We start from the raw sequence: 143,418 nt of genomic DNA, 5'->3' as shown, positions 1-143,418 counted from the left end.
CGTATCTTTTTCAGAGCTGATCTGATTGGTCAAAAGTGAAAAAAAGATTAGAACTGGGCTGCCTGTCTAAACGCAGCCCATGTGTCTTTACAATCCCGTCTCCGTAAGAGTCGGAACTCACCGGAACAACACCTGATAGATGCCATATTATCCATAAACATGATCAATTAATTAATTTGGTAATATCTTAAAAATATAAGCTTGCAAGTCGTGGGTATGAACTATGAAGTATTAGTGACCCATTTATTACTAACAGTTAACAATTTAATATGAATAATTATATGAATAATACCAATGGGATACTTAGTCCACATTAACATGTGATCAATCATTTTAATTCAGACACATTTTAATCAGTTATCATCAGTGGCGCAGCGGTCTAAGGCACTGCATCTCAGTGCAAGAGGCATCACTACAGCCCCTGGTTTGAATCCAGGCTGTATCACATCTGGCCGTGATTGGGAGTCCCATAGGGTGGCGCACAATTGGTCCAGCATCGTCCGGGTTTGGCCGGGGTAGGCCGTCATTGTAAAAAATAATTTGTTCTTAACTCACTTGCCTATTTAAATAAAGGTTTTAAAAAATCATCCACAGAATGCAACCCACCATAGTGAAGAACAGTATACATTTTCTAAGTATTGTACCTTTAAAGGGCTCATAGCAAATCATTTCCTGAAATACAAAGGCAGCCTTCACACTACAGTAGTCTCTTTCTGCTATCAAGAAGAACCAGGGCCAGAGGAGCCATGTTAGGCTGGCTGAGATGCTGAACACAGGGGATCCTGTGTTGGGAGACCTGCTGCATTGCTCACCGGTTTGTTTGAGTGGCTTGAGCCACACACAGGAAACAGAATTCAACCGTTTCCTGATTCCAGGGCTTCCTGTCAACTTTGGGTTACAGGATAAATCGCAGCGATTCTTCTAGGCTTCTAACACATTCCAGTTTTATGGACAGACCCTGAGTATGTATAGCAGAAAGGTGCACAAGTCAAAAGGTACAAAGAGGAGGTGTATAAGGGGTTCTGAACTCTTGTGTTTCATTGGAGACTGTAAGCCAACACGTTTCGAGCACGCACACACACACACACACGCACACACACACACACACACACACACACACGCACACGCACACACACACACACACACACACACACACACACACACACACACACACACACACACACACACACAGCTGATCATTTCACAGATTGTTCTGTGGTCTTGGTTCCTGTAACACCCACCTCAGTTCTACCACACAACAACAACTCACTACCCATAAAGGTTGACTCTATGTGGACGAACAGATCAAATATGATCCAACCACAGCATACACTCCCAGATAATAGCTAAACACATCATTAATGACAAACTTAGTAAATATAAATAACTGCGCTATAATAATATAAAATACTGCACTGCATTGCATTTTATGCTATATATATATATATTGTTTTACCATATTTTATGTTATTTTAAGGAATACAAATAAATCTCGAAAAAGATAGGGGTCAAAATGTTTGGATCCCCGTTTTTCAATACTTCAGCACCCTCCCCTTACGATGATAACAACACTGAGCTGTTTTATGAGTTGGAGAACACATTGGGAGAGATCTTAGACCATTCCTCCATACAGAATCCTTCCAGATCCTTGATGTCCTTCGTCTGCTCTTATCGACTGCCCTCGTCAATTCAAACCACGTTTTCAATGGGTTTCAAGTCTGGAGACTGAGATGGCCATTGCAAAATGTTGATTTTGTAGGCAACTAGTCATTTCTTAGTGGATTTTGATGTGTGCTTGGAGTTATTGTCTTGTTGGAAGGCCAAGTTTCAGCCTCATGGCAGAGGAAAACAGGTATTTTGGCAAAAATATCCTGGTACTTGGTAATGTTCATGACACAATGGAACAATATGGTAAGCTGGACAATCATTTATAAAACATTACAGTAATGTTTTCCTTTCACTTCCTGAACACAGTGCACACAGATACAATTATTCTAAACATAGACAACAGCCGCTAGTGGACAGGGTGGCAATGTGCATGGAATGAAGATTCTGCATCTCTGTAGCCAATAAATCTGACCTGGAAGAGTTATAGTTGCTCATAGGCTGAGTGGCGGCTGGGGTCTTCGAGGAAGCCGATTCTTTTTTAGGGGCAAGATGGAAGTCGAGGTTGGGGTGTGCGCACACCACATCTCCTCTCTAGGTTCTTGGCCTGCACTGTTTTAGCTGAACACAATCAGAACTGTGGAGACCTGCTTGGAAGAGCCACCAAGAACGTCCAACAATAGCGAAAGATATGGGCCTTGTGTCTGTGCTATTAGAGTGCAGTGCTCGACACGTGGGCTTGGGCTGAGGGTACATTGCTACAACGTGTTTACTTTCGGGACCAAAACACAGATTCTCATGCGGCCCCACAGGCCATGTGTCGATACACACCGCACAGTGCTATCGCCGTCAACGTTTCCGTAGGGCTCACAAAGGTCACGAAAACACTGCCAGCTCACCAATGTGTGGTCCCCTGGCACTTAACTATCAACAGGAAACATCTTTCACAGAACAGGAAGTGCTACTCTCTAATTGGGCCCCGTGTGATTCAGTGAGAACCTTCTTTCAGCCAATGGGAGAGCAGCTATTTTAAGGGGTATAAAAGGAGAGAGCATACTCATTGTATACAGTCATTCCAAGTTGTCCCTCTGCAAATCTCTGTACTGTTTCTCCATTGCCTGTGTTTAAGGAAACGAAAGAGTCTGCTGGTAGCTTAGTCACTCTAATACAATGTTTCTCAAAAATAGTTCCAAAAGCCAAGATATGTTAGGCATCACTATAGTATGGTTTAATTTCACAGAAATCCACAAAATAGCTTTCTGCACTCCAATCGGACTCTATAACTTCATACAATGCAAGCAGATGTGCATACCACTGGTATTTGACTGGTGAGTGGCTTTATCTGGTCATAATTCCAATAGATTACAAGGCTCTTCCTTAAAGCCCAAAGAGATGGACCTTGTGACCCTCTCTGAACATGGTGGTAGCATGATCTGCTTAACAGCTGGCAATTATCAAGGTCCATTGAAGTCTTCACATGATAACATTCAAAAGTCAGTAACGATTATGGTATTTAACAACTATAGTCAAATCTATGCTAGGCCTTATATTACCCAGAGCAACAATAGGACTGTAACTACACTATCACTGACTATAACAACCTCTTGCTGTATACTGTCATTTCAGAGAGGGTATGTATGGTGGTAATCCACATTTAATTTGGAGACCACAATGAAAACCGAAGAAGGATCGGATAAATCAAACGCACGCTGTCTCGGAGCCTGTTAAAAGCTGCAGGCGTCAGAGTAAGATTTGTATACACAAATCTTTCAACACAAGCAGAACTATGATCAGTAAGCTGCCAAACTACTTAGAAATCACTTCATCCCACTGTAACTACACCCCATGGCAACAGCAAAAACTCTTTATCAAAGGGGGAAATCCAAGCGCTGTTTTATTATTCTGTTTTGCCAGCCTCACCATCCAAACCTTGAGTGGAAAAGCACCCCGACGCTGCCAAAAAAATGCGAGTGACAGATTACAAAAGTGCCAGAGGGTATAAAGGGGGGCTCTGACGAAGTTCCCCCAATTAGCAAGAGACGCTGCCAAGAGACTAAGGGACTCGGAAGACGACGGACACAAAACAATCACAACGTGCGCGAACATTCCAAGAAAAGCACTGTTCATAATAACAATCACTGAGCGTTCCGTAATCAAGACGTGGCTGCCTTCCCTGCTGTGTCCTGCTCAGCTCGCAGCCTCCCGGTCTGTAAAACACACTGAAGTAGGCATCCAGGCCCAAAGCATACCCGGTACTTACAGTAATGACCAGATAAACACAATCTAAACACATACACGCTCAGATTGTGGTTAGGCCCTGGCTTCATTTGTTTAATCAGAATTGCCTTGATTTATTGGGTGCATTAGAGGCTCAGTGTTTTGTTTTGTCTTGTTTTGATATGTTTTGTTTTTTTTCGTCTTCATGGAATGAGTGATAGTGGGTGGGGACCATTGCAGGCTTTTTCAGATTTGCTACAAGATTGGGCTCTGTTTTTTAAAAGACTAACGTGGAAATGATTTACTTTTCTCTCATATGTGATATTGGACAGGAAATACTTCCAAAAGAGATATCAAGTCTCTATGTAGTCTCAATGATGCTATTGAATAGGTGTACTAATACGAATAGGATGTGAACCTTCTCAATAATGACTCCAGGGTCGAATTCCCAAAGGTTTTTAGATGAGTCTCTCAAGAACCAAAAATATGTGTGCCCTAAAATATATATTAGTTGTCTGTGGGTGGACCTGAAATACACTTGGTTCCTTTAATATTTATACAGTATTTTTACAAGCGGACTTCCAAAATTAAGAAAGTAAACAAAGATGAAAGCATAAGAGACCGTAGCTCCATTTTTTATTCAGAGGAAAGCTAAAGATACCCATTTTTATAGATGTACCCAAGAGCACAAACACACATGACATTAGCCCACACAATAACACACACACACACACACACACACACACACACAGTAGCATCCTCTGAAATACAATTTTTACTCAAAGCATACCTCATATGGAGAAGAGACCATCTGGGTACAAAATTATGTTCCAGGTTTAAAAATCCTGATATGCCAGTACAGAGGATAAAACACAGATACAGTGCCTTGCGAAAGTATTCGGCCCCCTTGAACTTTGCGACCTTTTGCCACATTTCAGGCTTCAAACATAAAGATATAAAACTGTATTTTTTTGTGAAGAATCAACAACAAGTGGGACACAATCATGAAGTGGAACGACATTTATTGGATATTTCAAACTTTTTTAACAAATCATAAACTGAAAAATTGGGCGTGCAAAATTATTCAGCCCCTTTACTTTCAGTGCAGCAAACTCTCTCCAGAAGTTCAGTGAGGATCTCTGAATGATCCAATGTTGACCTAAATGACTAATGATGATAAATACAATCCACCTGTGTGTAATCAAGTCTCCGTATAAATGCACCTGCACTGTGATAGTCTCAGAGGTCCGTTAAAAGCGCAGAGAGCATCATGAAGAACAAGGAACACACCAGGCAGGTCCGAGATACTGTTGTGAAGAAGTTTAAAGCCGGATTTGGATACAAAAAGATTTCCCAAGCTTTAAACATCCCAAGGAGCACTGTGCAAGCGATAATATTGAAATGGAAGAAGTATCAGACCACTGCAAATCTACCAAGACCTGGCCGTCCCTCTAAACTTTCAGCTCATACCAGGAGAAGACTGATCAGAGATGCAGCCAAGAGGCCCATGATCACTCTGGATGAACTGCAGAGATCTACAGCTGAGGTGGGAGACTCTGTCCATAGGACAACAATCAGTCGTATATTGCACAAATCTGGCCTTTATGGAAGAGTGGCAAGAAGAAAGCCATTTCTTAAAGATATCCATAAAAAGTGTTGTTTAAAGTTTGCCACAAGCCACCTGGGAGACACACCAAACATGTGGAAGAAGGTGCTCTGGTCAGATGAAACCAAAATTGAACTTTTTGGCAACAATGCAAAACGTTATGTTTGGCGTAAAAGCAACACAGCTCATCACCCTGAACACAACATCCCCACTGTCAAACATGGTGGTGGCAGCATCATGGTTTGGGCCTGCTTTTCTTCAGCAGGGACAGGGAAGATGGTTAAAATTGATGGGAAGATGGATGGAGCCAAATACAGGACCATTCTGGAAGAAAACCTGATGGAGTCTGCAAAAGACCTGAGACTGGGACGGAGATTTGTCTTCCAACAAGACAATGATCCAAAACATAAAGCAAAATCTACAATGGAATGGTTCAAAAATAAACATATCCAGGTGTTAGAATGGCCAAGTCAAAGTCCAGACCTGAATCCAATCGAGAATCTGTGGAAAGAACTGAAAACTGCTGTTCACAAATGCTCTCCATCCAACCTCACTGAGCTCGAGCTGTTTTGCAAGGAGGAATGGGAAAAAATGTCAGTCTCTCGATGTGCAAAACTGATAGAGACATATCCCAAGCGACTTACAGCTGTAATCGCAGCAAAAGGTGGCGCTACAAAGTATTAACTTAAGGGGGCTGAATAATTTTGCACGCCCAATTTTTCAGTTTTTGATTTGTTAAAAAAGTTTGAAATATCCAATAAATGTCGTTCCACTTCATGATTGTGTCCCACTTGTTGTTGATTCTTCACAAAAAAATACAGTTTTATATCTTTATGTTTGAAGCCTGAAATGTGGCAAAAGGTCGCAAAGTTCAAGAGGGCCGAATACTTTCGCAAGGCACTGTATATGCTTTAAGTACAGTCATGATGATATTGAGGTACAAGAGAATACAGTATGAAGTCCAGGTTTGACGCCTGTCAGTCTGGGGTTGTCAGAATAGTTGGAACAACCCTCCTAAGGGATGTGGCGGTTGCCTTGGTTGAGTGGAAAGCAGCGCGGGCTACTGGGACTTTGCATCCCACTATATTGACCTACAACTGGACCCAGGAATTTTTACTGCACTGGCAAATCTTTGCCGACCCCTGTCCCTGAACAAAGTGTGTAAAACATGTAAAATGTAAAACATTGACCCAGGTTGTGCTTCACTGCGTATGTGTGTATGAGTGCACACTTTCCTGTGCGTGTGTGTGTGTGTGTGTGTGTGTGTGTGTGTGTGTGTGTGTGTGTGTGTGTGTGTGTGTGTGTGTGTGTGTGTGTGTGTGTGTGTGTGTCCACAGCGTTTCCCTTGTCTCAGTGTTTGGCAGTAGTCCATGCGCGATGTCTGGAGCGCTGCCAACTCTTCTGGCACGCGATTCTCTCCACACTCTCTGGTGGTGTGGCCATTGCCCCAGCAGATCTCTGACTAGGCCTCAAGGTTAAGGTGATGAATGTGCTTTAGTGAAACTGACAGCATCTAACAAGAGAGCAAGGCCCTATTCAGGCTCCGTTATTGAGCATCTAACAAGAGAACGAGGCCCCATTCAGGCTACGTCATTGAGGCAGACAATGTGGTCCCAGCAGCTTTATGTGGCATGTTTGGATGTTTTCTGGCAGAGGCAACAGGTGAGAGAGATGAGCCGGAGGGGCCGTTCCTGTATGTCATCTCGTACCGTTTTAACAACTGAGGTTATAATTATAATTTATATAATGAGGATATGCTAAATTAAATGGGCACATGAGCCCATTTACATGCCTGTATAACATGTGCACACACTCGTTGTGGTCAACACTTACATACAAATTGGTCCTTACAGAGGTTGTGAAAAGTCACAGACTAGGACCAAAGCAATCCTTGATATTACAAGGTCAGGTTTTTCTCTCTGATACTTACACACAAGAAAGTTTAAGAATGTACTGAGTGTCCAAAACATTAGGAACACCTTCCTAACATTGAGAAGGCCTCCTTTTGCATTCAGAACAGCATAAATTCGTTGGGGCATGGACTCTGCAAGGTGTCGAAAGTATTCCACAGGGATGCTGGCCCATGTTGACTCCGATGCTTCCCACAGTTGTGTCAAGTTGGCTGGATGTCCTTTGGTTGGTGGACCATTCTTGATACACACAGGAAACTGTTGAGCTTGAAAAACACAGCAGCGTTGCAGTTCTTGACACAAACCGGTGCGCCTGGCACCTACTACCATACCCCGTTCCAAAGGCACTTAAATATTTTGCCTTGCTCATTCACCCTCTGAATGGCACAGATACACAATCCATCCATAATCCAAACTGTCTCAAGGCTTGGAAATCCTTCTTTACCCTGCCTTCTGCCCTTCATCTACACTGATTGAAGTGGATTTAACAGGTGACATCAATAAGGGATCATAGCTTCCCCCTGGATTCACCTGGTCAGTATACAGTTAATTCGGGAATGTATTCAGACCCCTTGACTTTTTCAAGTTTTGTTACGTTACAGCCTTATTATAAAATTGATTACATTGGGGTTTTTTGCTCATCAATCTACACACAATACCCCATAATAACAAAGCAAAAACAGGTTTTAGAAATGTTTATATATAACATTTACATAAGTATTCTGATCTTTCCTCAGTACTTTGTTGAAGCACCTTTGGCAGCGATTACAGCCTTGAGTCTTCTTGGGTATGATGCTACAAGCTTGGTACACCTGTATTTGGGGAATTTCTCCCATTCTTCTCTGCAGATCCTCTCAAGCTCTGTCAGGTTGGATGGGGAGCGTCGCTGCACAGCTATTTTCAGGTCTCTCCAGAGATGTTAGATCGGGTTCAAGTCTGGCCTGTGGCTGGGCCATTCAAGGACAAGCCACTTCTGCATTGTCTTGGCTGTGTGCTTAGGGTTGTTGTCATGTTGGAAGATGAACCTTCACCCCTGTCAGAGGTCCTGAGCACTCCGGAGGAGGTTTTCATCAAGGATCTTTCTGTACTTGGTGCTGCTCTGTTTGGCCGGGCAACCAGCTCTAGGAAGAGCCTTGGTGGTTCTAAACTTCTTCAATTTAAGAATGATGGAGGCCTGTGTTCTTGGGGACCTTCAATGCTGCAGTAGTTACTTGGTACCCTTCCCCAGATCTGTGACTCGACACAATCCTGTCTCGGAGCTCTACAGACAATTCCTTCAACCTCATGGCTTGGTTTTTGCTCTGACATGCACTGTCAACTGTGGGACTTTATATAAACAGGTGTGTGCCTTTCCAAATCATTTCCAATCAATTGAATTTACCACAGGTGGAAACGTTGTAGAAACATCTCAAGGATGATCAATGGAAACAGGATGCACCTGAGCTCAATTTCGAGTCTCATAGCAAAGGATCTGATTACGTTTGTAAATAAGGTATTTCTGTTTTTTTTAATGGGGTATTGTGTGTAGATTGGTGAGGGGGAAAAATAACGATTTAATACGTTTTTAGAATAAGGCTGTAATGTAACAAAATGGGGGAAAAGTCAAGGGGTCTGAATTCTTTCCGAGTGCACTGTATGTCATGGAAAGAGCAATGTTTTTCCACTCAGTGTATGTTCCAGGAAAGGAACACTTTGTCTATCACTCCAATATTAGATCTCACTCTGAAGCACTGACAGCAGACAAGCCACAGGCTGTGCAATAACTGTGATTGGGCAGGCCTTAAACTGGATGACCCTTACATTTGGCCATCAAAATCACTCTCTGTCCATCACCAAGTGTCATCTTCACTGTCAGCCAACCTGTTACCAGAGACATCCGTCTGCATTAGGCATCGTAGAGACACACAACATGGCATACATTTTAATGGGGAAGTCCAGTTACTCATCCTAAAGTTTAACTGGAGGGCAAAACTGTGTTGCAGCCAAGCCCCAATGTTCCTCAGAAAGGGAACTGATAGTATTGATAAATCATTACTCATGAAGACCAACAAAAAATATAGTTCAGCATGTCACAACAGGGGTTCCTTATAATATTTGCTGTTTTTCTCATCTTTGGTAATGAACACACTACACAAACAAAAGTGCTTTGGCACAGGTTTGTATAACCGCAAGTGCACAGATTCACGTCCCCATTTCTTCAACTTTACAAACCACAGTGGAGCTTCACTTTGAAGGCAGGCAGGCTAGGTCACCCTGTTGTTCTGGGTTGTGGCAGGTGTGGCCTACCAGTGTGGTGTACAGAATACTGTGCAGATGGGCCCATCAACACACCCTGCACACACCCAACTCTCAGCTTCTCTGTACTCCGGCTGCATGGTGAGGATCAACAGATTTCTAAGAAACAGCACCCCTGCAGCAAAAACCTCACACATCTACCTTCAGTTCCAAACACTGATTTGTACTGTAGTATCTCATCTCAAAACAAATGACTGTGATTTGTGAGGTACTAATGGGTAAAGGCATTTTGTATGAATGGATCTTCCAACCAACATCAGTTCAGTTGACTTTGGTAAATAACCAAATGAAAGAAGTCTACATTCCTACCAGAGACATGTTGTGCTTGATATGTCTGGGCAGCTCATGGTTCACAAACTCTATCAAATGAGCTAATACACATGTTACTACGTATATGATGTGGTAGAAGTGAGCAGTGTTACATGGAGGTGGTCATGTGGAGCTCACCGCCATCTGTCTGTTAACTATGTGGAGTGACTTCACTGGGACGTCAAGAGATGCTCACACAGATAAAGTATGATGTAACATTCTGGGAGGAAAGAGCAAGAAAAAGAATGGTGAGAGTGAGGAGGGCCAGATGAGTAAGGGAGGCGCAAGTGGGGGTTTGTTTTGTGAGGATATGGGTCGTCATGGTTACAGAGGGGGAAACCCACACAGCTGTTAGCAAGTGAGTAAAGTGTGTGTGTGTGTGTGTGTGTGTGTGTGTGGGGTGGGGGGGGGGGGTCCTCCAGGCTCCTGGCTGACGATTGGCTCTGAGGAAGGGGGGGCAATGGCAGGCCCTCACTAGTTTCATCATGCGAGGGGCCCTAATGAGCTGCAGATGTGGAACCAACAGCTGACAGCCAGGATGGAGCAATCCCCATTCTACTCCTGCTGCTCTTCTCTCCCCAACCCTCTACTCCCTTCTCCCCTCTTAGCTCTCTGTGGGATGCCAATCCCAGGCTTTGCTTGCTAGGCCAATGAGCCCCGGATTCAGTTGTGTTTAAATGCTATACAGCCAGATGCTTTCACTCTCGTACTGTAAACACGTGTACAATACAGTCACAAACATACGCATGTGTTTACCCATCCAAAACACACTCACATATACATACTTCCATGTACATTTGTAAATGACTAAAAACACCTGTATACATGCAGTGTTTCTCCAACCATGACTTGGGCAGGATGCCATGCCCCACTACCAACCCCCAGTCCCACCTAGTTCAGTTGCCCCTGACCAGATTACTAGTGGTTTCAGTTGAAAATCTTATTGTGCAACCCAGGAAGTTGTTTTCGGGCCTATAGTATATGCCCCACCTAGGGGGAAAGTATAGGGGAACACTGAAGTCCCTACCAGGAGGTCTCTGTAAGGTTAGCCACAGGTACTGGGAAATACTGAAGGCAGAGCACCCAACCAAGGCGTACAACCCAAAGAAGCGCACCTGTTGCTCCCTTTTGGCACATCAAGGCCTTGTTTGACTTGAACCAAGCAAAACAACTCTTACCTGACCCTTTAAACTTTCACAATATGGTTGAGTGCCAGTTGAAAACACAGTCAGTCCTCTAACCAACCATATGTGAAGCCTCGGGGAGGGAGAAGGCTCTGCGCACTGCGCCCATACAGCCACGGTGCAGATCCTCTCTCTGTACCAGCCTGTGGAAGCCTCCACTTCTCAGTGCTTGCATAACCACCAGCTGTTCCACACAACAGTAAACACTGCCTCAGTGACTACAGGTCGTCTTTTTACTTGTCATCCTTTCCCATGCTGTTACCAAGCTACTCTTCGATTTGAATTCTTCAGCTGTTTTGGCCTGTTGGCCAGGCCGTTACTGTGAATGTGTACATGTTTTTAAATGACTTTCCTTGTTACAGAACAGTTGATAACTAGAGAAACAAGCTGAGAGGAGCAGAGATGACTACGGCTAGCCTGTGTTATTCCAGCCTCTGGAAGGATCTTTATAGAAAAGTCTTTTGGTGCACCTATCGCCCCCAACAAAAATACTTGTTCAGGAGATAACTGGTGTTGTCCAACAGTTCTACCAAGCTGAGATGAAAGTGTGAAAAATGTGTTGTCGCAGGTTCGGGTAAGTACGACATTTTCAAAAACAAACAAAATAGTTCCTGGCCGGGACGCCGAGCATAACTGCGCAACAGGGTTGCAGAAAACAGTTGAGCTGTATCGAAATTCCAATTCAAGAAAGAACTAATCCTGATCAAATTAAATGGCACTCTTCAATAATTTAACTAATTTGAATGATTTCAATTCACCTGATAAATGGACTTGACTGCAAAGCCCACTGCAGGTCTCCAACACAACAGCCCCACTCCTATCCCAGCAGGTTCCATTCCAGATAGCTGGCATCCACAGGGTGACTACAGTTGGCCCTGTCCCTGGGCCCTGTCTGTGGTGGAGTACACTGGGTAATGGCTGCCTGTAAAGACTGGGGCTTTAGCAGAAGGGGGGTTTGGATCCCTCACACTTCCTCTTGGGAGACCAGCTCCAAACAAAACAACAGGTGCTACTGGCTAGTCCCAAACCACTAATCAGCACTTTGCAATAAAATATGTTCCACTTCTTCTAAACCAGAGAGATATTTGACTCATTTGAACAGGCTTTACAACTCAGCTCAACTGTTTTCTGTGTGGCTGCTCTCTCTTTCTCTCAGTGTCGCCCACAAAGCAGCGTTCCTGCTGTCTGTTTACTCACACCATGAGTAAGACTGGGTCTATGCACAACCTCAAAGTCACGTTGCTTTTCCCCTCTTCTCTCTCTTTTTGATTCTCATCTTCAACGGCACCTAGAGATTCCATTGTGCTGACTGTGTGGAGTTGATAAGTTAAAGCAGTGCAGTGAATGGATGGGTGGTATGGCTAAACAGGAGCCAGTGAGAGGAGGAATAACAATGAATTAGTGGCGAAGAAGGCTGGTAGAACAGTCCTAAAAAGGAACCTCTGTCAAACATGCTTGTTTTTCTGCATGACTGTGGACAGCAGCCTGGCCACAGCTCTGGCTCTAGGGCATTACAACACTTCACTAAGTCACAGAGTCCATTCATTGGTCTACACATCCTAGCATCATAGGAAAACAAAAGGCCAGAAGACAAAAACAGAGAACTAGGAATGTGATGGATAATGTTTTATTTATTCCATTTTAACAAACAGATGGACTTGAATCCCTCGTTCTGCTGGACCACAAGCATGTTATATATGCTGGGACCTCCTGGTTTTGTCTGCAAAAGAGACATCATTACATTTTAGTAATTTAGCAGACGTTCTTATCCATTCATAGGGGCAGCAGGTGGTTAAAGCGTTGGGCCAGTAACCGAAAGATTGCTCGATCAAATCCCTGAGCTGACAAGGCAAAAATCTGTCGTTCTGCCCATGAACACGGCAGTTAACCCACTGTTCTTAGGCCGTCATCGTAAATAAGAATTTGTTTTGAACTAACTTGCCTGGTTAAATAAAACAATAAACTAAATCATCTTAAGTTAGCTAAATGAGACAACACATCACAATTGTATCATGCAAGGGGACTTCGATTACTCATTCTGGGTTAAAGGGTGAGGTTCTTTTGGGTGTTTTTGAGGGGCTGGGTGTAACAATATTGAGAAGAGAACAGTAAAACCAGTTGTGCTCCTGCAGTCAAACACGATTCATGTACAGAAGAATCGTTGAGAAGGAAGTGGTTGTATAGTACAAGAGGAAGACACCATAGACTCATTTTTTTAACTTTTCACCTTTGAAAGAAAACAAATGTTGAGTTGTTCAACCAGTTGGATTACAAGTCTTAGTAGTGTCTTATCAGACCTGACTTTGACTCTAAACTCAAGCTACTTTACTGTTGTACAAAAACAGCACCAATACTCTGACTTGCATGGAATAAGGTACAAATCAAATCCTAGGCACTCAAAATAAATCTCAGACAGCCAAACACTGGGTGTGACAATTTGCTTGGTTGCACTTTTGAAACCGTTTCACTGACAAATCTGGAGCTTGTTAACTCATTTTGAAAGAGGTTAAAAGGCGTTTCAACAATAACTACAGTTGGGACTTAAGGTGTGATTATGACTACTGATTGTACAGGGATTTTTGGTAACTGTCTATCACGTATTATACAGAAGTAGGATCTTCATTTATACCAGTTTGCTACAGAATAAAATAATCCTGCAGCAACAGGAAATATGAATTATTACGTGGATTATAATTCATGGACATTTTTGTAGGGGTTGACACATTTTCTGCAGGGGAAAATCAAGTCCGAAATGTCAAAGTGGAAACTAGCTTCAAACTTCAGAAGCCTTCATAAACCTCAAATACACTACAAGTTTTAAAATGTCCATTGTTTTCAGTAGGCATATTAGCAATAGCCGTTACAGTCAGTCCCAGTCAGACTTGGTGGAAATGGGCAGGCCAGTTGTGACTCCACTACATTGTGACAAGCATCTAAAGACTGACACGACTAGTGGAACAGAATCTATGAAGGCTTGAGGGAGTTGGACAGCAGAAGCCATTAAGGTCTTGTAGCTGTGATAGTGTCACTTTCCAGATCCTCACAGCAAAGGTTAACCAACCAAGACCATGTGATCGATGGCTACAAAAGACCGATGAGACCTGTGAACTATGTCCTATAGCGGTGCATGCTGTTGCCAAGCTCCCAGCTTTCGAAATGAGAAAAACGTTCCCCTGCACACACACAAGGAGAGCGTCCCGTGATTATATCATGGTTAACATACCATGGTTATATCACAGAGGAACTTGAACGCTAACATCACATTATAATGAATACAAGACTGTGGATTGATGATGTCAGAGGTTAAGATCCTACAGTGAAGGACATTTGATACCATATAAACAGCGAGAGATGGGGCCAAGTACCTTTAACCATTTTAGATCAATGCTGGAACAAGACGGGACAGGCTGCACAACACTGATCCAAGATAACACACAGCCAGACACTAGCTTAGCGACTAAGCCAAAAAATGCACAAACATACAGCAATGGCCCTCTGTGCCTGAGAGAGAACTGTGGCGATTCAACACTCCTTCAAGAGGAGTTAAGTCATTGCTTGTTTGCCAAGGTGAGGCAGATTAAGCATGCAGGGAAGAAAAAAGGCCTCTCTGCTTTCTATCAAAGAAGGAAAATAATCTCCTATCTGTGAATATTTCAGAAAGGAAACATTGATGGTTTCATAACCTCCTATGGTGTTCAAAGCCACACTCCTTGAAGCTAGTTTATGGAAGAGGTGCACCGTGCACAAGAAAATGTGTAGGTTTGCTGAATTTCCCACGCCAACAAGAGGAACTTTAGTGGCTATTTCATAACTCCAAAAAATATCACATTAGATAAGAATCAACTTTGATTTGACCCCCTAATAAGTGATCAAAATGTAATAAGAATCAAGAAAGTATTGGGACTGGATTCTTGTTCTCTCGCATACAGGATAAAACTGAGTGTGTCATGAGTCAGCGAGCAAGGCCAACTGTTTAACATGTCTCCTGCCTCGTTTTGATTTCATCTCATTCACCTTATAAGGCCCTGACATTACAGGCCAATTTGGGGGCTTTATAGTCATAACAAACGTCAGTTACACCAGTAAGCATGACAGGACGGGTGTAGGCTACTCACTTTCATCTCTGGTGTGTTTTGACTTTTTAACTTCACGTCCAAAACACACACATCACGGTGGCCGCCAGACCTGCAACTACCACTTCACCAGACAGGTTGATTGAGTAGAACTTAGTGAAGTTACATTAACACCATTAAGACAACGTCTCTCCTCTCCTCCTCTGTGTACAGTACTGTCCCCTGTCCCGTCATCCAGACAGTAAATTATCCCCTAATCACTGATCTGGGACGGGCTCTGCAACAGGAAAATACTGATGCGTTCTAGATGAAAGAGGAGACCAGAGCTATGAAAGCCCCCAGAAGCAGGGAAAAGAGCATGTTTGGCTGTTTGAAGTCAAATGATGACGTTGATGTGAGCAGTAATGTGAGGCTGAGGTTCGACTGCAGAAGCTGAGCGGCTGCCCCCCCCATCTAGAGACTGCGTAATTACCCCCACTAATAAAACTGGCTGTCTACTGGCGGCATGAAGGCAACACGGACGCCTAATGAATTGCTCCGAGGAACACCCACCACTTTAAACAGCGCTGCTACTGTAGTGACACCAGTTTGTGTGTGTGTGTGTGTGTGTGTGTGTGTGTGTGTGTGTGTGTGTGTGTGTGTGTGTGTGTGTGTGTGTGTGTGTGTGTGTGTGTGTGTGTGTGTGTGTGTGTGTGTGTGTGTGTGTGTGTGTGTGTGTGTGTGTGTGTGTGCGTGCGTGCGCAAACGTGTGGCATGTCCTGAGCATTCATTTTGCATTCCTAATTTCTACGTCCACCATTGGCAGGCATGTTATTTGGACCTTCCACCCTCTATACTTTGACTTGTCTGCAACCTCCATATCCTCTTTGCTGAGCCACGGTTTCAGTTGAAACAGACTAGACGAGATCTGAATTCAGGGGAAATTTGGAGGGCTCTTCACATCAAGTGTGTGAAATCTCGATTTCCAAATATGACTAGGCAGTGTTTTTAAGCATGATCTATAGATTGACACATCAAACACTAATAGCTCCAGATCTGCAAGTACCAGCATACATCTGTTCTATCAACACCAAAGCATGTCTAAATCTGGTTCTCACCCACAAATGTATTTAAAATCAATACGAAATATAACGTCCATACTCAATATTTCAACTTTCCAGCTCATTCTCGGTTCTTTACCACACTGATTTATTTTTTTGGGCATGTTGGATAAACCTATTGACCAGAGAAAGAAGAGAATGAAGAAGAGAATCTTTTAGGAGAAAGACAACCAAGCATCCTGCCCCACAAAAAGAGATGCTTTCCTTTTTCTTACCAAAAGAGACAAACACAGACAGACTAACTGGTGCTTTACAGTTCCCAGGTTGTCATATAGCACTGCTCCTACCCACTATTATACCAGGTCCAAATGTTCCATGGCTCAAAAACAATAACATGCCATTATGTGTGTGTTTGAAGCCCTAAAGCCACCCACCTGCAGCTCAGTCTGTTTTTATCCCATATGCTCCCTGTGTTTGGACTGTGAGACCACCCTGGAAAAATCTCCATTTACATTGTTACATTACCACGACATTGGACGTTTCCTGACCTGTGGCTATGGACTAGGATACCCACCAAGCAGTAAATTGCATGCAGTACCAAGATGGTCTTTGCATTCTCACCTAGGTCCTATACACTCTTATAAAAAAGGGTTCCAAAACAGGTTTTTGGATGTCTCCACAGGAGAACCCTTTTTGGTTCCAGTTGGAACTCTTTTGGGTTCCATGTAGAACCCTCTGTGGAAAGGGTTCTACCTGGAACTAAAAAGTATTATTCAAAGGGTTATCCTATGGGGACAGCCAAAGAACCCTTTTAGGTGCTAGATAGCATAATTTCTTCTACGTTTTGTCTCAAAACCACTAGCATAGCATACAATGCTCTCTCAATGGTGGTGAGTGTGGGTTTGTGGGAATAGAATACACCATGTGCACCAACTCAACAATTGGTGTACTGAAAATTCTGCTTTAAAGAACATTCAAATGATGCAAAAATGTAAAGGTGTTCATGGTGGTTTCCTTCTCAACAGTGCACATTTGTGAATTATCTGGTAAACATCTATGTGCACGGAGTGTGAAGCGTTGGGCGTGTGTCAGAAAGCCAGAAAGCCTGCCCACCAAGAAAAGGGGCCTAGTTGTGAAACCCTTTCGTGGTTTGACAGACCACACATCCTGTATCTGCAGCTACACTGCAAACCAGGTCGCTCAAATCGCTGTTCGAAACACTGTTGTGTGCTGTGAAGAAGTGTGAAACGATGATACCAGAGGTTGCTTGGTCTGACCGAGCAGAGCTCAACCGCAGAGGCATCTGGAATCACCACTCACAGTGAAAGGCACAGGTTTAACAAGCGAGCCTCTGTCACAGTTTCATCTTCTTAGTTGGTTCCAACGGAACGCCAAACAAGATTAGTCCCTTTTTTGTTGCACCGTTCAACTGTTTTGGATGACACAGCATGTCTCCACAGACTCTGTTTGCCTTTTGAGGTGCTATCTAGATCCGAAAAGGGTTCTTCGACTGTCCCCATAGGATAACCCTTTTGGTTCCAGGTAGAACCCTTTTGGTTTCCATATAGAACCCTTTCCACAGAGAGTTCTACATGAAACTCAAAGGGGTTCTTTCTGGAACCGAAAAGGGATCTCCTATGGGGACAGCCGAAGAACCCTTTTGGAACCCTTTTTTCTAAGCGCGTAGTATGCTCATGAAAAAGACATTTACATGGATAGTTGGCTACAACCTGGCTTCAAATATTAGATGTAACATCATCCATTTTAATCTGTTACATTCCTATTAGTATGACATGTTACGTTTGGTATGGTTACATAAGACAGAAGGTTACTTAGGCCAAAAATGGGAGGTTGGTCAGGGAGGATAGGTGGGACTAGAAACCATTTTCATTTTTGAATCCCATCAAGGACTACTTACTACTTTTTAACTACTTTGCAACTTTATTTTTATTGATTTATTTCACCTTTATTTAACCAGGTAGGCTAGTTGAGAACAGTTTTCATTTGCAACTGCGACCTGGCCAAGATAAAGCAAAGCAGTTCGACACATACAACAACACCGAGTTACACATGGAATAAACAAACATACAATCAATAATACAGTAGAAAAATCTATATACAACATGTGCAAATGAGGTAGGATAAGAGAGATAAGGCAATAAATAGGCCATGGTGGCGAAGTAATTACAATATAGCAATTAAACACTGGAATGGTAGGATGTGCAGAAGATGAATGTGCAAGTAGAGATACTGGGGAGCAAAGGAGAAAGATAAATAAATAAACTAATAAATACAGTATGGGGATGAGGTAGATTGGATGGGATATTTACAGATGAGCTATGTACAGGTGCAGTGATCTGTGAGCTGCTCTGACAGCTGGTGCCTAAAGGTATTGAGGTAGGTAAGAGTCTCCAGCTTCAGAGATTTTTGCAGTTCATTCCAGTCTTTGTCGGCAAAGAACTGGAAGGAGAGGCGGCCAAAGGAAGAAATGCACCTGCTACGGGTGGGTGCTGCTATGGTGACCAGTGAGCTGAGATATGGCGGGGCTTTACCTAGCAGAGACTTGCAGATGACCTGGAGCCAGTTTGGCGATGAGTAGGAAGCGAGGGCCAGCCAACGAGAGCGTACAGGTCACAGTGGTGGGTAGTATATGGGGCTTTGGTGACAAATCAGGTGGCACTGTGATAGACTGCATCCAATTTGTTGAGTGTTGGAGGCTATTTTGTAAATGACATCGCCGAAGTTGAGGATCGGTAGGATGGTCAGTTTTACGAGGGTATGTCTGGCAGCATGAGTGAAGGATGCTTTGTTGCGAAATAGGAAGCCGATTCTAGATTTAATTTTGGATTGGAGATGTTTGATGTGAGTCTGGAAGGAGAGTTTACAGTCTAACCAGACACCTAGGTATTTGTAGTTGTCCACATATTCTAAGTCAGAACCGTCCAGAGTAGTGATGCTGGACGGGCGGGCAGGAGCGGGCAGCGACCGTTGAAGAGCATGCATTTAGTTTTACTTGCATTTAAGAGCAGTTGGAGGCCACGGAAGGAGAGTTGTATGGCATTGAAGCTCATCTGGAGGTTAGTTAACACAGTGTCCAAAGAAGGGCCAGAGGTATACAGAATGGTGTCGTCTGCATAGAGGTGGAACAAAGAATCACCAGCAGCGAGAGCGACATCTTGGATGTATACAGAGAAGAGAGTCGGCTTGAGAATTGAACCCTGTGGTACCCCCATAGAGACTGACAGAGGTCCGGACAACAGGCCCTCCGATTTGACATACTGAACTCTATCGGAGAAGTAGTTGGTGAACCAAGCGAGGCAATCATTTGAGAATCCAAGGCTGTTGAGTCTGCCAATAAGAATGTTGTGATTGATAGAGTCGAAAGCCTTAGCCAGGTTGATGAATACGGCTGCACAGTAATGTCTCTTATCGATGGTGATATCGTTTAGGACCTACACTGATCTAAAATAAAACACAACATTAAACAATTTCAAAGATTTTACTGAGTTACAGTTTATATAAGGAAATCAGTCAATTATTTTTCCACTCCTCAATTGTCCAGTGTTGGTGATCGAGTGCCCAGTGGAGCCTCTTCTTCTTGTTTTTAGCTGATAGGCGTGCAACCCGGTGTGGTCGTCAGCTGCAATAGCTCATCTGTGACAAGGATCGACGAGTTGTACGTTCTGAGATGCCGTTCTGCGCAGTTATTTGTCTGTTTGTGGCCCAGCTGTTAGCTGGCATGATTCTTGCCGTTCTCCTTTGACCTCTCATCAAAGAGCTGTTTTCGCCCATAGGGATGACTGGATGTTTTTTGTTTGTCACAACATTCTAGGTAAACCCTAGACGCTGTCGTGTGTGAAAAGCCCGGGAGGATGGACGTCTCTGAGATACTGGATCCGGCGCACCTGGCAACAATGACCACACCACGCTCAACGTCACTTAGGTCACTCGTTTAGCCCATGTTAACGTTCAACAGTAACTGGATGCCTGTCTACCTGCTTTATATAGCAATCCATGGCCACATGACTCACTGTCTAGGAGTGCTCCATTCTCTCGAACAGGGGGAAATGTACCTAATAAACTGTCCAGTGTCAAGTGTATATTAGAAGTGACCTAACTTGTTGTAGCTAAGTATAGATAGAAGTTGGCGAAAGCCGCAAAGCATGATAAGTCTAGTAACACACAGCGTCATGCAGCACAAGAGGAGGAGGAGTTGGTAAGATTTTAGTAGGATGGCAGTGGTGATTAAGGAGAGTGGGAACAGGTGTGGAGGCTCATTAGCGATGAGTTACAGCTGACGCTTGTTGAGGAGCTGTGTTCAAGGCAACTAGTTAAAAGTGTTGCAACAGGAGTAGAAGCTGATTGGCAATTAGTAGCAGCTGGTGCTTGTTGAGTTGCTAGGGAGCTGCGTTCAAGGGAACTAGTTAAAGTGTTGCGTTCAAGTCTGGTCCTCTCTCCTGAAATCCTTGTTCATTCTTAACACCACGTGTCAAACATATTCCACAGAGGGCCGAGTGTCTGCAGGTTTTCACTCCTCCTTTGGTGTTGAGCAATTAAGGTCACTAATTAGTAAAGAACTCCCCTCACCTGGTTGTCTAGGTCTTAATTGAAAGGGAAAAACAAAAATCCACAGACACTAGACCCTCCATGGAATGAGTTTGACAGCCCTGCTTAACACCATTAAAAGTGGAGTTAAAACAAGAGTCAAAGTGTGATAGGCCTACCTCTGGTACGTCAAACTGAAAAGTGTCTCATTCATAACTTAAACAACAATCACCATGCTGCACACATTGGAGAACAAACTGAATGTACTTTAGAAGAGTTATTCAACCATTCTTGGAGGAAAATAGAAGTCACATTTCTTTGAGTACTAAATTGCTATTAAAAGTCTATATGTTTTGGTTTATAAACCTTCATCTGGAGGCGATGCATACCAATACCAGAGGCATCACCAGAGATCTCCAGGCTTTAACAACAGTTTCCTCTTCACAAGGTACAGTAGCTGTGTTTGTGAAGGAAAGAATAACATGGGGGTGCCACACAAAGAGATGGGAGGCTCTATGGCTCATCCACATGTGTCCAACAGAAGTGTGTCTGGCCTTTAAAAATACTTAACTCTGGAAAAAGCACACCTATCTGATCCCAGTAAGGATGAGGAACACCATGAGCGTAGATTTTTCCCATGATGCCCTCCAAGCAGAGTATACTCCCAGAGACCCACCTGAAAGACATGGAATAACTCATTTGATGGGGTCAGGTTGTAAGGGTTGTTCCATTGGCTTTTACTTATGGTTTCTCATCCGATTCCCTGATTCTATTTCTATGTCACCAAGGTTCCAATTCAATTCAGCCATTATAAATCCTCAGATTCAAATTTGGGCATTTGAATCCGTTATGATACCTCACTTCGGCCTTAAATGACATAAACTGAGGGGGAAAAAAATGTAGTGGCTGGAGTTTAAATGGAGTGGACACAAGCTATGATATAAGGTATTAAAGCATACCATTTTGAAGTGACACGGTTCACAGATATTGCTCAATTGAGCTTTATGACATGGATGGTGCAAAGAAATGTAAATGTGTGAGTGCTTTCCATGGCAACAGGAAACAATACCCTTCTAGTGAAACCTGCTTAGTGCTGACTACAGTGATACATCTTTGACAGAGGTTAATGTTGGCCAACATGTGGAGATAACTATAAAAAAAAGAGACTTAATATACTCGAGGTAAAATAATACATTGTGAAATAAAGATCTATTTGAAAAAAAAATATATATATATATAAATATATATATTAAGTACAGTAAACCACAATGAACATCCTTGTTATGACTTGCTCTTGACTTGTGGCGTTTTGACACGTATGAATACCTTGACGATGATAGGGATGACAAAGTAGGAAAATATTGTAATATCAAAGGATCTCTCAAGTAGCATTTGGAGGAGTATCCCACTAAAAGAATCAAGGAGTGTCGAAAAATTCCTCCTCCTCTGTGCCAAGGAATGTCTCCTTAAATTTGTGGATTGGTAACATCAGTTTTTTAGGTACAGAAATGCCATAGTGCATTACAAAGCAGTAATCGTACAATGGTGAGTTCAAAGTGGGAATAAAAAAATAACCTGTGTTTGAGACCAGGCTATAATATTTATACAGCTGGCACAGTTTAAGGCGACATGTTCGAGTGTGTGCGAGTTTGCGGTCTGAGTTGTGTATAAAAACCCTGTGGCCTGCCTCTGCTTTAGAAACTCAACTCTGCATTGTAACAAGTCGCTCTGTAATTCCCGCTCCTAAATAAAAAGGAAAGACTGTTTTTTGGCAGATCCTCCAGCAATCCTGTGGTTTCGAGACTTAGAACGGAGGGGAATCTAGAACGTTGAAATTACACCAACACTGCCAGGTTCAACTCCAAAACATCTCAACCTAGGCTTATGATTTCCTATTCTAATGGTTGAAACCCTTTTGCTTTCAGATTCCTTGCTTCTCTTTGTACAATAAATACCCAGGTCCACAACACGGTATTGCTGCAATGGCTGTCCAAAACAAAGTGATGAAGTTATTGCCTTTTGACTGGATCTCAGTTCTCTCTCCGGCCTTGAACTCAGCATCATGGAAAGGATCATAAGAGGATCCCCAATTTCATGTGTTTGCAGTAACACCATAGCATGGCGTGATCATCACTATGGGAGGAGGTCACACAGAGAAACTGACTGACTCAGCCAAACACATCAGCAACACGGCCCCCAGGCATGATGGCAAGATGTCTTGAACTGGGCCTGAAAAAGTTCATACAGAACTTGTACATTGTTGACACGCAACTCTGAGAGTAAACATAAGGAAAACTGAAAAAGAGTAAGTCTGTCTGTTATCATCACTTCAATAGAAGGCCCGTTTTCACCACACGAGAAAAAAAACATTTCCAACAGCCAGGATTACGGTATGTATCTGTGGCGCAACAAGACCTGTATGATTTGTAGTGTTAACAGCTAATGAATTGCCTTATTCTCCCCAGTGAATAACCAAATCAATTAGACCCATATGGACTCTGTAAAACATGCCAATCATGGAATAAGGCCTTTCGTGTTGTTCTGGCACGTCCTGTTTATTAAGAGGAGGAGATCTCTTTAGTGTGCAGCAAAAACAGACCTACACTGTACCCACTGGGCAAACACTGGTTGAATCAACGTTGTTTCCACATCATTTCAATGAAATGACGTTGAATCAATGTGGAATAGGCGTCTGTGCCCAGCGGGTAATGTTTATAAAAATGCCCCAGTGTTTCACTCAAGTTCCAACCAGATACACGTTTCTGCTCATTCAGATGTGTTGTTAAATGGCCTCCTGTTGACTATGTAAACCCTCCTCCAGTACACTGTCAAATTATCTGAGCCTTTTATAAATGTCCTCACACCTACTCACTACGTTGAGTGGCTTAATCCAGTAAAAAAAAAATATATATATATATATATATATATATATCCCCTTTAAAAACGTAATACCGTCAAATTGCTAACAGACATGAACATCCTTAAAAACATCCCAGATTTAAACACTATAAAAGATTACATGAGGGACTTTTCGAACAGACCATATGTTGTTTTTGACCAATTTCACATATGAAACCACTCACTCAACTCAGGCTAACAGAGAATAGTTGCCTATGGTGGCAATAATAGAGTAGAAAAGACATTGGCTGATTCATTTCCAACCTGTTCTCAGAATGGACCATACATATTCTATAAAACCATGAATACAGCACTGTATAACGGTAATGAACCCACCCATCCAGTGTAAAGCACTAGTATGCATGGAATTCTCTCTCCCCTCTCCTTCTCTCCCTCCCATTATGCTATTCTGTGTTTTGACACAGGCACACGGTCTCCAGCCTGCCTCAGTCACAGAAGAGGAATGTTTCTTTCTCTGTCTCTCTGCTGGCAGGTCGGAACCCCAGAGCATGACGGATTCCCCCAGGGACATAAAAATGTAAACAGGAGCAGCCAGTCTCGCACTTATCAGTGCCACTGTTTCAGACTGAGATACTCCGAGAGAGGTGATCTTTAACAAGGCCTGGAAGAGGCCCCAGCCGGCCGCTGAGACCCACTCTCTCAGACTCTGAACATGTGCCAGAATTTTGGAGAAGAAAATTAATCCCCCCCCCTCTTTTTTTCTTTTTTCCCCCTCGGAGCCTGGCCGTCTCAGCGCTATCGTTCCATGATTCCCTTTGAATCGGCCCGCGTGTGAGCAGGATATGGAGCCAAGCGGGCTTCCTGCGTGGCCCGGAGAGGAAACGCTGTAATAAGCAAGGGGTGTGTGTTTAAAAATAACCCGCCTATATAAGAGGCGAGCAGGAGCCCACACACTCTCAGAACTCTCACTCGCTCTCTTCGGCACCGGCAGGGGCTCTCTGGCGCTCTTTCTCTGTCCAGCGCTCTCCGTCTCCCTCTCCCGAAAGCACACACGGAAAACGGGACAGCCTTCCTGCCGTGCGGAGGGAAGAGGAGAAGGGGAGCAGGTGTTTCCAAGAAGTTTAACAAAGACATAAAATATGCAATGTGGAGGCCCACTTTATCCAAACCAGGCATTCATAACTCTCAGACAGGGAGAAATTCAGAGCTGTTTCAAATAAGAAATAAGGACACAGATAACATGATTCAGATAAGCCTCTTAGAAAAAATGCTTTCACATGGATCTCTTTTACTTTGTAGCCTACAAATAAAAGCTGAAGATGTACAGCAGCTAAGATATAGTAGACCTGAGGGCTACAACTCCAGAGTTGTAAATCCTTGTCAAAACTATGGCATGGACACTGATTATCACATGTGTAAACTATCTAGCCTTAGAAGGCAACCCTTTATTAAAACATGGATATCAACACTGACACAAAGTGACATCACGCAAAAACACACTCAGTCAAAATTGTTGGCCATGAAGGGATGAGTGGTGCTGCTGCCTTGGGACACTAAAGTGCCCGAAAGTATGTACACGATCATCAGTGAGGGCTATGTGGACAGATGCAGGTGGTTATACACTATTTCACTTTAATGAACCACATCGTTTGGAAACAAAACACGGAGGACAGAGGAGATGGGACCCACTATTTAGGAAGATATATGTCTTCCACATTGATCGTACTATGACGTGCCAGGAAACTGCCTCCATGCCAGAGTTGTAAAGCACATGCTATAACCTCACATTCATATGGCGACCAACTGGGAAATAGTGTTCAACATGCTATCCATTAATAACTAATACAAAAGGCAGCGTCTGGGAAGTGAATTACTGTACATAGGAATGTACTTTTTATTGCCTGGGTAGTGGCGGTACATAAAAGTACTCAGCAGAGTATGTTAAGTTCTGTTCAGTTGTGCCAAAGCGAAGCAAATAATTAGCTAGCTAAATGTATCCTCCATGACTACAGATACATTAACTTAGGATGGCACTTGAATGAAATATTTAGAACCACTCAAGGAGCCTTCCCTCTGAAAGTTATGAGCCTGCGATAATATAGCACTACTCACACATAACCACTGAGTATTGAATTCCACCTAACCACCTAATCAGCAACAGCTGTGGCCTCTGTTTAGGTCATCTATCAGGGGTTGACCCACAGGGGCAGTGAATAGTTCATACCTGCTGTCTGATACTACTATGTAAGTGCTGCTGAATCACACCGTTCCCCTGTAGTCATACGAGTGGACTGCAGCCTATCGGGATTGGCTCTGTGATCTGCAACACTGAAATTCCTTATAACCTAAACAGGTGTTCAGAGATAAAATGGTCTGACTGGACATCATTCTAAGGAAGCTAAAGGAAACTACAGTGGAAACCGTTGGGAAAAGCTGGTACCTGTACCTGTTAGCTATCAACAAAATGGATGATATCCATCTCTGAGCTCCTATAGTAACTTTCATGGATAGACATAAAAAAAAGGGCAACATTCCGAGTAGCCTATTTACTGCAATATTCTATTGTCATAGAGATGCCTGGACTTTGCGAGTCACTAATATGACTTCACATCACTGATGTTTCACATCAATCTAACCACTAAACCAATCACAAGGTTGAGGTGACCCGGGAGACGTGCAGTTTTCACCAACCCTCTCATACACTGGAAACAATGTCTGGCCGTCGAACAAACCGCTTCCCTTGCATAACCGCTCTGAATCATCAAACAAGGGGAAATAGGATAAGGATATTCTTCAATGCACTCTTACTAATGCAGGGGGCTGAAAGTGTAGAGAGGGGAGGTAGATGTGTAAATAGCTGCAGGTCCACTGGGGACGATGTTCATCCATTAGGTCTAGAGTTCCTGTAAGACACGGGCTCCGATACCTTTCTGTGCTGTGACCCACCGAGAGCCTTTAAAAAAAATGTCCTACAAACGTTAAGATGAGCAGAACAATGTTTCTAGAATCTCGCCGAAGCTCAATAATCAGCCACGACTATGAATTGGGTCCAGACAGGGGCCTTGAGTTTTTCCTGATCATACAATGCTAGGCAGGTACAAATAAAGGAAACACACACAAATTCTAGTTTAATCCAGTCTATTTTAGAACATTGTTGCGACTCCTGACTTGAAAGAAAGTCACAGTAGGCGCAAAATATTTTCTAATTATGTTGGCATGTCACACATGTACGAGCAGCGTATATGTAAACCACATCATCCCAGATTCCCAACCTATAATTAATACACAGAAGGTACGATGGTCTGAGGAAAGAACAGGTTGTAAAGTGCAGATTAAAGCCACACCCATGTTTCTTTATGTCCATGGTGGTTGTTCGCAATATAATTACTTGTGTAACTGCTGCTCCTTTCATGCTGTGGGATACAGTTGTATCCGACAATCAGATCATATCCATATGGCTTTTAATCACTTCTCTCATTTGTTGACAGACTCTATGAGGATTTTCATCCATGGTCGGCTGTATTTAGGGTTATTTCAACTGAGGAACAGCAGCAGTAACGTGCATGTTTGGGTAACTGGTTAGTTGTGAACTCTCTCAAATAAATACGAATATAGTCAGACATTTGCCAGAGCCCAACTGTGAAATGCCAACCGGTTAGCCAAGTTGTACTGGCACAAAGGAACCAAAATTAGTACCAGTGCTTTGGCAATTTAATTGAGGTTCAACAGATAAACAGGCAAATAAAACATTAATGGCGGTGGTTACTGCTTGTAGACTTCATGGCATCGGGATGACCATATTTGGTTGGCTGACTAGGGAAGCTCAGATGAATCATTACATGGCCTTTATGGTTAAGACCCAGAGGGATATGAATTATGTAAGGCGGATGATAAGGTAAGCCTATTCATGTACTGCCCTTCCCCGACTACTATGTAAACACACAAACAGATAGAAAGTGAGAATGGTTTTGACACATGCACACAGTTGACACTTCACAGAAATAAGAAACAAAACACTTCAGTTCCATTGTGAGAAAAGAAAGGTATCCTTCCCGGTGCACCTGCAACTAGCAGTGCACTATTATGAATGTAACAACATTGGCAGTATCAATTGACAAGCAGTGAGGACTAGGACATTTGGATAACAAAATGAATGTCCACATCCTACTCAGTGCATGCCATTTGAGGATGATATTTGCAGTTTGCCTTATCCTTAACTGAAGGCTGTTTGTGAAACTGGCGCAAGTGACCCGATACCAGCGTGAATACCTCGCTGGACAAAGCAGGCTCAGCAGCCGCTCATTCAGCCTCATTATTTGCACCTGAATGGGGCTTCCTAGAGGCTAAACGCTTTTTTTGGCGCGTGTTTACGGGAGAGTTTGAAAGAGTGAAAATATTCAGATGTAGGCATACTTGGCGCCTGGTGGCTGCAGCGTTGTTTAAAGCCTGCTGCGCTGGGTGACTGCGTTTCTCACAAGCTGATGATACGCAAATGAGCTGAGGAGGAGAGAGATGAGTTGGTCAGGTGATGGGAGAGCCAACTGATCTGCCAAATGAAAGGTGTATGAAGGTCTATGATAAAAGGAACATGTGGTTATCTTTATATATATTTATATATATATGTATTTTGAGATGTTTTACACGAAGTGTAATCATATAACAACTTTTCCAAAAAACAACTCTCCATATAGCCTATCCTGTAATCACACTCCATTGGTCTACAATTGAGAGGACAACGCACTGTTTCCAACGTCTCCATAACCTATCCTGCAGTATATCTCTTTCATCACGGAGTGCGTTATGCTCTATGCTGCTCGGAGAACTACCCTGCATGCGCCTTGGACACGTCTTTCATATGTGTTTGGAGATAAAAACGTATGTTTTGGTTTTTGTGTATGAGGATTTTATCGGGTTGAAGGAGAAGGTATGTAATGCATTCGGGATGTACTAATATTAGCCTATATTGAAATACAATGCGTAATATTTCATCCAAAATGCGTAACTTTGACTCTCGTACCGTGCATGCGTCTTTCGGTATCGTTACCCTATTCGTAAGGTGTTAATTGCCTACTCTTCTTTTTTCAAGGGGGCGGACTTTGCCAGGCGCAGCATTACGGTTATACTTGTTAAACTCGTTTCTGTGCAGGAGGGGCTTGTATAGAGGTGTCTTTAAAGCTCGCACGAGCGCAAGAGGAAAAGCAAAGAGACTACAAGCGCTCACTGGGCTCACTGGCTTTATATAGGGCTAAATTTAGGGACGTGTAGTGCGTGTTTCCGCCGCTTCGTACAATTGGTCCAGCTTTTCAGCTACAATATTTATAAGGTATAGGAACTCCTACCAATCAAACTTTCACATGACTCTGAAACAGTACTTGAAGTGAGAAGTAGTGGTTTATACTACTACAAATAGTTTCTCGTGTGGACTCCAGTCTACATCGCGTTTGCTAATATTCTTAGACAGAAATAACGTTTGTTATTCAAGAAAATTACAACGTATGGAAATGGCCTTAACCGGGACCATTTTACCATCCATCGCTACATTTGCGAACCAAAAGGAAAAATGCTGGGAAAATGTAAGTATATTGGATGATCAATTTAGAGATGTTTGTTGGTTGTTTTACATGTTGTTGGTCAATTTATGTAACAATAAAGAAATAGCATTTCAGTCCAGATGTAGAATCAACACATATTTGTTGGTGAAGTTTAGCAATTAAACAGTTGGCCGAAATCTATAGAGAGTTTTATTTTGTTATATTATAATTTCACTAATGGTATCCTTTATTATTTCAGAGGTGGAAGGGAGAGATGGACAGGCCTGTGCATTCCAGCTGTGCTGTGGTGGAGAGCATGGACAACTGCATGGGCAGAAAAGACGAAGAAGAGCTCGATAAATTCCTGGATCTGGAGTTTATTCTCTCTAACTCCACGGGCACAGACAGCAACACTCCATCCTCCGGGACGGAGTACAGGCTAGGAGAGCAGAACAACATGTATCACTCCGGGATGCAGTCTACCTACCCGCTGCCCGAGATGAGCAGCCCACCTCCACCTTACAACAGCCTGATGGCTGAGCTCCTGCGCACTGAGCTTGACAGCAGCTTCTGCCACCAGCTTTCCGGCAACAGCATCCATGGGAGATTTCTAGTCAGTTCCTCTGCCTTCCCAAATCAGGACTTTGTAGACAACATCAAGGTCGAGCCGTCCATGGACAGTTACGGACCGCTTATGGGCATGGTGCCACAGAGCTGCCCAAAGATCAAGCAGGAGGGGAACGTTTCGTGCATGATGTCCTTCGAGCAGCCGAGACTAGCCAACTCTCCACAGGCTGCGGGGAACATGACACCACCTCTCAGCCCAGACGACCTGATGAGCTCCGAGTGTCAGCCCCAGATGTGCCACTCCATGACTTTCCCCCAGAGCTACCGCTCCGCAGCGGGATACCCTCACTCTCACCCGTCCCAACAGATGCAGCTCCCGTACCAGAGCGCACACCAGTTCGGGATGTATGAAGACGGAATGGGTATGCAGCCCACCAACCAGAGAGTGCTACTCACTCCACCGTCCTCCCCGCTGGAGATGATGGACTCAAAGCCAAAGAGGGGTCGGCGCTCCTGGCCAAGGAAGCGCACAGCGTCTCACACATGCACTTTCGCTGGATGCGGGAAAACCTACACCAAGAGCTCGCACTTGAAAGCGCACCACAGAACGCACACCGGTAAGGAATATTCCTCATTTTCTCTTTATGCTTATTGCAAACTTGAACTACTTGGCTCTATGTGTTGCAAAGAACTGCGTTGTATGTCAGTATACTTATGGTCTTTTCCATTGTGTAATTCAACAGGTGAAAAACCATACCATTGCAGTTGGGAGGGTTGTGGCTGGAAGTTCGCCCGCTCCGACGAGCTGACACGCCATTTCCGCAAGCACACTGGCCACAGGCCGTTCCAGTGCCACCTGTGTGAGCGCGCCTTCTCCAGGTCCGACCACCTCGCGCTGCACATGAAGCGACACATGTGAGAAACCACATACGATTGAGGACTATGCCAAATTAACCAAGAACAACATCAAGAAAGATGTCTCCAAAATATGTATTTCGTATTTTAGTTTATTTAAATTTGGGGGGGTAATAGGAAAACAGCATGAGAACATAAAACGTGGTCCGACTTGGCCAATTAACGAATTCTATATACAAATACTATTTTTGAAATATGTAGCTGGTACTACTTTGTTATTTTTTATCGAATAATATTTCTATAAAAGGCTTTAAACATGCATTACACGATGTTTGCATTTGTGAATTCAAGTCAACATATGAGGCTGGCCCTATACACCTCTGACGCAACTGGAATCTGACAATTACATTGTTTAACATGATGTGTTTTGATAGTCACGATAGTGCCTTCGATTATCTATATGCATCCTACGAGTGCCATATTTTCTCATGGCAAAAAAAAAACAACGTTTATGTGAGTGTTATAACTGTAAACAGAACATGAAATAAGCTTTAAGACAATGTTTTGATCTAAAACAGCCTTCCAGTCTTCAGAGGCTAGAATTGAATGTTCTGTGTGTGCATTTATCTGTTGAATAACATTTGATGTCAGGGTCTTTAAAACTATGGAAATAGTTGTCCATCTCAACATGACAAAGGGCTAAACGTCTTGTGACTTAAAACTGTTCTGTTTGGTTTTCTGAGTAAATGTATTAATGCCATGTAAATACATTTTTATATAATGTAAATAGTTTATTCTAATGTACATATTAAACTAATTGACCAACATTATTCTTGACTTTGAGTGAAATACTTGTGGCTTGCTGTCTATTATCCTGACAAAGGAAAACGGAACAGCCCTGACATCTGTGTATCATCATCACACCATACTGTAACATCACACCAGTCAACCATACTTCCTGTATCTTTACATCAACCATAAGCTATAGTTGTCCCTGTGTGAATGGCTTGCCAGCCATCCTATAGGCCAGTTCAGGCCTGAGCAGTTTACAATATAAATGTGAGTGCAATGTTTTCCATCTGTCACAGTGCCACTGCCAGAGTCTTGTGGCTCATACAGCCTATAAATACAAACATTACATTTACATAATTACAGAGACTTAATATAGATGTCCCCTCTCTGGGTCTGGGCACAGGGGCACGCCGCACTGAAAGAGAAAGGAACCCTAGTCCCTGCCTCAATGAGAAGAACCAATGGGAGGGGTGGAAAGTTCAGTGGGGCTTAGAAGAGAGTGACACGAAGGTTATGCATCTGTTAGCCTGGATTTGAGTCTCACAATGAATGTACTTGTTCCTTAAATATTCCATAGAATCAAACCTTTCACTTCAAGTAGCCTCTGAGTTAGGCTCCGTTGTCTTATATCAATGTTGATAAAGCATGAAACAGTAATGAGCAGCTATCACTTAAACATGGTTGCACATTCTTCAAAGTGCATTTTTAAGTTGGTATGCTGTCCAAAAAACAAAGCACCTCCACTCTGGAAGGAGCAAGGAGTTAAAATCATATGAAGTGGCCCAGAGTACAACAACATTTTACCCATGATCCATCTCTTAATCAGGGGCCTTCAGCCTGTGTATTTGGGTCACATGACAACATTCCTGCACAATAAGTCAGGTGTAGTTAGGTGCCTTCAGAATAAACGCTTCTTTACTGTGTTATGGGCCTAATTATGTACTTTGGCTATGTATAAAAACAGGCAGAGTGAGAGAGAGAGAGAGAGAGAGAGAGAGAGAGAGAGAGAGAGAGAGAGAGAGAGAGAGAGAGAGAGAAAGAAATGGGCAACCTTTGTGAACTGACAAGCTCACAACAATGTCTCTACATTGGCTCGATGGGGAAGCATAAGAGACAACTTTTTCTTCAAGTGTTACAACTTCTGGGTGCCCGTGCCAGTTTCGAGAAAAGAGGAAGTAGGAGTGCCACTATGATTAGCCAATTTACTCAAGTGAAAAATCAAACATTCTCATTTCACTTTTTGCTCAGTGTAATAATAACATCTAGAAGCGAGTGTGGGAAGATTGAAGTGTGAGTTAGGGGACAGAGGTCATGTATCCATATGGTTAATGCATTTGGTCATCCATGCAAGCTGTCTATCTATAAACAAACAAGAAAAGAGTGTGTATTCCACAGGCTTTCATTGCTATCTGGTTTCCCCTTTAGATGGCTCAAATTACAGGCTTACAAAAAGGAATTTCCTTCATTACAATATGTTTACATCTATTCCACATCACATATGCAGCACATCATTGTCATTCAGAATTATCTCTGAATCTGATCTAACGCATGATGTTTTTCAAAGTGCATGCCTTGCTTTTGAAACTCCTTTCGCCACAATAACACTCAAGTTACTCTGCTCCAGATTCAGCCGAAAATGTATCTGTATCTCTTAGTACGAAACCATTCATAACACACAGTGTTCACTGGCTCTTTGCCATGGCACACCTGAAACTGCATGCTAGAGATCAAAATCAAAGAACATTTAGAGAGCCAAGAGGCACGAATGCTGTTATTCCTACTTTGTTGTTGAATTTAGGGTTGGTGTATCAGAACTGTTCCTCTAGTGATAAGTACTGTTCTAAAAGGTCAAAGTAGGTGATTGTCATAGTTTTAGGACTATCTCCTAATGTTACCATCCTTATGTGCAGATGTACAGGTAACTGCCAAAATAAAGGAAACACCAACATAAAGTATCTTGGGACACCACGAGCCAGAACAGCTTCAATGCACCTTGGCATAGATTCTACAAATATCTGGAACTCTATTGGAGGGATGCGATGCCATTCTTCCACAAGAAATTCCATCATTGGTGGTGGAAAAACTCTGTCTCAGGCACCGCTTCAGAATGTCCCCTAAGTGTTCAATTGGGTTTAGAACTGGTGACTGAGACAGCCATGGCATATGGTTTACATCGTTTTCATTCTCATCAAACCATTCAGTGACCACTTGTGCCCTGTGGATGGGGGGCATAGCCATGGTGGCCAAAATAATGGCCTGCCCAGCATTGTTATACACAACCCTAAGCATGATGGGATGTTAATTGCTTAATTATATCAGGAACCACACCTGTGTGGAAGCACCTGATTTCAATATACTTAGTATCACACGTGTTTCCATTATTTTGGCAGTTACCTGTATGTAGGCCTAATTCAAGTTGTTTTATATTAGGTATACTTTAGTCTGAAGTGAGCACTTTCAGAATTTCTGCCAGGTCAGAGAAACTATGCATAAACATGGTTGGCTGCATTTCGCTGCAGTTTATCATGCATATATGCTGCTTTACACAGAGTATCTTCACAAGCAACAGCATAATTGTATACAATTCTACAGGGGATGGTTCCATAAAAAAAGGTCAACAAAGTAGTAAGTCCATAGAGAGGACATGGAGAAGGCAGCTTTCTAAAGCTCTACAGCACAAGCTATAGACATATGTTTGAGTTTTATATTAAAGCTCGGAAAGGGGGAAAGAGCATTGAGTGCTGAAAATGAAGGGTGAGTGAGTGAGTCAAATTAGATGTTATTTGTCATATGCTTCTTAAAACAACAACTGGTAGACTAACAGTGAAATACTTACGGGCCCTTGAGTGAGTGAGTGAGTGAGTGAGAGAGTGAGTGAGTGAGTGAGTGAGTGAGTGAGTGAGTGAGTGAGTGAGTGAGTGAGTGAGTGAGTGAGTGAGTGAGTGAGTGAGTGAGTGAGTGAGTGAGTGAGTGAGTGAGTGAGTGAGTGAGTGAGTGTGTAGAGATCACTATCACAGCTGGCCTCCAATGGGCAACCAAGCACACACACATTTCAGTTTCCAGTAATGACGATCGACAGTATATTCACCAAGACTCCGAGGAACACGATAGTCCTGGCCTCCATAGTCAATGTGAAGACCCGACATCTCATATTGACATCCTGTCTGAGTCAAATGTACAACATCAATCATACCAGGAAAGAGTTTATCTCAGTGGATTCCTAGACTTCACGGCAGCCAAGGGCCATTTACCACGTGGGGAAAAGTGGGAATGTCATGGGATGAGTACACCACCTACTGGAGCTGTTTGGAAGCTCCTCGGTGGAAGACACTCATCCGGTCTATGGAGGAACAACATAGTATTGCTTCAGTGCATAGAACAAAAGATAGATTTCTCAAAGATAAGCGTCAGACTATGAATTACATGGAGTGAGAGAGTACTCAGAGGGTCAATCTGGACTGTTTTAGCCAGCATTCCTCCCCTGACAGTCAGTCCTATTGAGTTTGTTTTTTTCCACAACATCCCTGGGGCAGCCCTGCTCTGGAGCAGCAAGCCCCACTCTCTCCCTCACAACAGCTGATTAAATAGACTGGGCTAAGGGAACTGGAACTGCTGCTCCTGCTCCTGAGGACCAGGGCTAATTATGTATTAACTATAGCAGATTGGTTACAGGAGGGGTGGTTCTCTTAATTGTTTTCTTAGCCATTCCGAGTTCTTGGAGCTGAGGCCGAGAAACACTATGGCCACCAGCTAGCTAGCTGTCAGAGAGTTGGGGTCTCCGTGTATCAGCCCCAGCAGGGTGAAGGTCCCCTTACAGATACCTCTGACAGCTAAGGACCCCCAACTCCCCTAAGGGTGTGTGTGTGTGTGTGTGTGTGTGTGTGTGTGTGTGTGTGTGTGTGTGTGTGTGTGTGTGTGTGTGTGTGGATGTGGAGTGTAAACATTCTCCAACATCATGAGGCATTAAACTAGCACCCCAAGCTCCTCCACAGCTGGGAAGGAATATCCTATTATTTCCCCGAAATCTCTTTAAAAAGGGGGGTGTGGTGCCACTATTTGCCTGGTGAAAACACTTGTGTTGAAATATGCTGCTAGTGACAACATGACTACATGTGCAACCTTTCTGCTCATAAAATGTCAAGTGCTTGCTAAGAAAACATGTCAGTTCAGTCACTCTCTTGGTAAAAGTAAATGTCAACACTAGTAAATACCCGAAAAAGAACGCACAAATATGGATACAAACACTGAAGGGACAATTTGTGAGGCGATCATATCTTCAATAAGTCTCCATGACCCATTTTCCTCCTTAAAAGCAATGGCAATTTCATTTCCACACTACCATTAACATAAGGTAAATAAAAACGTACCTAGGAATTTCCTGTTATTTCATACGGACACAGTTAACATTCCGAACACAGGACTTGCTTAGGTTTCAAGTAATATGTCCAAAAATGTAGTCTGTCGACTGAGAATTATTTTCACACTTGCAGCTGTATCCTTGAAATATAGACGACTGTAATTCACTGCCCATTTTACTGCCTGGTGTTGCTTTTTGGCAGGTCTGGCGTTTGGGGTACCATCAATGAGCATCTTGTCTGGAGCTTCAGATGTAGTATTTAGTAGTTTGAGGGAGTCTTAATTCAAAAGGTCAGGAAGTATGAACCAACACACCTGGGGGGGTAAATAAAGTCTATGAACCTTTCGTTTGTTTATGTAGATTTACTGTACATACTGGTACTAGATCATAGCAGACTGCGGTTGACATGAAACAGCAACCATTGGAGTCATATTTAAGGCTATTATTATTTATTATGGATCCCAGCAACCATTGGAGTCATACTTAAGGCTATTATTATTTATTATGGATCCCCATTAGCTGTTGCCAAGGCAGCAGCTACTCTTCCTGGGGTCCAGCAAAATTAAGGCAATTTATACCATTTTAAAAACATTACAATACATCCACAGATTTCACAACACACTGTGTGCCTCTACTCTACTACTACCACAGATCTACAGTACAAAATCCATGTGTACGTCTATATATAGTGCGTATGTATCATCAAATCAAATCAACGTTTATTTGTCACGTGCGCCAAATACAACAGGTGTAGGTAGACCTTACAGTGAAATGCTTACTTACAGGCTCTAACCAATAGTGCGGAGGGAAAAAAGTATGTGTGTGTGTGTGTGTGTGTAGGTAAGTAAAGAAATAAAACAACATCATGTATGTGTATTTATGTGTCTGTGACTATGTTTGTGTCCCCACTGTTCCATAAGGTGTATTTTTATCTGTTATTTAAATTAAACTTTACTCCTTGCATCAGTTACTTGATGTGAAATGAGTCCCATGTAGTTATGGCTCTATGTAGTACTGTGCACCTCCCATAGTCTGTTCTGGACTTGGGGACTGTGACGAGACCTCTGGTGGCATGTCTTGTGGGGTATTCATCAGTGTCCGAGCTGTGTGCCAGTAGTTCAAACAAACACCACGGTTGATTCAACATGTCAATACCTCTCATAAATACAAGTAGTGATGAAGTCTATCTCTCCACTTTGAGCCAGGAGAGATTGACATGCAAATTATTAATGTTAGCTCTCTGTGTACATCCAAGGGCCAGCCGTGCTGCCCTGTTCTGAGCCAATTGCAATTTTCCTAAGTCCATTTTTGTGGCACCTGACTAACTTATTCCTTGCCATCTACTCTGAAACTAACTGCAGATTTTTGTTAAGTGTTAAGGGTCATTTCAGTTACTGTAGTAGCTGGCATGTATAGTGCTGAGTCATCCACATACATTTACTCAAAGCCAGTGGTATGTCCTTAGTAAAGATTGAAAAAAGCAAGGGGCCTAGACAGCTGCCATGGGGAATTCCTGATTGTACCTGAATTATGTTGGAGAGGCCAAGATTAAAGAACACCCTCTGTGTTTTGTTAGACAGGTAACTCTTTATCCACAATTTAGCAGGGGGTGTAAAGCCATAACACACACATTTTTCCAGCAGTAGACTATGATCGATAATGTCAAAAACTGCACTGAAGTCTAACAAAACAGCCCGTAGAATATTTTTATGATCAATTTCTCTCAGCCAATCATCAGTCATTTGTGTATGTGCTGTGCTTGTTGAATGTCTTTCCCTATAAGCGTGCTGAAAGTTTGTTGTCAAGTTTTTTACAGTAAAATAGTATTGTATCTGGTCAAACACCTTTTTTTCCAAAAGTTTACTAAGGCTTGGTAACAGGCTGATTGGTCGGCTATTTGAGACAGTAAAGTTTTTAAAATTATTCTTAGGTAGCGGAATGACTTTTGCTTTCCTCCAAGCCTGGGGGCACACACTTTCTAGTACACTTAAATTGAATATTTTTAAATGTTTAATTTCACCTTTATTTAACCAGGTAGGCAAGTTGAGAACAAGTTCTCATTTACAATTGTGACCTGGCCAAGATAAAGCAAAGCAGTTTGCCACATACAACAACACAGAGTTACACATGGAGTAAAACAAACATACAGTCAATAATACAGTAGAAAAATAAGTCTATATACAATGTGAGCAAATGAGGTGAGATAAGGGAGGTAAAGGCAAAAAAGGCCATGGTGGCGAAGTAAATACAATATAGCAAGTAAAACATTGGAATGGTAGATTTGCAGTGGAAGAATGTGCAAAGTAGAGATATAAATAATGGGGTGCAAAGGAGCAAAGTAAATAAATAAATACAGTAGGGGGAGAGGTAGTTGTTTGGGCTAAATTATAGATGGGCTATGTACAGGTGCTGTAACCTGTGAGCTGCTCTGACAGCTGGTGCTTAAAGCTAGTGAGGGAGATAAGTGTTTCCAGTTTCAGAGATTTTTGTAGTTCATTCCAGTCATTGGCAGCAGAGAACTGGACGGAGAGGCTGCCAAAGGAAGAATTGGTTTTGGGGGTTACCAGATATGAAGATATGGCAAATATGAGTGGCAATATCGTCCGATTGTCACGCCCTGGCCTTAGTTATCTTTGTTTTCTTTATTATTTTGGTTAGGCCAGGGTGTGATATGGGTGATTTATGTGTTTTGACTTGTCTAGGGGTTTTTGTAGATTTATGAGGTTGTGTTCAGTTTAGGTGTCTAGGTAAGTCTATGGTTGCCTAAATTGGTTCTCAATCAGAGGCAGGTGTTTATTGTTGTCTCTGATTGGGAACCATATTTAGGCAGCCATATTCTTTGGATATTTTGTGGGTGATTGTTTCCTGTCTTTGTGTTTTATGCACCAGTTAGGACTGTTACGGTTTTCACGTTTATTGTTTTGTAGTTTGTTCATGTGTGAGTTTTCTTATTAAAGAACCATGAACTATAACCACGCTGCGTTTTGGTCCGCCTCTCCTTCCCAGGAAGAAAGCAGTGACAAAATCACCCACCACAACAGGACCAAGCGGCGTGGTGACAGGCAGCGGCAGGAGGAGCAGCGATGTCAGGATTATTGGACTTGGGAGCAGAATCTGGACTATACGACTTGGGAAGAGATAGACAGGTGGGCGGTCAACCCAGGGAGAGTGCCGGAGCCCGCCTGGGATTCGCTGGAGCAGTGCGAGGAGGGTTATAGGAGAATGGAGTTGGAGAAACGGGGGGGAGAAAGTATGGCGAAGCCAGGTAGGAGACCTGCGCCAACTTCCTGTGCTTACCGGAGAGCGAGAGAGACCGGGCAGGCACCGTGTTATGCTGTGGAACGCACGGTGTCCCCAGTGCGGGTGCATAGCCCGGTGCGGTACATACCAGCTCCTCGTATCGGCCGGGCTAGAGTGGGCATCGAACCAAGTGCCATGAAGCCGGCTCTACGCATCTGGTCTCCAGTGTGTCTCCTTGGGCCGGCGTACATGGCACCAGACTTACGCATGGTGTCCCCGGTTCGCCTGCACAGCCCAGTGCGGGCTATTCCACCTTGCCGTACCTGCCGTACCCAGTATTCCCTGTTCCTCCTCCCCGCACTCGACCTGAGGTGCGTGTCCTCGGCCCAGTACCACCAGCGCCGGCACCACGCACCAGGCCTTACAGTGCGCCTCGTCTGTCCAGATCTGCTAGAGTCTCCCGTCTGTCCAGAGCTGCTACAGTCTCCCGTCTGTCATGAGCCGCTAGAGTCTCCCGTCTGTCCAGAGCCGCTAGAGTCTCCCGTCTGTCCAGAGCCGCTAGAGTCTCCCGTCTGTCCAGAGCCGCTAGAGTCACCCGTCTGTCCAGAGCCGCTAGAGTCTCCCGTCTGTCCAGAGCCGCTAGAGTCTCCCGTCTGTCCAGAGCCGCCAGAGTCTCCCGTCTGTCCAGAGCCGCTAGAGTCTCCCGTCTGTCCAGTGCCGCTAGAGTCTCCTGTCTGTCCAGAGCCGCTAGAGTCTCCCGTCTGTCCAGAGCCGCCAGAGTCTCCCGTCTGTCATGAGCCGCTAGAGTCTCCCTGTCTGTCCAGAGCCACCAGAGTCTCCCGTCTGTCCAGAGCCGCTAGAGTCTCCCGTCTGTCCAGAGCCGCTAGAGTCTCCCGTCTGTCTGTCCAGAGCCGCTGTCCAGAGTCACCCGTCTGTCCAGAGCCGCTAGAGTCTCCCGTCTGTCCAGAGCCGCTGTCCAGAGTCTCCCGTCTGTCCAGAGCCGCCAGAGTCTCCCGTCTGTCCAGAGCCGCTAGAGTCTCCCGTCTGTCCAGTGCCGCTAGAGTCTCCTGTCTGTCCAGAGCCGCTAGAGTCTCCCGTCTGTCCAGAGCCGCCAGAGTCTCCCGTCTGTCATGAGCCGCTAGAGTCTCCCGTCTGTCCAGAGCCACCAGAGTCTCCCGTCTGTCATGAGCCGCCAGAGTCTCCCGTCTGTCATGAGCCGCCAGAGTCTCCCGTCTGTCATGAGCCGCCAGAGCCGCCGGTCAGCATGGCGCCGCCAGAGCCGCCGGGATCCTCCAGAGCCGCCAGTCAGAGGGGTCTTCCAGAGCCGCCGGTCAGCCGGGATCTTCCAGAGCCAGCCGCCGGTCAGCCGGGATCTTCCAGAGCCGCCGGTCAGCCAGGATCCGCCAGAGCCGCCGGTCAGCCAGGATCCGTCAGAGCCGCCGGTCAGCCAGGATCCGCCAGAGCCGCCGGTCAGCCAGGATCCGCCAGAGCCGCCATTCAGCCAGGATCTGCCAGAGCCGTCAACCTGCCTGAGCTACCTCTTAGTCCTGAGCTACCCCTCAGTCCTGAGCTACCCCTCGGTCCTAAGCTTCCTCAGTAATGAGGCACCCCTCAGTCCAGTTGGGCCCTTTGTTAGGGTTACTAGGCCAAGGTCGGCGGCGAGGGTCGCCACTCAAAGGACGCTAAAAAAGCGGACAAAGACTATGGTGGAGTGGGGTCCACGTCCCGTGCCAAAGCCGCCACCGTGGACAGACGCCCACCCAAACCCTCCCCTATGGGTTTAGGTGTGCGGCAAGGAGTCCGCACCTTTGGGGGGGTACTGTCACGCCCTGGCATTAGTTATCTTTGTTTTCTTTATTATTTTGGTTAGGCCAGGGTGTGATATGGGTGATTTATGTGTTTTGACTTGTCTAGGGGTTTTTGTAGATTAATGGGGTTGTGTTCAGTTTAGGTGCCTAGGTAAGTCTATGGTTGCCTAGATTGGTTCTCAATCAGAGGCAGGTGTTTATTGTTGTTTCTGATTGGGAACCATATTTAGGCAGCCATATTCTTTGGTATTTTGTGGGTGATTGTTTCCTGTCTTTGTGTTTTATGCACCAGTTAGGACTGTTACGGTTTTCACGTTTATTGTTTTGTAGATTGTTCATGTTTGAGTTTTCTTATTAAAGAACCATGAACTATAACCACGCTGTGTTTTGGTCCGCCTCTCCTTCCCAGGAAGAAAGCCGTGACACCGATATTATCCTCATTAATTTTCCATCCAAGTTGTCAGACCCCGGTGGCTTGTCATTGTTAATAGACAACAATAATTTGTTCACCTCTTCCACACTCACTTTACGGAATTCGAAATGACAATGCTTGTCTTTCATAATTTGGTCAGATAGACTTGGATGTGTAGTGTCGGCGTTTGTTGCTGGCATGTCATGCTTAAGTTTGCTAGTCTTACCAATGAAAAAATCATAGTAGTAGTTGGCAATATCAGTTGGTCTTGTGATGAATGAGCCATCTGATTCAATGAGTGATGGACCTGAGTTTGCCTTTTTTACCAAAATGTAATTTAAGATGCTACAAAGCTTTTTACTATTATTCTTTGTCATTTATCTTTGTTTCATAGTGTAGTTTCTTCTTCTTTTTATTCAGTTCAGTCACATGAATTCTCAATTTACAATACGTTTGCCAATCGGTTGAGCAGCCAGACTTATTTGCCATTCCTATTGCCTCATCCCTCTCAACCATACAATTTTTAAATTCCTCATCAATCCACGGGGATTTAACCGTTTTTACAGTCATTTTCTTAATGGTTGTATGTTTTATAAGTAACTGTAATAAGCAATTTCACAAATGTGTCAAGTGCAGCATCTCTTTGCTCCTCATTACACATCATGGACCAACAAAGATTCAACAACATAGGAATCACTACACTTGCAGCACTGATGGAATCCTTAAGATTCATACTAAAGAAAAAACACAATTTCCACTGCCTGTATGCTATGTATACCGGTTCAAATGAACACAAAGGAGATTTTAAACACAGCCTAGACAGACAGGGGTTTGTGCATTTGTATTAAGACTATGAATCATATGATATAATCTATAAAACATGTGAAATTAAATGCGATGTCCTAATATAAGTACAAAAGTCAAATCAATGGAATTAAGAGAAGAAAAAAAAAAAAAACAGAGACCTATCAATTTAACTGAAATGTTTATTCTAGTAAACAATGACCATGTACAGGGGATTAGCATTTCAAATAAATCCAAGCGTTTGTATTTTTGCATATATCCTGTTTCAAGTTACACACATTTTTCCACTTCTCATGAAAGAAATATAACGGACATAATATACAGTTTGTGTACATCTTATACAATGCAGAAAGACAGCTGGATTATTTCTTATTTTCATCTATAGAGGGACAGTCAAAGGCAGGCCAAATGGAAAAGGAATGCACCAAGCTTTAGAAGTCAGATCAGTTGTCAGAAAACCAGAAAACCAAAAGAAAAGCCCTCTACAATCTGGCTTGTACAATAGATATACAGGCCTCTGCATGTATCCCTATACACATGATCAAACTCGAATACCCGAACAACGAGAAAATAAGAAATAAAATCTATTGCACAATGGTGGTATCAAAGACAAAATACAGCATGAGTGGTAAGTATGTAGAGAACACTAGGTAGTGGATGAGAGAACACTTGGGCCCTGTTTCAATAGTCTCAAAATGCATCCTTCCATCCTGCCTCCCTAATCTGACATGATTAGATGGGTGATTGGGGTACATCATGGAACCCTTTCTTTCACCAATCCAATAGTGACAGATCAATGATAACTTCAAAGAATGGAGTAAGAAAGGATGGATGGATGGATGTTCAAGGTATAAAAAGGGGCATGAAGTGACCAATGAACAGAGAGCTGTGGCCTGGTCTACAGCCAACCAAGCACACTCACTGTGGATTTCCCCTAACCCGAGGACACATTACAGGGGTTCTGACACAGAGCATTCTGGGTAAGGGCGGGAGTGTTGGCATTCCAAGCTTCGGCGTCTGACCTGTGATTAAAACACCACAGGGCTGAATGCAGACGACCACAAGTTACCTCAGCTATAAACAGCAGCCCGATTAAAGGTCAGATCTGTACCAGAACAGGTTCTTCTCATAGAAAATTATTACACTGTTGTAACCACTACAGCAAAGAAGATTGATATGTAAACATAAACAAATAAATATCAGGGAGAGATGGTTGCAATTTCCACCTAGTGGCAGTGTTAATGGCCCATACCGCAGAATTGTAACTTAAATCATGTCCTTCCCCAACCCAAAGGAGAACGTAGCTTTAATAATACATTTTCACAACATATGGCTCAGGATAGGTCTTTTCACTCAGACTACTCCAATAGTAGGGGACAACAATGGCAATACATGGAAGCTTATTAAAGGTAATGGACACATGTACAGTAGGACACATATAGTTCAATACAACAGGAGAACATAAAACAAAGGGGAAATGAGTGCAACTGTCATTTTCATATGAGCTACTATTATCATCATCTCTATTCAGTTCAATTCAAAGCTTAAAGGGCAATTCTGCCACTTTTCAACCTCATATTCATTATGACCAGCACCATACCATTCTCTACATATGTGAAAAGGACGCGTTTCTATGATCTGTGGTTAAAAAGATAAGAAGAAAGGTCCTAAAAAATGCTTCTCTGTAGTTAGGTTTCCATCCAATTGGCGACAGATTTTAATGCGAATACTCAAAAATCTGCATAAAGAAAATATGCGCATTTTCCCACTAGGGGTGTGTTTCCACCAAACGGACTTGTTGTGGACAAAAGTCAGTACGCAATGCACATAAAATGTCATTTTTCGTTTTAAGTGTACTGAATAAAAATCTAAAGTTGAATGTGTTTCCATCGCATTTTCAACTCTTCCGATAGTTTAGTCACAAAAACTGTTGCGTTCAATAGCACATTTCCCCACTCTGGTCTTGGCACGAGAGCTCTAGCCAACAGCTCGCAGATACAGTGTGGGTAGGCTAGTTGACATGATGACATTATTATGAACAGCGAGAATATTTTTACTTGTCAAACGGCAGACAAGCATCGATCATCATGTCACCAGAATAAGACCCTCGATATTTATTGGAAAGGAGCACCAAGATCACCGTGGCGTGCACTTTCACCACCCTGCGAAGTTCATCGTGACTTATTTCATCTGTAGTGCCGTTTTTACATATGTAAACCCTGGTATTGCGCTGTTGATAATGAAAATGAGATTGAAAAGTGGTGGAATTGCCCTTTGAGTTTGAAAGTGAAGTAAGAACCACAGGTTTAATGTGCTAGGCAGTACCATCTGCAAGAAAATCAAGTAAAAGACAATGTGGCTAAAATAAATCAAAGTTGTAACAAACTATGACACACTGTACCGCAAACCGTTGAATATTCACGTTATAGCTGTGAAACTTACGTGACCTAATGAATTTGCATATCATTGATGGTTAGCCCGAAGAAAACCACAGGCCATGCCTTACTTTATTTGACCTCTGCAGCGTGTGCTTGCAGGTTTATCCATTTTTGCAGTTCTTACAACTAGAATTGTAATTAACAATATTGTTTCAGTCCTTTAACAAATACAACATCAAATAATAAAATAACACTTACCACATAATTAAATTAAATAAAAATCGTACAAATCTGCAATTAAACCCTCTATAATAAAACATAGTAAAACTTTCCCTCATCTAGAATTTCCCTCATCTAGTCTTTTTTTGTGGTTGTTTGGTGTAAATCACAGCCTTTTGAACTTACTTAAACTGTCAAAAGAGGCACAACTAAGTATCCATTCCTTCTCCCTATGTTCGCTGAAGAAGCACTGAAATATTGTAAAAAACAATGCATATACTATCTCACACTCGGCGAGAAAGAAAATATATCTGTACAATTTGTTCTGGTCCAAGCAGACCTCTCTCTCACACAACACTTGCAGTAACCAGTCAGGGAAGCCTCCAGCACTCCTCCCATGGCTCACCACATTCACATAATAAACCAATACTAAAATAATGTCTCGATCTTCAAAAGCATCCCGCCATAACCTTTAGCTATTCCCTTCTTCACATCTGTCAGGGCTCTAGTCGGTCAAGTGAGGGGATCCATGCTCCCTCACCAGACAGACACATATTCTGCTCATCTTTACATGTTAAGCCAGCCTCTATAGTGCATTTAAACAGCGCATCACCTCCTTCACAAACCATGGGCCATCATCCGTTCCCCTCCACACCTATCAATTAAAAAGAGTAAGAGAGATTGTGATTGCTGGCTCCCACCCTCCACTCCAACCTCCCACCGTAAAGTCATATCCAGTTACGTTTCCACATCGGGTCCAGGCCGACCCCAAAAGTTCTGTTTTGCTATTGTTTTGCTTTGAGAGTTTGTCGGTCTGGGGAATATGTGGCGAGGTGTGTGTATCTGTGTGTGCGTATCAGGTGGCGTGTGTATGTGTGTTGTAGCGGTGGTCTGTGTCTGCAGGCGTATGCCTGTGTGTGTGGTTGAGGAAGCGGTCATGTCTTGGGCACATCGGCCCCGAGGGAAATGGCCAGCTATGTGTGATTCACAGTGTGTGGGGTACGGTTTGTGAGTTGTATACGAATGTGTGATGCGTGTGTGTGTGTGTGTGTGTGTGAGTGTCTGAACTAGTAACGCTAGTAAGAGTTTGTCTATGTGTGCGTTTGTCTATTTGTGCATATCTCTATGTATGTGTGTCTGTGTGTGTCCAGTCCAGGTCACCCGTGGGACATCTCGGCCTTGCTGAGAGCGATGGCCAGCTCTAAGTCCTCTTGCTCCTGCTGCCGGAGCCTCTTCAGCCGCTCCCGCTCCGCTCGCTCACTCTCTCGCTTCGCCCACTCCAGTTGCTGGGCCTCATTTCCAAACTACGGAGAGAAGAGGAGAAGAGGCATTTAATAAAGGATTCATCCGTCACACCATGTCCAAAACACACATTAGGAGGTGTTTTGTCAGAGTATTAGATTTCAATGAACTTTATCCTGTACATTAAGAGTAAACTTCCATTTCTGCCTGGCTACCGTAAGAGGACATAGATGACTGTAGTTTACTATTATAACTAAATCATGTACATACACAAAAGCATCAACACACACACAAAATATACCCACTACACAGACAATCTAACTGACCCTATCCCTATCGGTACTTTAATGTTCAATTTATGTATGTTCTGCTGTTGAAGGAAAGGTGCTTCTTTATTGTTAAACCTGAGTGGTTGTGCTCCGAGCCTAAAGTACGTGAGCGAAATACAAAAACAAAGCACTTTTCTATTTGACCACGTTATTAAACATTCTTACCTTAACTTTTTCTGGCCCTGCGAGAGAAAAATGAATTACAAAACACCAAACAAACAATTCACTAATCGTGTATCACACCATCCATTTTACACCGAGCACATTACGAAACAGCATCACCACAAGATACAACTAACTATGAGAAGGCGACATGGAGGACCGTTTCAGTTCGTTTCCCAAATGAAAATGAATGAGCAACTAAAAGCATATTTGAACAACATGCAAAGACAACATGTAGAGAGAAAATGGGAAGGACAGAAATTACCATTTTTGATTCTCTGTTAAAGTGATAGTATGAGATCTAACCTAAGTCAAGTATAGCTAGGAACTCTCCCATGCATATCAGAACGCACACACATTCTAAGATACTGCTTTGCCATCCTTAGATCTGATTCAAATGTCAGGGTCAGATGAGGCCATTCAATTCTTGGAATCATGCTGACCAAAATAAATATGGAACAGAGTCCATTGAGGCATTTAATAGCTATATTTGTTTCCTTGAAATATTTATAATTCAATTCAGGGTCCAAGTTCATCTGGTATTTTTCTAGATAATATCTTCAATGTGGAACATAATACCTCTTTAGTTTAAATAAAGTATGGGCAGTTGACTCTGTTAAAATAGATTTGGCAACTTTGGGAGTAGTTTGGTACAAGTCAGAGATGGTAAAGCAGGATCTATGCTACCGATGTCATGCGGCAGACCAACACTAAACAGATTGAGCAAACTAAGCCTAAAGAAAAGACAAAACACTGATACACACTAATACTGTATCTAAACACTAGTAGGACATACATGACTGAAACACAACATAGACCTGAAGGGTAAGAACTCAGGACTGAGAGCTGAGTAGTGATACTACTGCTTCCCGTGTCAACAGATCCCACACCAGTGGCTTGGAGCTGTCAGTCACTAAACCACACAGGATGGGCTCCCCTTTACGGCCTAGCCTGGCCTTGGGTACGCACAGACTGAGTGACTGGCTGACCGCCTTACTGAGTGACTGACTGTCTGACTAGCTGACTGACTGATGCCGGGAGCTGAGATGGAAAAGGTCAATATTCAGATAAGAAGATCCTGAATACATCCTGGATTATGGCTACACTGTGTGAGACACCCATTGGTTGGTTTAGACAGACAGCCCAGGCCATAGCACCGCACTGGCTGGATTATTCAACCCTAACCTTAAAGCGCCGACTGGCTAGTTGAATAATACTTCACACTGCCAGAATCCACTTATTGGACTGCTAAAGAGGTGATGGAAATAATTACTTCTCATTTGTGCTTGTTTTGGGAAGCCTCTAGCATTCTACACAACAACAAACCACATGGCAAAATATAGATATAGATTTTTTTCATGTTCCAATCGCGGCGTACACATTAAACCACAAAAAGGGCCGACACCCTTTCCTGCACGAGCACCGGGGACCACTTCTGCAATGCAGCTCTGCACTTTACTGCACAATAGCGAATGCATTGTAGGTGGTGTGCAACCAACTACAAAGCATAGGTTGAGAACCCCCCCAACCAAAATCATAGCACAGTATAGATAAGTGAGTCTTGTGGAACCTTTGACCGGCTTACACTCAGAAAACAGCTAGACGGCAAAAATGTGTGGGAGTTCAGTCATCCTCTTAGATATGAGGTAGGGTTGGATCACACAATTAATTAAAGTGATGATCAGATGATCATGAACAGCAGTTATTGCTAGTGATTATGCCATAGTCAACAGTTAGCCTACATGGTGGTTAATTTGCCATGGGTCTGAGCGGGAAGATGCCTGGCTCTGGTCTTTGTGTGGAGTGATGGTGGGTCATTGATTAACATTGATGTCTGCACAGTGAAGGGAGGCCAGGACACAGAAAGATGAGTTGATAAACAGCCAGGGCCTCCGCTCTAGATCCTTCAGTTAACATTGTGGGAACTTAAGCAGAGGTATTGGCTAGGTATATAAAGACTGGTCTGGACAGAGACAGAGTATCACTGAGCTCAACTTACAGAACTGAAGTCTGCAAAACCCAAGGAACAGTCTTTAGAAGCTTTACTTGAGGCAGATGGAGCAAAAGGATCTTTGCCACTAAACGGGTCTCCGACCCCCTTTTTACTCTGAAAGGGGTCGATGCCGTCACTGCCAAACGGCTGGAAGGGGTCACAGGGCTTGGTCGAGTCGCCCGCTCCTCCAGGCATGTTGACGGGGGTGCTTTTACCTAAGGACATTAAGACAGTAAGGACAGTCATTTCCCCTGCAGAAGAGACCACAGTGTGTGTGGTTATGAAGTCAACTACAATTATTAGGTGATGGTTTGATCACTTTCACCACGGAAATTTGACGTTTTTCCTTATCAACGTTTGCTCGCAACAGCCTTCCAACCCCCACAAATGCTGCCCCCCCTCCACTTCTCGTCTCACGAGAAATAGAGCATTCTATTATGAAAAGCTTTGAAAACCACAGCAGTTTCAGCTACACTCGTGGTGCACCAAAACCACACGCAGCTCAACTTAAACAAAATAGAGAGCACACAAACAATGCAGATACAAAAGTGTGCTGAAACAACATGCCAGCATGGTATAAATTAAACACGCATTTAATGACATGGGCCAATATACTGCATAAAGCCCATATCAAAAAAATGGCGAGAGCTATTTTCTCTTTTATGTTGGGTTTTATGGTGAGCAGATGGGTAGAGTTCATGCCCACTTAACCAACACAGGATTCAGTTCACAAGTTCATCAGATCTCTCCTCAGTGGGTGATTTTAGAGTTTTTGTCAGGCCTAGATGCTACATGCCTAGGGCCAGGAGTTTTTAATGACCACATGACCTGCCCAAGAACAACTAACTATGGCCCAGAGTTATACCTGTTTGTCAGGAAAAACTCCTGGCCTTAGTTATGCCAACTCATTGTATTCTCTATCTTAATTTCCACATCGCTTAAATACCTAAATTATTTAACTGAACCGTGACTACTCTAAAATAAGCCCATGTTAACATGGTAGAGATGTTTCCAAGCTGTTTCTCTGTAGGCCAGTCATTGCTGGCAGAGTCTGTGGGCCGTGGGAATGTAGTACTTACTGGTTGTTGTTGCTTCTGAAGGTGTTAACCACGTTGTCAATCGAGCTGTTATTTATACCAGGCCTGCCAAGGTTAGCAGTTCACAGGCCCACTGAACAGCCAGGCAATCAGTTTCTCTCTTTCAGTAAATGGCACATACTCTTCACCACAAACCGTCAGCTCCACCCTGCTCCAAAATACCAGCACATTATCAATGCTGTCTATCAATGTGATGCACAAGGCACATCTCAGAGCCCCACAAATAACGTTTATTATATTATTCTCACAACATATATCGTATGTCCTATTCATGATTGACTGTATCTCGCAGCACAAATTTAAAGTATTGCTATGTAATGAATTCAGAAACTACCTAGAAAAACGAGAGATATCTACATCAAACTATCATTCTATGTCGTGACCTTTCACTTGTTGCAAATTCTGCTCAACCCCTCTAATTTGGATACATAAACCCAGGTGTGAAAGCAGTTTACATATGGCATTGGCCAGGGCACAGAGTGTGACCAGAGTCGGGCAAGAGGTCGCCAGAGAAGCCACACTGCTCACCCGAGTGTGTGCACACAGTGGAAACAGAGGAAGTGGGGAAGGGTGGAGCTGAGAACATCGGGCGATCTGGTGTCAGCATGGCCAACCACAGATCATCTGTGTATTCCTGGGGCATGTTGCTCTGTGTTCTCACTGCAGCCTGGCATCAGGGTTGAGCTCTCAAGCAACAGTCATACAGTCATACAGTCCTACTCATCTAACACTAATCTCAGGCAAGGATTTTACAGATAGGGGATGATTAGCGACAATTCATTATTATTATATATATATTTTTTAAATCTAATGGATCAAAGTTGCGACTACTATGCTATAATGTGTACAGTGTACCTAGGCTACAGTGAAATTACACTGCATCTTGCATACATGGTTTAACCATAAAGCAGGGCACCTTCAATAATAATAGGTGGTGAAATCTTTATTAGCGTGGCCCATTCGACTTCCTTTGTGAGGTTTAAATGACTTTCACTCAGTAACTTTATGGCTAAAAAGCACATTGAGTCGCTTCTATGTGGAGCAGAGTTACCGCATAGGCAACTGCAAAACTGTTCTGTTGATTCAATCTTCAAAAGGAGAATGAAAAGGACACTTGTTTGGCAGAGATGATGAACGTATCTGTACCCATGAAGTGCTTTTCCTGTTTACAACCTAGTAGAGCTCACGGTGGAGAAAAAAAGGGGTTTTCAGGCCAGTCAAAAACAATGTTTCTGAGCTGCAGCGAGCATTGCTGTTTGATCTATGACGAGCATATTCTACTTTTATCATGCAGAGGTAAGAAGGCAACACCAGCTGAGTTGAGGCTTCAAAGATTATACAGGTCCCTTACAACAGCTTCTAGTGAACTATGTTCTAACAATCAGAAGATACAATATTCAGACATCTTTTTCCACATTTTGTTACGTTACAGCCTTATTATAACATGGATTAAATACAACGTTTTCGTCATCAATCTAGACACAATAACCCATAATGACAAGGCAACAACAGGTTTTTAGAAATGTTTGCAAATGTATTACAAATAAAAAACTGAAATACCTTATTTACATAATTATTCAGACCCTTTGCTATGAGACTTGAAATTCAGCTCAGGTGTATCCTGTTTCCATTAATCATCCTTGAGATGTTTCTAAAACTTGATTGGAGTCCACCTGTGGTAAATTCAATTGATTGAACATGATTTGGAAAGGCACACAACTGTCTATATAAGGTCCCACAGTTGACAGTGCATGTCAGCGCAAAAACCAAGCAATGAAGTCGAAGGAATTGTCCGTAGAGCTCCGAGACAGGATTGTGTCGAGGCACAGATCTGGGGAAGGGTACCAAAAACCTTCTGCAGCATTGAAGGTCCCCAAGAACACAGTAGCCTCAATCATTCTTAAATGGAAGAAGTTTGGAACCACCAAGACTCTTCCTAGATCTGGCCGCCCAAGAACCCGATGGTCACTATGACAGAGCTCCAGAGTTTCTGTGTGGAGATGGGAGAACCTTCCAGAAGGACAACCATCTCCGCAGCACTCCACCAATCAGGCCTTCATGGTAGAGCGGCCAGGCGGAAGCCACTCCTCAGTAACAGGCACATGACAGCCCGCTTGGAGTTTGCCAAAAAGCACCTGAAGGACTCTCAGACCATGCAAAGCAAGATTCTCTGGTCTGATGAAACCAAGATGGGATGTTTTTTAGCGGCAGGGACTGGGAGACTAGTCAAGATTGAGGATGAACGGAGCAGAAAGTACAAAGAGATCCTTGAGGAAAACCTGATCCAGAGCGCACAGGACCTCGGACTGGGGCGAAGGTTCACCTTCCAACAGGACAACGACCCTAAGCACACAGCCAAGACAACACGGGAGTAGCTTCGGGACATAGTCTCGGAATGTCCTTGAGTGGGCCAGCCAGAGCCCGGACTTGAACCCGATCGAACATCTCTGGAGAGACCTGAAAATAGCTGTGCAGCGACGCTCCCCAAGTTTGAGTTTGAGAGGATCTGCAGAGAATAATGGGATTAACTCCCCAATAACAGGTGCGCCAAGCTTGTGGCGTTATACCCAAGAAGACTCAAGGCTATATAATCGCTGCCAAAGGTGCTTCAACAAAGTAGAGTATAGGGTCTAAATACTTATGTAAATGTCATATACTTGTTTTTGCATTGTCATTATGGGGTACTGTGTTTAGACTAGAGGTCGACCAGTTAATCGGAATGGCTGAGTAATTAGGGCCGATTTCAAGTTTTCATAACAATCGGAAATCGGTATTTTTGGACACCATTTTTTTTTTACACCTTTATTTAACTAGGCAAGTCAGTTACGAACACATTCTTATTTTCAATGAAGGCCTAGGAACGGTGGGTTAACCTGTTGAGTGTAGGGTCAGTATTTTGATGTTTGGATGAAAAACGTATCCAAATGAAACTGCCTATTTCTCAGGCCCAGAAGCTAGAATATGCATATAATTGTCAGATTATGATAGAAAACACTCTAAAGTTTCCAAAACTGTCAAAATATTGTCTGTGAGTATAACAGAACTGATATTGCAGGCGAAAACATGAGGAAAATCCAACTAGGAAGTGCCTCTTATTTTGAAACCTCCCTGTTCCATTGCATGCGTTCCCTCCATTTAAAGGGATATCAACCAGATTCCTTTCCCTATTGCTTTTACATGGTGTGAACAGTCTTTAGACATAGTTTCAGCTTTATATTCATAAAAATGAGCGAGAACGATCACATCGGGTCAGTGGATGGCTGGGTGCCAGCAGAGTTTTGCATGCGCCAACAGCTTGGAGCAGACATTTTCTCTCTGTCTCCTATTGAAAAAGCTACGGTCCAGTTGAAATACTATCGATTATTTATTGTAAAACAACCTGAGGATTGATTATAAAAAACGTTTGACATGTTTCTACGAACTTTACGGATACTATTTGGAATTTTCGTCTGCCCCGTCGTGACCGCTCGAACCTGTGGATTACTGAACATAACGCGCCAACCAAATGGAGGTATTTTGGATATAAAAATAATCTTTATGGAACAAAAGGAACATTTATTGTGTAACTGGGAGTCTCGTGAGTGCAAACATCCAAAGATCATCAAAGGTAAGCGATTTATTTTATTGCTTTTCTGACTTTCGTGACCAATCTACTTTGCTGCTAGCTGTTTGTAATGTTTTGTCTGATGAGAGAGATGTCCTTACATAAATGCTTGGTTTGCTTTCGCCGTAAAGCTTTTTTGAAATCTGACACGCCAGGTGGATTAACAACAAGCTTAGCTGTGTTTTGCTATATTGCACTTGTGATTTCATGAAAATTAAATATTGTTAGTAATTTAATTTGAATTTGGCGCTCTGCAATTCAGCGGATGTTGACGAAAATGATTCGGCTAACGGGATGGGTGCGCCAAGAAGTTAACTGCCTTGTTCAGGGGCAGAACGACAGATCTTTACCTTGTCAGCTTGGGGATTTGTTTTTGCAACCTTCCGGTTACTAGTCTAACGCTCTAACCACCTGCCTTACATTGCACTACACGAGGAGCCTGCATGGCAGGCTGACTACCTGTTATGCGAGGGCAGCAAGAAGCCAAGGTAAGTTGCTAGCTAGCATTAAACATATCTTATAAAAAACAATCAATCTTAACATAATAATAACTAGTTAACTAGACATGGTTGATATTACTAGTTGCATATAATGTCCTGTGTTGCATATAATCGATGCGGTGCCTGTTAATATCTCATCGAATCACAGCCTACTTCGCCAAATGGGTGATGATTTAGCACTGTCGTTGCACCAAACCTAACCATAAACATCAATGCCTTTCTTTAAAATCAATACACAAGTATATATTTTTAAACCTGCATATTTAGTTAATATTGCCTGTTAACATGAATTTCTTATAATTAGGGAAATTGTGTCACTTCTCTTGCGTTCCGTGCAAGAAGTCGTGGTATATGCAGCAGTTTGGGCCGCCTGGCTCATTGCGAACTATGTGAAGTCCATTTATTCCTAACAAAGGCCGTAATTAATTTGCCAGAATTGTACATAATTATTACATAACATTGAAGGTTGTACAATGTAAAAGCAATATTTAGACTTAGGGATGCCACCCATTAGATAAAATACGGAACGGTTCCGTATTTCACTGAAAGAATAAATGTTTTGTTTTCGAAATGATAGTTTCCGGATTCGACCATATCAATGACCAAAGGCTCGTATTTCTGTGTGTTATTATGTTATAATTAAGTCTATGATTTGATATTTGATAGAGCAGTCTGACTGAGCGATGGTAGGCAGCAGCAGGCTCGTAAGCATTCATTCAAACAGCACTTTAGTGAATTTGCCAGCAGCTCTTCGCAATGCTTCAAGCATTGAGCTGTTTATGACTTTAAGCCTATCAACTCCCGAAATTAGGCTGGTGTAACCGATGTGAAATGGCTAGCTAGTTAGCAGGGTGCACGCTAATAGCATTTCAATCGGTGACGTCACTCGCTCTGAGACTTGGAGTAGTTGTTCCCCTTGCTCTGCAAGGGCCGCGGCTTTTGTGGAGTGATGGGTAACGATGCTTCGAGGGTGGCTGTTGTCGATGTGTTCCTGGTTCGAGCCCAAGTAGGGGCGAGGAGAGGGACGGAAGCTATACTCTTACACTGGCAATACTAAAGTGCCTATAAGAACATCCAATGGTCAAAGGTATATGAAATACAAGTGGTATGGAGAGAAATAGTCCTATAATTCCTATAATAACTACAACCTAAAACTGCTTACTTGGGAATATTGAAGACTCATGTTAAAAGGAACCACCAGCTTTATATGTTCTCATGTTCTGAGCAAAGAACTTAAACGTTAGCTTTTTTACATGGCACATATTGCACTTTTACTTTCTTCTCCAACACTTTGCTTTTGCATTATTTAAACCAAATTGAACATGTTTCATTATTTATTTGAGGCTAAATTGATTTCATTGAAGTATTATATTAAGGTAATAGAAAAGTGTTCCTTCAGTATTGTTGTAATTGTCATTATTACAAAATTATTATTATTTCAAAAAAATCGGCCGATTAATCGGTATCTGATTTTTTTGTCCTCCAATAATCGGTATCGGCGTTGAAAAATCATAGTCGGTCGACCTCTAGTGTAGACTGATGAGGGGAAAAAACTATTTCATCCGTTTTAGAATAAGGCTGTAACGAAACAAATGTGGAAAAAGTCAAGGGGCCTGAAAACTTTCTGAATGCACTGTATGTGATGATAAGCCATGCCATCCATACTCACAACGTTCTTCTGTGTGTTTTACTAGAAGAACAAAACAAAAGAGGGGAACACTTACAGTGAGGTGACAAAGACCACAGAGGGGGAAAGACAAAGGGATAGTAAACCATTACAATTCTATAACACAGATGTCGGATCATAATTTGATCACTCATTTGTTGCTGAGAATTTTCTTGCACAACAGGAAATACAAACTTGTAGTGTATTTGAGTTAAAAAATGATTCTAACGTTTGTAATTCCCACTTAGAAATTTCAGACTTGATTTGCCCTAATGGAAAATGTATCAACCCCTACAAAAATGTCAATTAAAGGGGAATGGAAACACTTCTGGAAGTTAAGCTGAGCAAAGTGATGTATTCAATCCACTAATAACAAACATGCTTGTAACATAGAAACATCTGTATTTTAAAGTAATTTGATCTGAACAATGTTTATTAGAGGTATGGGTAGCTCCATCTTGAATTGCCATAGTAACGACTGTTACTAGAAGTGAGCAAATTGAGTTTTGTCATGGAGACTGAAAGTGAATGCTGCCACCGGGAGGCCAAAACGAGGCAAGGTAACTAGCTAGCCTACTTGATTTAGCTCTTCTCTTGTCTTGTCTTTTTGATGTAAATGTTTTCATTGATAACTGTACAAAATAAAATAGAATAGCATTTATCATTTGGTATGAGCTAGACCTAGCTAAAACAAACTGGCTAGGGATTAGAATTAGCTAGCCAGCCAGGCAGAAGAGAGGGCTGCTGCAGGAGCTACGATCCCCATATAGCTAGGTAGCTACAGTAATTATTAGCTAGTTAGCTAACTACATAGCTAGGTATCTTTGACATATTATGAGTCTTTATATCTGTGATAGCTATGATTCCTAAAAATAGAAAGCCTTCTGGCTGTTGATTGCAAGAATGAATGTACCTAAGCCTGAAGCCTAACCCCATAGCTAGCTTTAATATCTTTTGAATGCTCAGACTGGTAGTGGGCTTGGTAAATTATCCGGGTTCTTTGCTACTTACAGGCATACATTATAATATTATTTAAGTTATTTGACATTTTCTCAAATGCGAGTGGAAACCTTTGGATAATAAAATATAACTTTGTCACCTTGCAAGCCGATTGGTAACTTGTACAGTTCCCTTCCAGTCATGACACCCTTTTTTATTTGCAGAAGGTTCATCGCTACTTGGGGAAGACAAGGACAAAGAGGATGACATTGAAATGGAGGAGCCAGAGGAAGTTGGAGCCACCACGTGATGCTGCTGCCTCTCAACCAAGCTTTTTGACTGGAAGGTAACTGTCAATTATGTATTACTGTTATGTACTAATAGTCCTATAAATTAGATATTTTAAATACTCTCCCTCTCTCTGTCTCTGTTTGCTGGACACTGTGGTGGACTGTCAGTGCTCAGACCTTTTTGAGAAGATTGTCACCTGTGCACCAGGCAGTCAATAGCTGCCACCACGGTGGCTGCAAACACGGCTGGGGGGAAATCACACCATCATCCCCACATGACACATAAACACAGCAAAAAACAGAAGTGTCCTCTCATTGTCAACTGCGTTTATTTCCAACAAACTTAACATGTGTAAATATTTGTGTGAACATTTTCAAGATTCAACAACCGAGACCTAAACTGAACGAGTTCCACAGACATGTGACTAACAGAAATGGAATAATGTGTCCCTGAACAAAGAGGGGGACAAAATCAAAAGTAACAGTCAGTATCTGGTGTGGCCACCAGCTGCATTAAGTACTGCAGTGCATCTCCTCCTCGTGGACTGCACCATATTTGCCAGTTCTTGCTGTGAGATGTTACCCCACACTTCCACCAAGGCACCTGCAAATTCCAGGACATTTCTGAGGGGAATGGCCCTAACCCTCAGACCCAACAGGTCCCAAACGTGCTCAATTGGATTGAGGTCTGGGCTCTTCGCTGGCCATGGCAGAAAACTGAAATTCCTGTCTTGCAGGAAATCACGCACAGGACGAGCAGTATGGCTGGTGGCATTGTCATGCTGGAGGGTCATGTCAGGATGAGGCTGCAGGAAGGGTACCACATGAGGGAGGAGATTGCCTGCAATGACTTCAAGCTCAGTCCGATGATGCTGTGACACACCGCCCCAGACCATGACGGACCCTCCACCTTCAAATCGATCCCGCTCCAGAGTACAGGCCTCGGTGTAACGCTCATTCCTTCGGCGATAAACGCGAATCCGACCGTCACCCCTGGTGAGACTAAACCGCGACTAGTCAGTGAAGAGCACTTTTTGCCAGTCCTGTCTGGTCCAGCGACGGTGGATTTGTCCAAAAATGGTTTACAGACAGATTTCACTTATAATTCACAGTATCACAATTCCAGTGGGTCAGACGTTTACATACATTAACTTGACTGTGCCTTTAAACAGCTTGGAAAATTACAGAAAATTATGTCATGGCTTAAGAAGCTTCTGATAGGCTAATTGACATCATTTGAGTCAATTGGAGGTGTGTACCTGTGGATGTATTTCAAGGTTTTCCTTAAAACTCAGTGCCTCGTGGCTTGACATCATGGGAAAATCAAAAGAAATCAGCCAAGACCTAATTTTTTTTTGTAGATCTCCACAAGTCTGGTTCATCCTTGGGAGCAATTTCCAAACACCTGAAGGTACCACTTTCATCTGTACGAACAATAGTATGCAAGTATAAACACCATGGGACCACACAGCCGTCATACCGCTCAGGAAGGAGACTCGTTCTGTCTCCTAGAGATGAACGTACTTTGGTGCGAAAAGTGCAAATCAATCCCAGAACAACAGCAAAGGACCTTGTGAAGATTCTGGGGGAAAATTATCTATATCCACAGTAAAACGAGTCCTATATCGACATAACCTGAAAGGCCGCTCAGCAAGGAAGAAGCCACTGCTCCAAAACCGCCATTAAAAAGCCAGACTATGGTTCGCAACTGCACATGGGGACAAAGATCATACTTTTTGGAGAAATGTCCTCTGATCTGATGAAACAAAAATAGAACTGTTTGGCCATAATGACCATTGTTATGTATGGAGTAAAAAGGGGGTGGCTTGCAAGCCGAAGAACACCATCCCAACCGTGAAGCACGGGAGTGGCAGCATCATGTTGTAGGGGTGCTTTGCAGCAGGAGGGACTGGTGCACGTCACAAAATAGATGGCATCACAAGGAAGGACAATTATGTGGATATATTGAAGCAACATCTCAAGACATCAGTCACAGAGTTAAAGCTTGGTCGCAAATGGGTCTTCCAAATGGACAATGACCCCAAGCATACTTCCAAAGTTGTGGCTTAAGGACAACAAGGTCAAGGTATTGGAGTTGCCATCACAAAGCCCTAGCCTCAATCGTATAGAACATTTGTTGGCAGAACTGAAAAAGCGTGTGTGAGTAAGGAGGCCTACAAACCTGACTCAGTTACACCAGCTCTGTCAGGAAGAATGGGCCAAAATTCATCCAACTTATTGTGGGAAGCTTGTGGAAGGCTACCCGAAACATTTGATCCAAGTTAAACAATTTAAAGGCAATGCTACCAAATACTAATTGAGTGTTGTAAACTTCTGACCTACTGGGAATGTGATGAAAGAAATAAAAGCTGAAATAAATCATTCTCTCTACTATTATTCTGACATTTCACATTCTTAAAATAAAGTGGTGATCCTAACTGACCTAAGACAGGGAATTTTTACTAGGATTAAATGTAAGGAATTGAGTTTAAACAGAGTTTAAATGTATTTGGCTAAGGTGTATGTAAACCTCTGACTTCAACTGTAAGTACTAGTAATGGGTCTCTTAGTCCTCACCAAGTAGATCAGAGTGTCACTGGTCATTTCCCCTTCCTTGCATGCTTTTAATTGGTTCCCATCCTGACTCTTTGTGTATTAGGCTATAGGCCTAGTGGAATGTGAGAGTATGATGTAACTTGCACCTTTTTCAGGCTTGAATGAGACAATGTATTATCCTAACCTTATTCTTTCAATAAAGTTATTGATTTATTGATAATATATAACTTCTGCATGTCTTTCCTTAAAAATGTAAGACTAAATGCTATTTGTAATATGTTTTTGTGCATATATGTGTTTAATATACTATCCAGATGAGAACGTGGCCGATCACAGAACATTCCATAGAATTCTAGAAAAATACTTCCGGTGACTAAAATGGCTGTAACTCATTCACAGTAAAAGGTTTTACTATTCTGATCTCAGATGATCAATCCTTATAAAATAAGGAAAACTCAATATGCTCTAAGTTTTTCTCTATCTTCATTAGGAAGTTGTGTAAATGGCAGTTGTTTGAGAAAAATGTCACGTTTACACCCACCCCCCCACTCCGGCACTCAACGTCGCCAGCTGTCTCATCATTACGCACACCTGCCACCATCATTACGTGCACCTGTGCCTCATGACACTCACCTGGACTCCATCACCTTCCTGATTACCTCCCCTGTATCTGTCACTCTCCTTGGTTCTTTCCTCAGGCGTTATTGACTCTGTTTCTGTTTATATGTTTCATGCCTGTACACTACTCGTGTTTCTTGTTTTGTTACATGTTTATTTTTTATTAAATTTACTCCCTGAACTTGCTTCCTGATTCTTAGCATACACGTGACAAAAAAAAACCATTTATGATACACATCTTCACAGGTGTTTTTTCTTGACTGATTACGATTTGATAGATTGATGTGGTTCTATTGAATGAGATATCATTTGAAAGGGCCGTTTCTTATCTTTCAAAATATGTACCATGTTTTCATACATGTATATGGTTTGAAACCTGCAAAGTATGCTCATTAATGTGTGCAGTGGCATTCGTCTCAGTAAATTCTGAAATTCTAAAACTCTCCCACCGATGACGCAACAATGCCAATATGGCGAGTTACAGTTAGCTGGTGTTCTAAAGCCTAGTGTTTCCATTCCCTTTCATTATAATTCACATAATATTATTATTTTTTTTTTTTGCTGCAGGATTATTATTCTGATGTAGCAAACTGGCTCAAATTAAAATCCTACATCTGTAAAATGAAATGGACCTATATTGCAAAGAGTAATGCTGCTACAATAATTCATGTAAAATAGTAAATTAATCTATATGATGACATGGCACAGTGAAAGTGGTAGCTGAATCACCCAGTGGTGCAGGGCGTTGTATTATTCATAGTGAAACCTAGGTTGGTGGCATTATATGTCCTTGGTTAACCCACTACCTCCCCCTCATTAAAAAAAAATGTCTCCTTTCCCTCTCTCTGTTTCTCGTTCTCTGTCTCTCTGTGGCACAACAATTCTCTTAGTCTCTCTCGCTCTCTTTCTTGTACAATCACTCTCCATCTCTATTCTCCCACTTACTCCCCCCCTCCACTTCTCCCTGTTTTCCCTCAGGCCTTACTCACCACTGGGTGGTTTGGGTCTGGGTGGAATGCTCTTCTTGGGCGGCAGAGCTGGGCCGTCCTGCTTCCTACTGAAGGGGTCGTCTACGAACCCAGACTGGAGAGGGGGAGGAAAGGACGGCGGGAGAGAGAGGGAGAGACAGACAGACATTTCACAACTGTCAAGTGCCAACTCATAACAAGACTGATGTATGTGCATTGAAGACGATGAATCAGGAAATTAGTAAAAATACACAAACGGTTCTTTGTGCACCCCTGGGTAGGAAATGAACAAATAGATGCTATACAGTTCATAGTCCTTGGTAGAAGTACCTGCTGGTATTCTGGAAAGCCTCCTCTTCCTTCCATCGGGTCTCTGACCTTTGACATTTGGCTGAAGTCTGCGAACCCACTGTTACTGCCAAATGAGCTGTTACTGCTTCCAAAGGCAGTACTGCTTCCAAAGGGGTCGAGCGTGCCAAAGAGATCTGAGAAAATGTCAACATGGAACATTCAAGGATGTGTAGGTTATCGAGAACAAATACACAAATATTCAAAAGGATTCTCCATCATACATGACTGATATGAGCTGTGCTTCCAGAGTCATTGCTGGTTGGCACACTGTTGCATCAAGGTTTCACTGTTTGACTCCTGAGTGTATATAAACCCTGTACAGTTTCCGTCAAGAAAAAGGAGAAGCTTGAAAATAGGCTAGACAAAATGAGCTGGTGAAAGAAAGAGAGAATTTGAAGTAGTTGGCATGACACCTTTTCGCTCAGCTCATAATTGTAATAAGCAAACTAACATGAAAACCTGATCCTACAACATTTTTACATGTACATTGTTTTTACATTTAAACTTTATTTAACTAGGCAAGTCAGTTAAGAACAAATTCTACCACGGCCAACGCTGGGCCAATTGTGCGCTGCCCTATGGGACTCCCAATCACATCTGGATGTGATACAGCCTGGAATCGAACCAGGGACTGTAGTGACGCCTCTTGCACTGAGATGCAGTGCCTTAGACCGCTGCGCCACTCGGGAGCCCAAACATCCAACTGCCACAGTCAACCCAGTGTTCTAGCATGGCTATGGGACTTCAACACTGCATGGCGTAATGTGTTTATATGGACTACAGCAATTTCCTAGGGAAAATAAAGAGAGGACTTTCTTGTGCTACCCGGTAGAAATGAAGAGTTGATTGAGAGTGGGACGTACACACTTACAGTTGCAGGTTGCCCTGTCCAAGGCCTCTCTAGGCTACAGTATTTCCACCCTTACACAGTTGCATATTGCCCTGTCCAAGGCCTCTCTAAGCTACAGTACTTACTAACTTACACAGTTAAAGATTGCCTTGTCCAAGGCCTCTCTAGGCTATTTCAGATGCCACAAGCCATCCTCTGGACCCAAGCCACAATGCATCTCCTGTTTTTACTGGGACTGTTTCAAGTGAATTTTAAGTGATCCATGTGCTGCTTAGAATGGGAACCTTCGTAAAAAAATATATATATATAACATCACACAAGAACCTCAACTGTTTCCCAATCTTAAAACCGTTTAGGGTCATTATTTGACCCATCTTATCCATACAAATTCTATCTGAGGCATTGATGTCTTTGAAAACTGATATTTGTTAACCACCACACTTTCCTGGCATTATGGGAAATTTTTTTTTTTTTTTACTGAGGTCTACACTAAAAATGTGAAAAACAAGGATTCAATGATTGAATTTTTTTTTTTTTTTTTTTTTTACTGAGGTCTACACTAAAAATGTGAGAAAAACAAGGATTCAATGATTGAAAATGGATGTTAAACATGGGAACTCTTTTCACAGCTATTTGACACCTGCTCACCAGCCCACAGGCCTATAGGCCGATATAGTCAAAACAGCAGGCTTGGGCAAAAAGGTGTGAAAAGAAAACAAATGCATTGTGCAACTGAAACAACTTGTTCTCTCTGAATACAAAAATCTAACTTTTACAAGTCATGCCTGAGAAAAGGGAGATGGGGGGTAGAAGAATAGGAGAAAGACATCTGAGCAAGTACCTGGTCCTGGGCCTCTGGTGGGTTTTGGGCTAATGGATATGAAAGGGTCTGCGCTGGTTGTAAAGTGACTTGTCTTCAAGAACAAGCAGAAAGAAACAGTTACATACATATACACCCATATATAAACTGAGTTTAATATAAATATATACAAACACATTCCAAGGGTCAGAAAGTGCCACAGTACCTTGGTGGGGAGCGTGGCACTTTTACTGAAGGGGTCGGGGGTGCTGAAGGGGTCTGCCTTGACGGTGGTCTTCCTGAAGAAGTCTTCCGACGTAGCTTTGAAGGGGTCCGTCTCTTTGAATGGGTCCCCCCCAAAGGGGTCTGGATGGTGAGAGAGATCTAGGACAGCTCAGTGTAGCAGGCTGTGGATCAGACTTGACCTTCCCTTCACATAGGCTAGTCTGACGGTACCCTATCCTTCGCATAGGGACGCAATGTGAATTAGGTTCACTGTGGACTGGAGCATCCGGACCGTAAGCCATGTAGTAGCTGAGATAATGCGAGTGCAATTTGGTTAACCTCTTCAGTAGGATTCATATCACCCAGTTAGTCACTATGTTCAATGTTCATTCCCCTTATGACAGTTCCATTTATTGTTGGTAAGGAAACTGTTCGGAAACGATGCATATTCTTTTAATCAGTTTTAAAAACGCTGGGTGTTCAACTGTCCGTGGCTTTGCTATTGTCAACATTGAGAACATAGGCATTCTCCATTATGCCAGACAAATGCAAGAACTCAATCACCATTAAGATAAACATTCAACAGCCAGCAAATATTTTCTATGGAATGTGTGTCGTATATTACAAAGAGAGAGAAGTGGGACGTTGAAGCAAGCCCGGTTGGACCCTGTTTTTCAAAGTTCCAGAATGTCATCAACTTAACAGGAGGTTGGCATTGTATGGAAGTCCATGTATTCGTTTAATTGTGTATGGCTCTTTCTGGTTATGAATAAATAAATACCTGGAGGCGCTGGTAGTGATGGCTGCTTTGCAAAAGGGTCGTTTTGGAAGGGGTCACCTACAGGAGAGGAGTTGAGATGAGGGATGAGGGGGAGAAGACAATCAGAGGCTATGGCACAGAGGACAACAGCTAAAACGTTGGAAGGGGGAATCTAAACACAGAAGGATAAAAAACAAATTATAGAGCACACTTAAGGAAAACAAAGGCAGAACTGCAAAAACAACGTCTTAGCCAAGCTGCAGAGGAGTCCACATTGCTTCTGGTGAAACTACAAATCATGTCGGGATAGGGAGGATGAGAGCCCTGTGGGAACATTTGAGTGAGGAGGAGAGGAAACTCAAGCAGGACTATCTGAGGAGAGGAGGAGAGGACAGAGGGATAACGGGGAGCGATGAGCGATTGCAGAGGTCGCTGAAAGAGAAGGAGAGGAAAGGGAGAGAGTGAGAGGAGAGGGAGAGGAGAATCGGCACCTTTGAACGGGTCTGTCTTGAAGGGGTCTTCGGAGTGGAAGGGGTCTGTGTGCATCTCCTGAGGGACGCTACAGAACCCAGATGTCTTCACCTTAAATGGGTCCTCCTGAGAATGGGAGAAAAACATATCTGTCTGTTTGGTTCTGGAGAGCCTTGGTTTATTTACACTTACAACTGTGCCACCATCTCCAACCATTTTCCCCTCAGACAGGCATTAAGGAGAAAAACCAACGTACGTCGACTCGATTGTTTATTCAGTCGGCCGATAAGTCTTGCCGAGCTGTCAAACACGACAGCTATCAAATCAAAATACTTCATATTTCAATAAGGGCCCACTCAGGTTCAAGTGGAGGAATGTGAGTTCAACAACACTAACAGAGACCTCGACGAGAGAGGAATGTGAGCCTGAAGAAAAGCCTCCACTGTTGCTGCTTCCAGACTTGACCAGACCAGAGAGCGCCCGGGGCTTGAGTTTCACTTTAATAACACAAAGGGAATTTTCATTCTTCTGCAATTTGCCCATTCTGTGTCTGCTGCGCCCCACTGCACTCAGCTGGTCCCAATGAAAAAAGCCCCCAGAGTCGGTAGGAAACAACCATCTGTTAGGCCCCACATTCTTCAGGGTCTCTGGTTTCTCTAGAAAACCTGCCTTCACGTGCCAGGCGAGCCCTGGCTATGAAAACGCTAACTTGTTATGTTTCATTAGCAGGACTTCTCCTCGTTTCAATAAGAGGCCTGACCGTGATCCCTGTGTTCACTCCGCCATGACATCCAACGCCGCCCAGAATTAGGGCCAAGAATAAGCGCTAAGTGTCCGAGCCCTTTCAAAACGCACAGGTAATAAAGCTTAAGACGGAACAACAGAGAGGGCTGCCAGGTAAAATAACAGAGTATTTAAGCAGAGATAATCACATTAAACAAGATATAACCAAACTATGGGATTAATATAAACCACTTAAGATGCTGCATGCCCCGGAGCCGCTCGTTTGAATGAAACATTTCTGACACTAAACTAGGGAAGTGATACCTCTTTTCTTTACAGGCAAAGGTTTAGCATATGCCACTTATCTTTTCTCTTTATCTGATCATCTCCGGTGACACACAGGTCAATTTCACACCCAGGCCAGCAGCCGACAATGACTCATCATGTTACCATGGTCTGCAGATGTGGCTGAAATTAACTACACCTTAGCTGCCATCCGTTGTTCAAGTCCAAATGTACCAGATGTGTTCAGTAGAGTACTGCCTTTCTAGGTTGAACCAGGCCTCCACTAAACACCAAGCATTCAACCTCAATTGACCACTTTTATATACACCACGTGGGCAAAAGTATGTGGACACCCCTTCAAAATGACTGGATTTGGCTATTTCAGCCACACTCATTACTGACAGGTGTATAAAATCGAGCACACAGGCATTCAATCTCCATAGACAAACATTGGCAGTAGAATGGCCCGTACTGAAAAGCTCAGTGATGTTCAACGTGGCACCGTCATAGGATGCTACCTTCACAACAAGTCAGTTCGTAAAATGTAGACCCTGCTAGAGCTGCCCCGGTCAACTATAAGAGCTGTTATTATGAAGTGGAAATGTCTAGAAGCAACAACGGCTCAGCCGCGGAAATGGTAGGCCACACAAGCTCACAAAACGGGACTGCCGAGTGCTGAAGCGAGCAACGGGTAAACGTCCTCTGTGCTCGGTTGCAACACTACCGAGTTCCAAACTTCCTCTGGAAGCAACGTCAACACAAGGACTGTCCGTCGGGAGCTTCATGAAATGGGTTTCCATGGCCGAGCAGCCGCACACAAGCCTAAGATCATCAGGCGCAATGCCAAGCGTGGTGTAGAGCTTGCCGCCATTGGGCCCTGACCTCAACCCCATCTAACTCCTTTGGGATGAATTGGAACGCTGACTGCGAGCCAGGCCTAATCGACCAACATCAGTGCCCAACCTCACTAATGCTCTTGTGGCCGAATGGAAGTCCCAGCAGCAATGTTCCAACATCTAGTGGAAAGCCTTCTCAGAAGAGTGGAGGCTGTTATAGCAGCAAAGGGGGGACAAACTCCATATTAATGCCCATGATTTTGGAATGAGATGTTAGACGAGCAGGTGTCCACATACTTTTGGCCACGCAGTGTATTACCTCTACATGCTTAGGAAAAACTCTGGGTCGTAGATACGGGGCCCAGAGTTGAACCTCCTGAGCAATGTGGTCTCCTCACCATGGCTCCGAAACCTCCATTCTCGCGGTTGTGGAATCCCTCGCTCATGTCAGCCAGGTTGGTCATGCTGCCTCCGTGGGTCCCGTTCAGGTTGCTGTTGTACTGCTCAATGCTCTTAGTCATCTCCTGCTGGCTGTCCTGGATCTGAGACAGCTTACTGCGAGCCTGGAGGAACAGAGCAGCACAGCACAGTAGGTTAATGTAGGGTCTCTTTCAACACAGAGGATATTAGGGCTGTTAGGGGAACAACAGTTATATGTGAACACATGTGTTTGCACATCAGGTTGTGATGACTTTCATTTGAATGTGTCTTTGAGAGATTCCATCAAAATGAGCCACCCTCCCAAAAGGATCTCTTTCCGTTCAATATAGTGGCCGAATAGCTTTTCTAAGGAACGGAGAGTGAGTGCATATTATTGCAGGTGATCGCCGAGGAAATGATCAACCGGCGTGGCTCTACGACCACTCAATGGCCTTTTGACCGCGGTGTTTCTTAAGACAGAACGCACGGCTCCGACAAGGCCTGAATGGGACCAGTCATTTGTGAAGAGAAACCCTCTCACAATATGGCCTCGTGCAGGGCACCCTGGGAGGAGAGTCTCAGCGCAGGCGTCACATGGTTCCGTTCACATTGCAGTGGCTACAGCTGATTGCGGGTATTCCCCATAGCTCCTCACAGATGGTGGTCTTGGACTACAATACTGTAATCTCAGTATGGTTTGAATTCAATGAGAGAAGAGTGATGAATGAGGATATTAGTCAACATGATTTGGTGCTGCAGGTTATAGAAGTAGCTAAGCGCTGCTATTTGTTCATAATGAGAGTAGATCGGAATGGATTTTCTCTCACTTACCTCAACGTAACGTCTCTCACTTACCCCCCCCACCCTATAAAAGAGAACACAGCCATCTATGTCTCAGCATCCTTTCTCAGGGTGATGTGAGAGTGTGATGTGAGATCGGAGGTGTGGGCTGTGGAAGTCATGCCAGATATGATGATTAGTGTGGTGCAGAAAGCGGAGGTAGTACATTTGACACTGAAACTGCCACACCCAAATCTGACGGAGGGCGGATATCTCCAGATGAGGGGTTAACGATGACGACATGCACTTTAAAAACAACTTAATTAGAATTTCACTGAAAATGTATTAAGTACTTCTTCATTTCCCAGTCTGTGCTGAATATCTCCCAGAAGAGAAGACCAAGCACATATTGAACCTGGTCATTTTTGTCAATTCGTGACACAAAAACTCCCCCTGGTGGTCACACTAGGAAGTATCTTGCAACAGGTCCTGTCACATCCCAGACACATTAGCCTGATTCACACTCACTATAGGACAAAACCGAGCCATGCTGTGCTGAATTGGGCTGGCTTGGTTATGCATCCACCATAGCTGTGCTGGAACCATGCTGGAATGGACAATGTGACAATAAAATATCAAAGGCCAGGATAGCTCGGGTTGGCCTTATAGCGTGAATCAGATGTGATGAGTCGCTGTACCTAACCCTAACCGCAACAGGTGTCTGGGACTTCAGCATATCTGACTGGGGGCATGTCTGTTGCCTCTCCTCTCCCTCTACCTGGTTCTCTCTCACCTGGTTGATCTCGTCCTGGGTGGCTTTGAGGGACTTGATGATGGTCTCCAGTTGGAACTTGCCAGCCGTTAGGCTCTGTTCCAGCTGGCTCTCCTCCAGCTGCAGCTGGTTCAGGTCTGCCTTGGCTCGACTCAGCTCCTCTTCTTGGCTGTGCAGGTCAGTCTCCTGGGAGTGGATCTGATTCTGCAGGGATGAAATCTGGGGTAGAGAAAGAGATTGACAGCAAGAGACAGTGGGGGTGGAGAAAGTGGAGGATGAATGCGATGCCTACCAGATTGATAGTGTAGGCTGTAACGGTACAACACATAAACATATAAAACAGTAGGCCTACAGCCTATGGCTACACTGCATTGTAGGCTATGCCTCTTCAGTAAATCTGAGCTATATTCTTTCTCTCGGGCTATTCCGTTCAAACAAATGGATGCGAACATTGCAATCAAAATTCCACTCTAATCGGGGCACTTCAAACTGTTCTTTTGTGAGGTCGAAGCCGGGAACTACCACTGAACAAAAATAGAACCGCAACATGCAACCATTTCATAGATTTGACTGAGTTACAGTTCATATAATGAAATCAGTTAATAGAAATAAATCAATTAGGCTCTGATCTATGGATTTCACGTGACTGGGCAGGGGCACAGCCATGGGTGGGTCTGGGAGGGTATAGGCCAACCCACTGGGGAGCCTGGCCCAGCCAACCAGAATGTTTTTTCCCCCAATAAAAGGGCTTTGTGCACAAAATTTGAGAGAAATAAGATTTTTGTGCGTAATAACATTTTCTGGGATCTTTTCTTTCAGCTCATGATAAATGGGAACAACACTTCACATGCTGCGTTTATATTTTTTATTCAGAATAGTTCTGTACGATGGCGATAAACCAGAATTGGAGGATCCTCTATCACAGTTGAAATCTTCCGTTTGGGAACGTTATTGTCACGCCCTGGTCAAAGTATTTTGTGTTTATCTTTATGTATTTGGTCAGGCCAGGGTGTGGCATGGGGTTTTTGTAATTGTGGTGTGTTTGTCTTGGGGTTTTGGTGGTGGTATTGGGATTGTAGCTTAGTGGGTTGTCTAGCAAAGTCTATGGCTGTCTGGAGTGGTTCTCAATCAGAGGCAGATGCTTATCGTTGTCTCTGATTGGGAACCATATTTAGGCAGCCATATTCTTTGAGTTTGTCGTGGGTGATTGTCCTTAGTGTCTTACTTGTACTCTCTGTTAGTTTGCACTAGATAGGCTGTTTTCGGTTTTCATTACGTTTATTGTTTTGTAGTGTTTAGTGTTTAGTCGTGTTTACGTTTTGTTTAATAAATATGGATCGCAATCGACACGCTGCAGTTTGGTCCGACTCTCCTTCATCACCACTAGAAAACCGTTACAGAATCACCCACCACCAACGGACCAAGCAGCGTGTTAACAGGCAGGAACCACAGGAGAGGCAGCAGCAGCAGGAGCAGCAGCAGCTGCAGTGGGAGAGGCTGCACCACCTGGAGAAATGGACATGGGAGGAAGAACTGGACGGTAAAGGACCCTGGGCTCAGCCTGGAGAATATCGCCGCCCCAAGGAAGAACTGGAGGCGGCGAAAGCTGAGAGGCGCAGATATGAGGAGGCAGCACGGCGTAGCGGATGGAAGCCTGAGAATCAGCCCCAAAAATTTCTTGGGGGGCTCAGGAGAGTGTGGCAGAGTCAGGAGTCAGACCTGAGCCAACTCTCCCTGTTTATCGTGAGGAGCCAAGGAGGAGACCAGAACCAGAGACTGTGAAGGAGTTAATGGGGAAATTGGAGGAGAGAGAAATGAGGGAGTTGCTGTGTTGGTGCTTTTTGCATGGAATTCGCCCGACGGAACGTGTTGGGGATTTGATGGCACCTGGGTTAGCGCTCCATACTCGTCCTGAGGTGCGTGTTAGTCGGCTGGTGAAGTTGGTGCCAGCCTCACGCACCAGGCCTCCTGTGCACATCCCTAGCCTTGCACATCCTGTGCCAACACTGCTCTCAAGATCTCCAGTACGCCTTCACGGTCTAGCCCATCCTGTGCTACCTCCACACTCCAGTCCTCCGGTAGCAGCTCCCCGCTCCAGGCTTCCTGTGCGTGTCCTCGATCCAGTACCACCAGTTCCAGCACCATGCACCAGGCCTTCAGTGTGCCTTGCCTGTTCAGCGCAGCCAGCGCTTTTCTCCTCTCCTGCGCTGCTGGAGTCTCCCGCCTGTTTAGAGCAGCCAGAGCTGTCAGTCCGCATAGAGCAGCCAGAGATGTCAGTCTGCATGGAGCAGCCAGAGATGTCAGTCTGCATGGAGCAGCCAGAGATGTCAGTCTGCATGGAGCAGCCAGAGCTGTCAGTATGCATGGAGCAGCCAGAGCTGCCAGTCTGCAAGGAGCAGCCAGAGCTGTCAGTCTGCATGGAGCAGCCAGAGCTGCCAGTCTGCATGAAGCAGCCAGTCTGCATGGAGCAGCCAGAGCTGTCAGTCTGCATGGAGCAGCCAGAGCTGCCAGTCTGCATGGAGCAGCCAGAGCTGCCAGTCTGCATGAAGCAGCCAGAGCTGTCAGTCTGCATGGAGCAGCCAGAGCTGCCAGTCTGCATGGAGCTGCCAGTCTGCAAGGAGCAGCCAGAGCTGTCAGTCTACATGAAGCAGCCCGAGCTGCCAGTCTGCATGAAGCAGCCAGTCTACATGGAGCAGCCAGAGCTGCCAGTCTGCATGAAGCAGCCAGAGCTGTCAGTCTGCATGGAACAGTCAGAGCTGTCAGTCTGCATGGAGCAGCCAGAGCTGTCAGTCTACATGAAGCAGCCCGAGCTGCCAGTCTGCATGAAGCAGCCAGTCTACATGGAGCAGCCAGAGCTGCCAGTCTGCATGAAGCAGCCAGAGCTGTCAGTCTGCATGGAACAGTCAGAGCTGTCAGTCTGCATGGAGCAGCCAGAGCTGTCAGTCTACATGAAGCAGCCCGAGCTGCCAGTCTGCATGAAGCAGTCAGTCTACATGGAGCAGCCAGAGCTGTCAGTCCGCATGGAGCAGCCAGAGCTGTCAGTCTACATGAAGCAGCCCGAGCTGCCAGTCTGCATGAAGCAGCCAGTCTACATGGAGCAGCCAGAGATGTCAGTCTGCATGAAGCAGCCAGTCTGCATGGAGCTGCCAGTCTGCATGGAGCTGCCAGTCTGCATGGAGCTGCCAGTCTGCATGGAGCTGCCAGTCTGCAAGGAGCTGTCAGTCTGCACGGAGCTGTCAGTCTGTAAGGAGCTGCCAGTCTGTAAGGAGCTGCCAGTCTGCAAGGAGCTGCCAGTCAGCACGGAGCCGCCAGAGCGGTCAGTCTGTAAGAAGCCGCCAGAGCTGTCAGCCTATATGGAGCAGCTAGTGCCGCCAGTCTGCCCAGCGCCGCCAGTGCCCCCAGTCTGCCCAGCGTCGCCAGTCTGCCCAGCGCCGTCAGTCTGCCCAGCATCGCCAGTCTGCCCAGCGTCGCCAGTCTGCCCAGCGCCGTCAGTCTGCCCAGCATCGCCAGTCTGCCCAGCATCGCCAGTCTGCCCAGCGTCGTCAGTCTGCCCAGCGTCGTCAGTCTGCCCAGCGTCGTCAGTCTGCCCAGCGTCGTCAGTCTGCCCAGCGTCGTCAGTCTGCCCAGCGCCGCCAGTATGCCCAGCGCCGCCAGTCTGCCCAGCATCGCCAGTCTGCCCAGCGCCGCCAGTCTGCCCAGCGCCGCCAGTCTGCCCAGCGCCGCCAGATCTGCCAGTCAACCAGACTCTTCCAGATCTGCCAGTCAACCAGACTCTTCCAGATCTGCCAGTCAGCCAGGATCTGCCAGTCAGCCAGGATCTGCCAGTCAGCCAGGATCTGCTGAAACCACCAGCCAGCCAGGAGCTGGTAGATCTATCTACCTGCCTGAGCTTCCTCTCACTCCTGAGCTTCCTCTCACTCCTGAGCTTTCTCTCACTCCTGAGCTTTCTCTCACTCCTGAGCTTTCTCTCACTCCTGAGCTTTCTCTCACTCCCGAGCTTCCCCTCAGTCCCGAGCTGCCTCAGTCCCGAGCTGTCCTTCAGTCCCGATCTGCTCCTCAGTCCAGTGGGGTTCTGGGTGGGGACTACTAGGCCATGGTCGGCGGCGAGGGTGGACTATCCAGGGACGAAGGGAGAGGGGACTAAGACATTAAAGGAGTGGGGTCCACGTCCCGCGCCGGAGCCGCCACCATGGACAGACGCCCACCCGGACCCTCCCTATTGTTTTGAGGTGCGTTCGGGAGTCCGCACCTTAGGGGGGTTCTGTCACGCCCTGGTCAAAGTATTTTGTGTTTATCTTTATGTATTTGGTCAGGCCAGGGTGTGGCATGGGGTTTTTGTAATTGTGGTGTGTTTGTCTTGGGGTTTTGGTGGTGGTATTGGGATTGTAGCTTAGTGGGTTGTCTAGCAAAGTCTATGGCTGTCTGGAGTGGTTCTCAATCAGAGGCAGATGCTTATCGTTGTCTCTGATTGGGAACCATATTTAGGCAGCCATATTCTTTGAGTTTGTCGTGGGTGATTGTCCTTAGTGTCTTACTTGTACTCTCTGTTAGTTTGCACTAGATAGGCTGTTTTCGGTTTTCATTACGTTTATTGTTTTGTAGTGTTTAGTGTTTAGTCGTGTTTACGTTTTGTTTAATAAATATGGATCGCAATCGACACGCTGCAGTTTGGTCCGACTCTCCTTCATCACCACTAGAAAACCGTTACAGTTATGGCTTCCCTGTAGGTTCCAACAACGGCGATGGACAGAGAGTTGTGGATCAAACATTAACGGTATGATGCCACGCTCAATGACAATAGCCTACGCAGCTGCCAACATCTCAAATATGTTGACACGTTTACATCGACATCGTCCCAGTATGCCGTAACAAGCAGGAAACGCTAAGTTAACACAACGACGTCTCCCCTCTGCATTCGGGCCAAAGAAATTACAAGAGCGGTAGCTAGGCTACGTTGATATTTTGTACAGTCTTTGGTTTCTATGTGCCCATTCTCTGTGGTTGATGATAGTTGGTTTCAGGCAGCGCCTTATGAAAGTCCTTCGAGCCATGTTTACGAACTTCCCTCTTGCACCCTTTTCAGCAAACAGCAACAGGTAGCAGCCGCTCTATATGAGCAAGCCAAAGGCCAAGTTTCAAATGAATGTCGCGCTTACTAATGTCGCGCTTACTAATTAACAGTGACATCCCATCACATCACCCCAGAGCGGGAGATGTGCCCCCTTTATGAGAGTCACTAGTGCGCATCTGGTATTGAAGGAGGCGGTGACATGGAAGTGGGATTTTACCACATACGACTGGGAGAAATCCTCTTGAACGGCCCTCAAACTGGTAATTACTAGTGGGAAACTCGTCTATCATCCTGAGCACACACTTCTCCCACATGCTGACCTCTTGATGTCACCTCCTAAGGAAATGGTCTCTATAACAGCATTTTCGGCAGTTAAATCCAACAACAAAACATTATTTATCAAAAGCAATCTATTCATGTGTTTTTTTGAACTCTAGAATTTTTCTACAAGCACGATAGCTATATTGCTTCCATGATTACTACCAGACCACTGTCAAACTCCTCTGCTTCCCATTATCCCTTACTCTCACCATTTGGGACTCCTCATTGCACTTGATCCGGACGTCGTTGAGCATGTCCTCCAGCTTGGCCTTCTGCTGGTCCATCTCCTCCAGCCGCTCCTGGGCCTCCTGCTTCTGGGCCTCCAGCTCCTGCAAGCTGCACGTCTCTCTGTCCAGGTCGTTCTGCATCTCCTGACGAACACACAGACACACATGTAATCAGCACAACAATGACAATCTGGGAAAAGAGAAGGGCACTCTGGACACGGTGCTGCACTACCTCGTTCCATTTGGAGTAGCAGTATACGGCATTAAAAAACACACGGTGTGTCAAAAACCCCCAATTCCCTTTTTTCATGAGGAAATGGTACGCCTGCTCACCTGCACCTCCGAGGACTTGTGTCGGATGGCCTCCTCTGTCTCTCTGATGTCCTGCTCCAAGGTATACTTCTCCCTGAGAGAGAGGGAAACACCCCCCCCTCCCCATCAACACACAGCGCCACAGGGGAGAAAAAGCCCCCTCCTCCTCCACCTCCCTCTCCTCTTCCTCACCCCTCTCTCCCTCCAGACACAAAATGACGACAAAAGAAAAAGGACTGGGACAGCCAAGAGAGGGTTACCTGAGGGCACTCCAGTGTGTAAAAGCAAGAGTGCTGACGCAGCATGAAGAGTAAGTGGTGAAAACAAAAGATTGATCAAATACACACATTTTTAAAAAAGGGTTGGAGTGGGGGATGAGGCGGGATGAGGTTGAGAGGGAAGGACTCATCCACACCCGGCTGTTACCATTCTTCTCCTTTGAAGTGTCAATTTGATCACCTACTCTACTGTGTTCCACATGCAGTATCTACTAGTGTTGCACGGTATACGGGTACCACGGTAATATCACGGTACAAAAACGCCACGATACTTATGCAAAACGTTTTAGAACCCCGTTTCATATGAGCCATACAGATCTAAAGAACCCGCTTGTGCCTGTTATAAAATGTTTATAAAGTCCGTTTGGTTGACAAATTCTGTTTAAAACGCGCTAATAGCGTTTCAATCGGTGACGTCACTCGCTCTGAGACCTTGAAGTAGTGGTTCCCCTTGCTCTGCAAGGGCCGCGGATTTTGTGGAGCGATGGGTAACGATGCTTCGTGGGTGTCAGTTGTTGATGTGTGCAGAGGGTCCCTGGTTTGAGGCCAGGTTGGGGCGAGGAGAGGGACGGAAGCTATACTGTTACACAAGCAACAGCAACTAGTCTCTTGTATGCGCAGGTTCAATAACGTCTACTTCACATTCATGTGCATGTCACGTGTGGCAACTGTAATCAGCCAGCCTCATCCCCTTCTAGCCATCACTCACCTGCTTCTCTGCATCCACTCTCCCTGCACATCTGTTCCTCCATCAGTTTTTTAAATATCATTTTGGCGTGGTGGCGAGCGGGGATGCAGCTCAAATGCTTCAAAAAGAATATGACTCGTATTACTAAAGCTACCTTTTTTTCCATCCTCTGCGATAGGGCGAGCATTTTGATATCATTTCACAGGCAGAGTATGTGAGGGAGAGACAGACAGAGAGTGTGTGAGGGAGAGAGGGAGAGTGTGTGAGGGAGAGACAGACAGAGAGTGTGTGAGGGAGAGTGCGTGAGGGAGGGAGAGTGTGAGGGAGACAGTGTGCGTGAGGGAGGGAGAGTGTGAGGGAGACAGTGTGTGTGAGGGAGACAGAGAGTGTGTGAAGGAAACAGAGAGTGTGTGAGGGAGGGAGGGAGGGAGGGAGGGAGGGAGGGAGGGAGGGAGGGAGGGAGGGGGAGGGAGGGAGGGAGGGAGGGAGGGAGGGTTAGCTGAAGAGTAAAGGTTTCATGCAGTGTTTTTCCCTTACTGCCACGATGACATGCAGATCATTATGCATGTATATCCCTGCCTCCCAGTCCTCCAGGCCTTTATGAAGTGTGAATATCCATGTCAGGTTTTTTGTATAGAACATGCACATAATGTTTGGAAAACGGTGCCGGGGGCGAACCGGACGCTAGGCCACTAGCGTGGTACCGCAATACTACCGTGATACAGTACTTAGCCTGCTATCGTATCGTTAGTAAAATGACTGGCATCATGATGAACCTAATATCTATACTGTGCCTGTTTCAAATGGAATGCTTACTTTAATCTGTTTAGTAGATAGTCGATTTATTTATAGAGTATAGTTGCTCTGTTTATTCCATTTAGGTTTAACTATTGCTAAAACTGCACTGACTTAATCAAGTTGTTGAGTGATGATTGACGAACAAGGAAATGAAAGGTGGAACTCATACAGGGTGATATAAGCTAGAAAAATTTGACAAAGAAAAATGACTAGACATCTGGAAAACCACATCCTTTAAGACTCTCTGTGATATTGTGTGTTTTAAGATTCTGGATTTGCTACATCTTTGTCAGTAGCACAAACAGCAGTGAATAAGTTAAACCAAAACTATCTTGTGATCACTTTGAAAGACAATTAGTGTTGTGAATCACCTCTGCAGCTGAGCGATCTCTTGACTGATGTCGTCCAGCTCCTTGATTCCAGTGAACTCTGACCCTGACCCCACAGAACTGGAGCTGTCCTGTGGATGAACAGACAGAAAGAGAAAGAGAAGAAGAGAAAGAAAGTGAGCCCCTTTCTTCAGCTGGCCTGAGAGAGAGCCAGAGTTGCCACGACACCAAACCATCCAGACCAAACCATGGTAAAGAGACGGAGACAACAGGGAAGGAAGCACCACAGAGGGACAGGTGACAGGGCGAGGGTGAAAAAGGCCTGAGGGGAGTTGTTCACCGCCGCCACAGTCAAAGGTCAAGTCACACCACCGTTCACAGTCACTGAATTCTCACAAATGCTTTGCATCTCTTTGAGATTCTGTCTAGCGAGCCATCGAAAGCATTTGTCGGGTTTTTCGCCAGTTACCTACCCAGAACTTGAACATTATTTGCTGATACAGAGATATAACCCAGAAAGCGGCATTCAGCAGCGTTTAGGTTTGGGTAAAGAAGAAAACAGTGTGCGGTAAGCTCTTGGTGGGGTCTAAGCACCAGACTAGAGCAGGACAGCAGCAATCAACGAGGTTTAGGGGCCTCCAAAACACACAAAGCACAGCACTTCACAGAGCTCCAGGTTGCAAACCACATACAAACCACGTAAATATACTTTCATACCAAATCAATCAATTAATAGTTATTGTCCATCAAGAAGATATTCTCTCCACAGCACAATACTTTGTTATCAGAGTGTCTCAGATGTAGGATCTTAATTTGAGCCGGTCAATACATTTCTCGTTAAGGCCGAGATTCCAAAGTGGAAATCACAAAGTTCAGAAGCCTTTTTACTACGTTTTAAATGTCCTGCATTGCAGGAAAGTTCTCCTGCAACAGGGTGATGATCAAATGAAGATCCTACAACTGTATTGTCCCTTCCATCTTTCAAACCAAGCACCTGTAAGCAGGACGCATTTTCAACAAGCTAAATACGGGACTCACCCGCCTCATCTCAGACAGAGCGGCCACCTCAGAGCCCACGGGAGTCATGTACCCAGACATACTCTGTGGATAGAGACAAGGGGATGAAGAGCTACTACTGAACACAAGAATGATTCCTAGCCATGAGACACACTGAGTGTCAATCCCAGACATTAACACACAATTAGATCTCCCTAAACTGTCATTTGTCTCAAAGTGTATGAACAGAAAGGAATTTGTACTCTATATTTGCTCCCAACAATTGAACAGGTAAACCTGATAACCGCCGTCACAAAGTGGAAATACAAGCACTTTAAGTGTGTCTGCGCACGAAAATAGAAAGTGTGTGTGTGTGTTTTCTTACATTATCAGGACCAAAATGTTCCGACAAGGTAGAAAAACAATAATAATCTGTGTTCTGTATTTGTTCGAATGTTAGGTTAAGCTTAATGGTTAGGTTTAGGGTTAAGATTAGTGTCAGGGGATTTTTTTTTTTTTATTAGGTTAAGGGAAAATATGATTTGGAATGGAACTAAATGTTTACTCCCCAAAAAGTCTTGAAAATTCACATAAAAGCTCTGTGTGTGTGTGTGTGTGTGTGTGTTCTTGTACATGTGTGTGGTGCGTGCATGCGTACATGGGAGGGAGTGGTACACACTGGCACGGGAGTGCCCCTCTCTGAAGGGGGGATCATGTCAGGGGTCAGGGCCTGAGGAGGGTCCATGCCTTTGCTGACTTTCTGCTGGATGAAGTGCATGGCCAGAGCAAACTGCTCCCGCGTCAGCTTCCCCATCTGCCTGGTGTCTGCCAGGGCCCTGGACACACAATAACAACAACATGAGTAATACAGTCAACTTCAGTCAGGGAATCAGGTGGCATCAGTCAGTCTCTCCTACCATATGTGTGCCAGTAGATTCTGGGGCAGCCCTGAGTGCATGAAGATGTCCTTGACTTCCATGCCGCTGACAAAGCCATCTACATCCAAGTCTGTCTTCAGGAAGATGTCATCATAGCGCCCTCTGTCTGTCACCGGGACTACCCAGTTCACTGAGTGCTGACGTTCACGGGGAGGGAAAGGACATATGTTAAAACACATTACACACTAACAAGTTAAGAGATTGCTTTGTCGCCAATCAAGATAGCTTGCTCAACGTATGTGTGTGTTTACCTGTGCAGATTTTAGAGAATATTTGGGGGAGAGACTGCCGGCGCTGTTGAGGGAGTTCATGCTACCGTGGGAAGGGGTGGAGCGCAGGCTGTCCTTGGGGGGCGGGGGGCTGGCGGACAACATGGGCACCATGCCAGGAAGGGAGCCCACCAATGACTTCTTTCTCTTGTTTGGAGGGATGAGAGAGGAGGGGAGAACAGAGGGGACCGGTTCCTTCTCCAAGGCCCGGTAGACCAGGTGCATGGCCTGGAGAACAGAAGGCAAAAGATGGGGATGGAAGTTACACTTATTACTGGTGATAAGAGGCGTTACGATCTCATACACAGGCAAATATGAGCCGTGAAACATTTGTTTATTCAGATCTATTCATTCCACAATCATTCCACGATTTACTGGCGTAAACCTTACCACCGCAAATTCATCTCGATCCAGATGTCCATCTTTATCAATGTCACTGAGATCCCAAACCTTTCCTAACACGTCCAGAGGTAGTTTTGAGTTGGTTAGAACTGGTTTTACTTTGTCACCAGAGAGGAGTCCACTGACTGGTGCAAGGCTTTCAAATATGCCGTCGAATTTACCCTTTTCTTCAGGCTGGAATAGGAAATGAACCAAAAATAACAATAAGCCATTGACAAGCAAAGGTAAACTCATGATTCTCTGAATTCTGTTCTGTGTTTTTGCACAATAAAAAATAAAAAATTCTAATATACAAAAACTCATTTTAGTATGCTCTCATCAAACAAACACATGGTCCAGGGTGATTTCTACATGACTCACCCTCACAGCCCAGTGGGGTTCACTAGAGACGGATGATGTGCTGAGAGATGGGCTGCTAGTGTCCTTCTGTACCCCAACAACCAAAAAACAACCATCAACTTTAACACTTACTTCACAATCTCCCAACCAAACATATCAATCAAATCCAATCAAATGCTATTGGCATCATACACATGTTCAGCAGATGTTATTGAGGGTGTAGCTAAATGCTTGTGTTCCTAGCATAAATCCCCTCATCATAAAACTATCATGAAACCTGTGTGTAGTGAGGATTGTACTCACAAATTTGGGGGGAGGGATAGTGAGGTTCAAACTCGAGAGGCTGACGTCTTGTCCGCTCTGTGCACAGGCCACCAACCGCAGAGCTACATAGAACCCCTATAAGAGAAGACGGGACAACGGCATTGTTTATGGGTGTACAAATAGCAGCTCAATTCCGATCAAGGGTCCCAGTATCAAAGGCGTCGCACACATAGAGGAAATGATTCATTTTCTACCCGTTTGTCCAAGAACCCTTTCCCATCTGGGTCTGCCAAATCCCAGATCTGAGGGGAGACAAACACAAACAAGAGGATTAGGCCTAACTTAGAAAACATCAGGTAAAACCTCAATGTGCAATAATCATTAGGGAAAGTGTACAAAATAAATAACAAGCAATCTGCATAAAATTCCCAGTGAACCAGCTGAAACGGGCTGCATAAATGTGGATCAAAGCAGAGCTAGAATGACAAACAAAAGGTAACAATACAACATCTGGATACAAACGGAGCTGAAACAACTGCACTCCTCAAAGGTTCTGATATATAAAAGACATTGATCTGATCAGACCAGGCAATGACGTAAGATGTGGACATCTATTCCAGTAATATTCCTCTGGGGGTACTGAATGAAGCATGTGCGCATGTATGTCGATGGTCGTATTACTCCTCGATGACATAGGCAACTCTAATAAACATGATTTCCTGCTGGTCACTGCTTTCAGAGCAGTTTATCAGTCTAAAGTGTCAGGGACTGTTCCCTTGGGTATGCCGCTGCCCAAAGCTTTCAGTGGCCAGCAGCACCACACAGTACCCACCTTTCCCAACGTGACATCAGGAAGACCCGATTTCTTCAGGAACAACGCAGCTTCCGTGGGCCCTACTCTCCCCGTGTTTCCTGGGTCCACCTTGCAAAAACCACACAGCAAATCAAACTGTTCACATGTTTCTATCTACACCTCCACTGTACTGTTGAATGTGTTTAGTGTTGTCTAATGCAGCCATTGAACAATAAAGAAGTTCAATTCTCCTCAATCTATGTTGATATGACTAGCCTATGTAATAACCAAACTATAACATGTGTTTTACCTGTCTATAAAAGTTCTCGTACACAGGGTTCCCACTTGACAGCTGATTGGGAAAAGGTTTTTCAGATTAGTCATATCATTTCAAATAGCTGCTGGTAACCATTGTCTTGAGTCAAATAGCGTGACACACCCCACAAAACCTATTACTGACATCTGGACTTCCCCTTTAAAAATCCACTTAAGGGTTTATCACAACCAAAAGCCAGAGAGGGATTTCCTGTCCCATGTCATCAAATATTAATGTCATCTAATAGGCTTTAAATCTTTTGAGTACCTTTTGAGGAGCTCTTTAAAGCATAATGTAACTTGTAAGTTGGCAAAAAGCCTATCTTTGTCATTAGATGAAAAACTAGAAGCATCATGTAGCTAATGTGATTGAACCAAAATTGGTCCTCTGTGACTCCTGGTGCAAACTCTTGAGATTGTGATTCCCAAAATTGGCTGAAACAACACATAGCTTGTGTTCTGAAAAACTATCTACAAGTTAGGACAATACATTGCGGCATCTTACTGAGGCAAAAAAACAGCCAATGTAGCCAGCACCGTAAGCACACAACCTGATCAGTCATCATCCATCATCACATAACCACGTTATACCCTAGCCACCTGGTTTCACTGCTCACTAACGTTACACACCTATCGCCTTTTAGTACATTCTTATATAGCTACAATTCTTATATAGCTTTTTATTACATGAACTGTTCGTGTGACTGTGTTATTACACTGATGCCCTAGTAGTCAGACCGTTTAGCTAGCTAGTTTTGTTTAGCACTACCGTTACAATACGTTGGTCTTTCCTGGTTGCATAACTCTTGCGCCTTTGTCTTGTGTCAAAATTGAAATGTTAATTAAAAATTCCTACAATTATATTTCATCTAACGATCATTAGCTAGCTAGCTAACTTGTTCATTTTGCAAGCAAGCTAGCGGTAGCTAGCCCACTAGCCAGCTGGCTAGTCAACGGTACTATCTGCCAGCTTATCGTTACTGATAAGGCCTTGTCCCATCCAGCTAATACTCTAGTAGCAAGCTAGCTAAACACCCCCTTCTTCCTTTCAAATTAGATTAAAAGCCCACCACTAAAAACTGCAGCTCATTCATCGGCATGCACAACAGCTTGACTGAATGTCCTCCGCATATTTACTTAATTCCTGTTACATTACCTGGGTGAGAGATGCGAGTGCAGCCATCTTCCCTGTTGCTGCGGGAACGCACACAGTACACCCTCCAGCTCGTAGACAACACCATCACCTAGTGGACACGCTTGCGACGTGCAAGGCCCTGATGAACGACGAGAATTAATTGACATGACAGTCTCATTCAATGTGTGGAAATTGTCATATTGTTTCCAGATACAAGGCCTTTTGTAATCAATGACACAATTTTAAAGCTCTGTAAAAAGCTATTTATTTGACATAACGCTGAAATAATAACCTTAAATAAACCTTCAAGTGGTGCATTTAAGTCTAAAACCCTTTTGCTTTATTGTAGTTTCAAAGAAAACAAAACTAAACTAAAAAACTAAAACTTAGATGCTGAAATCATCACTCCTGTGGTTCCACAGCATGCCATAGCTCAGCTAGAGCCTCTGTTATACACTCATGCAATTAACCAACCGTACATATCTCAGAGCAACAGCCTTCACATTAAAGTGCTTCCTTTTGCAAAAGCATAAATCAACTCCATGTACAGTCAGAAACTCTGCTGGGTCAATCTTTCCCATCTACACACAAGAGAAAAATGAAAAGCCAAGGCCAGTTTTGTGGGATGTTTACTTGTTTTCTTTTGGCTTATAGGACTTCCAGAACTTACCTTCATTCTAGCACCTTTTATGAGATGGGTGTTTACTTTTGATAGGCAACGTAAATCCTATAGCACTCATCTTTGCAAAAACAAAAATACATATCGACTAACGATAGACCTTTGAAAGCTGTACATGACTTTGCACAAACAAACAATTACTCTTCAACAAAATGAGACAAACCACGAGGCATGAGAGAGCAATTACATGGTTAATAAACTTGCAGCATGATTTCTTTTGATATAATACATTAAGGATCAGGGGCAATCAAAACACACACAAAAACAGTGTCCAGAGAGAGCAGAATCTTGTTATATGCTTAAAGTGATTCTAAAAAAATATTAAGGACATGGCTCAATTGACTTTCAGCTTCAACTAGCCTTCAACTGTTGAGCAATGATATCGAAAAAAAAAGAGAAAAAAAACTATGTGGCTAAAACTTCCTTTTGTAAAATCATTTGGTACCTTACAGTGAAACTACACTGGGGCACATCTGGAACCAAATCCAGTATTCCCTACCATCTACCATGTCTCATTTTACAGTGTTATAATATTTTAATACGATGACACATCCATCACAGAACATCCTTCTCTTCTACAAAGAAATGTTCCCTTTGTAACAGTCAAATAAAGTGACAAAGCAACTCTCCAACATTAATAGGACACTTCATTGGCAAAATATCCCAAACATATTGGAAAGGTTGGACAGTAATGATCAGCTGAGAGAAATAAGAAGCGTTGTGGAGACAAATAATAAAACAACGGAGTGGCTGCGGATTCTGGACCCCTCTACCCAACAACTAAAGGTCCCGAAGCTTCTGCATATGTGCGGAATTCTCTACTTTACGTACAGTCTCCGCTCTACTCATAGAGAACAGGCTACTCTCTGCTCTGGTGAACGAACGGGGCTTTATTACTAAAGTTAGATCAAAGCTGAATCAATGTCTGCAACATCACATAATGATAGTGTTCAACATAACAGGACCAAATATAATAGCATAGTATAACGTTACTGTAAGACAAAAAAAAAACTAATTCCGTATGAGATTTTAAGATGATTGTGTGAAGGGTCGGATTTTTCTCTCATGTGGCCAAAACACAAGTGTGCTCTACTAGGCATAATATTTGCTTTGATTGAAACTAAGTACCGTCTGCTCTAAAATTCAATCACTGTACATAATTCTAAACAACACTGTAGGCTATTTCTAAACAACGCGGTATAAGAAGATCTAAATGCATATCCCCATGAAACTGATTGAGATCACAAGGTTGGTATGCAGATTCTGCATGGGCATTTCACCTGTAAAAATGAAAGAATTATCATTCACGATGGACAGTGAGAAAGGTGAAGGGGGGGGGGTCTGTATTAGAAGAGCAGAGACTGTGAGTAGAGTAGAGAATCACACACATGCGCAGAAGCTTCGGGACCTTTAGCTGTCAGAACGGAGGGTCGAGAAATGTCGGATTCGCAGCCTCGGCCTAGAAAACAAACAACACATTTGAGTTCCGTGGCCATTTTGCTGGTTTTGTCATTTTATCACAGGACACTCAAGTATATTTTCCCAGGAGATGAGGTTTACATAACAAATATGAATCAACCAGCTAATGTATGCTTGGGGTTTTATTTGCGAGGGGTTGAAAAGCAATATATGGTGAGGGCAAGCTGCCCACTGTAACTCTATAGATGGACACGGCACAAGGAGCAGGTATAGCAGCAGTGAGAGAGAGAGAGAGAGAGAGAGAGAGAGAGAGAGAGAGAGAGAGAGAGAGAGAGAGAGAGACCATGGAGATATAACACTCAGAATGGAGAAGGCCTAGCTGACAGTAACAACACATCACGTCTTTGTCCAATGAAAAGCATCCGGGAAGACCTGTCACTTTGGGTAACTTTTTCCACTCCTTCCTTCAAAAGCACATTCTGGAGCACTATTACTCATTCACTAGCCCTCCATTCTTCCCCTTCATGCCAAGGCAGGCACGTTCACTCGTCATCAAATGTTTGTTGGAGCAGAAAATTGGCAGCTAGATTCTCGTTCTTCTCACATGCAAAATATGCTTGAATGACAAGTCCCTCTGGAAATCCCAAGGCTTTCAACTGTAACGAAAACACATTGGCAACAGTCAGCTTATAACCAATAACACACAGGGAGCATACCAATAGATAACGTAATATTTAATGAGTTAAATCATAATTAGTAACCATAAGTACTCCTACCCTCTCGATGGCCTCCTTCTCTTGTGGGGTGACCTGGATGTAGTTAGTCTGTGGCGCCCCCTGGGCCTCAGCTCCCTCCTCTACCATCTCTCCTCCTTGAGGCTCATTCAGCATCTGCACAAACCTCTCCTGGTGCTGGGTAATTTGCTGCAAAGAAAGAACATCTCCCTACTAACCCTTACGAATAGAAATAGGATTTCCTTTTTAGTAGGCTAAAACAAAACAGAATCTAAACCACAGAATATCCCCAGCCTTCCATCAGTCCAGCTTGTGTCTGGAAAGCCAAGCTGATAAGCAGGGCTACGTGGATGGAGAGAGACAGCATGCAGACACTGGGATGTCCGGTCTCCCCACTAACCTGCAGCAACTGGGGGTTATCTCTGCCCAGCTGCTGGAGCAGGGCAGGAAGAAGAGTTGGGTTCTGCTGGATGATCTGTCTCATCTGCTGGAATTGTGGCTGGTTCCTCAGGAACTCCAGAGGGTTCCCACCCCCAGTACCTCCACCAGTAAGCCCACCAGTAAGCCCACCAGGTAGCCCACCAGTCAGCCCACCAGACGAGGGGGGCTGCTGGGTTGAAGACACTGCGCCTGTTCCAAAACAAGAATGGGCACAAAGTTCAAAAACTTCTATGAAACAGAGTAATGAGCAGCCTAGGGCGGTAGATTGACGAGTGCTGCATTTTCCAAACTAAACTGACCAAGACACACCTCCAACAACACATAACACCATTCATAATTCTGCCTAAAAACAATGAAAACGTATATATGGTGCCTTCAGAAAGTATTCATACCCCTTGACTTATTTCCCCCAAAATTGTGTTACAGCCTGAATTCAAAATGGAGTACTTTTTGTTTTACCCATCTATACATAATACCCCATAATGACAAAGTAAAAACATATTTTTAGACATGCAAATGCATTGAAAATGAAATAGAGAAATATCTAACTTTGCATAAGTATTCACACCTCTGAGTCAATACGTTGTAGAATTACCTTTGGCAGCGGTTACAACTGTGAGTTTTTCTAGGTAAGTCTCTAAGCGCTTTCCACACCTAGATTGTGAAACATTTGCCCATTATTATTTTCAAAATTCTTCAAGCTCTGTCAAATTGGTTGTTGATCATTGCTAGACAACCATTTTCAGGTCTTGCCATAGAAACACTTCTGTGAGCAGGCCTTTCTAATCGACCTGGCCCGGGTATCCTGGAAGGATATTGACCTCATCCCGTCAGTTGAGGATGTCTGGTCATTCTTTAAAAGTAACTTCCTCACCATTTTAGATAAGCATGCTCCGTTCAAAAAATGCAGAACTAAGAACAGATATAGCCCTTGGTTCATTCCAGACCTGACTGCCCTCGACCAGCGCAAAAACATCCTGTGGCGGACTGCAATAGCATCGAATAGTCCCCGCGATATGCAACTGTTCAGGGAAGTCAGGACCCAATACACGCAGTCAGTCAGGAAAGCAAAGGCCAGCTTCTTCAGGCAGAAATTTGCATCCTGTAGCTCTAACTCCAAAAAGTTCTGTTACAGACCTATATCCATCCTGCCCTGCCTATCTAAGGTCTTCGAAAGCCAAGTCAACAAACAGGCCACTGACCATCTCGAATCCCACTGTACCTTCTCTGCTGTGCAATCTGGTTTCCAAGCCAGTCACGGGTGCACCTCAGCCACGCTCAAGGTACTAAACGATATCATAACCGCCATCGATAAAAGACAGTACTGTGCAGCCGTCTTCATCGACCTTGCCAAGGCTTTCGACTCTGTCAATCACCATATTCTTATCGGCAGACTCAGTAGCCTCGGTTTTTCTGATGACTGCCTTGCCTGGTTCACCAACTACTTTGCAGACAGGGTTCAGTGTGTCAAATCGGAGGGCATGCTGTCCGGTCCTCTGGCAGTCTCTATGGGGGTGCCACAGGGTTCAATTCTCGGGCCGACTCTTTTCTCTGTATATATCAATGATGTTGCTCTTGCTGCGGGCGATTCCCTGATCCACCTCTACGCAGACGACACCATTCTGTATACTTCCGGCCTGTCCTTGGACACTGTGCTATCTAACCTCCAAACGAGCTTCAATGCCATACAACACTCCTTCCGTGGCCTCCAACTGCTCTTAAACGCTAGTAAAACCAAATGCATGCTTTTCAACCGTTCACTGCCTGCACCCGCACGCCCGACTAGGATGGTTCCGACCTAGAATATGTGGACATCTATAAGTACCTAGGTGTCTGGCTAGACTGTAAACTCTCCTTCCAGACTCATATCAAACATCTCCAATCGAAAATCAAATCTAGAGTCGGCTTTCTATTCCGCAACAAAGCCTCCTTCACTCACGCCGCCAAACTTACCCTAGTAAAACTGACTATCCTACCGATCCTCGACTTCGGCGATGTCATCTACAAAATAGCTTCCAACACTCTACTCAGCAAACTGGATGCAGTTTATCACAGTGCCATCCGTTTTGTTACTAAAGCACCTTATACCACCCACCACTGCGACCTGTATGCTCTAGTCAGCTGGCCCTCGCTACATATTCATCGCCAGACCCACTGGCTCCAGGTCATCTACAAGTCCATGCTAGGTAAAGCTCCGCCTTATCTCAGTTCACTGGTCACGATGGCAACACCCACCCGTAGCACACGCTCCAGCAGGTGTATCTCACTGATCATCCCTAAAGCCAACACCTCATTTGGCCGCCTTTCGTTCCAGTTCTCTGCTGCCTGTGACTGGAACGAATTGCAAAAATCGCTGAAGTTGGAGACTTTTATCTCCCCCACCAATTTCAAACATCTGCTATCTGAGCAGCTAACTGTTCGCTGCAGCTGTACATAGTCTATCGGTAAATAGCCCACCCAATTTTACCTACTTCATCCCCATACTGTTTTTATTTATTTACTTTTCTGCTCTTTTGCACACCAATATCTCTACCTGTACATGACCATCTGATCATTTATCACTCCAGTGTTAATCTGCAAAATTGTAATTATTTGCCTACCTCCTCATGCCTTTTGCACACAATGTATATAGACTCTTTTTTTCTACTGTGTTATTGACTTGTTAATTGTTTACTCCATGTGTAACTCTGTGTTGTCTGTTCACACTGCTATGCTTTATCTTGGCCAGGTCGCAGTTGCAAATGAGAACTTGTTCTCAACTAGCCTACCTGGTTAAATAAAGGTGAAATAAATCAAATAAAAATTTTAAAAAATGTCGAGTTGATTTAAGTTAAAACTCAGCAACTCAGGAACATTCACTTTGTTATCGGTAAGCAACTCCAATGTAGATTTGGCCTTGTGTTTTAGGTTATTATGCTGCTTAAAGATGCATTCAACTCCCAGTGTATGGTGGAAAGCGGATCGAACCAGGTTTTACTCCAGGATTTTACATGTGCTTAGCTCGATTCCATTTATTTTTTATCCTGAAAAACTCCCGAGTCCTTAACGATTACAAGCATACCCATAACATGATGCAGCCACCACTATGCTCTAAAATATGGAGTGGCTACTCAGTAATGTGTTGTATTGGATTTGCCCCAAACAAAACACGTATTCAGGACAAAATGTTAATTACTTAGCCACATTTCTTGCAGTATTACTTCAGTGCAGCCGTCTTCATCGACCTTGCCAAGGCTTTCGACTCTGTCAATCACCATATTCTCATCGGCAGACTCAGTAGCCTCGGTTTTCGGATGACTGCCTTGCCTGGTTCACCAATTACTTTGCAGACAGAGTTCAGTGTGTCAAATCGGAGGGCATGCTTCCTCTGGCAGTCTCTATGGGGGTACCACAGGGTTCAATTCTCGGGCCGACTCTTTTCTCTGTGTATATCAATGATGTTGCTCTTGCTGCGGGCGATTCCCTGATCCACCTCTACGCAGACGATTCTATATACTTTCGGCCCGTCATTGGACACTGTGCTATCTAACCTCCAAACAAGCTTCAATGCCATACAACACTCCTTCCGTGGCCTCCAACTCCTCTTAAACGCTAGTAAAACCAAATGCATGCTTTTCAACCGATCGCTGCCTGCACCCGCATGCCCGACTAGCATCACCACCCTGGATGGTTCCGACCTTGAATATGTGGACATCTATAAGTACCTAGGTGTCTGGCTAGACTGCAAACTCTCCTTCCAGACTCATATCAAACACCTCCAATCAAAAATCAAATCAAGAGTCGGCTTTCTATTCCGCAACAAAGCCTCCTTCACTCACGCCGCCAAGCTTACCCTAGTAAAACTGACTATCCTACCAATCCTCGACTTCGGCGATGTCATCTACAAAATGGCTTCCAACACTCTACTCAGCAAACTGGATGCAGTATATCACAGTGCCATCCGTTTTGTCACTAAAGCACCTTATACCACCCACCACTGCGACTTGTATGCTCTAGTCGGCTGGCCCTCGCTACATATTCGTCGCCAGACCCACTGGCTCCAGGTCATCTACAAGTCCATGCTAGGTAAAGCTCCGCCTTATCTCAGTTCACTGGTCACGATGGCAACACCCATCCGTGCACGCGCTCCAGCAGGTGTATCTCACTGATCATCCCTAAAGCCAACACCTCATTTGGCCGCCTTTCGTTCCAGTACTCTGCTGCCTGTCACTGGAACGAGTTGCAAAAATCGCTGAAGTTGAGACTTTTATCTCCCTCACCAACTTCAAACATCAGCTATCTGAGCAGCTAACCGATCGCTGCAGCTGTTAGTCTATTGGTAAATAGCCCACCCATTTTCACCTACCTCATCCCCATACTGTTTTTATTTATTTACTTTTCTGCTCTTTTGCACACCAATATCTCTACCTGTACATGACCATCTGATCATATATCACTCCAGTGTTAATCTGCAAAATTGTAACTATTCGTCTACCTCCTCATGCCTTTTGCACACATTGTACATTGTATATAGACTCCCCCTTTGTTTTCTACTGTGTTATTGACTTGTTAATTTGTTTATTCCATGTGTAACTCTGTGTTTTCTGCTCACACTGCTATGCTTTATCTTGGCCAGGTCGCAGTTGTAAATGAGAACTTGTTCTCAACTAGCCTACCTGGTTAAATAAAGGTGAAATAAATAAATAAATAAAAAGTGCCTTGTTTTGTAATATTTTGCATACTTTGTCATATTTATGTACTGTACAATCTTCCTTCTTTTTACTCTGTCAATTAGGTTAGATTGTGGAGTAACTACAATGTTTTCGACCCATCCTCAGTTTTCTCCTATCACAGCCATTAAACTCTGTAACTGTTTTAAAGTCACCATTGGCCTCGTGGTGAAATCCCTGAGTGTTTTCCTTCCTCTCCGGCAACTGAGTAATGGAGGACACCTGTAACTTTGTAGTGACTGGGTGTATTGATACACCATCCAAAGTGTAATTAATAAGTTCACCGTGTTCAAAGGGATATTCAATGTCTGCTTTTAATTATTTTTTATTTTTTTTACCCATCTACCTATAGGTGCCCTTCCTTGCAAGGCATTGGAAAAACTCCCCGGTCTTTGTGGTTGAATCTGTGTTTGAAATTTGATTGAGAGACCTTATAGATAATGTGTGGGCTACAAAGATGAAGTAGTCAATCAAAAATCATGTTAAACACTATTATTGCACACAGAGTGAGTCCATCCAACTTATTTTGTGACTTGTTAAGCAAATATTTACTCCTGACGTTATTTAAGTTTGCCATAACAAAGGCGATAAATACATATTGACTCAAGCCATTTCAACTTTTCATTTGTAATAAATTAGTAAACATTTTAAAAAATCTACCCCTTTTTCTCCCCAATTTTGTGGTATCCAATTGGTAGTTACAGTCCTGTCTCATCGCTGCAACTCCCGTACGGACTCGGGAGAGATAAAGGTCGAAAGCTGTGTGTCCTCCGAAACAGAACCCAACCAAGCCGCACTGCTTCTTGACACAATGTCCACTTAACCCGGAAGCCAGCCACACCAATGTTTCGGATGAAAAACTGTACACCTGGTGACCGTGTCAGCGGGCACTGCACCCGGCCCAGCACAGGAGTCGCTAGACTAGACTAACAGTGAAATGCTTACTTGTAGCCTACAAACTGGAGACCATATTCATGAAAATGTTATGGGACAGACCTTTTTTTTTACATCATGCACGTCTCCGATCAAATAGTCTAAATGGTGCCCTATCAAAAAAAAAAAAATTGGGGGGGATTTGAACATTACTTTGCATGGTAGCCCTTTCCTGCAGTCAATGACCAAAAGCGCCCTCTTTGGTCTCATGGGTGGAATATTATTCACATTTTTCATAATTTTATCATTAATAAATAATGACTGTTTTTTTACGACAAAGGTTTTGATATATTTTAGTCTTATGTGATGTATATAAAGTGTAATATCGGGATGCAAACTCAAAATGTAATACATTTCAACTCTATATCTGACATGATACAAGTGTCTTCTTTTTTTAAGCCCATAACCATGTGTGTGAGGTGAATACTTTTGTTTCAAAGTCGATTTGTTTACGACTACCGAGAAACACTCTGTATGACCCTGATTTAGCCCCCTGCAGTAAAAGGTTAACAAACACCACATCCTAAAAACAGATCAGGTCAAAATAAAATGGACAATATGGAATAAAATGAAGCTATTCACGACTGCTGTCCGAGAGTTTCACTCCGTGGGCTAAATTGTAACGAGTCAGTAATTTCAATTGTAGGCCTATTCGTCAATTGTTTGACGAGCTGATCATAGCAAAGAAAATACTTCTGCGTTTCCCTCTGTGTAAAGTGCAAAATAACTCCTGATAAACTTGGGTAGATGATATGCTGATCTTAAATAGACAAAATGATGGGTTTTTATTAAGCCTTGATCAGGAATCAGGACTAGGCTAAATAAAGTAAATGCAACTGCCTGTTTTACAAACGGTACGACATGGATGGGCTTTCAGAAAATTGCATTGTGGGCCGACACTGTAAGCTACACTATTCTATTTTTGCGGGGAAAGGAGGGCATCACCTCTTTTGTATCGCCTAAGGCGGCAGAACAGCCAGGACACGGGCCTGGCAGTGTGTGTCCAGAGAAATGATTGGTTGGTATGAGAGCGACCTAGGCCTGGTAAAAGAGCAACAGAAGAGTGTGTGTGGGGGGGGGGTCTCACTGGTGGCTGCTGGTGGGGGCTGGACTATATCTGTGGCTGGATCAGAAGCTGGAGCAGAGGATGGAGCAGAGGCTGGAGCAGAGGCTGGGGCAGGAACTGGGGCAGTGGGATTGAGGTTGGCCAGAACTCTGTGTTGGAGCGCTTCCACTGGCTGAAGATCAGCCTCGGACGGAATCCCCTGGAGGATGTGGAGAGAAGAATTTATGATCCCTCAGGAAAATGAAGTAATACTAATGAAGTGCATTTATATTGCTCTTTTGCAAGTGATCAAAGAGCTTCTCATTGTAAGGCACATAGATGGATAAACATACCGTGAACTGTGTACAGCTTTGGGACTGAAAATCCTTTTGTATTATGTGTGCATACTGCTTTCAGATTGTCAGTACTGGCAGTACTGGCAGAGTCTGGCACTGAGTTTTCAAATGTAACGTTGGAATTGTCTCCACTGCTTACAGGTAATAATACACTCATTTACCATTAAATCACTGATAGGATAGAAATTCACCATTAGCAGGTACTCCACGGCTCTGTCTGGGTTGTTGTAACTGGCTCGCAGTGCTGCAATAACCTGCTCCCTTTCATATCCCATAGACATGATTTCAGACACCAGATTCTCATACGCTTGTCCTGTCACTGGCTCGCAGCGAGAGAGGGGAATAGGATACAGGGTCATAAATCAACGGGAAGACGAAGCATGATATTGTGATGTGAAAGATTAGACTAGACTCTTCGTTACCCAGTATCGATGCTGCTTCTTCCAAGAGACTTAAGTCATCAACAAGGCTGTTGAGAGAAAAAACATTGATTAAAACAAACACAGTTATGAACAAAAAATATGGTAGCCATCCAAAATATGTTATCATATGTCAATACCTAGAGGAGGAGAGGGCTGGCGTAGTGGCGAGGGGCAGTTCGGGGTGCTCCCCGTGAGGCTTGTCCTCTGAGGGTGAGACAGGGACAGAGCATGCTGCTGCGGCAGGAGCTGGGGCTGCATTGGCCCCCAGAGCTTCAAGGGGAATAGAAGCAGGGGCTGGTACAGGGGATAGGGGTGTGGAGGGCTCCACTGATTTTGTGGGGTTTGAGGCAGGGGCGGGTGTGGGTGTAGGGGAGAGGGTTGAGTTCTCCATGGGGGCAGGAGAAGTAGAACAGGTAATGTCTGACAGGGACAGCCCAGAAACAACAGGAGGCGCAGGGGCGGGAGCAGGGCTAGAGGCTGGGGCTGGGGTTGCCTGAGGAGAAATCTGTGGAGGAGCTGGAGGTTTGGGCTGTAGGGAGACAACAGAAAGGACTGCCCAAAGATGACCACAGTGACGACAAACAACTATCTCATCTTTAGATAATACAAATGATAAACTCCTGCTTCTACTATCATTAACGCTGTAATGACAGTATTATTATCACATTAATGGCTGTCCTGTTTGTCCTTTATTCAAGTTTTACTATAAAGGAATCATTTCCATATTATCCTCACATATGAATGGTTACCAACCAATTCATTAAAACAGTGTTGAAATCTTACCTTTGTAACCATGACAACCACAAAGTTTTTCTCATCAATTTTGTAGTCTTTTAAAGGTATGTCATCATTCAAGATTTTGCCTATAATAACCCAACAAGAAGAACCTGTTAAAATAAATATATAGGCTACAACATTCCAGAGGTGTCGGATTGATAGTCAAGAATACTCCAACAATGCAGTTAGAGATAAGATGCCTCGCTTACCTGCATAGATGAGCTTTTGCCCTGCGGCTGGATAGCCAACCTTCCCTTTCTCAACCTCAATCTTCTCCTTCAGGGCTTTTACCTGCCAATAACAGAATGACAGAATGACAAGCTGTTAAACAGGACTAGAGATAGAGCCCATTCAGTTGTATCTCTATGGGCAGGACATTCTGATCATCTCTCCGGAACATAACATGATGACACATGATATGTCTCATCTCAGTCATAAAGCAGAATCCTTGAGGATTATGGGATTTGGAGTGAAAAAATTGTCATTCACATTCAGTCATTACTTCACCTTGTTGTGAGTTCGTTTGAGAAAGTATACAGATACACTTATAGACAGATGCATTTCAATCGATCTACTTATGTGATCTACTTATCCCTTATGTGATAAGCCATTAATGTATTTTTAAAGTTGACACTCACTACACGAGTTAATGATACAGTAATAAACGTTCCCGTTTTAAAACGGAGCTGTGGAGTTGCTAACCACAGTGTTGTTGCCAGAAATGTAACCAGTCAATCAGCATTATAGGCCCAGAGAAAGAGTTTATAAAACAGATACCATAGCTTGTGCAGAGTCATACTTAAGGCCTTTAGTGGGCACTTTCAGTACTACTATTTACATCTAAAGGTTACACTAATGCAGCGTTGCTCAATTCTGGTCCCGTGGACCCTCGGGGTATGCAGGCTTTTGTTCAAGACCTGTGCTACTGCTAACACACCCGATTAAACAAATCAGGGTCTTGCTAATCAGGTGTATGTAGCTACACCTTTTTACCACGTGAGTTGACAGGGAAAGCATTCTCGTTGACAGCAGTACTATAGTAGAACGCAACTCTTAAGGTTGAACCCTAGACGTTACTGCTATGTGAGGTATTCTGGTAGTTGCCTTCTAAAGGGGAAACATCACCTGTAAATTAAGACAGGAATATAGAGCAGATGAATATGCAAAGCAGACTATGTGTTGACACTAGAAAAGTATTGAAAACAGCAATCAGTCATAATATGGTGTAATTATCTTCTTTAAAAAAAATATAAATTGTATTAATCGATAGCCCACTAATATGGTACGGCGTTATTTCTATAGACAACATGAATAGTTGTAATGTAGATGATATCAAATGCATATTTTAATTCATTATTACTATCATTATTATTTTAATATTATTATTAGTCTACTCATTTTCATTTACTGTTATTGCTAGAGGGGGGTAATTTAACATCCTCTTTTATACAAAACACAAATTCGATGTATGCCTAAAGTGTATAAACAAATACACACATTTGTCATAACAAATGTACAGAACGCCCCCCTCCACCCAATTCCTACAGTCCAGAAAAAGGGGTACACGAGTGCGCCTCCGTGGTACCTATACCAGGCTCGTAAAATCTTGCATCGTCATTCACATGAGGATACAGCCAAGTAATCTCCCAAGCGCAACGAAAATCGCGATTTGACACCAACACCCAACAGTTACAATGTAACATGAACAATGAAAACATGATATAAAATAGCACCCCCCTCTCCTGATTAGATCGCATTGGCCAAGGCCCTGGTTGCTCCAAGCCCCTCTTCCCCGGCCTCAAGCGTATTTACCAGAGTCACTAACTTCCACTACTCAGTACTCACGGTTAGTTCTGGATCTATTTCGATTTTAAACGTTTGCTGCTGAAGAGTCTTCAACGTTATGGACAACATCTTCAAGACGATTCCCGATAATTGCCAGGTGCTTCTATAACCGTGTTCACACCCGTTTCTGTACTGTTGCTTTTTCCACAGTAGCCTACCTAGTTCTGTGACTCAGCTATCTCGCTGTATTGGTTGTGTTGTAGTGTAGTCAGACGCCATCTACTTGCGGCCTGAGACAAGACATACTGCTAGGGGCTAGACTGTACCTCGTGGATCTAAATTCATCGATGGCACGTGCATGTCATGGTTTACCCAATATCAAATGCCGTCTAGTCCCACCTCTTAAAACAAAATGACTTAGTAAATTATTTTGGGGGATTTAAAAGAGTATTTAAAACATGACTGACAGAAATATTAATTCATAAAAGTATCAGTCAAGGAATTGTAAACTTATAATGGAAACAAAGAGTTATATATGTTGAGTAATGTCAAAATTGCATGCATTTAAGTATCCGTGTATGGATTGTCCCAGAATACAGTTTAGGCGAAAAGGCCCATCGCCTTCGGAGTGTCCTCAGGATGGGAAAACACACCCAAGCATGGTCAAGAGTGCCTCTACTCATGTAAAGGTTTTTCTACTGTGTCAACTCGATTTGCCTTAGTATCTCAGCCTTCAAGGTAAATGTCCAGATCAGCATCGCAAGACACGTTTAGAGACTTCCACTTTGATATTGTTTGACAGCGTGTCTACGGTAGGTCTTCAACCCCATTTTATAAATGCTAAGACCAACCCATATCACAAAATCAGGAGCTAACTTTACTAGAAATACTTAACAGTATTATTGAAAGAAAAAGCTTAATTTATTTACTGAAACTCAAAAGACAGTGTGCCATGGGGACAGTCGCATGTTTTGAGAAAAAAAAAAAAAGACAGTCACAGTTTAGATCCTTAAGTCTCATACAGTCATCTCTGCAGCTGCCATACAACTAAAGCAAGGCCTGTGGGGCAACATGTACAACACAGAGCATGGGAATGGTTGGACATACAGAGGATGATTGTGGGAATAAATTAAACAGATGTTAATAATAATAATGTATAGTACAGTACTGCATACCACTGTATAAAAATAAATCATTTAGAGAAAAAGTATAAAGAAACAACAACTGATATGCCCCTGATTTGTTTCCCAACATAGACAACTTCTGGTAAGATTGATGACAAATATGGGGAAATAATAATTTTCTTTGACACTGAAGGGATGAACTGATGGTAGCTGATGACAAAAGCAAGGGAGCCGGTGGCAGCAGCACCTAGAGCAACTGTAGGACACATGGACATGATAGACCACATTCTGAACAAAGGGGAAAATATCTTAAATTAAACTGACGGAAACTAAAAACTTAAACCCAGTTCTTCAACCCTAAACTCTTTCCAAAAAAAAGTGAACCTCTTAAAAAAGGCAAACATTGCCTGCCCCTTTCCCACCCCTACACCTGAAAAATAGGTTTTCACAGGAGTGCCAAGTCCGTAGGGTATTACTCAATGTGATGATGCACAGCAGTCACTCCATCGGCGAGGAGATCGGGCAGGACAGACACGTCCTCTATCCGGTTTCATTTACAACTCGTCCTTGTCCTTCTTGGGATCTTCCCCTTCCTCCTCTTCCGTTGGGCTGTCATCGTCATCATCCTCTGGCTCATCATCCTCTTCATCCCCCTCATCATCAGCAGTGTCCTTCTTGCTCTTCTCCTCCTCCTCCTCTCTTGCTTTCCTCTCCTCCTCCTCCTGTGCATCCTTCATTTTCTTTTCTGGTGCCTGATTTGCAAAGGAAAATGGGTCATTGAGAGAGAGTGCTGTGGGACTGGTATATTTTTCTCTTACATTTGAAAATTAATATCAAACTGAACTCATACTAAGTTATGAAAAACAGAAACTTATTATGATAATAACAAAATCCTACCTTTGTAGCTCCCCATGTCTCGTTTCCAAACTCCTCAGCCTCTTTTATATCATCACCAATCAGGAAGTTGTCAAAGATGGTGCCAGACTTCACCTATAAAAAGAGGCAACTTTATCATCAAGCTCATAATTACCCTTCAACAACAACATTCACTGTCTGAGGTCTAACATACCTGCCACAGGTCCAGACCCAACACTCCAATGTTGCCAAACTTGTAGATGGCGGCATCGGCAGTGTACTCGGGGTTATCGATCTCAGGGTGCACCCAGGCACCTTTGTAGTCAGGGTTGTCAATTTGCTTTGCCTTCCACTCTCCCTGGAAAGATAAGGCCAGTTATAAGACTACCTGTGGTGCACTAGCTGTATAATGCAGATTTAAATCATGGAAGGAAAACTGATAAATAGTTTAATTCTTATTAATAAGTTATAAGTATATGCTATGCATACATGCGTATTCTAGAATGTACTAACATAAAGGTTTTATAAGCATTTATAACTTATTCATGAAAGTTATATTTAAGTGTTATCAGCAACTGGTACAAACTCAGTCTGTACCTGGTACTCTGGGTTGGGGATCATAGGAGGCTCCCACTCGCCATCCATGTCCACATCCCAGTCCTCAGGGATCTTAGCATCAGGGTCAGGGATGTTCTCAGGCTTCTCCCAGTCCTAGTGAGAAAGTTCAATATTAGTTACAACTTGGTCAGTGACAGAACTAAACAATGTGCTTTGACAAAAGAGATCACTCCTGAAACTAAACCAGGACCAAATAATGCTTGTGCTCATTGGCCTTAGTCCATTTACTGTTAAATGCAGGAAGAAAGACCATTTGTTAAACACAATGGGTCCATACTGTGGCAAAAGCAAATGTGATACCTATCAACTCGTTATAGACTGTGCTGATTCCATTTTGTGCCTTTATGTAAGAGTAACTAGCCTTGGGGGAACTTTGGGATCATCTGTTCATTTGACAAAGTGGATTGGTGGAACTGTGTTTTCTGACTAAATGCACTGGGCTGAATAGCAAAACAGTACTGCCTGGACAAAAATGGAAAAAAAATAATGCTTTGTCATTCCCAGTAGCAGTACCTCTCCTTATATGTTACTGTAGACTTTGCATAACATTTCTCAAACCTGATTCTGATAGGACTTATATCCATGCTGGCTTATGTTCGATCAAATCTCTTCATTCAAAGAGGCTCACCTCTGGCTTGGTGTCGGTAGGGTCGTCGATTTTGGCCCTGTCGTCCCAGTCCTCTGGCTTCTTGGCCTCGGGGTCCTTGACAGTCTTTGGGGGCAAAATGTCCCAGTCATCCTCCAGAGTGCCCGACTCCACCTTCTCATTGTTGATCTTCACCTCATATGTCTGGTCTGGGTTCAGGATCAGAGTGTACAGATGTGTCAGCTCGTCATCCTGAAAAGACAAAAGGGCAGAACAGCAGAGGTTAAAGGTCAGACCTGGCAGGTAATATGCAGTAAAGGAATGCAATGCTCAGGGATTTTAAAATGGCATACCTTGCATTTGATTTCTTTCTTGATAAGGTGGTTCTTGCCTTTGTAGTTGAAGATGACATGAACCTTCTTGGTGCTGTAGCCACAGATGTCAGGCCCTGTGGGATGGATGGTTAAAGAATGTAACCTATTGAATGTTAGGTTAATAAAATACAGAATCTACCAGTAAAATCCAGGCATTTCTAAAAAATGTCTCACTGAATGAATGTCTCTGCTAAATGACAAAAATGTAAATGACCTAGGGTCAAGAAAATAACAGAGGGATTCATCTCTGACTAAAAGTCACTCCTCAGTCAGAAAAACTTAGTGGTGCTCTGCACACACTCACCAAACATGATGTAATACTGCGAGTCCCCGTGCATAGCTGCCTGGTCTAGGTCTGCTGGGAAGATTTTGACATATCCGCCCCCACAGTCAATCTTCTGCTCGTGTTTGACAGTGAACTGGACCACCAGGGACTTTCCCTCGTTGCTGAAGGGTTCAAAGCGGCTGGAGAGAGCATAGAAACGGGCATCCTGGCTGGTCTGGAGACCTGTAAGACAGGTAAGAAGACACATTAGCATCAGTAGGTTTAATTGAACCCAGGTATAGGAGGTGAGTGATGCATAGTGATACTGTACTGTGTCATGTGGATTACATTTTGATTAGGGTTGGAGACCAGAGAATACATTTTATATATTTGCATTTCGAACAATCCACAATCTAAGGAGCCATTTGCAACCATTTGGCATATGCAAACTCAGACTTAGTGAAGGATCTGGCAAAATCTCCATAATGAAACATCTTGCCGTGATCAAACTACAATATATTCCCATTCAGCTCACCTTTATCGGCCTCAGCGTCACCATAAAACTTCCCAGCAGTCAGTTTCCACTCGCCATAGTCTGACTTGTGCTCTGATACAAGCCACCGACTCTTCCATGCATCTGAAAACAACATTTACAATCTCATTAGTCCGGATCTAGGGAAGTATCTCGAGTGGCGCAGCGGTCTAAGGCACTGCATCTCAGTGCTAGAGGAGTCACTACAGGCCCTGGTTCGTTCCCGGGCTGTACCACAACTGGCCGTGATCAGGAAACCCATAGGGTGGCGCACAATTGGCCCAGCCGGGTTAGGGAAGGGTTTGGCCAGGGTAGGCCGTCATTGTAAAAAAGAATAGTTTTTTTAACTGACTTGCCTAGTTAAATAAAGATCACATGATTGAATAAATATTGTAGGCTGTCAAAGAAGCCAAGTGAAATAACTTCTTATGATCAGATCAGTGCACTGCTGAATTATATATTTTGAGGGGGGGAAAAAACAATTTATTTCCCAATGATACTATTACAAAATGTATTTTTCTAAATAAAAAAAAAGGTGTGTGTTTTCTACACAGTGATCATTGTAAAAATGCTGACCATAATGATATTTTATGATATCCATTCACTTTAAAAAGATACTCATTTAAAATGGACATGGCGAACAGGGTGTAGAGCTCATGTTCCACATTACAGAAAAGTTGTTTCAACAATAGAAATGACATAATGGAGTCCATAGTCTGGATATTGACTATTCCAGGTATAAAGAACATAAATGGTTGATTAAAAATTGACCTAGAAAAGAGGTACGTATGGGCCCTTGATCCCCAAACCATTATCGATCATATAGAAACATTTTAGGAATGATCAGAAAAACAAAAGGCACGTTTACCTCCATCCTGAAATTGTTCCTTGAAGTATACAGTAGCGTCAATGGTGACAGCTACCGATGCAAAAACTGTTAATATTGCCACTGCGACCCTCATGATTTCACCGTCCCGCTGAACAGGTAAACTCTGTGTGCTGCTTTTCACTGAAAGTCGGTTATAAACGCTGAAGGAAACAGGTAATATGATCATTTCTAACTCCCTATTCCTGCACAGATGGCCGTGTCTCATTGGACGAGATCTTGTCCAATGAAATGAGACCACGATTTATCTTTCGGAAATGCTCGGATTACACATCGGCTCGAGGCCGAAGTAGTCCCTCACCACAGGTCTAGCATCAGATTGCCCAATCACAAAGCTTTAACTAACCGCTGACCCTGGACCAGCGGTTAGAGGCTAATTCTAAAACTCCTCCACATCGAAGAGCGGGCCATATTTGAAATAATTTCTCAGAATTTGCGAGGAGCAATGATTGTGGACAGAAAATATTGTTTTATGTTGTGGAAATGTGTAAGATTGTGGATGAACATTAATTTATTAAGTGTGATTATTCAAATGTGCATTATGTCCAAATGTTTCCCTAAAATCCTAATAAAACACAACTTTCCACACCGCAATAAAGTAAATTGAACGTCATACACCCTTGCTCAAGGTTGACACACACCACGAAATCATGTAACACAATAAAGGCTTTCTTGGTCACTAACCATAAAACTCAGACGTCATGACTCCATAGGGATAATCTCAATTGCATCCTCCTCGTATTCCTCTCTCCTCGCCCCCTTCTTAAACCCCAAAGTCAGAGGTCCCGCCCCTCCAACCTTCTCTAATGGGCGAGGAGAAAGAACGCACGCAATTTATGAAGAAAAAGACCCTTTTCTTTTATTAATTTAAAAAAAATCTGATTTGGAAAACGATTTAGAGTCTTTAAAACGTATACAAAACAAAATGTCAAAAAAATGTATTCGCTGTAATGTCTGTATTTGAATTGATATAATATGGATTAGTTGTATTTATTTTAAATTTGTCTAATTTCTTTGTGGAATCCCTCTGGCTGTTATGTTTATGTTTTGCATGTTACTGTTAATAAATAAATAAATAATAATTAAGAAAAATTAACTGCCTTTTCTCAAAGATGACGTCTTCCATGCAGGTTTCCGTAGAATGTGTCGACGCGTACAGATGACCCATTATTTTGACCAGATACTCTAGGGGGCGCTCTAACAATGAAATGTATATGAAATAATGTATTAAAAACGGAAGGCAGTCGGGAGGAGGCAATATCAGGTGGCACCATTCCAGCCAACGAGAGGGAAGATACGCGTGTAAACAACAGGCACAACAGTTTCCACAAGCCACAAAGTCAAAATTGGCTTGGCCTATCGTAAAAATTAATGAAAACAAAAATGTGGTTTTTTGGGATTTGATTTAAGGTTAGGCATAAGTTTAGCACTGTGGTTAAGGTTAGGTTTAACATTTTAAGAAGAGAAACGATAGAAACTGACTTTATGGCTGTGGTAACTAGTGACGACCAGGCCCAACTCCGATATAAAGTGTTATTTCTCAAAGTTGCCTGGATGTCATGTGTCCTACTTATATCAGTGCACTCGTAACAACCTAACCATTACGAAACTTATATTCGATCAAATAAGCCACACTTAGGAAATAATACATTCCATGTTTTATTAACCAAATTCGACACTCTGACCTCCATACAAAAATCGCCACCTGCTGGAGAAGACAGATTTTGGGCCCAATTATCACTCTGATAAACCACGACTCGTCCCATGGGTATGAGGGTCTCCGTTTACGGTGAAGTTGGACACTGTAATTGCTACAAGGTTAATCTCAAAACGGATACATCTAATCAGGTGGATACATTGTAACTGTGCGCAATTGTGTACGTGTTGTAGTCTACATGACTTTGCAAAGCAGAGCGCTCTAGCTGACCAGTGTACTGTACATTTAGGCTTCTTAGTAGGCTAAGTAGCTAATTTACTGGATTTTTTTTAAACTGCCACGATAAGCATAGCTTTGCTGTTTCCAAAACTCTCGACCCATGCATTTATTATATGATCAAAACGACGAACAACAACTAAAATGATTTGCAGACAAAATGTATTATTGAATAGTTAGCTAGTAGAACCAGGTATACGTATATACAGTTGAAGTCGGAAGTTTACATACACCTTAGCCAAATAGATTTAAACTCCGTTTTTCACAATTCCTGACATTTAATCCTAGTAAGAATGCCCTGTCTTAGGTCAGTAAGGATCACCACTTTACTTTAAGAATGTGAAATGTCTGAATAATAGTAGACAGAATGATTTATTTCAGCTTTTATTTCTTTCATCACATTCCCAGTGCGTCAGAGGTTTACATACACTCAATTAGTATTGGGTAGCATTGCCTTTAAATTGTTTAACTTGGGTCAAACGTTCTGGGTTTCCTTCCACAAGCTTCCCACAATAATTTGGATGAATTTTGTCCCATTCCTCCCAACAGAGCTGGTGTAACTGAGTTAGGTTTGTAGGCCTCCTTGCTCGCACACGCTTTTTCAGTTCTGTAAAAAAGTCAGATCTACAGCTGTTGTATTCGGCGCATGTGACAAACACGATTTTATTTGATTCAAATGTGGCCAAAAGGACAACCAAAAGTCCACCACTTAATACACTCAATGCTTGGTAATTTAGCTACCTACCCCAAAATCCAAGAATCGTGGCCAGAAAGTATACACAGAATGTTTGACATTATTGTTATCTCCCCAGGGATATGTGGATATCGTTGCCAATAGGAGAAACACTTCACAAGCCAGACAAACCCCATTCCAGGACTTGAGCGACCTATTGTTATCCTTAGAGAACTCGGTGAGTGACCAACCCAATGACGTCATCAACAAAAAGCTGGGGAGGGATGACCCACCACCAGAGGGCTTTCGAGGGGGTGGGGGGAGCAGGTTCTCCCTCCACCTGCTGCAGCTACCAGCCCTGAGCTGGACTCAGACATAGTCAGTCGAGTCCACATCACAGAGCACGGCCCTGAGCCGACTGGCTGTCATAGAGAACCGCATCCGAAATCGTCAACAGGCCAGGGACGGACCAGCGCTGTTGGCTGATGGGCGTATACCAACAGCCCCCTAGGAGAAGGAGAAGCCCCTGCCTGCCCAGTCCAGCAGGGACCTCAGCATGAAGGGGAAACGCTTCCTGAAGAAGAGAGTGCATGTATCACCTGCTGTAGCGCCTAAGGAGAAAGGCCTGGATCTTGATGCCACGCCATAGGGTAGTTCCAAACCCGGTACTCCAATAAGGGTGGCCGGTAGAGGTGTGACTCTGGACAGTGATGAGGAGGATATGAGGAAACTCCTGGGGGGCTCTTTTGAGTCGCCAGAGTATAGCCTGCACAAAGAAGCAAGAGAATCTTCACAGATGACAACTAGAAAGGTAGCTCACAATAGTAGCAATTTAGTACCAGCAATGTGTAATCTAACCACCCATCTGTCCTTTTTCTTATATTCCACAGTTGTTCATCCAAAGCAGCCAGGTTTCCCCGTCACCTCCACTGGCAGACCGATCATCTTGAGTCAGAGCCCAGTCCCGCTCTCCACCCTCTCCTCTGTGCAGCGGATCACCCAGTCGCTTCTCCAGCCCAGTCCTGGACCAGCGCAGCCCTTTTCTCTCCATCCGCATTGCCTCAGTAGTCCTCACTCCATCACCCTACGCCCCCTCCCCAGGCAGTCAGGGATCCCCAAGGGCCAGGCACCTCAAACCCTCCCGGTCCTCAGTGTCACCCCTCAGTGAGATGTGCTCCCTGGTGGAGCTCTTCCCTGAGGCCCTGGACGCTCTGGCGGAGCTCTTCTCTGAGGACCTGCCCTCCGATGATGCCATCAGTGAGAGAAGTGGAGTCTCTGATGGTAAGCCAGGTCATTTGTCGAATGTCTGTAGAGTTGTAGTGAAAAGCAATGCGAAATGAGAAACTTTCTTCAAGAAAATGTTTTGAGTGCTAGTTAACCAGAGAGAGTGTTTTTGATATAATTTACTCAGTCCAGTTGATTCATGAAGTCATGTTTTCTCTGCAGAATTCAACATTAATATTATGTCACTGGACGACCTCGCACCGGTCACGCTTGGAATGTCGGAGAAAAAAAAAGAAAAAAAGGTGTGTGATAATGACAGCCAGTGGTACTGGAGGTGTGAGGAGAGGATCCCATCAGAAGAGCCCAGGGAGGACTACAAGAGTGAGATCAAGACTGAAACAGACCAGAGTAGTGTCAGCGAGATCTCCGAGCACTTGGGAGACAGAGACGGGGACAAAGATGCATTGGGAGGTCAGCGAGGTCATGGACTACAGCGTCTCAGACACATCTTGGAGCGACAAGTACTCCAGTGTCTCAGAGAAGGACAATCAGTCCCACATCAACCACAGACTACAGTAAAATCGCTGATTCATTCCGTGGCAGCAGGGCTTTCTATTCCAGGTCATCTCGCTCCCACTCTGTGGCTGAAACTATCATGCCGTCTCAAGTTTTGAAGAGGCGCTCGCCGAGGTGTGTGAGAGAGGCCCCAGTGCAGACCCAATCAGAGTGACTGGCCTTCACCTTGTCCGAGATGCAGACCCAACCAGGCGGACTGGCCTTCACCTTGTCCGAGATGCAGACCCAACCAGACGGACTGGCCTTCACCTGGTCCACCAGTTTGTCCACTAACTAAGTACAGTAACATTTGCAACAAAGAAAAACATTTGCATTTTAGTCAGTGTAATTTATACATGTCTACCCGTCTGTCATTCCCCTGTCTGTGTAGGTATGGCAGCCCAAGGGCCGGCGGTTGGGATGGCCTATGTGGATCTAACCCATGGCGAGTCAGTGCAGAGCCCGTGGAGGGTGTGTCTTTACAGCCACGGTTCAGATGATAGAGGCAGAATTCTCGCTCATAAAAAAATAACAATAAACCCATTTAATAAAATTCCTCAGTTGAGCCTCAAACTTCTAAAGTAGTTTTGGGATTTTATGCTACAGTAGTTGATGCACTGTTTCACCCAGTGATTTATATATACACTAGATGATTGACAGGTGGCGCTGTTTTGAAGCCACAGTGCCTATACCATCTTGGCACTCCCCCACCATTGTAATTTTTTTAAAGGGAGCTATACAAATGCATCTAATATCTACATTTGTTTTTGCCACATGTATACTATTACAGACACCTTAATGCATACTTTTAAGTTATATTATGTGAGCTAAACATAAATCATTCAATATGGTTACTGGGCTATCTGATCATAATCTGACACTTATAGCCAGAAAGCTGTCTAAGAGCAGGTTTAACCTCTCTACTGTTAGAAAGCCGGATCAACTAAGAATACCTAAGAGTGAATTAAGCTATTTTGAAAACGCAATTAGGGGAATTAACTGGAATGATCTCTTGTCCTATACAGACGTGGAAGCTGATAGTCAAGTTTTTCTATCCACAATCCAGACTACAATAAATGGTTTCCTAAAGAAAATCAAATCCAAACCTGGCCAAAAGAGAACTCTTCCTTGGCTAAATGGAGAAATCAGGAAATTGATGAAAGAACCAGATTATGCTCTAAAAATAGCCCTAAGATCCAAATTAGAGCATGACAGACGTAGGTTTACCATGTTGAGAAATAAGGTGTTGAAAGAAATCAGACAGGCCAAGGCAAACTTTTTTATTAACATAATTGGTGAAGCAAAGGGAAATTCTAAACTGATCTCGGAGAATCTAAAAAAGTTAACAGTGAAAGACCATAGTAACACTGCAAAAAGACTAGAAATCATGGTGAATAACAATCCAACACAGGATGCAGTCGAAATAGCAATAGCCTTCAATTCCTACTTTATTGACTCTGTCAGGGTACTGACACAGAACCCCTCCACTGGTATCTTGTGATCAGTGCTAGTAAATTATGCTCAACCTGTCTTCATCATAAGGGAGGTTTCTGAGTCAAAGGTGAACAAGGTGATTAGCTCACTAAAGAACTCTAAAGCCAAAGATGTGTTTGGGCTGGACTCTACCTTTCTTAAAAACTACAAAGAGTCACTCATTGGCCCCATTACTAGGGTCACCAACACATCTATTGGTCTCTGGGTGTTTCCAAGGGTATGGAAGTCGGCCATAATAACGGCCATCTTTAAATCAGGCGACCCTGCTGACGTGACTAACTACAGGCCCATTAGTATACTACCTGTGGTGTCAAAGGTTTTTGAAAAGTGTAGGAAAAGTTAGTGAGCGTTTCTCCTTCACCAAGATAATCCATCCACCTGACAGGTGTGGCATATCAAGAAGCTGATTAAACAACTTGCTCATTACACAGGTGCACCTTGTGCTGGGGACAATAAAAGGCATAAAATGTGCAGTTTTGTCACAACACAATGCCACAGATGTGTCAGGTTTTGAGGGAGTGTGCATTTGGCATGTTGACTGCAGGAATGTCCACCAGAGCTGTTGCCAGAGAATTTAATGTTAATTTCTCTATCATAACAATGTGTAACCATGTCGTTTTAGAGAATTTGGCAGTACATCCAACTGGCCTCACAACTGCAGACCACATGTAATCACGTCAGGTCAGAAACTCCACATCTGGCTTCATCACCTGCGGGATCACCTAAGGGTGGTGGGGGCTGAGGTGTATTTCTGTCTTTAATAAAGCTCTTTTGTGAGGAAAAACTAATCCTGATTGGCTGGGCCTGGCTCCCCAGTGGGTTGGCCTATGTACTCCCAGACCCACCTATGGCTGTACCCCTGCCCAGTCGTGTGAAATCCATAGATTAGGGCCTAATTAATGTATTTCAATTGACTGATTTCCTTATATGATCTGTAACTCAGTAAAATCTTAGAAATTGTTGCACGTTGCATTTATATTTGTTTTCAGTATACATCATTGGTTTTGGTGACCTCATTGTCACCATTGTTTAACACAATGCCTGAAGCATAATCTCTTATCTAAATAGGAAAGGCCCAGCTCTTCATCCTACTGACCACACCTCTATTGTCTCTCTCTTCCCCGGCCCTCAGTGCATACAGCCCTGCTGTGTTTGCACTCAACATGCTGAGGCAGCAGCTGGCTCTCACCAGACACTTTGTCCAGACCAGCCGCCACCTCCACTCCCTGCAGACTACACATACACCACACTGGAGGACACCAAGGAGGTAGGCTACTCTAATGCCCAATCATAAATTAATCGCTACACACTCGTGTAGTACTGAAGGAATAATTGATAGTCAAACGCCGCTCCTTGTCACTCTTATCTGAGGGACTGTCGACCATATTTGCTGTGGACCCAATTGTGTTCACACTTCTGTGCATTTGTAGTCATCATGATCCAAGACAAAAATGGACATTTTCAGAGTTTTTCCACTTTTCCTGAATTGACTAGATTTGTAGTGGGATTGATTTGTTGTAGTTCATTGGCTGTCACAAGCCTCCCAAACTGACCACGGAGGCGGCCTTGGAGGAGATTCTTCAGGAAATGATGGAGCTCCACTACATCTGACACTGAGAATGTATGGATACTTTACCATTCTCTATTAAAAAACCTTTAATGTGTTGGGGCTTGGGAAATGACCTAGATCAAAAAGGACAATCTATTCAAATGTGTCATACTTTCTATAGACGTATCAGTGGCGACCCCCGTTTTGAGCACCCCTGTTTTGCATGTTATTTTGGCATTAATACAGTGTCTCACATATGTTTGCAAACAATGTAAAAATATATATATATGTATATATATATCATTGAGTTAATAAAGACGCATACAAACATGGTCTCTTGTTTTCTTGAGTAAGGCAGCTCCAAAATGCAGGTGTTTCAGCCTAGCTCAGTGCATTCTGTGGTGGTGGGTCAAGCCTGAAGAAAATACGGAGCTTGCGCTGTGATTGGCTCAGTGTTCTGACACTCATAGGGACCCTATGTCACCAAGTCTAAGGCTAGACCCCGAAAATTCTAACCCGTTGGGTGCTGCCATAGTTACATTAGAAGAGCCCATCCACAAAGGCTTAAGGTCATTGGCCACAGATAAAATGACATATCACGTTATGTACAGTAGCTTTGATTGGACTGATCATGTCAACAAACTTTAGTAATCTGGGCCAGCAGTCATCATCATGAATCAAGTCAACAATCTACTGGCAAATCATTTTTAATCCTTGTCATACGAAGAGAATTTATAAAACATCGGTGCTCATCGGCATTTGGACATAAACATTACACAAGTTGGAAATTGCAAATTCAACAATGACTGGTTTGGAAGGAATCAGTGACAGAGAGGTCCCAAATCTGTGATTAAGGGGCTCTTTTCCAAGTTAAAAATTCTAAACATTGGCCATGCTGTCACTGAAGCATGATTTGTGCCGCGCTCAAAACAACTTACCTCGGCACTGCGACTTCAAGTGAGTTCAAGACAGCTGGGAAGTCGGGAATAAACGAGCTCCGACTGGGAAAATACGTTTTGAAAGGTCATCCAACTCGGAATAGTAAATCCGGCCTCTTTCTAGAGCTACGACCTGAAGATCAATGACGTCATGATTTGACCTTGTTTAGAATTTTATACAGATCAATGAGGACATGTATAGACATTTGAAATTTGGTTTAATTAATTGGTTTTATGAAATTTCTGACAATTCTTTTTACATTTCTTTTAATCTAGGTTGAGGTTAACTAATTGTGAGTGCATTTATCCAAACAGAATGTCAAAACAAGTATTTAAAATGCTTTATTTCTCTACAGTATGTGGTTAGTTGCCTGACGACTTAAACTTCATTCTTCCGCTGCTCTATCGTTCAGCTACACACTTCATAGCAGAGAAGAAACTAACGACCGTGGGCGGAGCATTTGTCTGCAGCAAGGAGTTTAGGTAGCCAGGTAATGTGGTTAGTACAGGGTAAACTGATTCACAATTATAGCTGACATGCCATTGATTCCATGTGCACTCCTATGTTTTGTGGGATTTTCTTTTTGTTTCAAAAGAGCAACACAATACTATTTCTGTCCATCTCCAAGTCTTGATGACTTGATCCTGGAACATGAGAAGAATACATGAACAAGTTCCACAAGAAAAGCAACATTAAAACTAAAAAAGACCCCAACTTTCTGGTATTTTGCAAACGGATAGAGGGAAACATACGGTTAAAACCATTATTCTGTACAAACAACTAATTATGAAGAGGTGTGTTCTGGGTAGGGGTTGCTTGCTTCACGATGCACGTCATTCAGCCGGAGGGGGCTCCTGTGGCTCCCGATTCACTGAAATAAACACACATTGGTTATTATACATTTTAGTTTGTCATATCACCTACAAATACACCTGTCCACAATGTCAGAATTTCATTGCAATATTTTCAAAAAGACCTACAGAGATCACTTGATAAATTCCTACCTTCCTCCCTTGCTTTCATGCGAGCTACAAAATTGTAACTCTTGTTCCTGCGGTAGTTCTCATAAGGGTCGTCCAGTGACACCCCCACTCCTTTATACTGGTCCCACTTGTCCCGGAGTTCTCCCCCCTTGATGGGGTCCTGGATGCCCTGCTCCTTCGCGCCAAGCCCCCCTGAACCACTCCAGCCCATTTTCATGAGCAGTTGATGGCCCTTGTTCTCCTCTCCCAGCCTGCTGTCTGGAGGCAGGATAGAAGGGGCTGCTCCAAGCCCAGAATTAGTGCTGTGGAGATCACAACCAATACATTCAGTAATCTACAGCCTTCAATGCTCTGCTTTAAATGTTCAATGTGAGAGTGACTGTCTCCATTATGTCAATGGCATAGTTACGGTCTCAACCCTCCCCAAGCCCCTATTCCTATGATATGCACCGATTTGTAAGTATTATGCCAGAGGCGATATGATGTGTTAAGAGCAGGATACATTGCACACTGAGATGAGGGACTTACGGAGGGGAGGGGCTACGGGACTTCTGGGAGGCGATGGCAGGGGCGGGGGCAGAGGCATGTCCGGGCTTCTCTAGCCGTCTCTTGTCAGGAGAGCGAGATCTGGAGCGAGACCTGGAACGAGAGCGACTGCGGGACGACCTGGATCGGCTCCTGCTCCTGTGGAGGGGAAAGATAACCAACATGATCCGTCAAACTTGACGACGTTCACTCCACAGTGTTACTTATCACCACCTAACCGCCAACCAAATGAGGAAAACGGTCTACCAATACATCTCCACTGTATCGTACAGGCGTATCTGATAGTATTCCTGACAATCTGAAATTCCTGTTAAATCAGGAAGAATCCCATCTGCGTGTACCTGGAGCGTGACCTGGAGTAGGAGCGAGAGCGGGACCGCGAGGAGGAGCGGGAGGACTTGGAGGAGCTGGAGCTGGAACGAGATGAGGAGCGGCCCCGACTACGAGAACGGCTGTGTGAACGACTACCCCCGTGGGCACTGGGAGAGACAGAGAGAACACACACTTCGTTAGAGCACTCATCTCTCATATAGTATAGTACTTACAGATGGGAAACAGAGAGCCAGACTAACAAAGCATTTGTATTTTGCCTGTGGATTTCAAAGGCACATTTATTTTAGGTTAAGTGGTACCTAAAGTCTCCTTGTACTACAGATAAGTCCATGAAATGTGTGTGTGTGTGTGTGTGTGCGTGCGAGACATAAGGCTGGTCAGCAGGCAGACGGTCTCACCTGTTGTGTTTCTCCTGGCCCTTTTTCCTCCTGGCTCTCATCTTGGCTCTGAAGAACTCATACAGGCCGTTCTGTTCCCAGCCCTCACTGACCGACAAAAGACATTGCAATCAATAGAGCACACACATTGCATTGATCACTCAAGCGAAAATGTTTGTGTTTTACCTGTTCCTGGGTCTATCATGGGATGGAGGGCTATAGAAGGCCTCCACAGCAGCGAGCAGGCGATCACTTGGGGGCATGGGGGGAGGAAGGCGGATGTCTTTGGGATCCAAGGCTTTGTATTCATGGTCTTCAAGCTTACGCATATAAAACAGGTGGAAAACAACCGTTTAAATCACTGGGGCCCGAGAAATACATAGTGAGATGTGGAAAATGTAGCCTTGAAAAGCAATAGACATCCTCATCCCGCGCTACTCACTTTGACTAGAGGGGCCATGAGTCCGGCGGGCAGGTCGAAGTAAGGGACGTTGGGGACCAGGCTGGGGTCGTCCTGGTTGACGTGAGCCGGGGACAGCCGCTGCCTCATATGGGGGGAATGTCCGTTGAAGCCGTGGGGCGGGGGGCCGAAGTCAGGGTGCTGGTTACCCCCCCAGGGAGGGTGCTCTCCTCCCCCCATGCCCGGAGGAGGGATCCTCTGGCTGGGGTGGTGGTGTGGCGGGGGGCCCATGTCTTGGTCAACACGCAGGGGCAAGGGGAGCGACTCAGTTAAATGACATGTTTTAGATAAAACGGTCAGTCCCAAATGATCATGTAAATCGATATGTGTACTGTAACTATGGATGGTGGTCAGGAAAATCAGCCAGAAGGGTGCTTATACAATAGTCATAGAAAAGTTAAACAGTGAATAATGAGCTCCCATGGTGGAACCTGTCCTGGATTCTTACCTCCGGGAAAGTCTCCCTGTGGGTAGTCAAAGCGGTGTGGAGGGTAGGGTGGCCTCTCAAAGTGGTGTCTGGGTGGGAAGTCATCCTGCATGAAGCGTGGAGGAAACCGGCCGAAGTTGTGGGGAGGCGGGGGCGGCTGGTTGAAGGGAGGAGGCCCTTGCTGGTGGGGCGGGAAGGGCCCTCTGAAGTGGGGAGGCCTCTGCATGCGGGGGAATGGGGGCTCTCTCTGGCCCCAGGGGGGCTGGTCAGGTCCCTGGTTGCTCCAGGGGGGCTGGTCGTACTGACCGCTCCAGTTGGGAGGGGGCTCGTTCTGTCCTCCCCCTCCGCTCCAGGGACCACCCTCCCCCCTCGGAGGGCCTCCGCTCCAGCTGGGGTCCCCCCTCTGTTCGTTCCACATGCCTTCGTGGCTGTTCCAGGGCGGGCAAGGCGGGGGCGCCTGGGTAGGGTCAAACGGAGGCTGAGAGGGGACAAAAATAACAGGTGTTTAAACGGACACTCATCTTCCATGTTACCGTACCATCATCCATTCACTCATCCATCAACTCAGTTTGTTTGCATAGGACTGATTCGATAGATTGATTGTAGTTCCTATCTGTTCAACTATGAAAACAGTAAACCTGTAAATACAATACCAGTAAAAAGTTTGGACACCTAACGATGCTACATTGTAGAATTATAGTGAAGACAACAAAACGATGAAATAACACATGGAATCATGTAGTAACCAAAAAGTTGTAAAACAAATCAAAATATATTTTTTAAAGTAGCCACCCTTTGCCTTGATGACAGCTTGGCACACTCTTGGCATTCTCTCAACCAGCTTCACCTGGAATGCTTTTCCAACAGTCTTCAAACAGTTTCCACATATGCTGAGCACTTGTTGGCCGATTTCAATTCACTCTGCGGGTCCAACTCATCCCAAACCATCTCAATTGGGTTGAGGTCGGGGAATTGTGGAGGCCAAGTCATCTGATGCAGCACTCCATCACCCTCCTTCTTGGTAAAATATCCCTAACACAGTCTGGAGGTGTGTTGGGTCATTGTCCTGTTGAAAAACAAATGATAGTCCCACTAAGCACACACCAGATGGGATGGCGTATTGCTGCAGAATGCTGTGGTAGCCATGCTGGTAAAGTGTGCCTTGAATTCTAAATAAATCACAGTGTCACCAGCAAAGCACCCCCAATACCATTACACCACCTCTTCCATGCTTCACAGTGGGAACCACACATGCAGAGATCATCCGTTCACCGTACTCTGTGCCTCACCAAAACACGGCGGTTGGAACCAAAAATCTCAAATTTGGACTCATCCGACCAAAATACAGATTTCCACCGGTCTATTGTCCATTGCTCGTTTCTCTTGGCCCAAGCAAGTCTCTTCTTCTTATTGGTGTTGCAGCAATTTGACCATGAAGGCCTGATTCACGCAGTCTCCTCTGAACAGTTGTTGAGATGCGTTGGCAGGGGGCTCGTTCTGTCTGTTACTGTCTGTTACTTCAACTTTACTTCAAGCATTTATCTGGGCTGCAATCTGAGGTGCAGTTAACACTAATGGACTTATCCTCTGCAGCAGAGGTAACTCTGGGTCTTCCTTTCCTGTGGCGGTCTTCATGAGAGCCAGTGTCATCATAGCGCTTGATGGTTCTTGCGACTGCACTTGAAGAAACTTTTAAGTTTTTGAAAATCTCCATATTGACTGACCTCCATGTCTTAAAGTAATTATAGACGGTTGTTTCTTTCTGTTTATTTGAGCAGTTCTTGCCATAATATGGAAATGATCTTTTAGCAAATGTGGTATACAGAAGATAGCACTCTTACCATGTCACAACACAACTGATTGGCTCAAACGCATTAAGGAAAGAAATTCCACAAAAGTACTTTTAACAAGGCACACCTGTTACTTGAAATGCATTCCAGGTGACTACCTCATAAAGCTGGAAGAGAGAATGCCAAGAGTGTGCGAAGCTGTCATCAAGGCAAAGGGTGGCTACTTTGAACAATCTCAAATATAAAATACATTTTGATTTGTTTAATTCCATGTGTTATTTCATAGTTTTTATGTCTTTACAATTATTCTACAATGTAGGAAATAGTAAAAATAAAGAAAAACCCTGGAATGAGTAGGTGGCCAAACTTTTGACTAGCACTGTATATCAACAGACTATTCCTTATATCAGTTTGAGAGTTGTACATTATAAAAAGGGAAGAGTGACACAGTGCATATAAACAACACAGTAGGACCAGCTTACAGGCTGATTGGGGTTCCAGCCTCCAGGCATGTGTTGTGGGTCGAACCAGGGTTTGGAGGAGGAGTTATCAGAGTGGCCAGTGTTGTTAGCACCGGGGTCTGATCTGGGCGGGGCTCCATCATATTCACCAGGAGGGCCAGACATGGATGCCTTCACCTCTCCTGTCGACGCCACAAGAAAGAGAGAAGGATATTTGGTTAAAGGGTAAATATGGCTAAAGATATATAATCAACATGTAAACGAAATAACATGAATTGCTTTGTGTGTGTGTGTGTTTGTGGGTCTGTATGCAAGAGAGACAGACTAAAAAGTCCAATCAAACCAGTCACCTGCATCTCTACAGTGATGTTTTGTAGACAGACCAACAGCCTCATCAACATGCAAACGAAAGTGTTTATGCGGGTGTGTGCGCGAGTATGTTTCTCTCTCCCCTCACCAGGCTGAGTGGTGACTGCCTTAACATCGGGCTCTGCTGCAGCTAGCTGGCTCACTGCTGCTGCGGCTGCTGCAGTCTGCTGCACCGTCAGGTTGGCCACAAACTCCTCGTGCTGCGTCTTCAGGGTCTGGATCTGCTGCTGGAAGGCCAGCTGAACGGGCTGCACCACCGCAGCGTACTCTGTGATCAGAGAGGCCTGGGAGAGAGGGGAGGGCCACCGCTAGTGTTATACAGAGAACACTCGAGTAATGACTAGCCTAGCCGTGGTAAATCAATTCAATTTCGAAAAAAATAAACGTTATTCTATTTTGATGGAACTAGGGGTATGGGGTAGGGCGTGTATATGTGGTTGACCTCGAAGTCCAATCCTTTTAATGGTCAGCCGACTTACAGTATTTCACTTTACTATGCCACTAGCCTCAGTCCTCACCTGATACTGGCCCAGGCCCACAGCTGGACTCTGTAATTGCTGGATCGTCACCTCATCGAAGTAGCCATTCTTTTCCCAGAGCTGCAGGAGCTGTGAGAGAAACAAGAAACAGAGGGTGTCATTCAGACCACATCTAAACTCAGCAACAAAAAAAAAAACGGTCTCTCACTGTCAACTGTGTTTATTTTCAGCAAACTTTTAACATGTGTAAATATTTGTATGAACACAGGATTCAACAACTGAGACAAACTGAACAAGTTCCACAGACATTTGACTAACAGAAATCGAATGTGTCCGTGAACAAAGGGGAGGTCAAAATCAAAAGTAACAGTCAGTATCTGGTGTGGCCACCAGCTGCATTAAGTACTGCAGTGCATCTCCTCCTCGTGGACTGCACCAGATTTGCCTTTTCTTGCTGTAAGAAGTTACCCCACAGGCCTCCCGGGTGGAGCAGTAGTCTAAGGCACTGCATCGCAGTGCTAGCTGTGCCACCACAGACTCTCGGTTTGAGCCCAGGCTCTGTCTTGGCCGGCCGCGACTGGGAGGTGCATGGGGCGACACATAATTGGCCCAGCGTCATCCGGGTTAAGGAGGGTTTGGCCGGTAGGGATATCCTTGTCTCGTCGCACACTAGCGACTCCTGTGGCAGGCCAGGCGCAGTGCACGCTGAGCAGGTCGCTAGGTGTACGGTGTTTCCTCCGACACATTGGTGTGGCTGGCTTCCGGGTTGGATGCACGCTGTGTTAAGAAGAAGTGCGGCTTGGTTGGGTTGTGTTTCGGACTATCGACCTACGTCTCTCCCGAGCCCGTATGGGAGTTGTAGCAATGAAACAAGACAGTAACTACTAACAATTGGATACCACGAAATTGGGGAGAAAAAGGGGGTAAAATAAAAAACTAAGTTACCCCACTCTTCCACCAAGGCACCTACAAGTTCCCGGACATTTCCGGGGGGAACGGCCCTAGCCCTCACACTCCGATCCAACAGGTCCCAGACGTGCTCAATGGGATCCGGGCTCTTCGCTGGCCATGGCAGAACACTGACATTCCTGTCTTGCAGGAAATCACACACAGAATGAGCAGTATGGCTGGTGGCATTGTCATGCTGGAGGGTCATGTCAGGATGATGTCATCCTGACATGTCAGGTACCACATGAGGGAGGAGGATGTCTTCCCTGTAACGCACAGCGTTGAGATTGCCTGCAATGACAACAAGCTCAGTCCGATGATGCTGTGACACACCGCCCCAGACCATGACGGATTCTCCACCTCCAAATCGATCCCACTCCAGAGTACAGGCCTCGGTGTAACGCTCATTCCTTCGACGATAAACGCGAATCCGACCGTCACCCCTGGTGAGACAAAACCGCAACTTGTCAGTGAAGAGCACTTTTTACCAGTCCTGTCTGGTCCAGCGACGGTAGGTTTGTGCCCGTAGGCGATGTTGTTGCCAGTGATGTCTGGTGAGGACCTGCCTTACAACAGGCCAACAACAGTCCAGCCTCTCTCAGCTTATTGTGGACAGTCTGAGCTCTAATGGAGTTCCTGGTGCGTTCCTGGTGTAACTCGGGCAATTGTTGCCATCCTGTACCTGTCCCGCAGGTGTGATGTTCAGATGTACCGATCCTGTGCAGGTGTTGTTACACGTGGCCTGCCACTGCAAGGAGAATCAGCTGTCCATCCTGTAGTGCTGTCTTAGGCATCTCACAGTACGGACACTGCAATTTATTGCCCTGGCCATATCTGCAGTCCTCATGTCTCCTTGCAGCGTGCCTAAAGCACGTTCACGCAGATGAGCAGGGACCCTGAGCATCTTTCTTTCTGTGTTTTTCATAGTCAGTAGAAAGGCCTCTTTAGTGTCCTAAGTTTTCATAACTATGACCTTAATTGTCTACCGTCTGTAAGCTGTTTGTGTCTTAACGACTGTTCCACAGGTGCATGTTCATTAATTGTTTATGGTTCATTGAACAAGCATGGGAAACAGTGTTTAAGCCCTTTACAATGAAGATTTGTGAAGTTATTTAGATTTTTACAAATTATCTTTTAAAGACAGGGTCCTGAAAAGGGGACGTTTCTTTCTTTTGCTGAGTTTATATGGAACAATGTCTCCATTGAACAGGCAGTCCACTTACCCGCGTAACCTTCTGCTGCTTGTCCTCCTCTACAGCCAGGAAGCTGGTGCAGTAGATGGGCACCACCACCTTCTGCAGCGCTGCCAGCAGGTCCCTCTGCTGCTTCCTCTGACTGGTAGGACAACAAGACAAGGTTCACTTAACTAACCACGAATACAATGCATGACATAATTACTTCCATTATCGAGAGCAAGCAAGTTAGTTTTGTTTGAGGAGTTTAAAATACAATATGAAAGAAGCGCAGTCTGTGTATGTGTGGCATTCTGAGAGTAAAAACAAAGCCTAATTTTCATCATGCTTCTACCAGTGATGGAGGACATCATTGGTGAGATAGATGAGGTGAAGGCGGAGTTCGAAATGGGCTGCGTCGGCTGTGATGCGGTTCCGGAGGTGTGAGCACATCAGCTCGCAGTGCAGCGGGCCCTTGGCGTTGTTGAACATCCAGTTCTTACCAGCCTGGGAGGAAATAAAGATCTGTTTCGGATTGGGAACTTTAACACTGTGCGGGCCTTGTTGTTCTATACTAGTGTTCTTTATTAGCCCTGTTTATGAAGATGTGTGTGTATGACCACAAACCTTTCTACAGAAGGAACCAGAGAGAAACATACAACTGACTAAATATACCAGAGCATTCTCCAGTTCATCTATTGTTCATGTCGTCATGAACGTCATGACAAATTCATGAACGTACCGAGATGGCGTCTTTAGTGCAGGTGTCAATGATGGGCTGCAGCAGGTTGTCAAATTCAGAGATGTCCTGCTGAGTCTCCGCTAGCAGTTTCTGGGTCTGCTGCTCCATGGCCAGAGCTATGGCTGCCGTCACTTGCTCCTGGAATCAAACAAATGACAACCATTTCAGTCTGGACATCTAGGGAAATAAACAGCAGCTGTAAAATGTATTTGCTTTGAAACTTTGTGTATTATGTCTCGCACATTTTATGACCAGAGAATATAGGATATGGTAGCGATGGTCAGTCTGTGACATTGGAGGGCCAGTGTGTGCAGGTTTTTTTGCACCAGCCCAGCACTAACATATCTGACTCAACTAATCAAGACTGACTGACCCTGGGGTACGGTGACCCGTACCTGTCTGAGAGTGAGCAGGTGCTGTTCTTGCTGCTGCAGATTCCATTGGCTCTGCTGGATGAGTTCATCCAGAGAGGGCGTGGCAGGGGCAATGGGGGGCGGAGCCAGGATCGTGATTGGCGGAGGGACATCTGGGACTTCCTTACCGGGTGGATTATAAAGATCTGCAAAATAAGGCCAAAATGTCAGTGATTAAAGGATAAAAAGTATGATAAAGAAAACATTTTCATTGTACCCTCGATGCTTTTTGTCATTTGCACAGGTACTTGACAAGGTGGCCTAAAACAAATATTGAAATAAAATTCCTCAAAAGAAAAGCTAGTACTAAAACAAGGGCATTTTACATGCAACTAGCTTCATGAAAGGAATGTCCTCATCTTCATTTGTACTCAATTGCTTTATACGTCAAAGGAATTGAGATTGAAAAACCATGAAGCATTTTGCAGTATCTCTGAAACCTAATTTTGTAACATGAGAGCATGTGGATTTTTAAGTCAAACTTTGCAGCAGCATAGAATCACACTCAACGAACAAAAACATAAATCTGCATCTGATATCAACAAGCATCAAGAAAATCAAAAACTCTTAGCAAACTGACATACTTAGGCCTTGCAAAGTCCAAACTTGAACTGTGGTTGAAAAAAATCTAAAACGAGAATGTTTTAGACAATAACGAAAATAGAAGGATTACGATCTACACCAGTAGTCGGGGTATCTTCCATTTTAAAATGATCATGATTGAAAAATACAAACATGATAAACAATACAAAAACAAAGCCTTCAAGCACCGGTGATGCAAAAACACCAGATGAATGTCGAGTAAAATGTGCAAGTTGGGACTTCTATCATCCCAGTAAATACCTTCCAATTTATACTCCTCACACTCGTGGGTAGTAGGATCTACGTGGGGAGAAGCACACATTACAATACAGTGGCATACAAACAGCCACAGGTATAGCCTATCTATTATATAGAAATAAATTCAGGTCTGGTCTTCTTCCTGCAATGACTAAAAAATTGTGAGCAGATGTCACAAGTTAGGCTACAATATCTGCACGTGGTGGTTGTGTTCCAAACCTGCTGCAAAATGGGATAAAAAAAAAGACTGTTGGCATTGGAATCTAAGACAAGTTGAATTGATAGCTATATGAACTACATACGCTGGTGGTGTTCCATGGCAAGCTTGCACCGGTAATAGGTGAAGAAGTCCCCACCAAACAGAAAAGAGAATTTGGGATTGTCCTTCTGTTTCTCCATTGTCATCTTCTCAAACTCGGGGCCATTTCGAGCCACAAACTGGGCCAGTTTGTCAATGACATTTTTCAGCTCTTGATCTGTGGAGAGAGAAACTTTTTTGGTGAGTCACATGATTTCTGACAGCTTGACATCCATTTAGGGGTTATATTATTGTTAAGTTAGCTAACTCGGCACATAATTTAAAGCAAAGCAATCTTGATCAGGTTATTATGAGACCCTGAAACCTGGGGCACCCCTCTTTACGTACTGTGCAAGGTTACTGTGTAAAGGTGGGCAGAAAAGTAATCGTACATGAGGGACAACATCGACGCTAGGGCTGGGCGGTATGCCGTATTTTACTACACTGAACGAAAATATAAAAACGCTGGTCCCATGTTTCATGAGCTGAAATAAAATATCCCAGAATTGTTCCATAAGCACAAAAAGCTTATTTCTCAAAAATGTTGTGCACAAATGTGTTTACATTCCTGTTAGTGAGCATTTCTCTTTTGCCAAGATAATCCATCCGACAGGTGTGGCATATCAAGATGATGATTAAACAGCATGACCATTACACAGGTAATGTGGTGGGGACAATAAAAGGTCATTTTGACTTGCGATTTAGATCAAAACACTTGGGTAAACTACTCTAATTAAATAATTGGAATATAATATTGGGTACTTTGAATAAAATGTTTGACATGACAATGAATGAAAATGTCAGGGTGGAGTTATTGTGACAGGGTAGGAACCAAAGTGTTGGTCATTGTTTCCTATGGGACACTATAAGCCTATGGCCCGTCACGTGACCGGGCGAAACCGGAGAGGGAGGATCGCCTTGCTCAAATCAAACAAAAATCTGCACTGCTCGGTTGTTGACGTCAACAAAAAATATAACTGGTTTGCATTGGCAAGGCATATAAAGTGTTTTTATCAAAAGCAATCACTTTTGCATGTGAAAACACTGAATCCTACTCCGCGTGCCAACCCAAATCACTTTAGTGGGCCAGACGACTCATGCACGGGAGGCAGCCCGGTTCAGGAAATGAATTTAATCACCCGCAGGACCCCCCCCTCCCTAAACCAAGCACTGAACCGAGGTACTGTCACCCCCCCACACGCTTTCTCCGCTTCTTTCTCCCTCAGAACCAAACAGCAACAAAGCAGACAGTACCTATGGTTCGGCCCTCTTGTTCTCTGATACTGTTTTAACTGTTTGAGTGCATGTCGGTGCGTGTGTCTGAAAGAGAGGTTTGTTGTATTCTGTTTGTATGTCCTTCCTTTCCCCTGCTCTGTACTCCTGTCCCTTGAAATTGGTCCTTCCTTTCAGTGATGTGAATGCACACTGGGGGGGAGGAAAGGATCGGGTTAGGGAGGGGGAATGGGGAGAAGAAAGGAGCCTTTACTGTTTGTTAGGGCACTGCACTGTTTTGATGCTAAGCACAAGCTTTTGTACATCCTGTTTGAAAGGTGTGTGTATGGAATGGGGTCAATCTGCATGGTTAGATGGTAACAACGGCACACACCACACACTGGGCACAAGTGGATATGTTCAGATGGACCCTTTAGTTTATGGATTCAAAGCTCAAGAAGTGGACACGTCTATGATTTGAAAACGTGATCATTGATGAACGTTTTTTTTTTTAGATGCATAAAAAAAAATCTTTGAATTTGTTTGGAAGCCGATGATTAATGAACCCTTTATTTAAAATATTCCATCACACTGTTCACCTCACCATTGCGTTGTGATTTGTTTATATATTAAACTCCTCTACCCCATATGTCGAACTCATTCCACAAATGGCCGAGTTTCCGCTCCACCCTTGTACTTGGTGGATGAATTAAGGTCAATAATTAGTCATGAATTTCAGGGCTCCTGAGTGGCGCCCGTCGGTCTTATGGCACTGCATCTCAGTGCTAGAGGAGTCACTACAGACCCTGGTTCGATTACAGGCTGTATCACAACCGGCCATGATTGGGAGTCCCATAGGGTGTCGCACAATTGGCCCAGCGTCGTTAGGGTTTGGCCGGGGTAGGCCGTCATCGTAAATAAGAATTTGTTCTTAACTGACTTGCCTAGTTAAATAAAAATTGCTTCATTCGGTGCAAACTATGCATAACAGGGCCAGTTTAATAGACTCCCATCAGTATATCTAGAGTAAAGTATAATTACATCAACTTTTCAAAGCACGGGTAGACCGTTCTGGTAGATCACCTGAGGCATGTGCACAAGATGCACGCATACTTGCCGAGCTCGAGTTTACATGGTTCTGCACACGTTTCAGGTGATGGGAATCTGAACGCACTACCAGCGCTGTGAAAAGTTGACGTATTTATACTTTCCTGTGGATATATCGTCTCAGATTACTACACGCAAAAGGACCAGCCGCCCAGACAATCAGTAAAGGTTGACTGAAATAAACCTGCATCTCGCAAGTGGTTTGAGAATGATCTGTTGACTCTTCTGTATGTATGGATGTGCTTGTTAAAAAGCTAAGATATAAAGTGGGATTATTTTTTAGAAATAGATCTTGCCTCTCCCTAAATAGCAGGAAGCAGATTGTACAGCCAACTTTCCTGCCAGTTCTTGAATATGGTGACACTTTTGACCAGATTGCAGCAGCAAGTACTCTTAAACCTTTGGAAGCCGCACTTCGCTTTATCACAGGTGAAAGTTTTAATACTCATCACTGCATCATGTATCACAAGGTTGGCTGGTCCTCATTAAAGTCCAATAGATCACTTCATTATTCCCGTTTTGTTTACAAAGCTCTACTACACAAGCTACCAATTTATCAAACTTCGTTGCTAACGTAGAACAGAATGAGCTACCAAACCTACTCACAGGAGTGGTCACTCTGGTCTCGACGAATTTAGGTAAATCCTCCTTTCGTTTTTAGTGCCGCCCATTGTTGTAATAACCTACAAAATTCCTTACATCTTGATTCCCTGGTGCCGCTAGGACAGTTTAGGACTCTGGTGTTGAATTAATCAATTGAGGATTGCAGGTGCTTCGATTGATTGTAGTGGTTTATTTGTTGAAACTGTTGTGTTAAATCATTTTCTTGTTTTATTTGTAATGTTAATTTTTCTCCCAGTTTGAGAAAACGTTTGTACACAAGGCACCATTGGGAATGAGAACCTGGTCTAAATTTGGCTGCCCTGAATAAGTTAAAAAATAATAAAGTGTGTATTTTTTTATTTAACAAGTCAGTTAAGAACAATTATTATTTACAATAAAAAGGCACACCTGGCCAAACCCGGATTACGCTGGGCCAATTGTGCTCTGCCCTATGGGACTCCCAACCACGGCCGGTTGTGATACAGTCGGGAATCGAACCAGTGACGCCTCTAGCACTGAGATGCAGTGCCTTAAGACTGCTGCGCCACTCGGGAGCCCACATGTTTTATTATATTCAACATTCTGGCTTGTAGATCTCGTAAGAGGAACATTTCCTGATACAAACGCTAATTCATGCACAACGTTGAATCCAATGCAATAATGCCGCATTCAAAACTGGAAACTCCGACCTGAAAATCACTGACGTCCTGATTTGACCTCGTATGTTTCCGAGTTCCCAGTTGGTTTGAACGCGGTATTATATGCAATTCAATGTCGGATTCTCCAGGCTAAATCGACGCATGCGCGACTATACTATAGACGCCAGCTAGCTATGTAGTTAAAAAAAACACTATCCATGAAGGTTAGGGAGCTAATTTGAAAATGATTAATTAGTTAATAAAAGAAGCTAGCTACTAAAACAAATTATTCTAAATCAGTCACGGCAATCATATGCCTAGCTGACTTTTGCATGCTAACTAATTTAGCAAGGTAACATTAGCATTAATAGCTAATCAAAATGAAAGATACAAACCCTCAGGAGCTGTAGGAATATCCATGTTTGTCTTCAATCAAGTAACAGCGAGACCGAAATACCTCAAAGACCCACGGAGGGAATTAATTTGTGAAAATTCTACCTAGCTGTGTGGTTAAAAAATACAGCAGCATTACAAAATGTTAGATACTCTGGTACCGGAAGTACTTCGCGGACTTTAGGGCGCCACTGTCCAGAGTAAAGCAGCTACCATGCTACAGCGTCCCCCAGTGTCTTAACAAGCACTGGGAGGACTGAAAGAGTACACAGGTAAATCCAACCTCAGCGTCATTAAAACTAGCTATGATGACACACATAGACACACTTTCACACTCTTTCACACTCTTCACCTATGTTGCTGCTACTCTGTTTATTATCTATCCTGATTGCCTAGTCACTTTTACCTACATGTAGATATTACCTACATGTACATATTATATAACTGTCTGCCCCTGCACATTGACTCGGTACCGGTCAGTCTTGTGTATAGCCTCACATTTTTAAAACTTTTTAACGGCATTATTGGGAAAGGGCTGATAAGCAAGCGTTTAACGGTAAAGTCTACGTGTTGTATTCGGCGCATGTGACGAATACAATTTGATTTGATTGGAACTAGTCTACCACACTATCCTGTGTATTTGTATTTATTAAGGATCCCGATTAGCTGCTGCCAGTGTGTCTGTACCTGTGTGTGTGTGTGTGTCTCTTTACAGTACCCACGGTTATATTTGTTTTAAATCTGTTTTTTTAAATCTGATTCTAATGCTTGCTTCAGTTACCTGATGTGAAATAGAGTTCCATGTGGTCATAGCTCTATGTAGTACTGTGCGCCTCCCATAGTCTGTTTTGGACTTGGGGATTGTGAAGAGACCTCTGGTGTCATGTCTTGTGGGGTATGTATGGGTGTCCGAGCTGTGTGATAGTAGTTTAAACAGACAGCTCTGTGTATTCAGCATGTCAATACTTCTTACAAAAACAATTAGTGATGATGTCAATCTCTTCCACTTTGAGCCTTGCGAGATTGACATGCATACTCGGGCTCCCGAGTGGCGCAGCGGTCTAAGGCACTGCATCTCAGTGCTTGAGGCGTCACTACAGACAGCCTGGTTTGAATCCAGGCTGTATCACCACCAGCCGTGATTGGGAGTCCATTAGGGCGGCGCACAATTGGCCTTGCTTCGGCCGGGTTTGGCCGGTGTAGGCTGTCATTGTAAATAAGAATTTGTTCTGAACTGACTTGCCTAATTTTTTTTATTTTATATGTTAGCTCCCTGTGTACATTTAAGGGCCAGCCATGCTGCCCTGTTGTGAGCCAATTGTAATTTTCCTAAGTCCCTCTTTGTGGCACCTGACCACACGCCTGAACAGTAGTCCAGTTGCAACAAACTAGGGCCCGTAGAGCCTTGTTGATAGTGTTGTTAAGAAGGCAGAGCAGCGCTTATTATGGACAGACTTCTCCCAATCTTAGCTGCTGTTGCATCAATATGTTTTTACCATGACAGTTTACAATCCAGGGTTACTCCAAGCAGTTTAGTCACCTCAACTTGCTACATTTCCACATTATTCATTACAAGTTTTAGTTGAGGTTAAGGGTTTAGTGAATGATGTGTCCCAAATACAATGCTTTATGTTTTTTAAATATATAGGACTTACTTATTCTGTGCCACCCATTCTCAAACTAACTGCAGCTCTTTGTTAAGTGTTGCTGTCATTTCAGTCGCTGTAGTAGCTGACGTCTATAGTGTTGAGTCATCTGCATACATAAACACACTAACATTACTCAAAGCCAGTGGCATGTTGTTAGTAAAGATAAACAAATGTGAAGGGCCTAGACAGCTGCTCTGGGGGATTCCTGATTCTACCTGGATTATGTTGGAGAGGCTTCCATTAAGAACACACTCTGTTTTCTGTTAGACAGGTAACCCTTTATACACAATATAGCAGGGGGTGTAAAAGCCATAACCTATACATTTTTCCAGCAGCAGACTATGATCGATAATGTCAAAAGCCGCACTGAAGTCTAACAAAACAGACACCACAATCTTTTTATTATCAATTTCTCTCTGTCATTTGTGTATGTGTGGGCTTGTTTAATGTCTTTCCCTATAAGCGTGCTGAAAGTCTGTTGTCAATTTGTTTACTGTAAAATAGCATTGTATCTGGTCATTTTTTCCAAAAGTTAGTTAAGGGTTGTTAATAGGTTGATTGTTCGGCTATTTGAGCCAGTAAGGGGGATTTTACTATTCTTAGGTAGTGGAAAGACGTTTGCTTCCCTCCAAGCCTGGGGCACACACTTTCTAGTCGGCTTTAATTGAAAATATGGCAACTATGAGTGGAAATATTGTCTCTATTTTCCTCAGTAATTTTCCATTCAAGTTGTCAGACCCCAGTGGATTGTCATAATTTTTTCACCTCTTCCACACTCACTTTACGGAATACTACATTAAAATTAGTCAGATATACTTAGATGTGTAGTGTCAGTGTTTGTTGCTGGCATGTCATGCCTAAGTTTGCTAATCTTGCCAATGAAAAAAATATTGAAGTAGTTGGCAATATCAGTGGCTTTTGTGATGAATGAGCCATGTGATTCAATGAATGATGGAGCTGAGTTTGTCTTTTTTCCCAAAATGTCATTTAAGGTGCTCCAAAGCTTTTTACTATCATTCTTTATATCATTTATCTTTGTTTCATAGTACAGTTTCTACTTATTTTTATTCAGTTAAGTCAAATGATTTCTCAATTTGCAGTATGTGTTCCAATCGGTTGTGCTGCCAAACTTATTTGCCATACCTTTTGCCTCATCCCACTCAACCATAAAACTTTTAAATTCCTCAGAAATCCAAGGGGATTTAAGTTTGTACAGTCATTTCCTTAATGGGTTCATGCTTATTAGTAACTGGAATAAGCCATTTCAGAAATGTACAGTAAGCACATTTGTGTCTGTATTGACTGGTTGTAGGCCATACATTGATATTGGGAATCTCAGGAAATTAGTTGAATGTAAGAGATGCGTTTTCAAATGCCAACAATAGGTGGCGTTAGGAGTCTTTTGGGGCCAGAGCAAGTACCCTTGCCAATTGCCATAGTTCACAAATGTTAATCATTCAAGTGGAGATAAAGTGGAAAATGCACAGATTTAGGATAAGGTCTTTGATAATCCAGTTATGTGACGTGAGGACAATGCATGTGGATTATATTTTGGGATTTACTGTAGGGATGGCTTGTCTCGCTCCTACCCCGTGATAGATTATAGTGTAACAAGATTATACAAACACAATGAGCAGACTGATTATACCAGGTGTGTCTTCCCTAACAGCTCCTGCATGGCGGTGTGTGGCTGACATGTCCAGGAAAAGTATTGTTTACGTGTGTGTACGTCATCTACATTAGTAACGATCTGGGATTATCGAGGGTGTTGTCCACGCACTATAATAATGGTTTTAAAGTAGCAGAACAGAAGTCACAATAATCTCACACTGAATCACAGGAGGTTGGTGGCACCTTGATTGGGGAGGACAGGCTCATCATAATAATAATTGGGTGGGTGCTTGTATTTGTCCTATTTCACACATGTACAAGTATGTATTATACACGTGTGAATTGGAAATGTTTTTTTTTGCATATCCCAACTCCCCCTGAGAGACCCTTGGACAGTAGGGTCACAGTCAGGGTCTGCCATTATCAACGGAGCAATTAGGGTTAAGTGCCTTGTTCAAGGGCACATCGACAGATGTTTCACCTTGTCGGCTCGGGATTCGAACTAGCATCTTTTAGACTACCTGCCGCCCTCATAGTAATGGCTGGAATGGAATGGTATTGAACTCATCAAACACAGTTTTTATTTTGGGGAGTAGATTAGCTTTAATATTGCTGATAGATTGTGGCTTCCATCAATGTAATTGTCTGCATAATTTCCAATCCCCCATAAATATTTTTGGTAAATATATATAATGTGTATATATACAGATGTAGTCGGAAGTTTACATACACTTAGGTTGGAGTCATTAAAACTAATTTTTCAACCACTCCACAAATTTCTTGTTAACAAACTATAGTTTTGGCAAGTCGGTTAGGACATCTACTTTGTGCATGACACAAGTAATTTTTCAATTGTTTACAGACAGATTATTTCACTTATAATTCACTGTATCACAATTCCAGTGGGTCAGAAGTTTACATACACTAAGTTGACTGTGCCTTTAAACAGCTTGGAATATTCAGCTTCTGTTAGGCTAATTGACATCATTTGAGTCAATTGGAGGTGTACCTGTGGATGTATTTCTTGGAATATTCCAGAAAGTGATGTCATGGCTTTAGCTTCTGTTAGGCTAATTGACATCATTTGAGTCAATTGGTGGAGGTGTACCTGTGGATGTATTTCAAGGCCTACCTATAAATAAATAAATAATTCTCTCTAGTATTATTCTGACATTTCACATTCTTAAAATAAAGTGGTGATCCTAACTGACCTAAGACAGGGATTTTTTTGTAGGATTAAATGTCAGGAATTGTGAAACTGAGTTTAAATGTATTTGGCTAAGGTGTATATAAACTTCTGACTTCAACTGTATGTGTGTGTGTGTGTGTGTGTGTGTGTGTGTGTGTGTATATATATATATATATTGTTTCCGTGTGTTTGATATCCTTCCATTCATTCCATTCCAGCAATTATTATGAGCCGTCCTCCCCTCAGCAGCCTCCTGTGCACTGAATGCATAGCAGGCCCTCGGACACGCTATCCCAATGCGTTTTTTCTGGTGATTGAGCCTATGGAGGTTTACAACACGAGACACACACCATATTTCTCTACAAGTGTGAGGGGGGAGGACACCAAACACTGGCGCCAGCCTACAAATCCTCCACTCACACCCCCCTCTCTCACTGACCTCCAATTATGTCATGCGAAAAAGCTGTGTCCCATTGAAAGGCTCTCTTAATCAAACCCAATTAATTCCGCTCCTTTCCCTTACTATCCCCACTGAGGAACGCGTCCTCCCAATCAGCCTGTTAACTCCAGCCCGGCCCCTTTAGAGGCACCGGAATAGGGAACAAAATAATAGATAATGCAATTAATTAGTCGTTAGAGACTTTGTTGTTGCTACTTACAAACTTATTGTATTAATTGACAATTGAGTGAGTGATTCATGGAGTAAGACATTTTTATTTTTTGCGCTCTACTAATCTTGCTGGTCAGCCACCTTCGAGTTTCCCATCTTTATTTCATTGCAGTAGCTCTGACCTTTTAAATAAATGTTTTGTTTTGTGTTTACAGAGCATAAGAGATGGAGAAAACTAGGGTGAAGGGAGAGGGGATCCAAAACACACAAAACAACTTTGTTATACTGTACCTCTCTGTTAAAGGCCCAGTGTAGTCAAAAATCTGATGTTCCTGTGTTTACTATATATTTCCACACAATGAGGTTGAAATAATACTGTGAAATTGTGAAAATTATGATAATGTCCTTTTAGTGTAAGAGCTGTTTGAAAAGACCACCTGAAATTTCAACCTGTTTTGGTGGAGTGGAGTTTTGGCCTTCGATGGTTACATCACCAGGTGTTAAATTAGTTAATAGACCAATAAGAAAGAGAGTTCCAATCCTCTCTGCCAATAGCAGCTAATTTTCAGTTTTCCCCTCCCCACTCTGATCCCTCCCAGACAGCCCTAGCAAAATTCTTGCTTGAGAAATTGACATTTGCTAAGAAGCATTTTATGTTGTTGTTGACAATTTTAATAGAAATAAAATACTTAATTGTTACCCAAAAATGATTTGATATTGAGAAACAAATGGCTGCATTTCGACCTTTAACATATGATTGGACCTTTAACATATTTAACAAATAATCTCTAGCCGTCCTTTCATTGTCTCTGCTTATTGGACTACGGTTCCATTTCTTTGCTTATTCACTGACAAATGAAACCCCTTCCCTGATAAAGGGAGGTGAAAATTATAACACTGTGTACTCTAGCATGAGAAGACAGTGGGATGCTCAGCTTCAATCTTCTTAGCAGCTGGCTGAGACTAGGGTCAAGGATTAATCTCAGGTTAGTGTGTCTTGATAGATGTAGGACTCAAAGCATTCGTGACATCTTTTTTTATTCATTGTTCATTGCGACAAGATGTTTTGAGGATTCTTTATGTACTGATTCAATGTAGAATTCACCATCAATATTGCAGACTGGAGAAAACCGTATCCTGGGAAAAAGACAGAATAATTTTGACAGACATTTTTGGATTTCCGATGTCAATATATAAGATACTAGACATTGATGACTACACTAGACTATTATCAAGAATCCATTAACTCATAAATGTTTTGCCGCCGACAATAAGAATGAAAACAATGTTTTTATGGGTTGCAGGGGGTCAATTTGTGAAGCATTCCCAACACCGTGTGTGGACAACATAGCATGCTGACTATAAATCACAAACACACTGTGTTGGCCCTGATTCAGAATGAGAATGGAATTGGAGGAGATGGTTGGATTTCGCACAGCGAGCCCAACAAAAGCTTCTATGTTGATCTGCTGCTCTTTTCCCATGCTTTTCTTTGTGCCACTCACTCCAGCGCAACGCATGCCTACCCCGGCCCCGGCCAAGATGTCCAGCAGTCAGTGTCTGCTCAGGCCCGGCCTGGCCCAGGCACTAATCCCTGAGCTGTCAGAGGACCCTGCTCTGAACTCATCCTGGCCCGCAGGAAAAGGCTCTAATTGGGGGATTTTCTACATCATTAACTCTGATGAGCAGCCATCCCACCCTCACTACTCCCACCCTGCTCTCGCTCTCTCTCTTGCTCTCTCTCTCTCTCGCTTCCACACTAACATTTTGTCTCTGTGTCTCTCTCTCTCTCTATTGCTAACACTCCCTCTCTCTTGTCCCCCACCACCCACCCACCTACCCCCTCATGATTAGGATGTCCATGTCCTCCCATGGCAATCCACACAGAGTGCTGTTTGTTTGGCTCTAGGAGAACACTGTTTAGATTGGATCTCCAATAACAATATAGCAGCACGTGTGCTTTACTGATGAGAGAAAATATTTTCTGAAGGTTAAAGGGTGATTGCTTAATTGTTTGTCTGCCAAAACCTTTTCTCCAACACAGTTTCGTTTATAACCTGTCATTAACTGACCTCCACACAAAAAAACACCAGGCAGTTACAAACACACACAGATCCAAAAATAATATTCAGATTAAAATCATGTTTTTGTTTTTACATTCCCCACACTGTTGTGTTCACTGTTCACGTTTTGGCCCCAGATGGCCCCTGGTGAGAGGTCCTCCCGGGCTTCCATCTGTCCGGGAGTGTGGTTCACATGCTGGAGAGGCAAGCGCGGCAGGTACAGCCCACTGTGAACATGTGCTGCAGCGGCAGCGCCCAGGGGCAATTAGCGAGCAGCGGGCCCTGTGGCCGGGCCCCCCCCCTGGGAGCCTGATTGATTGGAGCCTCATCTTCCTAACGGGCTGGCACCATGCCACCAGCCAGGGACCAGGGGAGAGGAGAGGAGGGGCTGGGACGAAGAGAGGCTACTTCTCCACTGTGTCAGATCCTATCTCTATCCCTCACATACTACAGTAGGCCTAATAATATACTTCAGATACCGTCCTATAGCCATCCATTTATATTCAGAGATTTACAGTAGATAAATCAAATCAAATCAAATTTAGATAGATATTCACAGTCAGTGGATTTATAGAGTAGATAGGATAAAGGAGACAGAAGACAACAATTCTATCAAACTATATTTGTTTATTTTTTTAAGTAGATATTAAAGTTTTCTAGAACATGGACATCAACATTTCAGACAAAATAAAAGTCAACAGTAACAGAACTAGAACATATAACAAATAGGATGTCTATATGGGGATATAAAAAGTGTCCTGTATATTTTCAGATATAAACCTAAAATAAACTTCCCAAGTTTCTAGTGCATTTTTAAAATATTTTTTATATCTAAACTTTGGCTTAATCTTGGTCCCAGTATCACATGAGGAACAAACATTTCTAAACATATTGTTTAATGTTCAAACTAACCCTGTCTCTATGTTGGGTGTGAGGTCCTGAAAATACCTGACTAGAGTTAACAGCTAAAGAGTATGCACTGATAACATAAAAACTAGACAACTGCAATTCAATTAGAAAAAAAAAGAACAGCCCACGTAATTAGCAAATCAGCAATGTTGAGCGTGAGAGGTGAACATAGAATCCCCATAATACATCAGTAAAACAACTGAATATTACTTTGTGTATTGACCAATGGGGGCTTTTACTGTCTATGACAAAGAAACATATTTATATCTGCAGTAACACAGAACTAATACTTTGTAAACTCCAGTCAAACAGTAAGTTGGATGAACTGACAATTCTGTGGAAACTTTTTTTAAACCGTTCTACTCTGTTACTCTGAACTAATCATATGTCCGGCAGCAGAGATATTTTGAGTTTCCTTTCAAAACAACATTTCCACTTTTGTGTAATGGAATTTCTTTCCTCCATATTGTGATAGTCTACACACTATCACTGAAATAATAGTAATTAAATGTTACCCCTTGCACATTGCAATAGGATGAATAATATTTACCTGGTAAAAGTATTGTCAAAATCAAAATGCGAAATTATTTTACATCAGAAATGTTTAATCCTATGTAGCCCTTGATATGACACGTTAACAACGTGGTTGAAGATTGTCTTTTTTACCATACAAAAACCATATGAAATATGCATATAGTCATTATCAAAACATTATGCCACAATGGACCCGTACACCCCATGTAGTATCTCTTCGACATATGCCAGAATAGACTATTCATGCTCTTTTTTCATTCCCGGGGTCTCGCTACAGAGGCCTATTTAGTGCAGTCTGTGACCGTTTTCCCCCTCGGACTTTAGACAAAGAAGATGGCTTGGATCAATTGTGCCGAACAAAGAGGAAACTATGTAGGGTGACACATCAGACCGTTCTCCTTCTGCTGCTCTGCACGTACACACAGTGACGGAAGGCCAAGCTGCCAACACGTTTTCTTCTCCAACAGCCACTGAGGCAAAAAAAAAAAAAAAAAAGTTACTTCAGTGGCCTCTTTCGCTCTGTCCCCCTGTCCTATTCCCACCCTTCCGTGTGAGAGGGAGGTCTCCTGGCTTCCCTTCTCACTGTAGGAGGCTTACGCCATAGATCACTCTTTTCGACTGACCCAAACATGTTTAGCAGCTCTCCAAAAAAATTACTAAAACAGTTATTGCTTACTCAGAGAATCAAGATGTCACACACTGAGGGTGCCATCAAATTCAGAGATTGGCTTTTAATATGTAGCACTCCTCAAGAACAATTCTCAAGAAAGAAGAGCCTTACATTGTTTGGCCTACCAGATCGTGAAAGAAGGTGTTGGTATCAGTGTGTGTGCAGTCTATGGTGTGTATATCGACATGTGTGTTTGCAGTCTGAAGTTAGCCTCAGGGCAACCATCAATCTTCCTCAAGTCAATGACGACTAGGAGTAAATCACTTTCATAGATGTTAATTAGGTGTTAAAAGGTGTTCATGTCTTCTCAAATTAAATAGCATGACAGATTGTTTTACGCATCCCGAGCTGAAAGCTCCCTGAAAGCCTGAGCCAGGATATCTCAACCATGACCCCACAACCCACGGTGTGGACAGAGGCTCTCCACTATAAGTGCAGTCGAGACAGACAGAAATTTAGTGTTTCCCCTTCATCCGAGGTGGCGGTGGTATCCTTCTTCTCCAGGTGTTGAAATAACCTGACCATCATAACTGGATGAATGATTCTGTGTTTCAGGGTCATAGACATAGCGATTCATACTGCCGCAACCTTCAACTACTATTATGGGAGACATGGCATGGCCATTCACAAATACTGAGAGAATTACTGGTTAATTGACCTGTAAAATTCATGATAAATTAGACAATTGGATTAATTAGGAAAATACACAAACCTTAATTTGCGGAGTTAAATGTGACCGTGTGTGAGCACTCTACAGAATGTATTTTATGAAAGGATTTGGAGGGGACATGAGTTGGTGTATACTTATTATTAGATTCATGGTTAACAGCAAAGAACAAAAACATTGAAACTACTCTTGCAAAAAATAAAAGACTATTGAATAACAAAATTAACAAATGGACAGGCTGAGTGATCTGCATTACAAACTTAAAATACCCAATACTCTTTGGGATTTTCTGTGTCAAGTAGCTCAGTGGCTGGACAAGTTGTGGTCTGAGCTATATAGACATTGCATTGTGCTTTGTCACAAGCAAGAATGGTTATAGATCTTTAGCTAATGGCACAATTAGGCCTGGCCCAAAACCTGACTAGAGTGTACAGTGTTTGCATTTTTATAGAATTACTGAGAAGGAAGTATTTGTTGCCTTTTATATGAAATCCAAACTATTAGATAAGGATAAAAATCTAAAAGTTGCCATCAAGGGCAATTAGTGTCCAGTGGAATCCTTGTTCCAGTTGCTTCATAAAAGTTCATAAAAACAAAAAAGTATTCTATCATAACCTTGTTAATTTGAGCAGTCTTTGCAGTCCTTTTGGAAAATGGATGTTTGTGTAGTTACCTTTGCGAGGCCTTTCTTGACATTCTGTGTCATAGGATCCAGATTAAAAACGTTTCTGAATAGTGGCACACAAAATATGCATCAACTTCCAATCCTTCACATCACTAGTATGGAAATCAAAAAAGAGACCAAGAACCATTCTAGTGCTGACAAAGGGTAGAAATGTCACTGGTGTTGGAAATCTTAGAAATATCATCAGTCGTAACTGAGCATTTGTTGGTGCCATCACTGCAATCCTGTTGTGTGAAAAATGCCATTATCATGGCCCAAAACCCCAATCATGACTGGAAACAGTTTCAATAGCCCTCCTCAGACCATCACATGGGCTGCCAGGTTTTGTCCATGGACTGGATGTGTTCCTTGGCTTTCATCCTCAGTGCGGCGATGCTGGAGCTCCTCTGGTCCACGTCCTCCATTGGGTATTTGTCGTTGAAGGGACCGGAACACTGGTATGGGGGTGGTGCCATGGACTGCATCCCCTGGCCCATAGGTGGGCTGTTGAGGAAGCTGTGGCTGGGGTAGCCACCCTGCAGGCCCTGTCCTGGGCCCATGAAACCCGGGATGCTGTGGACTGGGGTGGCGCTGGACAGAGGGGAGGTCAGCCAGGGGTCCAGGGGGAGGGCGTTGCTCATGGGCCCCATGTTGCTGTGCATGGGTGGCCGGTTGAAGGAGAGCATGGGCGAGTCATGCAGCTTCATGGTGCTGGCGTCCATCTTCTCCTGGCGCCTCCATTTGGCTCTGCGGTTCTGGAACCACACCTAGAGGAAGGCAGAGGGTTTGGATTTATAGTGCAGAGTATTTACAGCACCGATCGTTCCAATTGGTACCAGATGGGTTTAGAATCGTGCTTTATCAAGCTACCTATTTTGGTTTCTTAGTATCCTCATAAATAAAGAATCATTGAATTGAATTGTTCCGAGACCTTCAGTGTTGTCCGTGTTTTGACCTGCTCTAAGACTTAGCCCCCTTTGCACTGCTGTCTTGCACAATTGTTGGGATGTCCCTAGAGAACCTGGGACCTGAGCCATTGTCAGCAAGGTTTGGACAGTGACACTTGTCTTAATTTAAATGTTTGGTACCTACTGGAGTCTCAGAGCACCTATGGGCATTCTCTGCTGATGTGGAGCATGTTCAGGCCCTACAGTAAAACGCCATCCCTCAGCAGGTCAAGTCCATAATATCAATATTTTAGCTGCATCCGTCTCTATTCAAGTAAACCATCTAAATAAATAATCATCAACTAATTGAACAGTGGTATTCTTGAATGGTTAGTATTTTGGATTTCTACATTTTGTTGGATTGGAAAAATAAGCAATTTGCCAATTGTAATGCACTCCAATCAATTGCCCTGGGCGCTTCGTGAACAACAGCTATAGTTGTATTTACAGTACAGAGTATTTTAACTGTACTGACCAATCTTAATCATTTTGACCTTCATCCATACCTACTGTGTCCTTTTGCCGTGCTTTAAGACTTTGCCCTTAGATTCTGCTATAAGACCTTGCCCTTTTTTCTGCACTATGCCCTGCTAAGACAACCTTCTTATGTCTGCCCTCAGACAACCAGAGACCTGAGCTTGTGTGGGCAGGACACAGCTTGCTTTGTTACTTGTCTGTATTTATAGTGTAACGCCTGCTGTGAGTGACCTTGAAGCTCCTGATGATCTAGAAATCGGCCGAACAGTAAAGATGTCCTATCGTCACTCACCATTATCATCTAAAGATTCAGAGAAGGTATTTCTGACCCACTGAGGTTTTTCATTAGAAAACACAAGCCCTTTAACCATTTAACTCACCTGCTGATGTAAAAAGGGCTTTATAAATACATTTGATTGATGATTGATATTCAGCTTCAATCAATTTACCTGGGGGCTGAATTCACATTGGATCAAGGTTGCACCTGATCAGAGATGTTAGTATTTGAGTCCACTCCTAGTCACAATGATTGGCAAGAAAGTCAGAGGAGTTGACCAGGGCAGAGCACAGTACCAGTAAAAGTGGTGGTGGACAAACCTACCTGAACTCTGACTTCAGGCAGGTTAACCTTCATAGCCAGCTCCTCACGGCTGTACACGTCGGGGTAGTGAGACTTCTCGAAGGCACGCTCCAGCTCGTGCAGCTGGTACGTGGTGAAGGTGGTGCGGTTGCGTCGGTGCTTCTTCTTGGGCTGCTCTTCCTCGCAGGGCTCCGGACTTTTCCCTCCATTGCTATCCACACTCTTCCTCAGATCACTAATTTCCCCGTCACACTTGTCCGAGTACAGTCCTGAATCTGTAGAGCCCATAGCGAGAGAGGGAAGAGATTCACATTAGATGAAACCATCAACAAAGTGACTTGGACTCATTTTGATTTAACCAAACAAGCTTCTTTGGCTTTCTTTGCAAAGGTAAGTCGTTCATTCTCAAGCTTTGCGTAGTTAAGTATCGTTAGCTTGTGAGACAAATGTTGGTTTCAGGCTCTCCTATCATCAATAGCCATATGTTATGTCTAATCAACATGTCTGTCTTCGCTAGACAGCGATTCTTCACAATTAAAAGGCCAATGTGAATGAAAAATCATTGAAACGGGAAAAGAGGAAAAAGACAGTGAAGAAAGGTCTAGCTGTTGAAGAGTTAGGGGTTGACAAAAGCTGAAAACATGGAATATTCAAATGAGCTCCACAACCCCTTAATAACTTGTTTGTTCTGAAAAAGTCCCAGGACACATTTGACACCTGCAACAATAGGCTACTGTAGGCCAAATAAAGCTGAAGTTGTGCCTTACTCTATGCATGTAGAAAGACATGTAGATTGTCCTCCTGCCTTGTAACGAAGCATACATGAGCAGCATACATGAACAGCATACATGAACAGCATACATGAACAGCATACATGAACAGCATACATGAGCAGCATACATGAACAGCATACATGAACAGCATACATGAGCAGCATACATGAACAGCATACATGAACAGCATACATGAGCAGCATACATGAACAGCATACATGAACAGCATACATGAACAGCATACATGAACAGCATACATGAACAGCATACATGAACAGCATACATGAGCAGCATACATGAACAGCATACATGAACAGCATACATGAGCAGCATACATGAACAGCATACATGAACAGCATACATGAACAGCATACATGAGCAGCATACATGAACAGCATACATGAGCAGCATACATGAGCAGCATACATGAACAGCATACATGAACAGCATACATGAGCAGCATACATGAACAGCATACATGAACAGCATACATGAGCAGCATACATGAACAGCATACATGAACAGCATACATGAACAGCATACATGAGCAGCATACATGAACAGCATACACGGCGCTGACTCGCTAAGGCTTTCACTGCAGGTTTCCACTAATCCTCAGAGGGAAACAGATGCAGCCTGTTAATTCCTCTGATAGCTTCCATGTATTCTTAACTGTAATCTACGTAGGACCTTCATTTGTATCAGTCCCATAATCAGGAAAATACTGTAAACATTACAAGGCAAAGCCATAAAACGCTGTCAACGTGGTTGTTGAATTGGAATTATCAAAAGGGTAATCAAATTATATTGGGCACAAAGATGACCATCAGATCAGTTGTCTGCGCTTCTGCCATCATAGCAGTGATCTGTGCACCAGTCCTGTACGGTATAATTCATTGTTGGTAAACACATTATCTATCGGGACACTTTATTGGGACAGCCTTTATTGACACATTTGAAATATTACTTCATAATGGTAACATTACTCTCTTGTCAATTCTGTAATTTGTCCCTCACATAAAAGTAATAGGTTGTCAGTTTGGGTTGGTATTGTGGGTGATATTCATGACCAGTTCCCAATGACCACATTCCTGTATAGCACATGGAGAGATGCAGGGTAGCCTAGTGGTTAGAGCGTTGGACTAGTAACCGGCCTACCATGGTAACGGCCTAGGAACAGTGGGTGAACTGCCTGTTCAGGGGCAGAATGACAGATTTGTACCTTGTCAGCTCGGGGATTTGAACTAGCAACCTTCCGGTTACTAGTCCAAATCCCCGAGCTGACAAGGTACAAATCTGTCATTCTGCCCCTGAACAGGCAGTTCACCCACTGTTCCTAGGCCGTCATTGAAAATAAGAATGTGTTCTTAACTGACTTGCCTAGTTAAATAAAGGTCAAATTAAATAGGGACACTTTGGGTGTTTCACTTTACAGCAGTGGTATTCAAACTTTTACGCCAGAATTTCAGAATTTCATTTTTTCCCCCAATAATTTCTCGAGACCTCACCCCAACCAAGCACAATCTTAAAAATCTGTACATTTCAATTTTTACATCAACAAATAACCTTCAATTCATTACATTTTCATATTTGTTCATGTTTTTTCTTCAAATTATTTTTCTGAAAAACGTTTGTACATCGTCCCATACAATAATCTGTACTCTTTGTTAAATTATAAATAAATAAAATATTATTTAAATTTTGGCGACCAGGTCGCGACCCCAACTATGGATACCATTACTTTACAGTGTTTAGCAAAAACTTGATGAAAGAAACCTTATTGCACAATCACCAAACTAAATATGGCTAGCCCAACCCAGTTCAAACCCATGACAAGTAGGAACTAACAAACCCAAACCTTGCTAAATGGATCTTTATATCAAACCAGTGCTTGATAGAATCAGGACAGAAAGCCAAGAAAAACCTTCAATTCCCAGACAGGGGCAGCTAGGAGGATTTTGGGATCCATTGATCTATCTCTCATTAACAGCCTACGACAATGCCCATAGTGGCACAATGGAGGGGTCAGGCTGGGTTCAGTGACCAGCTCCCTGCCTGTCGGCCTGTCGGCCTGTCGGAACCGCCCGTCTAAAGACATTGTCATGTTTACAGTCCAGCAGAAAACCTCAATGTGGAGGGGACAAAGTGATGCGATGTAGTACTAAATGCCCATTCAGACGGAACAGGGATGACTAACAAGTCAGTTATGTGTTAAGGACATGTAAATTAGTGCTGAATATTAAGTGGAAACAAACAAGAATTTAGCCATTGCTGTTGCACTGGTTGAACAGTGCTTATGATCATATTTTATAATAACCAACACTGTCATAAGACACTTCCAATTACGTTGTAATTTCATGAGTCATCCAATGCTGGTTTGTGCTACGTGTTTCACTAAACCTTTTGTTTTTATGACCCCATAGATAGTAACCAGAATGTAAAAACTACCATAGATTAAAAAACGTCACATTTTATGCAGAGTTGAAATGTTAATGAAATGAAACTGCACCACTGTAAAATCTCATCTGTGTCCAAGAGAAGATTAGGGGAATTCCACAAGGGGATGGGATTTGGGATGAAACCCCCTCACCGTCTTGTTTTGTGATTTATCTCTCAATCTCAGCATGATTTCACAGTATTTACAAGGTACAGACACATGTCATCTACTGCCCCCCCCTAGAGATACAATATAATGTTCTATTTCATTCTGTGAGCTGTTGAGAAACGACCCGGACTCTCTGCAAGGCTACAACCAATGCAGCCATTGAGGTCATCGTCGCCTCAACGCATTGATGCAATGGAAATAATCAAGTCTTAATGACTTAAGTAAAGCTGCTAATCATTACATCACATAAAGACAAAGGGAAGTGTGCAAGTTCAGGCATCATAGACAGGATCCTCCGACACACTTTGTGGTCCACTTAAATTAAATGTTGGTATGAAAATTAGAATTAAATGACAAATACACATTATCATGTATTTGTTTGGTGTCTTCCCCTGCCATCTAGATTCCATGTGATTGTGTGTGTTTTAATGCCACACTTTAAGTCTGTAATGTGCCTTATTGTATGACTGTGACAATAAAATGTCCCCCTTGGTAATCAATACAATACATTTAATACAATCAATCTTCTGTCTCCTTGACCTCATCTAAGCTGCTTCCTACATGCAGTATGTTCCTATCAAATGCAGCAAAGCTTGAAGTGAGAGGGCTTGATTGATAACTTATGAACACCAGCGAATCGCTAGTCGACGTGTCTTAATGTGTTTTGGCCTCAAACATATACTGTACATGTAGAGAGTGGGCTGGCCATAAATGCCCCGGAATCAGAACAGTGATTTACAGTATGCCCAGTGGAGTGTTTATCTCACACCTAAGAGACTCACCATGGTAGGACTGCTGCTCTGAGAGGTGCCCGTAGGGGTGTGCTGGGTCCTGCTTCCCAGGGTCTCCCAGGCCATCCACGCCCACTTTGTGAAGCCCTGGGCCCCCAGATGGGCTGAGCAGGGGGTCCTGGTCTTTGCTGAAGCCCAGGATGACATCAATGCTGTGGACGCGGCCCCCCATCGCCGCCCCCCCTCCTTTCACCATCTCGTGGAAGTTACTGGGTGAGAGGCAGCTGTCGTCCACCATGCTCATGGTATCCAGTGATAAATGCATTTGAACGTTTGGACGCTCTCTCTATCCTTTAGCGGGGGAAAGTAGACTTGGCTCGGCTTTGTGAAGGAACAGGTCCAAGGATGAGTTTTAAAGAGATGTCCTCCACAAGTTCTGTGCACCTGCAAAACAAAGTCACAGTCATCACATGATCCGAAGCCAGTCTTGAGTCTTTGCCATTTAGTACTGCCACATCAAAATTCTCAAACACTCTCATATACTACTAGTACTACCTACCACCACTATAACATACCATCAATAATTGTATTAACATAATCTATTCAATATCAACACAATATCAGCAAACATTTTGGGGGGCTAAATCAATCAATCAATCAAATGTATTTCTAAAGCCCTTTTTACGTCAGCCGATGTCACAATGTGCTATACAGCAATAGTTAAATGGTTTTATGGTATATGTGTTGTCTATCAGAACATGGATCTGTCACTGAGGTTTATCTTTTAATGAGCCATGATATAATTATAAAGCGGATGATAAAAGACAGAGCCTCTTTATTCTATTGCATAAACTCATTATCAAGCACATTGAGTGCAATGAAATTGATAGGCGTGATTGACGTGATAGACTTTAGTGTATTATACAGCATTAACATAAAATCTATCTGTATTTGTATTTATTATGGATCACCATTAGCTGCTCCTGGGGCCAGCAAAAATGAAGGCATAATACATTAGAATAAAAATGTTAAACGTTAAAATAGATTTTAAAACAGATTTCACAATCCATGAAGTGTGCCCTCAAGCCACTACTCTACTACAATACACAATACAGGTGTACGTGTGTGTAGAGTGTGTATGGTATGTGAGTTTGTATGTGTGTGTTTGCTGTTCCATAAGGTGTATTTGTATCCGTTTTGTTTTATCTGGTTTTACTGCTGGCGTGAGTTACTTGATGTGGAATAGAGTTCCTTGTAGTCATGTCTCTATGTAGTACTGTGTGCCTCCCAAAGTCTGTTCTGGACTTGGGGACTGTGAAGAGACCTCTGGTGGCATGTCTTGTGGGGTATGCATGGGTGTCCAAGCTGTGTGCTCGTAGTTTAAACAGACATCTTGGTGCATTCAACATGTCAATACCTCTCACAAAAACAATTAGTGATGATGTCAATCTCTCCTCCACCTTGAGCCTTGCGAGATTGACATGCATATTATTAATGTTAGCTCTACGTGTACATTTAAGGGCCAGCCGTGCTGCCCTGTTCTGGGCCAGTTGTAATTTTCCCAAGTCCCTCTTTGTTGGACCTGACCACATGACTGGTCAGTAGTCCAGGTGTGACAAAACTAGGGCCTGTAGGACCTGCCTTGTTGATATTGTTGTTAATCAAATACAAGTTAATAAATTGCTTTCTGAAATATCTTATTTACATAGCTATATTTAACACGTTTATAATGACATAGACAGGCCCACAGCTTGAAGTTTAGGGCAAAAGTTAAATTTGACATTAAAAAAAACTTTGGAGCAAAATCTTGGTTAACATGAATTTATAAAATATTAACTATGAAATTGTAATACATAGCTTTATACAGTAGAGGTAAGAAACCCTTTACTGAATAAATATACATAAACTTAAAAGGACCAAATGTGAAATTAACAAAATGTAATTATGCCCTACATATTATACATTTGCATAGTTGTATTGTATTGTACTCTGTTGCATTGTATTCTATGATATTCAATATAATATAGTTGAATGATATTCAAGAGCACATGTTTAAGCACTAGGCATATCATTATTGTATTAAAATATACAAAGTACAATGCATTGTCCTTAAAATGCAGAATCTTTGTATTTTATATTTAACTGATACTGTAATTCTATACTTTGTGGAAAACAAAAATGGTTTCCAATACTAACAACATTCTCACTTTCAGTGTCCATCTCCTCAGATTTAAATGTCATATAGACACATTATGTTAGACTAATAAAACGTTAACCTTTCTTTTATAGTTGCCTAAATGTCACAAACATTTGCGGTGGTAATAGTAATAGCGGTTTGAACCTACCTTTGAAGAAATGACGTGCTGAGCGCATGAAGTTGAACTGTCAATATTCCACCTGTTTCCTCCAACACTTCACTTCAACTACTGAGGTAGTTCACGCCCCTTGTCCGGCTGCTGCACACCAAAGCCGCGCAAATCTCAAGCTCTGTCTATTTTACCTTGCATCCTCTCTAGCCTTTCTTCAAAAACAATGTGCATAATACGCTGAAAAACACAACAAAACGTGTGTGCACAAAACAAGCTTGACAACTAATGTGGTTTTGTTGCAGGCTATAGTCTTTTCAAAGTGCAGAGAGAGTAGCCTAGTGCTGGTGAATGGAAATAAAATGAGCGGATTAAAGAGGTTATTAATTGGAATCCTTCCCCTTTAAGAATGATTGACAGTTGTTTTCTAGTCAAGTAATTGCAGTAAATGTAGCTTACATTCACCCCACAGGAGGAGGCTGGGGCTAATGAAGCCATGACAAGACTTTCTTTCAGAAATCTATTGTTTTAAAGACAAAGGTCTGACTGAAAGTTTTCACTAATCCCCTCATTATTCCAGAGAAAGACTACATAAAAACTCTGGTAGGGACAAGTTATACATGGTGCATGAGAATGGAGAACAGCGTGAAGACCTGAACTCATGTTGACACATTTTTAAAAACATTTTGAAAAGCTTTCAATTTTGAGTAAATATTAATTTAACGTATTATAGAAAAAAAAGTTTTAATATTAAACTTAAATCCGAAGTCAAAGTAAATATCCAGCTACAACGTATTTCAAATGCATTTATGCAACATGAAAAGTGACAGATAATATAATTAGCAATATGTATTTCAAATCAGTTTGTTCGTTTGCAATAGAAAAACAGAAAAGCAAATGACAGTCATCAGCATGGAGCTTTTACTTCTTGAGGCAATTAGTATTGCAAGTAGTAAATCAAGCAATGACCCATCACTAATGAGGGGAATTAAACATGGGGGAAAACTAATGCAATTAAATGCAATTAACACTTAGAATCAAAATACACAGCCAGGGGACACAGTGTTAAAAAATATGCCTAACTTGGAGAGTGGTTAAAAACAATGAAATTAAAATGTACCTCAATTAACAAATAGTCATGTTAAAAAAAATGTTTTAAAAATAATACACTGGATGTATTACATTAATACACTGGATGTGGTCATACTGAACTTGTAAAACGTCCAATTATACACATCTATAGCACACCTATGTAATGAGGCATAATTAACATAAAGTAACATGTTTACAACCTGTAGCTACAAAATGTATGATGGCTAGAGGACATAATATGTCCAATAAAGAAAATAAACAATTAGTGACCAGATCAATTCAAGAGGAGTGATCTCAGACCTGTTTAACAGCTCATTAAGGATTTAAACCGAATTGTGTCAATTGGCTTGGACTAATTGTTGCAAGTGTTCATTACATGATCATACCATGGTCAATCCACATATACTAAATCACTATGCCACATAGAAACAATGAATGGAATTTTGTCACATAACACTATTTGAATACGTTTTCTGTGGTTTATTTTTAATAAATCACAGTGATAATGCATAAGGAACCAAAATTA

The 143,418-nt window shown here is 43.4% G+C and overlaps 7 protein-coding genes across 17 annotated transcripts; 2 read left to right on the top strand and 5 right to left on the bottom strand.

Moving 5' to 3' along the window:
* The first annotated feature begins 28,832 nt into the window (after positions 1-28,832).
* On the top strand, positions 28,833-31,426 carry klf2a (Kruppel-like factor 2a). The gene is made up of 3 exons (XM_042322055.1): positions 28,833-29,216; positions 29,434-30,358; positions 30,485-31,426. Exons 1-3 carry the CDS (start codon positions 29,139-29,141, stop codon positions 30,658-30,660), a joined length of 1,179 nt encoding a protein of 392 aa, XP_042177989.1. The 5' UTR covers positions 28,833-29,138; the 3' UTR covers positions 30,661-31,426.
* A 10,747-nt stretch (positions 31,427-42,173) lies between these two features.
* On the bottom strand, positions 42,174-81,432 carry LOC112250786 (epidermal growth factor receptor substrate 15-like 1). 9 transcript variants are annotated; one of them, XM_024421219.2, is made up of 26 exons: positions 81,339-81,432; positions 80,178-80,219; positions 79,907-79,996; positions 79,329-79,376; positions 79,114-79,209; positions 78,832-78,897; positions 78,460-78,645; positions 78,052-78,297; positions 77,780-77,937; positions 77,521-77,698; positions 76,905-76,967; positions 75,909-75,997; positions 73,795-73,867; positions 73,444-73,605; positions 67,864-68,061; positions 66,269-66,433; positions 64,047-64,152; positions 63,577-63,633; positions 62,797-62,954; positions 62,613-62,685; positions 60,901-61,055; positions 60,592-60,685; positions 55,203-55,223; positions 48,339-48,547; positions 46,343-46,359; positions 42,174-45,910 (listed from the first exon to the last, which is right to left on the bottom strand). In XM_024421219.2, exons 1-26 carry the CDS (start codon positions 81,363-81,365, stop codon positions 45,841-45,843), a joined length of 2,847 nt encoding a protein of 948 aa, XP_024276987.1. In that variant the 5' UTR covers positions 81,366-81,432; the 3' UTR covers positions 42,174-45,840. The 9 variants fall into 9 exon arrangements, with proteins under 9 accessions (XP_024276987.1, XP_024276986.1, XP_024276983.1 ...); XM_024421218.2 differs by having other exon boundaries at positions 48,386-48,547; XM_024421215.2 differs by lacking the exon at positions 46,343-46,359.
* Positions 81,433-81,565: 133 nt separating this feature from the next.
* On the bottom strand, positions 81,566-94,964 carry LOC112250788 (UV excision repair protein RAD23 homolog B). The gene is made up of 10 exons (XM_024421224.2): positions 94,678-94,964; positions 93,042-93,123; positions 92,839-92,918; positions 92,193-92,584; positions 92,056-92,102; positions 91,825-91,952; positions 91,320-91,497; positions 84,550-84,779; positions 84,192-84,338; positions 81,566-84,071 (listed from the first exon to the last, which is right to left on the bottom strand). The coding sequence occupies exons 1-10, from the start codon at positions 94,744-94,746 to the stop codon at positions 83,958-83,960; spliced, it is 1,467 nt and encodes a 488-aa protein (XP_024276992.1). The 5' UTR covers positions 94,747-94,964; the 3' UTR covers positions 81,566-83,957.
* Positions 94,965-95,519: 555 nt separating this feature from the next.
* LOC112250789 (calreticulin) lies at positions 95,520-100,039 on the bottom strand. The gene is made up of 9 exons (XM_024421225.2): positions 99,840-100,039; positions 98,975-99,076; positions 98,479-98,682; positions 98,154-98,248; positions 97,843-98,052; positions 97,194-97,307; positions 96,811-96,954; positions 96,639-96,731; positions 95,520-96,493 (listed from the first exon to the last, which is right to left on the bottom strand). The coding sequence occupies exons 1-9, from the start codon at positions 100,024-100,026 to the stop codon at positions 96,296-96,298; spliced, it is 1,347 nt and encodes a 448-aa protein (XP_024276993.1). The 5' UTR covers positions 100,027-100,039; the 3' UTR covers positions 95,520-96,295.
* A 3,374-nt stretch (positions 100,040-103,413) lies between these two features.
* Positions 103,414-107,597, top strand: LOC112251549. Its single transcript, XM_024422530.2, has 3 exons — positions 103,414-103,744; positions 103,910-104,540; positions 106,869-107,597. The coding sequence occupies exons 1-2, from the start codon at positions 103,633-103,635 to the stop codon at positions 104,359-104,361; spliced, it is 564 nt and encodes a 187-aa protein (XP_024278298.2). The 5' UTR covers positions 103,414-103,632; the 3' UTR covers positions 104,362-104,540; positions 106,869-107,597.
* A 952-nt stretch (positions 107,598-108,549) lies between these two features.
* Positions 108,550-123,000, bottom strand: LOC112250785 (calcium homeostasis endoplasmic reticulum protein). 3 transcript variants are annotated; one of them, XM_024421212.2, is made up of 18 exons: positions 122,818-123,000; positions 118,867-119,040; positions 118,568-118,606; positions 117,707-117,870; positions 117,312-117,449; positions 116,925-117,076; positions 116,621-116,732; positions 114,489-114,578; positions 114,059-114,254; positions 113,623-113,783; positions 111,372-111,828; positions 110,906-111,162; positions 110,650-110,783; positions 110,485-110,571; positions 110,095-110,232; positions 109,736-109,891; positions 109,229-109,509; positions 108,550-109,095 (listed from the first exon to the last, which is right to left on the bottom strand). In XM_024421212.2, exons 1-18 carry the CDS (start codon positions 122,840-122,842, stop codon positions 109,058-109,060), a joined length of 2,799 nt encoding a protein of 932 aa, XP_024276980.1. In that variant the 5' UTR covers positions 122,843-123,000; the 3' UTR covers positions 108,550-109,057. The 3 variants fall into 3 exon arrangements, with proteins under 3 accessions (XP_024276980.1, XP_024276981.1, XP_024276982.1); XM_024421213.2 differs by having other exon boundaries at positions 110,906-111,156; XM_024421214.2 differs by lacking the exon at positions 118,568-118,606 and having other exon boundaries at positions 122,818-122,999.
* Positions 123,001-130,544: 7,544 nt separating this feature from the next.
* LOC112250784 (retinal homeobox protein Rx1-like) lies at positions 130,545-142,151 on the bottom strand. Its single transcript, XM_024421211.1, has 4 exons — positions 141,840-142,151; positions 139,546-139,938; positions 135,407-135,660; positions 130,545-134,148 (listed from the first exon to the last, which is right to left on the bottom strand). Exons 2-4 carry the CDS (start codon positions 139,817-139,819, stop codon positions 133,708-133,710), a joined length of 969 nt encoding a protein of 322 aa, XP_024276979.1. The 5' UTR covers positions 139,820-139,938; positions 141,840-142,151; the 3' UTR covers positions 130,545-133,707.
* Positions 142,152-143,418: the final 1,267 nt, after the last annotated feature.

Source organism: Oncorhynchus tshawytscha, linkage group LG05 (genome assembly GCF_018296145.1).
Source record: "Oncorhynchus tshawytscha isolate Ot180627B linkage group LG05, Otsh_v2.0, whole genome shotgun sequence".
NCBI lineage: Eukaryota > Metazoa > Chordata > Actinopteri > Salmoniformes > Salmonidae > Oncorhynchus > Oncorhynchus tshawytscha.
The sequence above is the reverse complement of the archived record's forward strand: the minus strand, read 5'-3'. Positions and strand labels throughout refer to the sequence as shown.

What these genes read in the sequence shown, in the direction of transcription:
- LOC112250788 (XM_024421224.2), bottom strand. Translation starts at nt 94,746, where the DNA reads ATGTTGTCCATAACGTTGAAGACTCTTCAGCAGCAAACGTTTAAAATC. An exon ending in GCAAAAGCTCATCTATGCAG is followed by an intron (nt 92,919 to 93,041) that starts GTAAGCGAGGCA and finishes GGGTTATTATAG; the next exon opens with GCAAAATCTTGAATGATGAC. An exon ending in TGGTTGTCATGGTTACAAAG is followed by an intron (nt 92,585 to 92,838) that starts GTAAGATTTCAA and finishes GTCTCCCTACAG; the next exon opens with CCCAAACCTCCAGCTCCTCC.
- LOC112251549 (XM_024422530.2), top strand. Translation starts at nt 103,633, where the DNA reads ATGTGCTCCCTGGTGGAGCTCTTCCCTGAGGCCCTGGACGCTCTGGCG. An exon ending in GAGAAGTGGAGTCTCTGATG is followed by an intron (nt 103,745 to 103,909) that starts GTAAGCCAGGTC and finishes TTTTCTCTGCAG; the next exon opens with AATTCAACATTAATATTATG.
- LOC112250784 (XM_024421211.1), bottom strand. Translation starts at nt 139,819, where the DNA reads ATGCATTTATCACTGGATACCATGAGCATGGTGGACGACAGCTGCCTC. An exon ending in AGAGCAGCAGTCCTACCATG is followed by an intron (nt 135,661 to 139,545) that starts GTGAGTCTCTTA and finishes TGGGCTCTACAG; the next exon opens with ATTCAGGACTGTACTCGGAC. An exon ending in TGCCTGAAGTCAGAGTTCAG is followed by an intron (nt 134,149 to 135,406) that starts GTAGGTTTGTCC and finishes GCCTTCCTCTAG; the next exon opens with GTGTGGTTCCAGAACCGCAG.
- LOC112250789 (XM_024421225.2), bottom strand. Translation starts at nt 100,026, where the DNA reads ATGATCATATTACCTGTTTCCTTCAGCGTTTATAACCGACTTTCAGTG. An exon ending in AGAAAGAAATCAAATGCAAG is followed by an intron (nt 98,053 to 98,153) that starts GTATGCCATTTT and finishes TTGTCTTTTCAG; the next exon opens with GATGACGAGCTGACACATCT. An exon ending in TCCCCAACCCAGAGTACCAG is followed by an intron (nt 96,955 to 97,193) that starts GTACAGACTGAG and finishes TTATCTTTCCAG; the next exon opens with GGAGAGTGGAAGGCAAAGCA.
- LOC112250786 (XM_024421215.2), bottom strand. Translation starts at nt 81,365, where the DNA reads ATGGCTGCACTCGCATCTCTCACCCAG. An exon ending in CTGATGTCACGTTGGGAAAG is followed by an intron (nt 79,377 to 79,906) that starts GTGGGTACTGTG and finishes GTCTCCCCTCAG; the next exon opens with ATCTGGGATTTGGCAGACCC. An exon ending in CACCAGAGGCCCAGGACCAG is followed by an intron (nt 61,056 to 62,612) that starts GTACTTGCTCAG and finishes ACATTTTCTCAG; the next exon opens with ATCTCTTTGGCACGCTCGAC.
- klf2a (XM_042322055.1), top strand. Translation starts at nt 29,139, where the DNA reads ATGGAAATGGCCTTAACCGGGACCATTTTACCATCCATCGCTACATTT. An exon ending in AGGAAAAATGCTGGGAAAAT is followed by an intron (nt 29,217 to 29,433) that starts GTAAGTATATTG and finishes TTATTATTTCAG; the next exon opens with AGGTGGAAGGGAGAGATGGA. An exon ending in GCACCACAGAACGCACACCG is followed by an intron (nt 30,359 to 30,484) that starts GTAAGGAATATT and finishes GTAATTCAACAG; the next exon opens with GTGAAAAACCATACCATTGC.
- LOC112250785 (XM_024421212.2), bottom strand. Translation starts at nt 122,842, where the DNA reads ATGGATATTCCTACAGCTCCTGAGG. An exon ending in TGGGCCTGGGCCAGTATCAG is followed by an intron (nt 114,255 to 114,488) that starts GTGAGGACTGAG and finishes CCTCTCTCCCAG; the next exon opens with GCCTCTCTGATCACAGAGTA. An exon ending in TACTCCAGGTCACGCTCCAG is followed by an intron (nt 109,892 to 110,094) that starts GTACACGCAGAT and finishes TCCCCTCCACAG; the next exon opens with GAGCAGGAGCCGATCCAGGT.